This window comes from Orbilia oligospora, assembly GCF_000225545.1.
Source record: "Orbilia oligospora ATCC 24927 unplaced genomic scaffold scaffold00075, whole genome shotgun sequence".
NCBI lineage: Eukaryota > Fungi > Ascomycota > Orbiliomycetes > Orbiliales > Orbiliaceae > Orbilia > Orbilia oligospora.
The window spans coordinates 10,379-136,357 of NW_011645632.1; the positions used below are offsets into that span (position 1 = coordinate 10,379).

Genomic DNA, 125,979 nt, shown 5'->3' on the forward strand with positions numbered 1-125,979 from the left:
CTATTTGATAGGCTTTGAATCGATTCAGACAGTGGGCTGATAATAAGAAAAATCCTTCTTCGACTGCTTCTAAAGGTCTCTTTTATATCTCGATAATCGATGCAATGCCGAAGATCCGATTTTTCTCGATACTCTGGAGGCTAGCTAGCATGCCAAGTGATAACATGATGACAAGCCGCATATGGAGGACGCTCATCGCTTGTACCTAGTTATCAGGATAGTAGCACCATTTCTAGGGACGGTAAGATTGTTTGATACTGTGATAAGGTCATCCTTTCCTGGTTAGTGTTGGGGCTAGGTCGACGAAGGTGCGGCCTGTGACTGGTTGGTAGTTATTACCCGGCATCAAACATCAAACAGATCTTAACCCGAGTGCTATAGGCGATATGTGCCTTTATATGCCTGAAAACCCGAAAATTGATCGTCGGATCTCGGAGTTAGCCTGCTTTACCTCTATCTGTAAAAATTTGACAAATTGGTAGCTAACTTCGTCAGAATTAGTGGCTTTGAACGGAATACTTCGCCCGAAAAGCCAAAAATGACAGGTAAACCAATCAAACCTACAAAATATAAGTGATCTGGCCAGTAGTATGGGAGTGGCAAACTAAAGTTTTATTCAACACAACAACACATTCTAAATTATAAGTACCAATTACCAAATTATTATTCTACTTTCAACACTTGAGGACTCCCTGCAGTCACACTTAAACCCGACTAAAACTAGATTTTCTATAAAAACCTCTGCTTCTCAATTAAACCTCCTTTAGAATCTTTCTTTTAAAATATAAGCTTAAATATAGTCTAATTTAATCTTACAAACGATGCATGCCAAACCCAAACCCAAATTATTTTGCTCATGCTAGGCCAATACCTTTAATCTAAACTCCCATAGCTTTATTAAGCTTTTATGTCAATTAAATACTGTAAAATCGTGTCTCATGGTAAGAGTCCTACGGTCTATGCGTTCTTTCGTAAAATTTGCGGGGAAAACCACACCTTTTTACTTTTTGAAGCTTGTCAATCGATTTGCAATGTACTTAGCTCTATGTAATATCAAGCCATTGAAAACTTATAAACAACCAAAACCGAACACCTAAAACCAGTTTCACCATGATATGATATCGTACTCAATCATGAAAAAAAAACATTTATACAGAGGTTTGTGATAGAGTCTAACTTCATCAATAAGAGCCGGAACTTCTGACTTTTTCGAGACACCACCTAAATCCAGGACCACCCTTATCCTTGGTCACACAAATTTTTTCATCGACGACGCCCCTTTCAATCCCCAAATTTAACATCTTGTCACCAGTTGCAATACTATAAAATCGATCGAACGGATCAGTATTAAATTACTACAGAAATGGTCGAATATAACAGCAGAAAAAACGTACCAGACGCCATCTTTACCCCTTCGAATGGTCCAAACGTATTCACCAGCGGGAAGCGTTACTGCAACTTTGCCGCCGATCGCGATTTGGAGATCATCATCTTTCTTCGGGATAATATATTGAGTTTGACCATCAGAATAGTCGCTTATTGTCCACTAAGAGTAATTTTAGCGCCTTCACCGGAATCGCGAAATATTGATCTAAAAAGGTAATACTTACGATTTGTTCCTGTCGGTGTGTCAAAGGGGTGAGAGTAACGGCGCCGCCCTTTTTGCAAAAGGTGAGAGCAAGTTTCTGGCCGTCGCAAGACAGTACACGGCTCACAATAACGTAATTTCCGGGTGCTGGCTTCGTCATTTTGGAGATTATATATGTTTTGATAAACCAAACTGGTATATTTCCTGATCAATGAATCGGAGACTAGATTGTTGTCGATGGACTAGACTGTACTCTAATTGATAGCGAAGGATGAAGTCGGCGCGGAGAGCCTCTTTTTATAATTTTTGGGTCATCAGTGATGAGCTTGAGTTCATCAATTGTTGAATGCAACCCGCTGGCGACGCTTAACGTCACCGGCGCCCACCAGTGTCGTCTATAATCACCTAAAATCGCAAGTGCCGACCAAAACGGAAATTCTTACCTCTTTTCAGACTCTCGAATTTGTAATCAGTAAACGCTATTAACATTTTTGACTGGGATTTTAAATATTTTAACATAAGAAAATAAGTGTACTCGACGTAGGTATAGCGCGCGGGTTGAAGCTCTTCCTTTCGCATTAACCAGTATACAGATTTAGGCATAACAAACCTTTTTGTACTGCTTAAGTCGCTCACCTCGCTTACACCTCCGAACGATATTTCCGACCGCGAATCATATTGCGGGGTCGGTAAATCAGTATTCAACTATTTCGAAACTTATTGAATTATGTTACATCGGCCGCCTAGTGAATGAGCTTGCAAACATACTTCGTCATTAAGTTATGGGTTCTGAGTTCTTTTCTGTCGTTTAGAATACCGCGCATCAACTTCAAGCTAACTTTTCATCAAGTTTTATTGTTGAACCAACCTCGAATGTATAAAAAGTCGCCGGCAAAAGGACGTTCAACCCGAAACACACCAGCTGAGCTGTCAGACTGCGAAACACAATCATGTGGTGTTTTTGGAACAAATACAACACGGAATTCTAGTATAAAAATATTATTAGTTTTGTTGTATCGAACTTGATTCTAGGTAATGAAGTTTGTAGTTATGGAGCGAAGCTGATTTATTTGATTATGTTCGCCTTTAGCTCGTTGCCAGACTCCTCAACTGTGGTTTTGTCTCCTCCTTTAGCTGACTTTTCAAATAATGCCTGAGATTTTGCGATGATAATATTGGGGGCAAAGTCCTTAAGCCTAGCTTAGAATGCGTCGAATGTAGGCATACCCGATTTTAGTGCATGCTGCAGCAAAACTTGACAACGCTTCGGTGTGCATATGCATGATGCCTTTTTTTCTTTACCCATCCACTTATATTATCACATCATACAACAATTTTGCTTGGTTTTGGCGCTAATCATGACTAGGTACCTGTATACTAGGTAATTTACAGATACGAGGCGTTGTAATCCATGCAACAAACCTGATGTTCATCCGGTTTGCATCACCTAACCAACACTAGCTTTTTGGACGATTGGGCGACACCGATAGGGTGATGCGACATTGATCAATATTCGGACTTAAATTACGTACTATTTTTGGTAGAATTTGCAGCTTTTAATGCATGCTGCTGTAACCTTAGAATTATAAAGCTCACATAGTCTTGAAGGTTCTTCCGGTTATTTCATGAGTGATCACAGCCTCTAGCCCTCGTTTGGTTGTCAAAAGTCTCTTATCGTTTTCGCTTATTATTGTTGGAAGTTCTCTTGCTTTAATTGTGAGTTTGATACCTGCCTTAATGCCTCCTAGGCATTCCCAACCAATTCCAGAAGAGTTTCCGGAAGGCTACTGGTCTAACTTGGATGTCCGCGTACATTCCTGTGCCTACGAGGAATTCGGAGTCGTTGGAAAAATGAATCAAGATTGGCTTGATCGCGGAGGATTTGGTCATCCTTCCTATGTTATAGACCAACTTGGCGGCTTCCTGTCTCTGGTTGTGCCCCAAAAGATTAGTTAAAATGAGTCCTCTCTGTTAATTTCACTCTCATTTCTCGGAGATGGTAAATAATACCCGGCCTCACCAGGAAGTCTTCTTTCGTCCAGTTTGGCTGCTTTAGCAGCATTGTACGGATCATTCACTAAAGTATAAACATCATGAAAATTTAGACATCCTAGACGGTGATATATTTGTAGACGAACAGGTCAGTGTTAGAAAGCATCCCGTGGAATCGCGACTGATTAACTCAAATGCTCTATTAGGCTCCTAGCCTGGATCCGAAAATCCACGATACAGTCATCCTTATGAGGAAGTACCAACATTCCTAACCAGGTCAAATCAAAGCTCTTCGTCGAGTTATTGGATACAGATGACGCGCAGAATATATATGTACAGGCGTATGAAGAATGAGCGAAAGCAATCACCGAGACTGAGAATCTCATCGTGGAGTTCGAGAGCTTGGAAGCTTATCTAAACCAAAGGCTCGACAACTTCGCAGCAAGGTACATATTGATTCCTTAAACTTCTCTAGTCCCGGAAATCTCTAAAACTCCAGTAACTCATCACCTTGATCAGTATCTGGTCTTTGAGACCGCGTCTTTATTTTTTCTTTTTTTTAAAAAAAAAAATCATTTTTAGGTAATTTACTAGAGAAACAAACTGACATCTCAAAGTTGCGGTTGGAATATAATGCCTCTTATGCATGATTTCAAGTTGACGGAAAATAACATATCCGATCTTAAGTCTATCGATCAATTATCATATCGAATGATGATCTTGATCAACGATTTTATTCCGCGGGAAGTAATTGGATTCCACATGCAGCTCTTGGTAAAGCAGGCTTACCATTTTCTGCTGTATACGTTATTATGCGAATCAAGAATGTTTCCATCATCCAAGCCAAATCTATTATCCAGGGAGGTTTTTTGGATACGGAGAAGCCTTGGGTAGAGCTCCGCGATAAGTTGATAGAACGCTGCGATTCAGCTTCAGCTTAGGAGTTCGCAAAATACATGACCTGTTTATAGTACGTATACTTCATAGCTGCTAATTATTAGTTGTCAGTGAGTTTTCGCAACGTTCGTTTTAAATTGCGCTGATATAAATATATCGTAATCGTGCATTGTGAACCATCTGTATTCAATAGCCTTCTATCTAGATATATGCCTTCTAGCGATCTGAGAAAGAGAGGACCACATTATGCTCGTCATCTAGATTTCACTGTCTAACGGTGTCTCTGGACTGGGCAAATATATAAGATGCCTTCGTCGAATGATTTTTGTGGTACGAAATTGGGATCTAATTACATATTATGTACCCAAGTACTGAGCATACTGCCGTGATGGCTAGCTACAGACATTAGTTCTCATAAGGGCACTAGTGATATATCAATATCCGGCCAGCTATATTATTACCTTATAAAATATTATGCTAATTGTACTTCGAACGTTCTGCCAGAAGCCCAATAGTCCTGCACATATAGCTGAAAAGGTGACACCAGTTACCTTTGACCTCCCTTTTACCATATATCATCATGTAAACCATACGCATACTGCGAAGTAGATTCAACAAGAGCAATATCGATTTCTTCATTTTTACACTTGGCTTTCCTCTCCTCTCCTCTCAAGTATAGTCCCTCTAATCGACATAATGTACAGTCCCCCAACCGCGCCCGGGATAGCGGTTACTTGAACTGGCCAGTACAACGTGACAGATATATCTTCCTTATGCCACTACTAGTTATTTCTGGTCTCTGAAGCAGTCGAATAACAATTCTTCAATAATAAACGTGATGAAATAAGATAAGCTATAGAGGGAATTATCTGAAGAGAATAGAATACATTTTGGGTCATGGATGGCCGTGACTATCCAGAAAAAATCTTGGCTTTTGAGGCAATGAAATCCGAAGACACCGCATACCTGCCACTAGTCTCGGGTCCGGACTAGGACCTTCTCGATCGAATGGATTTAGTTTTGTATCGGTGTGTCGAGCTATTTGCGCAGCTAAACCTCTTCTATAATCTGCGGGCATTTATTCTCGCGGCATAGATATTTAGATGCGCCAGTGCTTTCGTGAGATCATTTATTATTGAGACCTCGAATCAGTTGCAATTTGGAAGCGATCGTTAGGTACTGGGGCGGCTAGTTTTGAGAATCAAGGTTAACGTTATAATAACTCGATCGCAATGGTAGAGAAGGCAAAAGGGTTGGGAAAATTACCGATTCCAATACCATGACTTTTTTTGGTTTTGGCTTGCCCGGACAAACGTGAGTACCACCGGAGGTTCTGATCCATTGTCCACAAACTGAACACCGGTCTACCATTGAAGGTGATATCGGGAGAAAGGGAAGTAGGAAGAAGGTTAAGCTATAAAATTGCACAGTTTGCCTCGGTATATCACTGGGAGGTCAAGTTTTTTTTTGCAACGGCCAAGCTCAGCGAATTGGAAAAACGGTGAGTTGAATGAAGGGAGTTTCTCAGCCTTAATATGATAGATTTGCAGTTTTCTCTTAATGATTTGACTTGGTTTATAATACTTTTTCATTCCTTCTACCCAACAGAATTGGGAACAGGAATCGAGATGCCCCCAACTCCGTCATTTTTCAGCCTGTAGTTATGACCGGGAAATACGTTCGTGTTGTATTTCAATTTTAGCTCTAATTTTAACTTTTTTTCGGCTGTTCTAATTTCGAGACTGACTTTTTTCTTGAAATTTACCAGTCTCGTAATCAAACTGTGTGAAATATACTTCACTTTGGTCTCTTAAACTAAACAACACATGGGGGCCTACTCACACCTTTCTTGATTATTCTAGCCGACAAGCTCCACATGATCTAGCAGGTGCGAGTCTGCCTTTGGTGCAAATGCATTCGCATTTTAACCGTCCGTTCTGAGTAAAGACATTATCTCCGAATTCGTAACCCTTGTTGCCAGCTCTTATTGCACAGTAATATCTTTAGATTATGTGCCCTTGCGTTATCCTAGTCTCGGTGACCCTTCTTGTGTTGGGCGTTATCCCTAGGCTCCTCTGTCTCGATGCTAAGTTACCGTACAGCACCGCGCTGATCGTATGTAACACTCGTACGCGCACTCCGATCATCTAAGTTTGCTCCGCTGAATCAATTGTACTTACATCAAACTTTTTTTTTCGAAGTCTAGTTTGAGACAACATCAAACCCTTGATCAACTTGGAAAGTTTCTTGAATGAAAACATATAAATTGTTACACCAACTCTATTGTGGTATGGAACGATGGACAAGAATTGAACCGAGGATAGAGCCGTTGCATTGGGCTCGAGATACATCGATATGCTCTTGGGGGTGTCTGACTGATTGTGTTGTATGTTGTTTGGTGGGTTAATCTCACAGCAGCTCTCAGAGCCAAACAGTCTGCAAACAAGTCCATGCTTTTGGCCATGGAGATCTAATCTCAAATCATATCTTCTCCCGAATTTCTCAATAGCAAATAGTCACTTCTTGTCAGCACTAAGAAACCAAACCCGACTACTATTATCCCCAGTCTACACGAGCCACTATGAATCCTTACGAAGCAGACCCAGCAAACGTTCCTGCTGATGATCCTTATGCTGATGTACCTCTTTATGGTCGCTACCTCCCCCGGCAAAACGATTTCCGTCCGAAGACCGATCATATACGATCATCAACACCAGAATCACTAAGATACTGGGAGTCTGTCTTAAAACACTTAGACTCGTCGACTTTGCTATATGAGGACCCAGATGACGACGCAAGGGATGTCTTTGCGTTCGGCAGCATCATTGTCAAGTCGAGCCACTTGAAGTCAACACTGCCCATGCGTCAGTACTCTCTGTCCGATGAAAACGAACTCGCTGCAACGAAGGTTGTTCGAGGCGCCTTGAATAGAATGGGAATTGAAGTCCCAGAGATTATATTCGCTGGGAAGGTTAGTACGGCTCCAGTACTTTTTTTTCCACAGCTACAAAATGAATGGTTAACTTAAAAAGAGTCTGAGGGTAGGTGAACGGGCGCGATACCTTGATACAAACCCGCATCTCCGGAGTGACTCTTAATGTCGCATGGCCTTATCTAAATGCTACCCAAAAAGCATCATTTAAGTCCCAGGCACGTAAGGTCTTGGGGCAATTCCGAAATATTTACTCGAACTCCAGTTCTAGTTTACCGTCATACTTGGTGCCAGATAACGACCCTGTTAAGCACCGCAACATCACAGAGGAAGAAAAAAGTATCCTTTTCGGTAAATACAGAGATCATGCTTTTGACGGGAAAGCTATCCGAGAGGAAGAGCGGAGCGAAGATTTTTGCCTTATGCACAACGATCTTGGAACTTCAAATATCATTGTGAATCATGATAGGATTGTCGGTATCATCGACTGGGAAATGGCTGGGTTTTTCGGCTTGAAACGAGCTTGTGCTGTGCACCAACAATGTCGCACTCCTAAGCGGGAAGATTTCGCAAATCTTAATCTTGAGGAGGAACATCTGGCAGATCTTACGTATTGGTATGATTTGTATCAATTGGATTGATTGAACGAATTTTATAGGGTAATTCAACCATCAATCTCTATTATATCCTATTTCGAGTTCAGATGCAAAAACCGGATATAATATTACATCTCATATAATTCTATTATAGAACCTATTATACGAACTCGAATAAGTACTCTACGAAATTTCATAACAAGATATCTACTCCATTTGGAAATAATTATTGAGGCCTCTAAGTAAACTAGTTAGCGGTTTAGCTATTTCCCGATAGAAATACTAATATATTACAGCTTTACACATCGCGCGCTGCGTTATCTCTCATTATCAACTCCCATTTTCTTCTGCCCAAGCAATTGGGTAAAAAATATTGATGTTGGATTTCATATTTTAGTGTAGGCGGTCTTCATGATGCGCCCCGTAGCTTAATTGTTTGCTTGTGCAATAGCAACTAGTAAACAGGTCGGAGTGGTTACAGATTTACGAGACGGTGATTCTTTTAACTATTCTTTTAAGCTTTCTATTCTTCTTAACCTAGAGTGCAGGAACCTTGCAGCTACTCCCCCCAGCCCTATTCCAAGTAGCTGTAAATTTGGAACTCTTAGTAAATTAAACGGTGCAAGTTCCGTATACAAAAAAAATGTTGGTGAATATGGCGTTCTAAATGTGTCTGATGTTTTTATATATATATCGGGCAGAAAAAGTAGACCCTTAACCACATTTGGTAACCACTCAACCTATTTTGGACCAAACCAGTTACCCACGCATTTCAGGGACTAGCCCGTAGGTTAGTATTCCCAAGCCAGCTTGCACATCTTCAAGCTAATTCACAGACTAGTTTATAGTCTGCTGGTTCACAGTCTGCTGGTTTACAGTCTACTAATTCATAATCTACTAGTTCACAGTCTGCTGGTTCACAAACTGCTAGTTCACAGACTGCTAGTTCACAAACTGGAGGTTCATAAACTGGTTCACAAGCCAACCAGCACATCTTTAAACTAGTAAACAGACTAATAAACGAACTGGTAAACGGGCTAATAAACGGACTAGTAGACAGACTGATAAACGGGCTAATAGACAGACTGGTAGATAAACTGGTAAATAGACCGATAGATAAACTGGTAGACAGTTTACCCGCCTGCGAACCAGCCCACAATCCAGCCAGTAGACCAGCCAATAGAGCGTATAGACGCCTGGTATAACCGAAAGCAGGTAAAGTGGGTTTTAAACATGGTTAGGGGGCCCACTTTTTCATTCAACATATATATAAAAACATCTGACACATTTGGGATGCCATAGTGAAGACCAACCATCAATTTTAACTTTCAATCACAACACACCTGACGTAGTTACAAAGGAAAAGAACACAACACAGTGTATTCAGGTCAGATTCGGGCTAACACGTCGACAAAACTCAGCCGCTACTACGCACAATCTAGCCTCGTAAAAACTGCACCTGGACCCAATTTCACATTTAAATGCTCGCCTTCTTTCTTTGGAAAGAATGGTTTTCCTCCACGAGCATCATCAGAGGTTTTTTGAACTTGTCGACTGTTCGAATAATATCCGCTTTATGCTCTGCCTCCTCTCGGCCAATATCCTCGTTCTCCTTCAGCCAACCGTCTATACCGATCTGAGTATCTTCTACGCTTGTCCGAACCCAATTCTTACACATTTTTTCAAACCGGCCTTGAATAGCTTCAACCTCCTTTTTTATGTCGTTGGCAAGAATGTCGAAAACACGTGCTGTTCGAATGTAGTCGTCAAAAACCTTTGTCATTCTCTCCAAAGCGCCAGAACCTAGGGACCAGCGTTTTATTTAGCACTGAATCGAGGTGTAAGGTTAAGTTGCGCCAGACCTTTCCCCTCTGCAATGGCTTTTTCGTATCCAGGACGCAGGAGATCCGTCAAGTGATCCGGGAGTAAAAAAAGTCGGCGCACAGGTCTAAAGCATCAGTCGAGTAACATTAGACCGGGCACTAGAATCGGTACCTTTGGTCATCAATCAGCTGGCTGCAAAACTTCATCGCTACAGCCTGAGCACGTTCAATTCGTGGTGTCAAGAACTCTTCAAGCAATTTAATCGATGCCGCCCGACCCTTCGGACTACTCTCAAAGTTTACGTCGATGCAGCCTGTAGGTCAGAATCGTCCATTTAATGTTTTCGCTGCGGATACTTACTCTGCCACACCACTTCAAACTCTTCTAGGAGCTGCAGAACCTGCAAATTCCAAGCTTTCAGGTGGTCTTCGGTCTTCGTTATAAATGCTTCCCATAGAATGTCAACCTCGGCGCCCAACGGGGAAATGAATTGTTCATTGAGATTCTTCAGCTTTCCAGTAGATGACTCTCCATGGTGTAGATACGCGGATTTAACAGCTTCTATTTTCAGTTAGAATTAGGATGCGCGACCAGAATCCATGTTTCGAAACTCACGAAATCTGTTTTGCTATTGAAGGGTTAGTGCTTGTGAACAATATTTTGGGGTCTCAGGTGCTCGTATATACCTTGACCAAAGTTTCATGCAACTGTAAAGAATGTTTCTCTCCTTTTACTATGACAGGGGCTAGAAGATGTTAGGACTGGAAATACAATAGTATACTCCTATGATACCCACAAAGACTGTCCAGGAAAAGTTGCACCTGATTCCGGATATTCGTTGCAAAGACAAGCGATTCATTATTAAGGCTCTGATATCATGACGTATTCATACGAGGTTAGTAAAAACTCCGATAAATGTTATGGGTAAACAGTCTTAAGTACGAACATCCGATAACGCCATAAAAGCTTTATTCATTTCGGTCTTTGCTTTCCGCCTTCCCGTTTCGCTCATACCTGTACCATCATTGCTTGCAAATAGCCTCGCCAGAGCCTGTATATCCCAGATACTTTGTACAAATTGCGCTGCCAAAGCCGACTTTTGTTCTAACGGCGCTGAAGCACAGTAGTCCCGCAGCATTGGTATCTGCGTTTGGTCGATGTTCATGATCCCAAGCCTCTTGCGCGGCGAGAAATGCCCAAGGTAGTGCTTGGAAGATGTCACAAAACACCTTATTGAAGTATCCTCGCTCAGAAGTTTGGAGTAAGTTTTAGATATCGACTCAACGGCATATTTGTCTCGCGCCTCAATGCATAAATTTTGGAGACTTTGGCAAGTTAGTGAGGCTCTAAAACAACTTTGGGGAGCTTACCTTGTTTCAAGGGCTAATATCTCCTCTTTGACGACGTTTTGACGCTTCTGCCTATGATCCCTTTCTTTTTTAGCTAAACCTTTCAAGTAAATATAAGCCTTAGAGCCCCTAACCTCTCTGAGTCTAGGCTCAAATACCGAGCCTCGATTTCGTTATTCAACGAATGGTATTTTTTACAAAACTCCTTGTCGTCTTTGAAGTCCTCAGCTGCATCACTAGGTTCAAAATGCTGACCTAGTCAGTTCGCAGCGGTTTTATCGAAGATACATTCATGGAGGGTCTTACATCACTGCAGGTGCAGACAATGGTTAAATGCCTTCTTCCATCATGCTTTAACCGTTTTATGTAACCCTCTCTAGATAACTCCCCAGTCGTTTCGTCGGTCACAGCTCTCGTGAGCCTAGTAACAACAACTATCTCATTTGCTTGGGTCATGTACTGCCGGGTAACTGCTGTCCGCGCGGCATTGGAATCCCGAAGCCCGGGTAGGTCTACAAGTATCGCACCGGTTTTAAGGGCCTCGGAATCAAGATAGAGCCTTTAAATTAGCCCTCAACATGTTAACAGCGAAACGAGGTGTAGCTTTAAGCGGCTTACTTGACGACTTTAACAAGTGGCCATAAAGTCGTCTCCTCCTCCTCCCTAGTTGTAACTGGCACCAAAGACCGCATGTATTCAACTACTTCAACCCGAGAATTCGTCTCAAGATTATAGGTCCCGAACTCCAGATTTTGGTGTGATTTATATAGCTCGTCAACTCTTTGCGGGATATCTGCAAAATTAGATATACCAGGGAAGAGAGCCTTGAGTTTGGCGAACGCAATCTTTTGGGCGTCCGTGGTGGAAGGTTTATTAGGAGACACATTTGAGTCTGCTCCGTCCACATCATGAATAACAGCACGCATCTCGGATTCCAATTCACTCTGCTGTAGAAACTCTGTTTCAACACGGTAGCCTTTCTTACCCCCTTCTATTTGGCGGATTTCAATTGGAAATGAGGTACAAGCATGAAGGCCAGACTGACCTGTTAGCTTGTTTACTTCTCTGCGTGAAAAGAGCGGCGGCCTTACAGTTGGGAGAATATTGGGCTCACCCAAGACAGCAGTCAGCAGTTTTGATTTCCCTGTAAGGTCTCAGAAAACGTCAAAAAGATTTCAAAGACATCACTTCGTTAACATACCCACACCACTATCGCCTACAAAAGCCAGCACTGCGGTTGCCGAAAAGTCGGCCCGTTCAGCAGCCTGTACTCGCTTCAAAATGTTTTCACCCTGAACATCGAGCAGCCCACTTCTTTGCATGTGTTCCAATGGGGACTTTATCTCTGCTAGGAATCCCTTCCCCTCCAACAGGATACGATTCAGCCGTTGTTCAGTCTCGTGTGGAGAAACTTTAGCCTCTGCCGATGCAGCCCGCGTATGCAGCCTTGAACTGCGGGCAGGTGGTCGCCGGAGCTGAGCAGGATATGAACCCACATGCCATTTGAGCCGACCTGTACGCAAAAATCTATTGGAGTACATGGTCGTTGAGATTTGTAACAAGAAATTGAGGCTGAGGCCGCCCAGCCTCCGACGCGTCGACGTGTCAAACCTCGGAGGTTAGGATAGCAATTAGCTCAATAACGACACTTGAGACACGGACTCAACCTCAGGCAACCTCAGGCAGCCTCAGGCAGCCTCAGGTCAGTACGAATTTTAAGTATGGCCGGCAAAAAAAGGTCTAGAACTTGGATTGCCGGGAACGAGAAACCTAGCCTAGAGGTACTGGTAGAACAGTTGTGAGCTCCTTAGCTCGGTACCTTAAAACTTAGTCTGCCATGATATCACCACCAGACAACACCTTCCTATGTTGTATTTTCGAAGCTACTATTCAAAACTTACCTAAGCCATAAATAATGTATGTACCTACTTACCTTACTGATACGGGGTTTAACTTTTCTTACTGGCTCGGGCCGTCTATTCATAAAGGAGCCGACGGGCGCTAACTAACTGTAATACACACCAGTTATGCACATGCTCAAAAATTCCATCCGATATCCGCAGCGTCCAGGATCTTCCAACAAATACGTCTGGTATGAGGCCAGCCAGATACACAATTTGGTTCCGAGATGCCAGGCGGGCCAAATACTTAAAGCATACTCAGCATTAAATCTCGACAGCTACGTAAAGTATAGCTATAGTCTCGACGTCTTGAAGCCAGCTCGAAGCAGGCAATTATATATATTAATATTATGGGAAAGGAGATCGCAACGCAATGCGCCGCTGAAATAATTACAACACGGAATGGACACCCACCCTAGAATTTGTATTTTTGGGGATGCGCTGGGTACGAGACAGAATGAATACACCAGAATATTAAGACTGGTGAGCTATTTCAAACAGACCTTTTCGAAATTGAGGCTGGAGAACATATTTTACTCTGTATACGGACTAAATTTCTGGCGACTAGACCGTGCTGATACAAATACTAAATACCCTTAAATGAAAACTACTTGCACCATGACGCATTGAGCACCCTAGGTACGAGACAAACCTACCCCAACGGAGATTCAATTCTCGATTCTAAAATTTGTGACATCAAGTTCGGCTATCTCTAATGAATGTTGAACATAATTTAACACCACAACGTTGAACCAGCAATACAAAAGGTAACACTCGCGGATTGAATTGGGGGCAATTCTATAATTCTACAAAATTTTTGAAGAAGATTCTCCATTGACGAAATTGTGTGAAGTTTTGCAATCCAGCTTAGATTCGGCAAGAGTGCACATAGGAGGGGATTTTCAGAAGGTGAATAACACCATTCATCCGCCGATAGGACCGATAGGCACTCTAAGAGAAAAGGCTTGATAAATTCTTTTACGCATTCATAGCTGTAATACCGGTACATCTTGTGCTCCGGCTTTCCTAGCGCACCATATGCATATATATATGCCAACTTCATGATTATATAAAAATGCTTGAGATAATTTCAGATTAGTCCCATGCCTCCGTCACGGTACCTCTTCGGGTTTGACAGATATCTACACCTCGGAAAATCGCAAGACCTTAAGTAAGAAGTCTGAACATGTCAAATTAATTATGAACTTATAACAGTATAACCAAGTTATTAAAATGTTCAAATTTTGTGTACAAATGCCACCTGGATTCGAGACTATACAAATGGATGCATGCATGCGGGAACATGTTAGCATGGTAACTCAAATAAATCACTTCGAGCTTATACCTCCAGCCTCACGACTAAAATCATCAATACCCCCCACATTCTCTTCGACCCCACCTACCGTATTCGAAGCACTCTTCAAACCTCCCACTAATCGCTTTCGGCGTCGGACAAAGGTCCAGGCAGCAACCAAAGCTGCGGCTAAAAGGACGACACCACCAATAGTTCCGCCTACTATCGCACCAACACTTGTAGACGACTTCCCCCCAATAGATCTGTCGCCTCTGTTTGAGCTATTAGACTCAGTTGACAATGGAGTCACAGGTCTAGACGGAGACCCAGTTACCGATGGCTTGCTCCCTTTCGGGCCGGACGTGCATTCTAGGTTCGAAATATCGACGATGGCTTGCTTTTCAATAGCTTCGTTTCTTACAGCAGTACAGTCGAGCTCTACTGACGAAACGACGGTTATGAGTGGAGCTTTTATGCCAACCCCATTTTGTAAAGTTGGAAAAGTCAGACTGTAAGTGCAGAAAGGGTTAATTTTAGCGTATCTATATGAAAGCTATCCTGAATAATGTAGCATACTTATCAAATTGGCCTTGTAAGGTGATGTATTGCGATACTTGGGAAAGTTTCGGGAACCAAGTCTGAAGGTCGAGCGAAGTCATGTAGTCGTTGTATTGGAGGGAAAGGACGTCCAGAGTGCTCAGTTCAGGGAAAGATACCTCAGAAAGGACTGAGTTGTTCGCAAAGGCCAGGTTCGATATACTTTCCACCGCTCCAACAGAAAGACTTTGCAGCTTACCGTTGATACTAATGGTAAAGCCGCCGAGTACAGAACGTAGTCGAGGAAGTGATAACTCCACCGTATCTGTTTGAATGAGGCTGAAATCTCCGCCAATTGTAGTAAGATCCGGAAAGGCGGCACTAGGTGATCCTATTCCTGCAAGTATGACGGAAGATTGGACGGAAGTACTAGGAACAGAAAAGTTCCCTAAGAGCTCCATTGAATATAATTGGATTTTATTTGCTGCAGAGGGCCAAATGTTTGGAATCGAGGATATGGAAGTCGCTGTAATATTGACCGTGGTAAATTTGACTCCCCCAAGCTCTAATGCATTGAGTGAATACAGGCTCTCGATAGTGAGGGATCGATTCCCTGCCGCAGCGCTAGGGGATACATTTACAGATATCCTCCGAATGTTGGGGCTCCGAATGAAGACGATATCGTTATCATCAGGAATTCTGGATAAATTAAGGTGGATGTTGTCAAGAGGAGAATCTGAGAGTTCGAAGAACAAGTCCGCGCCGATACTAGATAGTTTAGGTATCTCCAGTTGTGATAGCCCGGAAGACCGGATCGTGAAATCCCCTAAACTTCCTGGTCAACCACATACACTAACTACTAAAGAGAGCAGCTTGCTTACCTGTGATACTCGTAAGAGAGGGTCCCTCGAGGGTCTCAAGGGCAGGCCCTCTCAGGTCCAGGTCGCCGCCCACTGTTCGAATGCTTCTCAAATTTACCGTCGTAACGGATGAATTGTCCGATAGAGTAATGTCAGCGGCCACCGTACAACGGTCAAGAACGGACTCAGCGGTGGCATCGAGAAGATCACCACAATCTAAAACATTAGAAAGCTTAGATACGCATAACTGCCTCGAATTCCGCCCTCATAGGAAACTTTTACATACCAGCTTGTGCGACAGCCTTTGGTAATACAAAGAAAAATCTGAAGAATATTACAAAACTAAATCGCGATGTCAAACCACTGCCTGGGTTCCTCGGCATTATTGCGCGCAACCTTTGGGCTGTGTGATCCTCCAGTGTTCTCTAGTGCAGCCCTAGCATGCCGACAGCGCAAAGCCGTGATCTGATCTGGTCCAGGAGCTCGATTTTTTGATTTGTAACTAGTAATTAGAAGGCCTAGTTGAACCGAATCCAATCGATTGATCATAGCACCCGCCCCGAATAGCATGAAATATAATCAAGCAATCAATTGCATCTGCGGCTGAAGTTACACAAAACAAATGATTTATCTAGACCAATCTAGACCAGCAGTCTCGGAGATAGACTATATCCGAGTCAACTCGGTCTTATGGGCCCTAAGAGCGGTCATGTGTTGTTGTTGTATTTTTCAACCCTGAAGCAGTGGAGGAAAACCCAGGCTGCAGCTGTTAGGCTGTGGACTTAGCTTAGAGCTTGCTGACACTGGAGCAACCATTTAGTTAGTCCTACGGCATCAGAGAGTCTATTTTCTTTAGAGACAAGTTTGTTTCCAAAGCGGGCACAACCATTTCTTGTCTCGTCGCCAGACTCCTCAACTATGAAACTTTCGGACTTTTGCTTTCTATTTCATCAATTTGAAATTGCGTGAAGTACTAATTGATGAACTAGACACGCCTAGGCCCTATACACCTCAGTAACATCTTTTTCTAACCACAGCCCCCAAAAAAACTCGAACTCAGGTTCATTAGTCTTGAAGGTGTTACTTTGGTGTGTATGGAGGATCGCAAACCAGCAAGCTGAAGCGCTTGACATGAAACAGCCAAGTTAGCGAAAGTTCGATCGTCTGGTCGCTGTCCAGCGCCTTGATGCATGGCAGTGCGGCTGAAGATCCAAAGGCTGGGCTATCGCTTCCTTAATAGGTGGTTCGCAATGAATAAGTTAGAAAAACTCATAGCATAGTCCTACTGAGCTGTTTTAACTTCTACATCAAATGCTTATATCTAGAGTTACTGGATCTTGGAATCTTCCGTTCTACCGATTGTCGATTCCAGAAAGGCGCTCCCAAACAATGGCCCGCTTATTTCGCCGATTCGAATCCGAGCCCGAAGTTTATGAACTCGAATTTGGTGAAACTTTATTTGGTTTCTCCAATAAACAGGGGGGAAAGTTGGCTGTGTGCTACTTTTACGATTCCGGTCAACCCATGGAAGCTGCTTTTTGGGATGAATTCTATCAACGGATTCTCCGCGCATACTCAATTTCGCTTAACACGAATCTTTTTTTCGTTACACGCGGGGATTACTTGAGAAATAGAAATCTAGCCTACGAGTTTGACAACATACCGGCGTTTTGTATTGCTTTACGCATTGTTAATGCGGCCGATAAGGATGTGGAGAAGAAGGTCAGGGATTTGATTGAGAGGACCGCGAAGATTTCTCCGGATACGACCGTGCTGCCGACAGCGACAAGACCAACAGAGGCATTGGCAAGCGCTTGTTTGTGCACACCGACCCAGTGCAAGTTCACCCTTCCTTCGTACAATCGTTGAACACCACCATGCATCGCTTTCAAAAATAGTATAACATAAATGTAGACGTCGTTAATTTTGACTTATACTACAGACCCAGGCATCGAAAAACGGGAAATCTTGAATCAACCACCCCCATTTTCCTTTGCCTTTACCTTTACCTCAAAATAGCCCTGGTGTAGGGTTTTCGTCCCGCCGTCATGTATTCCATGCAGGTGAACATGGAAGATGGAACTGCTCGTTTAACACAAGGCCGGGATGGGCAGTGGGTTTGCTCGCTCGAACCTTATGAGCACGAAAATTTTCGATAACGCCGGAGGACCCAGCGAGCTACTGGCATTTTAGATACTCAAGTTAAGTATATAAAAAACATACAACTAGGACTCGCAATGGGGGGGTTAAGACAGAGAAGAAACATATGTTTTTATCTCTCTTTAGGTGAGAGTTTGATGCCGCTAGAAACTTATGTAGGTGCAGACTAACTATACAGCAGCCTGGTCTCGTCAACCAGACAACACACAGCCTGATGGTTGTATGTGCAAGAATATGGCTTCAAGCACGGTTACTGCAAGACATCAGATACTATGTACACTCGATTAAAACTTTAAAAATAATATTTACACCCTCTCGATTCTGCTCTAAAATATCGATCTGTGGTATTGAAGGTCCGCTTCATGGCAAATTTGTGTGATGTAATCGATTTTGGGAAGAATGTAACTAATGCATGTTTATCTCCACATCCATGGCATGGCACACGGCATTGCATTGCATATGCCCTTAAACTTCGACATTTCTTTTAGCAAAACACCGTCCTTGCATTGGGCATCGCCTAGCCTAAAAAAAACTCTGACGCACGGCCCAAATACTAATTAATTACGAAGTCTGAACGGCCCTGATGTCAGGTTCTAGCAGTGCGCATGTCTAATTTTCGGGATCTTGAAGTTCTGGTTCTATAGGTAGGCTTGATCATTAATAAGCATAGGGTAGATGTAACTTATTATATTGATATTGATTCCATCTTTCACATTCGACACACACAGCATGCATATACAGTAACAGTAAAATCCTCGAGCCTATACCTAAGCCGATGATACCAGCCGGACCCCACTTCGCGAAACATCCGCTAGCTTGCGGTGCCACTCGGCTGAAGTTTCTGTGATTGTCCATCTTAATGTTTAATTTCGCTGTCGGAAGCTCTAACTTTACAAGCAGCTCATATGATCGATCAACAATATCAAACGGCCAACATAACCTTGTTCCTGTAGATTTTCACTTTCACTATAGATTACTTCACTTCTAAAAATTGCATATAGCTACATACACTGAGATAAATTGAGGTGGCTGTCGAGAAATAGAAATGCACACAATTCCATCCTCGAGCCAAAGCCTTGGTTGAAATACTCGCGATACCTATTTCGAAATGCCGCCACGATTATTTAGCGCAAATTTCTATTAGCCCTCTCAGCCGGCGAGCTAATCAGTGGCAAATCTGCACGAGGTATAATATGGATATCCTAATGAGGTCACCGACGCGACGTTTCTTCGTTAGCCGTCGTAGACAATTCGCTAGAAGTCCCCTACGCCAGCTCAATGGGACTATTACTAGCTCGTTTCGAGAAACGCCTACATTCTCTAGGACAATTATAAAGCTGTGAAAAAGTATGGTTGCTTATCTAACTATAGGAAATATACATATTTCCAGGTATGGTCGCGGCTGGTAACGGGTCTCAATCTTGACATATAGCAGCTCCTCTGAATTCATATGCCAAGGCATCTAGCAAAAAGATTTGCTATGCCGTTCACCAATTGTATCCGCAGCCAAATCTGCACATGCCTCATGCATATACGCTTAAGTATACTGATTCGAGCATATATAGTGGATCCATGGACTCGATCCGAGGATACCGAACGCTTGCGACGCACAAAACCACGATCTCGCTCGCAATTGTGTCGGTTTGTTGCTCAAAACTTAAATTGGCCAGAAACTTGGAGGCCTTTCAGTTTGATTTATTGTACAATTGTATCATCGTTATCTCATAGAATCCGCACATTCACAAGAACTATTGCCGATTTCGGCTTACTCACGGCACTATCTGCCTAATTTTGCTGGAATTCCGAATTCGCGAGTATACGGATACATTCAATATATAAGCCACAACAGGGATTAGCCGAGGTACGCAACACTTCCTTGACCCATCTTGCATTTGCATTCTCCATGACGCAAGCGCTGTAACCTGACCTTATCTGTCTGTACACTTAAGTGTTTAACTATTATATAAGTTTATTAAAAAAAATCGGAAATTGAATTGATTGGCCCATACAAAAAAAATTTGCGGGGTAAAACCAACCCGGAATCAGTCTTCGGAGCTCAACCTTTGGGAAATTTTCAATTTCAGGCCTTCCTAGATACACTCTGAGTACGAAACAACTTGAAGATATACCCTGGATGTCGAAGTTCGCATGTATTCAATTGATTATTATTAAAACGTAACGTCTAACAAAAGTTGATTCATGCTGCTATAGTTCTATAGTGCAAATGCGATATCGCGATCCGTGGGCTAGCGGAGACGCTAATAGTCCCTCAACAGCCCTCTAGGGCCTTTGTAAATTCACTTTAATCATGTTCGATACTGAAATTGATATACTTGGGCCTAGAGTACTAATCTCAGTTTGTCCCCATAGTAAGGAACTGTAAAGCAGAGCTGAGAACTCTAGTCAACCCAGCCGGGCCCACAGATACCTATACTAATGTACTGCCTAAGCTATCAAGGGTTAGTATCAGCAACTTTTTCGATGATCAGTCCTCACTGGGGACCAAAGAGGGAGCGTGTCCTACCTAGACCAGGAAGAGGGAGGAGGTAAACTTCCGTAATCTTACTCTAGACCCTTCTTCGGGTATCTAGAAGCATTTTCGCATCTAGTAGTTAGTCGTATTCTCGTGGGGTTCGAGCACAGACCAGATGGAACCGATCCTAACCTATAGCTTTGTCTCGTAAACCAGACCCGGGAACCCACCTTCGCCTATAGCTATCTATGCCTATTTTTTTTTTTTTTTTGCGAAGTCTGGTTTGAGGCAATATGCCTATCCTATTAATACTCTTCACTCTCTCCGAGATATTCAACTCTTACCACTCAAACTCTCTATTTTCCGTATGTCATATAGATATAATATCAATATCTGTTATATCCCCCCGCTAGTACGAGGACAGCGAGGATTGCAAGAATCATTTTCTCATTCCTAAAACGTACCGTCCAAGCCAATAGATTATACCTTATAATATATTCATAGGACCGACAACATGTCAACTTTAAGCTTAATTTGGCGACAGAGTATTTCGAAGGTAACAAGATCTTCATTCCTCAGACAATCCGCGACTACTTCCATTTCGAGGTCCTATTCAAGCCTTTCCATAAATCATGAACAAAAACGGAATCAATCAACAGCTGCGTACGTTCTATTATTCGATTGTCTCGCCAAATAGTCCTCTTAACGGGGTTTAAACGCCCTTTCCCCAATACATGGCTAACATCGATTTTTGAAAGGGTATATAGGGCTATAACTACTTCTCCGGACCTCGTACCGTTCCCCAATACTCATACCCCAATGACGCCCTACGGATTCCCACTACCACCTATGCCAAATCAAGAACCTAGCTTGCCAATTTCGCTACATAACTTATCTTCCAGTCTTCATGCTCCAGATGTAAGAAATGGTCTTGACTATTCGTAAGTCCCTTTCTCCCCAGTTGAGCGGTCCAAGAAACTCTGTAAATCATGAGATTGGGATTACTTTGATTGACTTGAGTCCGCTGTCAGCTTAATTGGAATGACAGGAGGAGAAATAATCGTAGAGATGTTTCTCCGGCAGAATGTCAAACACGTTTGTAAGTACAACCATAAAACCTCCTTTGAATCTTGAGCTATCCCCAATACCTTTGTGTGTCTGAGTACAAGACCAAGTTATCCTTCGAAGTCTAACAGTCCATGGTAACTAATACTCGCTCAGTTAGCTTTCCTGGTGGTGCGGCTCTACCAGTTATCGACGCACTTTATGACCGCACAGAAATAGATGTCATTCTACCGAGACACGAGCAGTGTGCAGGCCACATTGCAGAAGGTTACTCTCGCGTCTCTGGAAAGCCCGGTGTAGTCGTCGTTACATCTGGTCCCGGGGCCACAAATATGATCACACCTTTGCAAGACGCCCTTAGCGATGGAATCCCTCTCGTTGTGATCTCTGGCCAAGCCCCCACCACAGCCGTTGGCACGGATTCCTTCCAAGAGGCAGACGTGGTAGGGATTAGTAAACCCTGTACTAAATGGAACTACATGGTGAAAAATGTTGCAGAGATTCCCCGTCGTATCAACGAAGCCTTCGAAATTGCAGTGTCAGGCAGGCCAGGGCCAGTTCTTATCGATATCCCGAAAGATATAGCAGCCTCTGTTCTCCGACAGCCAGTTAATACCAATACTATGATCCCTAATCTGAAAAAAATGGCTTTGCAAAGCGCAGCCCAGACGAGCCGCCCAGCGAATATCTCACCCCCCCGCAACGCGACGTCCCATAGCCAACAATTGAAGGCAGCAATCCAACGAAGTGCCGACCTCATCAATATTGCGAAGAGACCCATAATCTACGCCGGAAATGGGGTTCTATCTAAGCCGGAAGGGTCGACCTTATTAAGAAAACTAGCTGAGAAAGCCCAAATACCTGTGACAACGAGTTTACATGGTCTCGGATGTTTCGATGAGCATGACGAAAAGAGCCTTCGTATGCTCGGAATGCACGGAGCCGCGTACGCGAATTTAGCGATCCAGGAAGCAGATTGTATTATCGCTTTAGGGGCAAGGTTTGATGATAGAGTCACTGGAAATGTCGCAAGTATGTGGATCGTGCAATACAACCCTCACACAGACAGTTCGTAAAATCTAAGGACTGCGCAACTGCCAACACTTTGCCTGGCGTCTAGTGCAGTTGAGGCTAGTTCCAACACAGTCTCAACTCTAGACAGTCAAGCAAAGGTGCCAACACATAAACCCTCACCCAATCAGAATACAACACTTCTTGAATTGGAAGGATCGACAGGCCGAGTTGGGACCCTTTCCTATATTAGCAATAAAGAAACCAAACCCGTGAATGTTGAGACGGACTTGCGCTTGGCCATTTATAAAGCCAACATCTTGTCACAAAAAAATGTTTTGGATGAAAGTACTAACGCCACCTTACCAGAGTTCGCTCCAGCTGCCAAGAAAGCCGCTGCTCAAGGGAGAGGCGGTATCATTCATTTCGAGATACAACCAAAAAATATAAATAAGATTGTTCAAGCGACAGAGGCCGTTGAAGGAGATGTCTCAACGAACCTCAGATTGATACTACCATTAGTTCAGGATGTAGGATCCCGCCGCGCTTGGCTAGGGCGGATCAAGGAACTGAAGGAAAAATTCCCAATCAGCCATTTCAATCGTGCACCCGCAAGTGGACTTATAAGTCCTCAGCTTGTTGTCGAAGAGCTTTCCAGGCTCACAGATCCGTATAAAGATAAAGTGGTCATTACGACTGGAGTTGGACAACACCAAATGTGGGCAGCGCAACACTACAGATGGAGATATCCTCGAACTATGGTTACATCTGGCGGATTGGGAACTATGGGCTTCGGCTTACCCAGCGCTATTGGGGCAAAGTTAGCCCAACCAAACAAAATTGTGATCGATATTGACGGCGATGCCAGTTTCCAAATGACTCTGATGGAGCTCAAGACAGCAGCATTATATAATATAGGTGTCAAAATTATTATTATCAATAACGACGAACAGGGGATGGTGACACAGTGGCAATCGATGTTCTTCAAGGACAGATTCATGTGAGTTACCCGATTTTAGCGGCCGCAATCTATGGCTGATTTCCTAATCCCAAGGCTTGCCCACCATGGGAATCCCGATTTTGTGAAAGTGGCAGAAGGAATGGGCATCAAAGCGATTCGTGTATCGGCGCCACACGAACTCGAGAACGGACTAAAAACTATGCTGGAATATGACGGACCAATATTATTAGACGTTATTACAGATAGTAAAGTAGGGCTTTTCCCAATGGTCCCACCGGGAAAAGGCCTACATGAATGCGTCACATACGACGAGGAGGCTGAGAAAGGGCGCCGCACCTTGATGAAACTGAGGACAGGGTACTAGGCGAAACACTACTAATATACTAGGCGTGATTTTCTTGATTTTCTAAGAGCGTGTTCATTGTATATGCCCTTGTTTCAGAAGCTATTTGTACTTTATTTATGCGCGCTGTCCTCGCACGCGCGTTGACTTTGTTGTATTTTTAGCGTGAATGTATACATGTGTATCTCACAGTTTGGTTACGAGACTGGTGTATAATCCGAAGAAACTTTTAAGCTTGTTGGTGAACATATTTGATATTATAGAGCAAGTTTTTGGGGGTATGTTACGATTTCCCCCTAGCTAGGAATTAGCCATCCTCACCGCAAAACACTATACTGACGAATCGACCTATACTTGATCATCCCGCCGTAGCCTCATCTTACCCGCTGCATCAATAAAAGTATATGCCAAGCCAAGTGCTAAAGTATTTGTCGACCTATAACGGTTTAACCAAGTTGCACCGCCCGATTAGTCAACTATCGTGGAAACCATCAAGCTTTCTGTCTCCTAGGTTCGGAAGCCTAGAATTCCCCAGGTATATAAATGCAGGGACAACCTTGTTGCTTCCCAAAACGCCAATAATAACGATTCGCATCTGCAACGTCCCGTTAATAAATATTAAAATAGTATATTTATCAGCGAAAGAACCAATTTACGGTCCCCATATTGTATCAAAACATCTTGGGATTTCGCTACCAATATATAAGTCGTAGACTGTCCACGAAAGACATTGAAGTCGGCGGTTTTGAGAATATGAATATCTCTCGCATATACCCCAACTACTTACAACACAATGGCCACAATATCCCACACCCGGATCCCATCTACACCTCCCAATCGAGAGGCATTAGCCGAAGTTTCTGCCAGGTATCGGTCGAAATCTATCATACTTGACTCTAAGATCCAACGAACTACATTCTTTACTCGTTAGAGACAACTTATTATATCCATTGCTGTATTCCTAGTCCTTCTCGCAGGGACAGTCGGGATAATTGTTGGAATCTTCCGGCTCAAACAGCCCAACCATCATGATTGGCGGGAGGGGTATGCGGCTATTAAACGTACACCTATCACTCCCAATTCATTACCCATCGCCACCCCAAGAATCTAAGCTAAGAATTACCATTTATGGGACTGCGGGTATCAGGGCTCCTTTATGGGTTGTGAGCAGTGCCGCAGATCTGGAGCTTCAATCGATGTCGGCAAGTTTTTGACCCTTTGGATCAATTAGGCCTCGGCGTAGAGGCTTGATAAAATAGAACGACAAGATTAATCCTTTTACCGTATTCTAAAACGGGGGGGCTTTCTTCGTAACTTGAATCTGAGTGGAAGACGCTGAAAGTTGGCGTACCGTCGGCCATCGTCGGAGGTTCTTTTCAGCTTTGCATTGCGCGCATGCGGCTCAATATCTATTGCATTTTTCTTTCTTTCTAGTATTGCAAACCTAATACCAATGTGTAACATTTATGACGCCTGCGAACGAGACCAGGCCAATGGCGTTTAGAGTACTTCTAAATCTTTTGCATTTCTTAAATCTTAGCCTTAAACCCCCATATCACATCATAGTTCATGTAACGTATAAACCTGTTAAGATTTGAATTGAATATTTACAGTCGATTGTCCAGAGACATATTTCGCATTCTAAGGCTTAAGTTTTTGGAGATCACTGATACCCTCGGTTGCGACGCGTCATGGTTCGACTAGGTAGGAGTAGTCGAGGAGGCCAATCATATACGAAGAAAGGAGTCTCCGAAGTAGCCCCTACAAGCTTCTCCTTTCGCCATAATATTTCTACCGGGTTAGTGTGGCCTATGGTACTCCCGCACATATGCATGTAGCTCGCGAGACAACAGGGTACTAGTGGGGATTGATTAAGCGGTTCCATGGATCAGATATAAGCTAACAAACTGGCCTCGGCTCAGCTCGTATTTACGTTGACGCGTCCCCCCCAGAATATCCAATTTGGGGGCTGACATGAAGACTATGTAACATTTATGGTTCAATCAACTGATGTACATACTTTTGCTAGTATTTGACTGCGAGAAAATTGAGAACTCGGAATGCATATTTTATCAAGAGCAAGCCTTTTAACGTAATACATTGGAGGTGCGCGGACGAAAATATGTAAGGACGCCAATCACAAAGAAGAACCAAACCAATCAAGGGGTTCTTTTGAAATTTTGACACCCGCAGATATCACAGGAATATCACGGCCCTCTATTTCATCCAAATTTCGTCCACTCCAACCATTGGCCTTGCAGTTTTGTCAAGGCAATCAACTCGATCTTTTAACCAATCTTTTAACGCGACTGTACCGACATTTACACCGACATGACATTTGTCTTGCGACTCGATTGCTTTGGCTAGTGTAGCGGTTAAGTTCGAGGGTCCCGTGTATATATAGAAGCGCTCTGTCTCGGCTTTGAGACGGAGCGTTCCGTTCGGGAAATAAAATGAATGACAAGTGCTACACCTAAGCCCTTTGCTTTGCTAACACGCTCTTACTATGGAAATACCAAACAAGAGTTCTAGGGGGCAATACAGAGGACTGATTTGAATATCCGAAGCTGGTTACATTTTAACACAACCTGTTCTAAGGACGACTACTTATATATCTTTGGCTGAACGGGTCAAAACGATTCACTCAGCCGCCTCCATGCGTGTAGAGGAGCTTCAAAGATCTTAAGAAGCTGTAACCAGGCTCTGGCAGATTTCGGCGCCTCCTATGTTTTTTGCGCTCAACAAATAACTAAATATATAAGGCGCACATGTGAATTTGCAGCCCTAACTACCAGCTCGCTGTGAGGCCCGTGCGGATGCTATTTCATTCTCAAAACCACCACTATCTTATGACTATCTCCGCCAAGTGGAAAAAAAAGAGAACCAACCTGAAAGCGAACATCCGAAAGAAAGTGGGGCCGCGATATGCCCTACTAAAATTAACACTTTCGAGGCACATGTTCACAACTAATCCGGAAGAAGTCTAAACCGGCAATTAAGCTCAGAATGAAAAAAGCTCGGCCTTCTGGAATCCTTCGCCCAGGAGCTTAACCTCTTTATTACCTCATATAATCCTTCGTTATTACGAAGAAACATACGGATTATACGCGCCAATGCGCCAAGTTTAAGCTGATTATGCGAACCACCAGATCATATGTAGCAGCCACCCCGGTTAGCCCAAAGGATATTCCAAATATCCAAATCACAACCATGATGAATAAGACCCAGAGATATACATATGTACGTTCTCGGCCTGATTTGCTGGCAAAAATTGTGCAAATTTTTTATAGTCGTGCATATGCTTGGAAGACGTCTTAGTTTCGGGCCAACCCAACGTTAAGTTCTAGGGAATTGAGGCTCTAAAACTCTTATAAACTGAAGGCTTTGGGAATGGCGCATGCAGCCAAACGAATCACGAACCAACATTCAACCGTGTTCTAACCACGACGGTCGGTTTTGTGTGACCATGCCATGATAGGCCACTTTACCCCTGCAGAGAAATAGATGTACACCAAGAACCTGGTGTTTTCAGCACTTAAAGCGGGCATCCTGTCTTTAGCTCGTCCTCTTCAGCCGTACCACATCAACATCATGGCTTGCAAAGGAGCTCAGCCTAGAGCGAACGCCTCAAAAGCCCAACATGCTAAATACCCATTCGAAGCTGGAAGCTTGTGATATCAAACGCTTGGCAGGACAAACGGCATGTATAAAGTCCATGGCGCCCGCAGGCCAAGAGCATAGCCCTGGCTCTTGGGACTTCAGTTGTTTGCGAGTGGCAACCATTCAATTCATATCACCTTTGAATTTTGGATTTTTTGAGCCCTATAATCCGTACATTTTATATTTTTGCCTAAACGCCATTTCCATTCCACGGGCGCTACCATGTTGGTCTCGAGGCCACTACCATGTCAAATTTTGAGGGCGTGGAACATATGCAATCACACCATATGACTCTGAAGATCAAGGGTCCCAACTGAAAGCCTCGCTTCTCGTTATTGATTCCGGTGGCCTCGACCACGACTAAGACCAACATGCAGCTTGAACAAGATCTTCAGGGACAAGTTGTGCGCCTGAACCAAGGCTAGCTTAGCTGAATCTAAACCTTGCAACCCTCGGGCCCACGATGGGCCCTACTTAGTTCCACTGCAGAGCCGCGAGGTTGCGGTTCAAGCGCGCAAGGTATAAAGAGGGCCCGAAGTTCGACGGACGATTCGAAATTGATTCTTATATACTATCTACAAGTGTCCCCTCCTCTACCGGCTCCTTTCCACCCCAGCATCATATCCTACTGTTGAGCAATGCATCTGTTATCTCTTGCTACTTTACTGCCCCTTGTGGGTTTCTTCCTCCAGGCGTCAGCAGATCTACAGCTTCTCAATGCCAATAGCAAGCAAAGAAGCCCAAATAGTTATATCGTTGTCCTCAAACCCTCCACAAACCGGACTCAAGCTGAAGAACACACCCACCGAATCACTACTTACCACAGAGCACGAAGCCTCGATGAGCGCGCCGGAACCACCGGTATTGGTGGGTCATTCAATATTGACGGCACCGGCCCAGGCTTCAAAGGCTATAATGTTCACTGTGATGGCCGAACACTAAGAGAAATTCTTAGGTCGCCAGAGGTAAGAATTCTAGAATTCTAGAACGGTTTTCCATAACTCCGTGCTTATGTTCCTTCTACCCATGTATATGTTTGTCTAACGCAAATGCAACGGAACAGGTCCAATATGTTGAGGCAGATACCAAAACTAAATCCGATTTGATACAATCAGGCTCCACATGGGGTCTAGCCCGTATTTCATGGAGGCGCCTCCCAACGACCTACTCATACCGCTATGCAAGCGCTTGGAATGGTATAGGAATCACCGCCTACGTCGTCGACAGTGGTGTTCGAATCACTCATCAAGTAAGGCACTGCTAATCCACTCCCTTGTTTCCTACGATTTACTTAACGGTTGTGCGTACAACAGCAATTCGAAGGCCGAGCAAGATGGGGTTACAATGCCGTTCCGCGTAGCAGCAACACCGATAAGTTTGGTCACGGTACTCATGTCGCAGGAACCATTGCCGGAAAAACATACGGAGTCGCAAAAAAGGCAAAGATTGTAGCTGTCAAGGCACTTGATGATAAAGGAGACGGCTTCCACTCGTACACAATCGCTTGTTTGAATTGGAGTAAGTGATCAAGTGATTTCCACGAGTCTAGAAGACATGCAATGCAATGTGATAGGGCTAACGAAATAATGACAGTTGGGAGAAATGCCAAAGCCGGAAAGAGCGTTGTCAATCTATCACTCGGTGGCGAGAAATCGAAGGCTGTCAATGACGCCGTTGAAGCCCTCTATAAAAAAGGGATCGTCGTCGTCGTGTCAGCTGGCAACAAAAATGTGTGATAACTTTAGCGACCCCCTCCCTATCTACCATTCCAATCACTAACGACTTCAAATGTGTTAGAATTTTGCTTCACTATACTCTCCCGCTTCAGCCCCTAATGCTATTACTGTTGCAGCCAGTACCAGCGGGGACGAGAGAGCTAAATTCTCCAACTATGGCACTTCTGTTGATATTTTTGCGCCCGGTCAAAACGTCCTGAGTGCTTGGTATACATCCAATACAGCATTGAAGTACCGAGATGGAACTTCTATGGCTGCACCTCATGTCGCAGGTATAGCCGCCTACCTTTTGAGCAGCAAAGCTTCCTACCAGAGCCCACTCACTATCCGTAATCGGATCGTGACTCTCTCCCGCAAGGGGTATATTTCGAAAGCTGGGACAGGCACAGTAAACAGATTGGCTTGGAACGGCTACCTCAGTAACTAGTGGTTGAGCTCCGGAAACTCTCATCCTCGTACACTAATTATAAGATAATGACTACATAATGCTTCTTGTTATTCTTGCCTCTTGAATTAAAACGCGGTCCGGCTAAGACCTAATTGTTTTGAGCGAGGAAATCATTTCATTTAATACGCTTTTCCTCCTCCGAGTCGCCGCAGTATCCCCTGGGGCAACATACAGATTTCGACGATCCTTTTGTCGCTCTTATTAATATATTTCCGTTGGAGTTTAAAATTTTTGTTGGCGTTTACTAAATCATGCCGCTTATATCCATACAAATATAACTGTTAGTTCTCAACATTAGAAGTGATTTAAATTAGCCGAATAAACCTTTTACGGCTTAAGGGCCTAGTCGTTGTCCGAGGCCCTACCAAGGACTAAAATCGTGAATTCAAAAGCAAGCCATGAGCTCAAGTGGACCTGGATACTGCGGCTGAATTTCGGTGTTACATTCTGATTTAGGCTGCGTTGGCGCCAAGCTTCCCGCCATTCGCATTCGCGGTAGCTCCGTGTCCAGCGCCATCACGAGTTCTCCAAAACCAAAACCACCATCGTCACCACCACCACGAAAGTGCTTTACCTTGTCTCCGTATCTTAGCTCGTCTACGTCATAAAATAACATACCCAAGATGGCTGGCAGACCCGCTGCGCTCAACAAACGCCTAATCCAAGAACTCCACAAAACCCGACAAGAGGACAACCCGGCACTAACGTACCTCGCTCCTCCCGACGACAGCGACCTACACCACTGGCGTGCCGGGCTTCGGGGTACGCCCGATTCTCCTTACGAAGGCGGTGTATGGGATATCGATATTATCATCCCGGATAACTACCCTCTCGCGCCGCCGACTATCAAATTCATTACCAAGATATGCCATCCGAATATCAACATTAAGGTACGATAAGGCTGTATACCTATTACAGAATTGCTTTGAGCCACGGTGCTATTCAACCGTATCAGTTTCTAATCCAAGGCACATTATAGACCGGCGAAATCTGTCTTGATCTCCTGAAGTCCGAATGGTCTGCCGCGTATACGATTTCGTCAACCATGACCGCGATACAAACCCTGCTCACAAGTCCCGAGCCAAACAGTCCACTGAACGTAGATGCAGCGGCCTTGCTCAATGATGGAGATACGATGGGATATGAGAGTTTGGTCCGGTACTACGTCTGGCGATATGCAAGGAAGGAAACGGATTTGTGATTGGAGAGCTCCGGTTGGTTAATAGGTGTATGATAGTAGATTGCTTTGTTTTCAAAGGCTTGGATTAGCGGGTTTTATGTATCGACTTTAGCATACGTTTTGGAGTAATACCACTAGAATTACCTGAGATATCATGTCGAAGCTTCATGGTGATAGAGTCAATGTTTCGCTGTCGAGGGTGGTCAATCGTGGGAGACCACCTTAACTACAAGCTACCCTGTATACCCAAGCAGACAACGGATCAAGAGGCAAAATTAGAGTAACTACCTACTCGTACCTGGGTACCTATTACCATGCGAACCAGCTCACCATACTGATTTCGTAGGAGATTGGAAGTGGGACTAGGGTCTATCAATGTGTGTTGTCTGAGGTTAAAATTCGTGCCAAGATTTTGCTGAGTTTGGGACCAACCGCCATCCGACTCCATCGTCATAATCTTCCCAGCCGTCGACGCCCTTCAACTTTTCCGCCACAAGCAAGCCAGGCATCATCTCCACCATCATCCTCTTCCTAACCCCCCTCCCTGACCACCATCCTCACCAATAATAGCTTACCCCTTCCCCCCGGCCAAATGTTCGCCTGTCCGACCCGACGGGCTCTCCTCAGCTGCAGTTCCTATGCTCCCCCTACCAGCCGCCGTCTAATCTCGACGGCCACGGCGACTTCTATACAACAGCGACCCAGCCGGCGATACTCCTCCTCATCTTCATCTTCATCGAACTCCAAGCCATTTGGTCCAAATAACCGTGGCCTCGCATCCAAGACCGGTGCGTTCAGGAAACGAGAACGACAGTGTGAGAATGGACAGCAACAGCAACAACAAACAGCGCAAACTATTGCGCCGCCGATGCCGGCGAAGGTAGAGATCAAGTCGGAGCAGACATCAAAAGAACCTCGAAAGGTCGAGCAAAGCCCGCTGCCGTTCGTGGCTCGTACGGATCACCTCCGGGCTAAAGGTTAGAGAATGCCATAACATTCGTTCCTTCGTTTATCTGTTCTCGAGCGAGGCTTGTTAACTTGGGTCAATAACAGATATCCATGCATCTGCCTTCTTTGCCCTTCATCGACCCGTGTCGGTACGCTTCCCGGTTCCGGGTATCTATAATTCCAACTCCTTCCAGAAACTCTTCGACGCTTCGACTCCGTTGTCCAACATGGAGCTCCACAAGATTCAGCAGGAGGTCCAAGCTCGCCAGCCTACTATCAACGAGAATGACTCTACAAGCGATCAAGACTCCATCCTAAGCCCAGATGAAGTCCGAGCCTACGCCAGGAATGGCGCCCAAACAGAGCAAAAATCTTCGTCCTCGGAGCCACAAATCAAGATCTCTAGCTCCTTGTTATTTGAACAATACCTCCCTTTCAACCCACCACCACCTCCAGAGCCGATCTCTGAAGAAACCATCAAGACTGAAAAGGCCTCTTTCGAGAAGCTCAAGGGCATGCAAATCATCACATCTACCGAAGGCTCCGCAGACGGCCAACCTTACATCTTAGCATTCTTCCAGGGTCCCGAAAACCAAACCAATAGGGTTGGTAGAATAAGAAAAACAATGCGCAGCGAGGTTCCTACCATGCAAGCTCTCAGTGTAAAGAGACAGCGCAAGCTAAAGATGAAGAAGCACAAGTATAAGAAACTTATGAAGAGGACAAGAACCCTGAGACGAAGACTCGAGAAGCAGTAGTTGGCCTTTTTTATATATCTTCTTTTCATGTATATCTCACCTTGTCTTACTCCTTGTTCCGTTAATTCATGGCGTTCCTTGTTTCCTCTGATATCCTTCTTACCCCCCTTTCCACTCATCTCCATGATAAAAGGTTTGTATGAAACTCTATACCTATCACCGCCACCATCTCTTCCCCCGCACCGCGCAGCTATTTCCTGCGAAATGGAATCGACGAACGATTGAAGCAGTCTTTTTTTTCCCCCTCTCTTCTATCTCCTTGATCTACATTATTACTGTTCTCTGGTATATTTAACAGCTTTCATAATACAGGAAGCAGTCGTAGACTTATTTATCTATCAATTTCACATCTTTGTATTTCTAGTTTTTGGAATTTTTCTAGGGTACTTAAAGTAATATCATCTTTTGATATGGGAATCGCAAAGTCCTGTTCCATACCTACAAACGTCCTAGAATATAGTGGAAACGAAAGAACTACCCGAATCCAGTCCCGCAGCTAGGCTTTGAGGCCAGATTGCAAGCCCAGGGTAGTAGGAATTTTAATTAAAAAATGGGACTACTGTGTTTCGAGATTAGAACACATGTACAGTGTATCAGCCAGCACATGTAACTATCCGGTTTCCAAGGTTGACTGGGGAATCTAGATCCACAGGTTTGACTACAGGTACAGGGCCCTTTGCTCGCATTGTTCCTAGATCCAATGACTTCGGACGGTTGGTACCTGCCAATATTCGTATGCAGAGCGGATAATAAGCCCCAGCTAGTAAAAAACCATAGAATTAATTGACTATACCCTATACACTCTCCATGCATGATGGGGAATGTTAAGAATGGTAGCATTGATCCCCGCAAGACAATTCAAGAAGAACGCCCAACTTCCCAGGGTCTAGATGGTACCTACGATAAGGTATCATTCTGAATGAATATTCAAGATTCTTAATGAAAAGGCAGGGTATTTGTTAGAACCAGCCGGGTTTGTTCCACAATTGAATTTAAATCCAGACGCTAGTTCTGCCTTCTGAGCATTCGAAGAGCGACATTCGAAGCGTAGGTACAGAAGCTGAATTGGTCTTAGCCGACAATAAAAGGGCCCATAAGGCCTTTGAGTTCTCATCTTTTCGAGCATGAACCCATTCGAAGAGGAGAAGTTGGTTTCCCAAATTATATTTCAGCTTCAGAATCAACGCAGCTAGGTAGTAGACTCATAGACAGCGCCCAAATCTTAATAACTTTGAGAAACAAGAGAGCACAACCACCAACTTAGTAACTCGTAAGATAGCCAGTTGGCTGTGGCTTTCCAAAATACAACAGTCTAACCTCCTTCGTTGCGCATGGGTATATTTCCGGCCGGTTGGATAAACTACAGTCGGCTGGAACTCACTGATGTGGCCACTGCTGGGCGCCTCCCTCTTCGATTTCCATGACGCAGTGATGGACGAGGAGAGCACGACTAAACCGCTTCTGTCTATAAAATCGGCGTCGGAACCAATGGAAGACAGAGTTTGGTTCACGTCGCCTTGTTGATGCTATCAGCTGATTGTTTCAGGTGGCCAGGCCTGACCAAGTTAAGCTTCGGCCTTTCCCCAACAAACTATCGGAGCACCTGCGCGAAGAGATTCGATGCTCTTCCTGGTGTACTCTGTCAGCATTTACTTATATCGGGTACCAACAGCACCGGTTGATGAGGATTCTCAGGAGACGTAACTTCTGCAGCATGTGCAATATTAGTAGCTTCCCAACTTTTTTTCCCATTTGATTCGATTCTCAGTCCGATATCTGGAGACCCGATCGATCCCTTGCGAGCTGGATTGAATTAATTTGCGCCCAACAATTATCAGATCCCTGGAACGGGGTTGACGGTTACGTAGCTGCCCTGAACCGAACCGGACTGGCGACATTTAAGTATATCGCAGCTGCATTGCATTGCATCCGTTACTAGAATTCGACCTAGAATTTATATCAGTTCGACATTTCAGTCTGCAAAAATACGACTGGCCATCGGGAGATCACGTATCGCGGAATTTCTTTTGCATTGGCCAGATAAACTAACTCGGTATCAGCAGCTTCCAGCCAGCTGCCTACACCGGCCCCCTAAAGGTCATCCTCCAGACCTAATTTCTCCCAAAGCGGATACCAAAGTTACTCTTTTGCACCCCCAACCCGCGGACCCATCTTATCCAGGCACTCCAAATGGCTATGCTGCCCGCTAGCTTGTGAAGGTGAAGCTCCAAAGTCGATATCGCTGTCTCTTTTCGTCAACTCCGACAGCCGATAGATAGCAAAAAGGATGTATCAAAATGAGAGTGATCAGCCCGTCTGTCCCCCACCACTTTCATTTGCTTTCGTCATACCTTCTCCTGATAGCTCCTTCCTTCTACCCCCATAACTCACCCTCGAAGTCTGCTTCCTCTTCTTTTTCCTCCTCCCCCCCTCCAAGTCCTCTTCAGCCCTATGCGCCTCTAGCTTCAATACGGTCGTTACGCTCAGCTGCTGCAACTTTGAAGCGAAGACGTGGTAATAGCGCTACCACTCCAGTAACAACACTATCAACAAACCCTCGACGATCCGGATCCGCCTGTCGGAACTTGACGAAAAGGTCGTCCTCCAAACCCTTCGTCAGTAGGCGTAGCAGTAGTCCGCTTGCTATTGTCTCCGTCGACAAAAAGCAGCCGTTCCGTTTACATACGTGCAGTCGGCATCACTCGTATTCCACCTTATCCAGCGTCACTGGCCTAACTCAGGAACTCATTCGAATAACAGCATACCGACATTCATCGGCTACAAGTGCTAGAGCCATGTCTATGGGAATGGATCCACCCACAGGAGACCACCTCGTGGTCCTTGTTCATGGGTACGTAATAAATCTCCTTCCCTCGGGTTGAGCTGGACCTCCTTTGCTAACTCCGTTGCAGTCTCTGGGGAAATCCAACCCATATGGAATACCTCGCCGAATCCCTAAAGTCCCGCTACGACGACTCACAACTTATCGTTCACGTCGCGGCTAGGAACAGCGGTAATTATACCTACGATGGCATAGAACTTGGTGGCGAACGACTAGCAGCAGAAATCGAGGAGTTATTGGAGGATTTTGCGGAAAAAGGGGTTATCATCCGAAAATTCAGCATCGTGGGGTACTCCCTTGGCGGCCTTGTATCCCGATACGTTGTGGGTGTCCTGTACGCCAAGGGAATTTTCAACAAGATTACACCTGTGAACTTCACGACATTTGCTTCTCCGCACTTGGGTGTTCGAACTCCGAAGCTCGGTTGGCACCATCACATCTGGAACGTCGTAGGCGCACGTACACTCTCCGCCTCGGGACGACAGCTTTTCACAATTGATAGTTTCCGTAACACTACCCGCCCGTTGCTCTCAATCCTCGCCGATAAGGATTTGGCATTTTGGAAGGGCCTGGCTTCGTTCAAGAACAAAGCTCTCTACGCCAATATTATAAATGACCGATCTGTCACCTTCTTTACATCCGGTATTTCCAAATTCGACCCTTATGCCGACTTGGATATGGTAGAATACAAGTATCTCCCAGGATACGGCAATGTCTTAATAGATGACGAAGCCGGCGTAAATTTTAAACAGGCTGCTGGGTCGGACGACGAGGATCATGTGGAGCCTGCTGCCAGTGCAAGCATGATTCAGAAGAAAAGAAGTTGGGGAACCAGCATAGTCGGCTCAATTCGAGATTTCATACGAGATCTGCCATTCGTAGCGTTATATACTGTGCTAGTCCCCGTGGGGTTCTGCCTATTCCTAATGAATGCCGGTATCCAAACATACACTTCAAGCAAACGGATCCGGCTACACTCCCAGAGCCTCAAATACAACATCCCGCTAGCCGTAGCCGAAGAAGTCCAAGAAGCTATGGATGTAATGGTCGAAGGTCTAAACCACGCCCAGAAAGCTGACCATCTACCACCCCGCCTCGACGATGAAGAATCACTTAGCCCTCGTCAACAGCCTTCAATCTCCAAAGCATCGCCACCTTCCACACTTAGAAGTGACGCGTCAACCAGCGAAGACAATGAAAATATCACCGAGGGAAAACTCCGTCTAGAACCTACTCTCAGCATGCCCGAATTCCCCACGCTAGCACTAGCACAGCATCAATTCGAAATGATCGATTCGCTCGATGCGTTGGGGTTCAAAAAGTTCCCGGTCCATATTCAGAAGGTGAAGCATAGCCACGCTGCGATCATAGTCAGGAATCCAAAGAATGAAGGGTTTAGTGAAGGAAAGATGGTGGTGAAACACTGGCTAGATCGACAATTCGAGGTTTGAAAGCGAAGAGAGACGAGATGAGATGAGACAAACGAAAGAAAGGGCGAACATGCCTCGCGAGGCGGAGTTTTATTGGCCACGATACCCGTTGTTACTACTATTAACTGTTACTATTATTCACATACACCTTAATCCCCACATCCGACATGCATTATGGCCGGCGAGTTTGATTTTTCCTTTTTTGGGTTTTATAGATTACACATGCCCATCTTTTATTCCCCTCCTTTGTCCAAGGCGTCAGATTGTTTGGAGTTCATGGCCAGCGAGAGCGGTGGAAATCATCCCATCATTAAACATCTACACGTGTACCTCTACTATGAACATTGCATAATCACTTCCTCTCGGTACACCCGAGACTTACAATCGTTAGATTCCCATTTCCCTCATAGCATGAATACTATAGAAATAATAGATCATATACTCAATTGACAGATCCTTGAGGACTCGTAATCAAAACAACAAAGAGACCCCAGGGTCCCACTTGACAGGGCGGCAAAGCAAACCGAAAGAGCTTAAGAGACAGGGAAGGAACACTTTACAACAAAGTGTCGTGGAGGATTTAGTGTTGTGCCAGCTCCAATTGCGTACCTGAAAATTTAGGAGCCTCGTATACAACGAATAATTCGGCAAAGCACCAACTAGGCCTAGGGTGGAATGTGTGTGCATATGCACGAATCCAGGCACTGTATTCTATTTGCGGTGTGACCAAAATTCAGGTCGATAAAGGCGAAAACAGGGAAGGGGGAAAAAATTAGAGAGAACAGAAAGAGAGGGATAGAAAATTCGAAGCTTCGAGCTTGTGTAAGAAAAGATTGAGAATCGATTTCTCACGGCTATATAAATCTTCTATTCATGCCTCTCAAAATACTCACGAGTTTACGACCATAACCAAGAACGTCTTACAAACTTATATCATTTTTTTTCCATTGATTTCGTCAGTTAAAGTCCCTAAGTTTTATTCTATAGGCTTCGCCTGCGGTCTTTTTGAAAGCCTTTTATGATAATCCACGCCTAAGTTTCGGGTTATCGATCTATCCAGTGTGCCAGTAAGTAGCTTCGGTACTAGGCCCACCAGAGTATAAGCTACAAGCTTGTATAGTTTCGATAGTGAAACTTAGTTTATATATCTCCTAAGGTATCTTTTTACCAAACAAAATTAATCCGTGACGTCTAGTAAAGCTTAGCTAGTGTGTACCTATCGGTATACTAACATCTCTTCTGAGGCTAAAGTCTTAGTCATGGCTACCATCATGAGCCTCCCAAATGAAATCCTCCTAAACATCACGAATCGTTTAAGCTACGCCTCCTTCCGCTCACTGAGTATGACAAGCCGCTCATTTCGTTTCCTTCTTCCCCTCCCTCGGCGCAACTGCACAATCCACGACCTCCTCGAGATTGAAACCTGGACAGAATACCACCCCGCCAAAGACCGACAATTAGGGTCCCAACAACCCAATAAAGACGACTACTTCGCCTGCTCTTTGTGCCTCAAGATCAAAAGTTCCGACAACTTTTCGGACAGGATGATGAAAGGTAATAGAGGAAAATTTGCGAACGGGTCAGATATAGATAGCCATAGAAGATTCTGTATTCCTTGTGGGGTACAGAGGAACCTATATCCACCCGGTTTGAAGTTGTGGTACGGGGGAGGGAAAAGATGCTTTGGGTTCGTGTGTAAAGTTTGTCATAGGTTCGAAGGGGTTCAAGTTGGGGATTTTGAACATAAGAATAGGCTTATGAGTGAAGATCCGACCTGCCCTCTATGTTAGTCTCTGCCACGACGGGTCTTGGTTGTAGCTATATCTCCTAGGCTTTCGGGGCATGAGAACAGGGCTCGAAGATAGGTTTATACGCGTGCGATACAAATTGAATTCAATGGAACATAGACTTATATCCCGACAAAATGTCCTAAAACTATAATGAGCTGTGCTATTTCATTGAGCTTGAAACTGTGTACGAGACCATTTTAAATTAATAGAGGTGCATGAACATAGTTAACTGAATGTGAACAGACAGCTTTGACTAAACTTGAAGTGGCACCTAATCGGTTGGTGAGAATGGCATGAATGTAGCAATCCTAGCTCGGACAACCTTAACTTTGCTTTGAGATTATGAATTTGCTTTACGATTGTATTAATGAACTCTGCTTATGCCTCCACATAGACACTCTGAGCTAAGCCAGTTTAGTGTCGAGATTGGTAGACACTGGTCTCGTTGGTACCAGACAACACGAAGTACACTTCGAGTGGGTGGACACTGGTCTAGTCTGGGGCTGGTCTCGTAAGTACCTAACATCGAATTTCTAACAAAAACAACACATTTACTGCTAACCGACCTCAAGTCTTAGTTCAAGTCGACGTTAGGATCAGGAGTTTTCCTATTACTATAGAAAGGGGAAAAAACAAGAATCCGAGCCAAGATAAATGAGCTGTCAGATATCAATTCGTTGTCTCCAGATCCTTGAATACACAAAGGGTCTTTTTCTGGTTGACCACGGGACTCCGTACTTTCTGTGCCACACGCGTGCAGGGGAAGCTTGGGGACGAGGCTGAATACCTATTTCATGCATGATACAAGGCAGCAAGTGATTGGTAGAGCAGGAATGTAACAATTTGCCTAACACCCTGATGCCGATCGACTATATAAATATAGGGTGGGGTACAATTCATCTGATCCAGCACATCAGCCTTCTACCCAACGAACGCGAACTTAGGACAGCAAAGTTAACTTGAGCATATTCGAACAATAAGCGGAAAAATGCCGCGACGTCGGGCCAGTATTTCTAATTCAATCCAGATATCTACTTCATCACATCCTGCAAATATATCATCTATAAACCTGTTATGCACTGCCCTAAAGGAGAATGGCTCCACCTGCCCAGTAGCGATATCCCGGATTGATCAAAAATATTGCACCGATCATCGTAAAGAGTATCAAGGACTTTATGAGTCCTATAAGCAGCTTCACGGCGAATATGATGGTATCAACCTAGAAGCCCGGCCCAGAGGCGCCTTGGGAGGCCCCGAGTTGATGATTTGGAAGATGCGGATTTCGGAAAAGATCGAGAAAGGGGAAGAAGCTGCCCGACAAAGAAGTCAGGTTAATCGTCGATTTTTCAGCCAGGGCGCTCAAAGTCAAATCGATCGCAACCATGTTCGAGAGATTTTGAAACTCGAATTCGATGTCGGGGTTTGGAAGCGGAACCTAAAAGTATGGAACGACGAGGAGCAATTACTTCAAAGGGCCAGGAATGCTCAAAAGGCTGTAGATTCTGAAAGGGCTAGGATTTCTCAATTGCTGGAAGATGAGAGGCGCACCAGAATTGCTCGAGAGGCTAGAGACTACCAAATCGCCAGAGATACTCGACAAAAGATTAGTTTATCACTCAGCGATCTGCCCTACCCTACCTTAATGCTCGGTTTAGTAGGTATTGGAGAGCTATTACTCCTGCCCTTCTTATTCATTACAATACACTTCATCTACTCTTTCTTCAACCCTGCGGCCAGCGGACCAGGCGAGGCACCAAATCCAGGGGCAACCGAACTGCCTGGGAGTTCATCGCTAGAGGACCTTCTCAACTCCCCCGCTATTATTACTACTGTGGGCTATGCAACGACCATATTCTGGTGGAGCGAGGTAGCCGTTTTCGTTGCAGGGCTCCTTCTTGCCCTGATTTTCGTTTTACTAAAAACGGGTATCGACGAAGACAGAACAGCTATCTTCAACAAGATTAGATACGCTTGACGGCATAAATATCGTTGATGAACTAGTACTCGCCATTCTATTTCTGATTTTCCGTCATTTGTTATCCAATCTAAGATTTGAAATGGTGGTTCAGGTCTGTGTAACCCAAAGCATTTTCAGAGTTTCCTCCTTCAAGCAACTTTCTCAATGGAGCGTCATTATGTACACTAGCATATGCATACCTAAAACTGTTTTTTTTTTGTTTATCCTCTGAATTTCGGTCAATGGCGGCATCAAAGCAGAAACGCTTTTTATGTTTACATTTGATTTTGTATCAAAAACGAAAGATTACGTTACGTTGTTTCCCATCCACGCGTTGAGTAGGTCTCATATTATACTGCCGCAATAATACGGACTAACCAACATTGAAAATACCACAAGCTGTATTACCCAAGATAAACTGATAAAAGTCTGGTCCGTTTATCGATTCAACGTTATACTTCACGAGCGAACTTTCTCGGCTCTACCAGGTTCCGAGTCGACTTTATACCAGTAGCTTGTAGGGTTTACGCGCTGGCTTTTTGGCCGGTTCTCCCATTTAGAAAACAGTCGACTAGTCCGCCCTGTGAAATTTGCCTAATGAAAACTCGGGGTTAATTCATACATGGTGTTTGTGCAAAGGCCGGACTGCGCGCACGAGGTCGGGTTACTTGTCCAACGTTCTAGTTGTAGATATAGATGCAAACTATCGGTATGCTGGGGCTGAGAAAATTGAACGAAACTGCAAGGCCAGAGTACAATACCCATAAAATCTTGTCATGTGTACCAGGTGGGCTCTTCATGTGCGATTTGGCTTGGATTGACTCTTGGACCCAGCTCTATCTCTCAGCCTTATCCCTCATTGTATGCAACACTAATCTAGCCATCGAGCTTGGCCTGTTTAACTCATTTTTATCCTGGATCTTCCCTAGAGATCTCAGGTACATTTAGGATCTCATAGAACGTACTCGAAGGTACATCTATCTTGAATGGTTTTTACCACCTAGTGACACCAGCGCTTTTGTTATAAATTAAACCCCGCTTATTAAAATACTAAAATAATTCCTATATATGCAACCGGCAGCCCTAATCTTTCAAACAATTGCTCTGAACCATCCCGTCCGTTGGCTATCCGCTTCATAGGCGCCCCGTGTATCCGCTAACTACAAACGCTAAGCATTACGCAAAACAGGCGCCGACTTTTCCCGAGGCATCAGCAGAAGAGTGCATGATATTACGGAAATCTCAAACACGGGCAGAGAAGCAATGTGACGCAATAGAAAGCAAGGAAAGTGTTCAAAAGTCGAGACCACGCTAATTACAAATGATAAAGTGCCACAGTCAAGGTTAAGGGATCGGGTAAACAACCGGCGTTAGAGCTTCCCTACGAGTGTTGGTTTGATCAAGCCAAAATCAAGTCTTTCACTGTTTCAGTATAGTACTGAATATTTCTTGTACAACTGTCGATAAAAATCACTACTAAACAGTCGGGAATAAGTTGATCCCGACTCTCATGCGCGGGGTTGGAATTGTCTGCGTGCTTGCTTATCCATGACCTGAAACAAAACGGCAAGCCGAGGGGCGGCCTGGCAGATGACGGACGTATGCCGACACCCAAATATGTAGTTTCTCCCTCCCGTGATCTCGGAGAGCAAAGGCAAGCTACATAAAACCGTCTTCAGCACAGGGGGTTAGACTCGGCTTGTTGCTTAAGGATCTAGTTCGAAGAGGCGTTCTGGTTTTCTGTTTTCTTTTTGGGGACTATCGAAGCAAACATCTGCCATGGGCGTCAGACCCTAATACAACCACATAACGAAGCTCAAAAACGGCCATATGGGTATATGGCCACGATCAAGAAGAAAATTTCGGTAAGGAACAAATCTTCAGAGTAGAAACCTGAGAAAGCCACCCGTAAGTTTACCAGCTTAGTTCATCTCCAACTGTGGGATTCAAGACAATGCATGCTAGAGGCCGGAATTCAGAAGAGGGCTAGTCTACCTGGCGGGCCAGCGAGGCTGAGGCCTTAACTAGGGGACTATCAGAAATGGAAATACTGGCATCGATATAACGGGACCAACCGCCAACACGCCAGTGCCCTAGGGCTCGGATATGCAGGTTACCTTGAAACTCTCAAATAATTGCATCGATGAATCTATAAAGAGTCGGACTTTTTTCAGGAATTTTGCCACCGGTTCCAGCCCTTATGGTGGACTCCGGCCGGGTTGTTCTCCCTCAGAACAAGCAACCAATATGGCCAATCAGAGTTGTGCAAATTGATGTTATTCGAACGAACAAGATTTTATTCAATACCCATTTTAGGTCAACCTGTACTACGTAGTGTCGGGTACAAAATATTTCGGCTGCGTGGTCGTCCGTGGCATAGCATGGCAAGCAGCAAAGACTAATATCATCATAGGGGGCTCTTTCTAGTTCTGAAATTTTCATTACGAGTATGTTGGAGCAAAACGACAATTATCTATTTATATTGGGCTGTTTCCCTCAACCAAGCTTACAAGTTCCCTCTTCCACCTTTCTACCTATAAACCCTGCCCCTAAACCTAGGCCTACGGAACCACATTCAAAGTAGCCTCAACCTTTTTTCAAAATTTTCGATCAACCCTGGCTTTCAGAAGGCTGGTTTCCCCCTCTTATAGCTTATGGCCATAGCTCAAAATCTTTCCCTTCAAAAATTAGAAACCCGGCTTTTTACAAGTGAAACCCCAATCGCGATGTCCGAAGTTCTGATTATAGCGCTTGCTGTCCTGGAGTTGATCGATGTATCTCTCGACATCGCCCTGACGATTTCAGAGTTTCATCAGAATCGAAGACTTCAACGCGAGGGAAATTCAACTCTTCATCAAGGAGATCAAGTCGGGCTCCCATCGCGTATGTATAAACCAGTCTGGCCTTTTAATAAAGTGGTTTTTACTAATAAGATCCGATATTCAATAAATACAGGAACATTCTCGGAGCGAGTCTTATCCGGGCCTCCAAGACCCCGACTACTCATCAAACTCCTGTCTGCAGGCCGCTCAGCAGCCTTGGTGCTATATGATACCGCCCAAAAAATAATTCACAGTGCTCGAGCTTTCTTTGGGTCGTGATTCCCTTTGTGGGACCCGATGACCGTGTGGCGTATCAGTAAGTTCTTCTGATCTGCATTTAATACCTCTACTCTTAGAGTTGCGACGTTGACAAGCATTTACTTAGTTATCATGTATGACCCTATACATATATCATTACAGAGCCTAACTTTGCAAAATAAAAGAGAAGAAGGAGGAGGAGGAGGCATCATTACGTGCTGGATATTTAGGTGGTCACAAACGTTGGGTTTAAAGCTCTCAAACTCGCAACTCATGCTACTAATGCGTGCGTACTCGACCCCAACATGTTGGCATACGGATACACCACTCTGCCCTCAATAGACTGGAAGGAATCCAAACGATGGATATAGCCCCCCAAAATAACCAATCCCGCATTCATCTACGTCTGTGTTTCGACATGATATCTATACGCAAAGCGTCCAACACTTCCGCGGGAATTTAGTGCAGCCTAACATAACACAAAGGAATGTTGCAACGGCCCCGAGCCCCAGAGTTTGCCAAAGCACGTCTACTTAGTACTACTGAAGGCTATCCTCAGTAGCGGGAGTTTAGGGAAATGATACCTTGGTGGAAGGATAGCGTTTATGCTGAGCAACAAGCCGATATAGCCGCAGCACTTCAGCGCTAGACGGGACTCAGCTCGAGGAATGCTATATGCAATGGGATTTCAATGTAAGACTTACTGGTTTGCGAGACCAGCTTATTCTAGCGACCTGCTCTTTTTATCTCGAACTGAAGCCTTTAAAAATCGGGGGGATTCTAGAATTTAGATAGATTTGTTTTGAATTGTTATGTATTTAGCTGTCCAGTCGAATCCCATCTTAGAATATCTTTCTCAAATTCGGTTATCGAAGCCTCCATATATATCACTTCGACTCCTTGCTTCATACAATTATACATAAGCGAGCAAGATTTGAGCTCGGGGACCTTTGCTCAGCCTTGCGTCCCGATTTTCTAAAATTCCCGGAGGCAACGCTATATTCAAAACTATAGGCTGACGAAGGTACCTCGGTGTGAATTCAACCCTTCAATGCTAGCACATGAAAATAGCATTAGAGCTTTGTATGATGGAGCTATATAAAATGAAACTTTTCTGTTTGTCAAAAGTCACGGATTCGTTGATGCCGTCTTACGCTTTCAGTAGCGGGCTTAAGAGTATCTGACAATCTTTCGAATTTCGGGCGGCGCCAACGGGCAGGAGTAGCATTAGCTCAAGGCTGCAGCGGAGTGTATTACATGAATATCCAACAGCGTTTGATACTTTAGGTCCATGTACTTACATCGCACTCAAATAACCACATGAATCGCACTGTTCAAGTTCGCAGACGTTGTATTGGTGGTGCAGCTAGCACATGCACAGCTAGAGGAGCCCCTGTAAGTTATATTTTTACATAGAGCCCTTATATAGAATATAGACTACAGTATTAGTCCTTCCAAGTCGATGTGACTTCTTCAACTCTGAGGTTTAAGGCAACCAGCGCCGTCGATTCTCGTCTACATATACAAAGAGTGGGTGTTTGTTATTGTCGCATTAGGAATCCTGCTGATCAATTGAGCCGTCAGCATGCAACAGAGATGTATCGATATCATAGTTAACTTAGCGTTTGGAACTGTGAAACCTGCTACTCTCAAAACTAACTAGTATTAACCAAAGCCGAACCTAGATCTACCTTGCCTCGTCGCCAGACTCCTCAGCGCGGATCGATATCGATACCTACTCAAGTTTTTTTAATTATAACACATCGAAAAGCATGCTGTGCGCGATACCAACACATTGCCAGTATAGTATGGGTCGCTCAGCTCCGCCTTGCAATGAATAATATAACAGAACAGGCCTAGGACCTGTACTTAAGTTGCAATTCTGCGCATCGAAGATCCTATAGGGAATGGATTCTTAACTCCTTTCATGTGGCGACACAATTTTTAGTCTAATTGTATTCCTGCAAATTGTATGTATGATATCTTGCGCGGAATTCATTGACCAAGGTATTGGTTTTGCGCAAACTTATACCTAATAAGCTAACTATAATTATAAATTTAGTTATATATAAATCAAGCACCTCAAGGCTAAGACATGCTGTTGTTTCGATAGAATGTTAGCGCTGTTAGCAATATTCTGGATTTAGGCATTGGGCCAATTTTGACCGCCTCGTATCTAAATTTTAGAATCCTACTGTTCACTGCGGTTTAGACGTGTACCGAATGCCAGCGATCGATTTTGAATGGAAAGTTGCTAGCCAGGCCGGCTAAGTCGCTTAGATCTTTCTAACGGCTGTAGACTACATTATATAATAGACACTGGTCAACTATAATGCCGCTTCTCATTGCGACGTCTGGGAACGAGACATCCATCAACCCCTATAACAATTGGGGCTACGCCACTAACCCAGGGATCTATCTATGCACTAGACTAATATCATGTCGAACTGTTGCATCAAGAGAGCCTGGTTCGACTTTTCTCACTGCCGTGCCTAAGCTAAGGTAGACAATTTTGGGACATATATCGTCAGGGACGTCTATATAAACATACCCTTCTGCCCCCGGTTTTTACAGAGCATACGAACTTCGTATACCACACAGCTGTACAGCCATCCCCTAATACCTAAGTTTCGTTACATCTTGAGCATAAATTCCAAGCTCACATACCCTTTTGGATTACACTTAATTTTCCCTGCTTGCTCATATATCTCGAAGCTTTCACTCAGTGACAGAATTTGATCCAGTCCTTAAGGACGCCGTTTCTCAAGAGCAAGTACGAAATGTTCTTCGGGAAAGCACCCCCAAGAATGAGCATCTATACCAGAGCACATGTCTGCGCCAAAATTCTCATGTTAGCTTTCAACATTGAAAAGATATATGCCGCCCCCCTCATATCAGACACCTATCAGAATGTCACCATGGCAAACGTAACAGGTCACCCGTTCACTAACCACTCGGGAATACCTGTCTTCCCAACCATTCTTAATACTACAGTTCCAATTGACACACACTCAATCAATACTACTGCCCCGACATACACACGCCCAATCAACACTACTGCTCCGGTATACACCCACTCAATCAACAACACTAGCTCAAATTTAATGCTTTCTGTTGGTGGAAAGAAGTCTTGCGCCAATTGTGAAATCAATAGTATTGACTCGAATAACTCGGAGTCGCCAATTCAAGCCGATGCCCAAGCAGATACTCGTAACCTGAACTCCACGAAAAAGGAGGTTCATCCAAGTTTTTTCTACAAAAACAACAAGATGAGAATTATGTGTGCTCCCTCATCAAAAGTACTTGATATAGAACCGCACGAAAATCCTGTCAATTTCCCTTATGAACATTGGCCCCGTTGGAGGAAAGAGTATGTTGATATATCAAGAGCTCGGGTTGATATCGAGGTGCGCCAAAGTGTGTGTCGCGGGAGTTGTACCTGTGATGAAAATGGTGCAATAATCCCACGCGATCATGGTCGTATTCACCCATGCGGTCGCCAGTGGCAAGCGGACAGGTGTTCAGTAGTACTCGGTAAGGGCTTCAAGCCTTTGAATTATGGTTCCTGGCTCTGAGACTGACTTTCTATAGGTTGTTGGTGCACGGCCGTGCTCGTCCAAGCTGTTGTCGGGGAAAACCAGGCATCAATCGAAGAGTATCAGGCAGCCTTGAACCGCATCCCACAAACTGTTCGAAATGATAATCAAGGTTATTTCTGGCGCATGAATGGCCTTGGACTCCGTGCTTGGGACACTTTGACTTGGGAGCCTTCGGAAATGGATAGAATGTTGACTAGCCCTCCTCTTCCCCAGGCACTGGAGCGCATTCCAGAGATCCTCCTAGGTCCCAATGGCCGTCCAAGGACATTTGATCCGACTCCACGACGACGACGTCCTTATGGCGACAGTAGTAATGGAAACAATTAGACTTGTGAGGGACCCCTCCTCAAACCAAGCTTAGCAAGGAAACTGAACTAATAAATAGTCAAATGATCTATGATGCCCACATGTATACAACGGCGCCGAATGGCCATATGGAAAAAGGCATCGATTCCATGACTAGCAAATCGCCAGGATAGCAACGTTCTAAAAGCACCGAAGCAGAAAGCTTGTACTAGTAGTACTTATGTCACTAAATTATGTGTTTATGCATGTGCACATGTGACTCGGTAAATACTTTGTGATGCGCACATAAACATCTTCATGCTATATCTATCGTGCCACTAAGTACAGCCTGCAAAGAACCTCAAGGTGCTGTTTTTGTGACATGACAGGAAGAATAAACGCCCCTCTTTGGCGCATGGCCCCTCCGACATTGACTATGAATAGTCTTATTCCTCTAAAATTCGATAATAAGAAACCTCCATATCCTTAGATAGACGTCAGCGGTATTTGATTTGCCCGTGCGTTTTGTTGAACAATTGAGCGAGAAGTCAACGACAGGTTGTCATATGCATGTATTATAATTAAGTACTACGGTTCTTATATGCGGACACTATACGTCAATGTATGTGAGCTCCAAAGCTTTGCTCGTGATTAAGAAGAGCTCGAAGCTCACTCTCCATCCCATCCTAACGTCTGTAGACAATTGAGTGTAGGCCGTCGGAATTTAAAATCAATAGTTTATAGTGGACTCATCCTACTTAAGCTTCAGACGCAGTGGCAATTAATTCTGGTTTACGAGATAAGCTTCAGAACATTTCATCTTTATGAATACACAAAGGTTGGCGGACAATGAAAGCAACGGTAGCGGTATCATGCGAGCTAATTAACAAGATATATACGGATACGAGCAAATAGACATCATACAAGGAACGTTAGCCACAGGGCCACCCACAGACTAGAATTCGATATAGTGTAAAAAACCCAGCCAGCATTTTTCTCGTGAAGTAAAGAGGACTAGTCCCAGCCGCAGCTCTCTAGGACTAAGCAACCAAGAAGACGATAGTCTACTACCTTCCACCGATTGATGCACTATAACCCGCACCGACAAATGTTTATATATATCCAAGGACACAATGTATTGGTCTACTCAAGAGCTAGAGAAACAACAATACTATGGGTACACACGAGGGGCTTAAACTTGTAACTGGCCGATGCTATGTTGTCTCGGGAAGCTTCAGGACCCTGGTACCCGTCGATCGAGTCAAAGAATCTTATGAATATGTACAAGAGTCGAAATACTTTCCCAACCCCCAGTTATTATTATAGCTAGGACACAAGCGCCCCGAGAGATCAATCTTGTATCTTATCACCAAATTTGCTTTCTCTAGGTGTGTATATCTAGATTATGGCCATATATCTGTGCGTGTGAGAACAACATAAACCCAATGTTAGGGAGTAATGCCAATATGATGCCGTCGCTGGTGCTGTCACCATCGTGTGATTGTGGGGTACACGTGTGCACACGGAATGTCTAGAATCTCGGGTTAGCATTCAAATCACCTTATAAGTATTGATAAGAATAATATTACACGGATCCTGAAACATGTGGCGACATTTTCTCACGGTCGTTATAAAATGTTTTATAAAACCCGTCCTTTTATATATATCGGCTGTAAGGTGATCTAACTAGGATGTTTCTCCTTTATCCTAAAATCTACCTATCAAGACATAAAAAAGACAATGGGCTGAAGAACATGATAGGAGGATCTAATAGACCTCGAAGATGGGTTTAAATTTGTGAAAGAGTTTTAAGCCGAGATGCATCTATCAACCAAATATTCAAACCGGCTAAACAACCATAACCCCCGTCCATCTCCTCCGCACTTTCTTTCCCGTCGTAACCCTCACCCGTGGGTTTTCGACCACCAGGAACGTGGTTCTATAACAACCAAAAGAAACCATGCCAAAAATTTAGCGGAATACAACGCGGAATAATTAACGAATATGGATCGCTAGAAGGCTGAAGGGGGTCTTTAGCCGGTCCCTTGCATAAACATGAATGATTCGAGCTGGTGGTTCCGTTCACTTGTTCGCAGAATGCATATATATGGTGCACTTATGTATGAATGTTTGGGTGCAGCCAACCATTTACTTATTGGGCCACATAAACACAATAGGCTAAGAGGGGATTGATTGCTTACCCAGTCCTATGCTCATGCACCGGTAGATTCCGAAGTATGGATTGACGTTTCTCGCGGATCAAAAGTTTCTCGAGATCAGGGCCGGTTAAGGAATGTTTTTTGTTGTCAGATAGTGTTTCGGCTTCTATCAACAGGTATTGCACACAGCTCGATAGTTTCAGATCATAGCATTTCAAGCTCATATTGCTACATGAAACAGCTAGCTACTTAGATGGTTCCGTGAGCCGAAAAGCGAACATCTCCACGACATCTCAAGGCGTTTTTTTATCTCTCTTTCGAGTATTTCTAGGGTCAAAGTGTCGGGAGAGTTCAAGACAGAGGCGGCAGATTGTGGCGCTCTTGCCAAGCGAGACTTTAGATCAATCAAGCGTTCCACATTTCAAATATCCACGGACTAGCGTCGAAGGCCAACTGATATGATGTATCCGTGCAAGTCAGTAGGTAAAAAGAGCGCCCTCTTAACTTTGAAAGTGGATCCCAGAAAGAAAAAATTATCCACTATGTGACCTCAAAAAAACAAGATGCTCAGATCAATACCCAGGGGCAACTTGAACGAAGGGACCAGCGGATTTTGAGACGGACCAACGTCCGCAGGGTTTTTTCCGTCCCTCTGTAAGCCCATATGGCCATCCGAAAAGGGAAAGAGTGTCTTGTACGCAAATATTCCGACTGGCATTTGAATATCGTGACGTTTGTAAAATGTTTCCACAGGTTAGAAAGGGAGCCATCGCATTGATCGATCTTCGATTTCTGGTATCACGGAGCTCGCGGAGCTTCACCCCACTAACGATTGATGTAATTGCTCAATGGCAGTGTTTTGTACAAATGGCAACCGATTGATTCAAAGATAGGAGGAAAAATATAAAATAAAATAATTATCCACGGCCCTCGATCGTTTTGCTTTTTTGTGCTAGGGATGTTATAAAATGTGTCATCGATTGTACATTTCTGATGAAGTTAAACGGGGATGCATTTTGAACGTCGAAAAACAACGGGGCTTGTGAAAGAAAGAAGGAAAAAAAAAAAAAAAAAAAAAAAAAGGTTAATACGAGTAATGTCACCCTACCGAAGTGTGAAAACGCTACCTTCGAACCCTCGCTAACGTGCATATACTTATTAAGTACGTATATCACCACATTGCGTTGATTCTAAGTGGTGGAAGTTGATTCCAGCTAGCCGGATGATATAATGGAGATAGGCTCTAAGCAAGAAAGGGGCGAAAGCTAGAAACCTGCTTCGACAACCATAAAAAGACGCACTGATCTCAGGCTTTGATCCCATAGCGCTGATATCACTCTCCAGAATTTATGCTTGCCTCTCAACAAAGAGCGTATTTGGGGCACAGATGCACACGGCACACCTTGGATCTTTTTTTGGCGGATGGTTGGTATCGGCTTGTCAGGAACGGCACTAAGTCTAGGCTCTAGCCATGTGAAGAGCACGAAAATTTAAAGAGAACGAACCGCCCATTAACGTTTACAATGTTGGTTGATCATGTTGGTCTGAGGGCTACTCTTGCGTATATCCCTGTAGATTTAAAACAGAAAGGGCTAAATGTTCGCTGCAAGTTGCTTCGGCGTGGAAGCCATCATTGTGTGGGAAGACCAGGCAGGTTGGAGAGCCTGCCTCTTGTGCAGAGGTTATTTCCGAATTCAAGACAACCACGCATGAACTACATCAGTGAGACATGTGGAGGCTGAATCTCCTGTTCATTGCCCTCCCCACGCAGCTTGAACTGTTGACAGCAAAGAATGCCGACGGGAATTTACAAAAAGGGGGCATCTGGGCTTCCCTCAGACCATGATAATGGCATTAGGCTCGAGCTAGCTAGATCTGCCAGTCTGCCGAACCAAAGTAAGTTATCCGCCAAGCGGGGGAAATGGCGAATATGTTAGATGTATGGGGAATTGATATATGGTATATTGCGCTATGATCCCCTCCTGTGGCAGTTGTGTGTGCGTGCGGTTTAGTGTGTTTTTTGCTTTGGCTCGGTTCCCCACAATATAGTTTAGTAGATGCATGGAAGGGAGATGGGAAAAAATGCTTGGTATTTCTTGGGGGAAGGTGGAGAGCTAGCTTCGTTTTGCCTGAAAATACATTATCACGAGGGAAAACTCCCATTGCATAATCAGCGACAGCGAAGGCTTGGGACACTCCGAAGCGACCCAATTGCAAGATTTCAGAGTCTATTAGACGAATCATCATATTATCTAATCGGATTGATTCAAGGGTTTCGAATGCGAGAGAACCTTTTTGACAGCTCGCTCGTGAAAACGATCTTCATTGGTGCGAGCCCGAGGATGAACTCGGCCATACATACATTTCGAATTCTGGAGGTACCTGTACTTCAGGTAGTTCAGTGTTTATTTCTTGTTTTTGGATCTACTATATACTACCTAGGTAGGTATATATAGTAGTACTTAGGTATTTAGTTAGTGCCTGCCAGACAGTATACATGCGTATAATGAGGACGCCTGCATATGGACTCTCTAGTTTTCGGCTCCCGGGTAGTTTCTTAAGAGAGAGAAAAAGACTCCTAGATATCTTTGATGTATAGACTTCCTGATTGTTCTCCGGAACTTTGTCCACAGTTATTGATTTTCTCCTAAACCCTTGATCGACATAGGAAGTGTGGAGAACGACAGTGACTTGGAGACCCTAGCGGTATGCCATACACGCAAAGCACAGACTCGCTGTCGGCCATCCCACCGTGATTGCACTGGGTCCGAAAATAAAAAGTTATTCACAAGTGGAGTTTTAATTTTCGTATGGGGTAGCTGCGGCGGTATTCGCCTAGTTGAAGGCTGTATTCTATTTATTATTTACTCTATATTATAGATATTTCCACGAGACATACTTAATATAAGTAAGTACTTAAGTAGCCTAAATATCCAGAGGTTTGAGGTGTCAAGAATGTCTTTTCTCTTTCGCATTGGCTTTTAAATTTTAGGCGTTTTCGAATGAATCTCGAATCAAGCGTCGGATATAGAGCAAGGCTACATATTGCCAGCCGGTCGCAAAAATTCAAAAGAACGTCTTTTCGGGTATACTGTTACATCTGGATGTAAGTGAACAAGAACTCTTTATATCCCTGCAGCATCTTTAAGTTTTTCCGGAATCCTACTTGTCCCCAGATCAACTTTGAGGCCCGGCATCAACACTCGAACTGTACATACATTCGATCCCGGGATGTGGGGACTTCGGAGGTATTTCCTGCACAGTTCCATTTATATTTGCTCGTGAATCTTGAATCGAAGGCTTAGAGTTCAAAACTGTCGCCGTGTCGAAATCTCGGAGCCTGTTGATTTTCTGACATCTCCTTAATTTCGATTAACATTTTAGACCGTGATTTTTGTTCAGGGTCTGCGTCTGGCGAACAGAAAAAAAAAACATCACAGGATCGACTTGCCCCATCTCATCCGCAATTTGCACATTCCTTTTCGTAAACATATCTTCCCCGCCCGTCCCCTCTCAGCTAGGACTCAACCTCGGCCATGTGTGCATAGTAGCTGCCTCAGCCTTTCTTTTCTCCCTCTTCACCCGTTAACTTTTCTTTGCGAATGTTGTTGTTTTTGTTGTTGTTGTTGTTGTTGTTGTTGTTTCTACCCTACCAACTGTTGGGTTTGGAGTTTTTGACGGAGCTAGAAAGTTGCGATACTAGGCTGCCTGTCATCTCCGCGCCACGATTTGTATCTGTTCTCGAAGCGGGCCATTGATCCCGTTTCAGCTATCAACCTTGATCCCTCCCTAGCTCGACGAGCTAACATTTAGTAGAGTTTTTCTCTTGGATGACATCTGTTTAGACCTTTCATTCGGCACAGATCGAACGAAGTTCTTGAATGTTCCAAGTTACACATCACAGAACCTTTAGAGACAGGATCACCCTCGTATCTAGAGTTCTTTAAATTTAGTTAGCTACGACGAAGGTAAAACTGACAAGATCGCCCTTTCTTCCCTTTCCAACGGCTTCCTATTTTCGGGATACAACTTGTAACGGTTTGCTAGGAAGGCAATTCCCGTGTCGGGTCGGCGGGTTCGGAATTCAACAACGGCAAACATATATGAGCACACTGGTTCGCCAGCTTCGCCAAAGAGGGGGAATACAGTCTATATATGGTCCTCATCATCTTGACAGACGATTAATACTCGACCCGCGTTCAAAACTCGCTTCCACTGCCACTGACGACAGTTTCGAGGATACTGTGTAACTTAATAATACTATAATTTGGTAAGTAAATACTTAAGGGCTTCCCTAGCGTTTTGTTATGATTCTGGCACTATTCCGACGAGGTGTACCGATACTTGCTTCGATCGATACCACCATTACGCTACATATTCCGGTTCCTATCTTGAGTTTAATCGCTCCGACATGGTGCGGATTCCTCGAAAGATAAGTTCTGCATCACGCTGCGAACATACGGGTTCCAAGTGCGGCCTGATCCACAGACGATGGATCAAGGTTATATACAGCCTACTTCGGGAATCTTTTTTTTTTTTCTGAATCATCTCCGCAAATGCAATGTTTCGGATAACAACAGTTGTTTATTGTCCGGCTGCAGGGCGAGAGTCATTAATATTGGGGTTCCACCGTTTGCTGTCGTGTTATTCCAACCGCAAGGTACCATTACCTAAGTCGGGATCTTAATACAGGAACCTATAGCAGATGGCTTCGAAGCTAGTGTCCTTTGGCGTGCTTGCTTTGAGGCTATTGACAACTTGGCCCCCGTCAAGTTAAGTTGACACCCGCCTGTCTCGTCTGCATTGCATTAATACCATCATACATACATACCTCCATTCTTATTCCATACTATATCATATCTTGGGCTGCTCCACCCGTCTGATATTAGTCCCATATCTCTATTTTCCCATGGATGCCACCTAAAGCAGGCAGATCTATAACCATCGTTTCCCCGACCTTGCACCGCCAATTTCCTTCAGCCATTCTCCGAAGGCTATCCCTCTGTTGATGACCTTCCGGCGGCTCTTGTGGTTCGCTGTCACACTTTAGGCCAATTCCCCGGGCTTGGTTGCTCCAATCCGTGGTCCGTGCCCGCATTCACAGGCACACGACGCTAGAAAATACAGCTAGCAGCGAGGAATTCTTGGTGGGTTTTGCAATCGGGTTTCGTATGTTCATTCTCCACCCGAACTTTCCCCTCCCATCCCTCCTCCTTCCCTGCATTGCATTATTATTGCGCGCAGCAGAAGCTGGATATAGTAGTACTAGAGCGGAGAGCAATTAGTACATAAAATCCGGTTGGCCCCGAATTCCGAACCCCAAGATCTTTGACTTCAGCCTGATAAGAAAGAGAGAAAAAAAATAGTTTACTACTTACAATTGTGGGAGGCATCTCGTATTGTCGTGTGTGATGTAAGTATCCAGACTTTGGGTTTGCTGCAAGCCCGATTTCCCCGTTTTGCGGAAACGCCATGATGAATCTGGAGTAGGCGAGCGTGCCGTGGCCGTTTTCACTCATCATGTTGTCGCGGGTATTTCCAAGACCTTCCTGTCTCTTTTTTGGCCTGGTTAGTGGGTTTTACTGTACCACGGTTGTTCGATTCGGATTCGATTCGATTCATGAGGATTCTGTTCTGCCTGCCTGCCTGCCTTCCTTCCTTCCTTCCTTCCTTCCTTCCTTCTTCATTTCTTTTTCCTGTGAAAAGAAAAAATAAAATTACCTTCTATGCTTCTTAAGTACTTACTTATACCCTTCGCCTGGCCACTCTCGAGACTTTTTTTTTATATATTATTATTCCCCGGATCTTGCTTTTATTTATTTTATTTTATTTTTTTATTTTTTTTGACAGAGAAAAGTATTAACCTTTTGATCATCAGCGCAGTCGTCAATAGTATATTAGTACTTACAGTCCATCCGGAGTACCCCAGGATTTCAAATCGATAACATCTCGACCTCCTCCTTTCTAACCACTTTCCAGGAAGCCCCTCGTCCGGCTAGCTGCAGAATCGAACTGCAGAATTCAATCCAACTGGAAAACACCAAGCCAAGCTCTCCGATTCGCCTTCCAAATATCTTCCCGGCTTCCTGAACGAGCAGTCGCTCCTTTCGCCTTAGTTTCCGGCTTGGTGTTGAAACGCAGACCGCAATTACCTGTAACCAGCAACCCGCAACACACAAGTGCCTCCCTTCCCACCTTACTAAAGCAGTATCTCCAACCCTTCATCATCTGCGCTTTATTTCATTTCACTGTCCGAAATTCAAATTCAGGAGCCTCTCCCTTTCGTCCGTCTTTACCGGAGCCGTCCGTTCTTCACCCGTACCTGGCCGAATTTCTAGAACTGTATTGTATTCCGATATCGATAGCATCGAAGCCCTGGCATCATCAGCTTATCCCTCATTGTCCCATCAATCAATCAATACTACTGGCCATCGCCGTTGCTATACAACATCCTTGCCTGTTCTCTCGATCGTATTGTTTCGAGGTGTGCCAAATACATTCAAAGAACTGCTAATCCTCTTGGATTTCGACTAACCGCCTGAACGAATTCTTCTGTGGTTTTCGACGTTGTTCTATCCTTCTTCTTCTATCCAACCAGCATATACTACCATCAATCAACTACATCATAACGACTATACTGAATTATCGGGACGAAGAGAATCCGTATCCTTCCTCCCCTCTTCCTCCTTTTTCTTTCTATATATAAATTTGCGAGAAATCGCAGACCAATACGCTTGCCGCGTTTAGGGCACTGTCAAAATTAAGCTATCCAAGATTCCGCTCTTCGGGTCATTCCTCGAAATGTGCATGGGTGGAGATGCACACGAAGACTCAGCCGAAAGGCTGCGGTCGAAAGAAATAGAGCGCACGCTCAGGCAGGACGAAAAACGAATGGCAAGGGAGGTCAAGCTGCTGCTTTTAGGTGCTGGTGAAAGTGGAAAATCCACAATTCTCAAGCAGATGCAGCTGATATACGCCGCCGGATTCCAAAAGGCCGACAGAGAGCGGTATCGGGGAATAATATTCACGAACATTACTGAATCTATGAAGCTTGTCCTGGAACAGATGGAACATTTCGGTTTAGCATTTGAGAAGGCAGAGAACGAGGTATGGGTCATTCGCATCAGCACAGATAGATTGCAATAGCTGATCTGTTTTCACGAACTTCTAGCAACATGTCTCTTTGATCTTGAACCAAAAGGAACTCAGCAGCGGAGAAAAGATGCCAAGGGACCATCTAGCACCTTTGAAATCCCTCTGGAATGATGCCGGTGTACAGCAAACTGTAGCTCGAGGAAATGAATTTGCCCTCCACGATAACCTGTCATAGTGAGTCCTCACACCATTTACACTGCGACTCAATATAAATCTGACGAATACCTAGTTATTACGAGGAGTTGGATCGAATTTTTGCTGTCGACTATATCCCGAACGACCAAGATATTTTGAGATCGAGACTGAAGACCACTGGAATTAATGAGACAGAATTCGACCTCGGCCAGCTAAGATACCGCATGTTTGACGTCGGTGGCCAGAGATCTGAGCGAAAGAAATGGATCCACTGCTTCGAGGGTGTCACCGCTCTACTATTCCTGGTCGCTATTAGCGGATACGACCAATGTCTTGTCGAGGACAAGGATGCCGTACGTATAGCCAGCCACAAACCTGGTCTGGGAGCAACCGCTAATCCAAAACATAGAACCAAATGCAAGAAGCTCTGATGCTATTTGAATCAATCTGCAACTCCCATTGGTTCATACGAACCTCCATCATCCTTTTCATGAACAAGATCGATCTCTTCCGCGAGAAAATCAGCGCATCGCCGGTGAAGAAGTACTTCCCGGACTATACCGGGGACCCAGAGTCGTACAAACAAGCTTCCGAGTTCTTCCACGACAATTTTAAGAGACTCAATAGAAATCCCTCTAAGGATATCTACGTTCACTACACCAACGCCACCGATACCGATCTTCTCAAGATTACCATGTCCAGCGTTCAAGACAGTGAGTTCCCGCCATATACATCTAGACACCCGAGTCTTGTATCAACTAACACTGCATATAGTCATCCTTCAAAAGAATCTTCACCAATTGATACTATAATCAACCGACCCCCCGTCAAATACACCCGAACCACTCTTTGATGCCTCAAACCACCAATAGTCCAGCAGGCTAGTCATTATCTGTATATAGTATATGCGTAGAAAACGCAAAGCGACCTAAAAGCCCCGTCCACCGTGTGATCCAAAAATCGCGGGCCCACCCACCATTTCCTCCTTCCAAAAAAGCCTTTTAATTCCGCTGTTCCTCTCTTCTCTCTTCTCTCCAATCATAGGGATCTTTATCTAGCATGGTGTTCTGGGCTTTATCTGTTCCTCCCCCTTTCTGTTCTTCGGCATCCGAATCATAGCCACAAAATCGAGGGGGTTGTCTGCTGGTTTCATTTCAATTCCCTTTTCTATCCTCATTGATATTTTCATTATTATCATTACTATTGCAAAGCGCTAAAGCCAAAGCGTTTGCTTTAGAGATGCCCTTTCATGACACACGCACGTACACGCATATGCGCATGCACCAATTCCTTTTAATTCCTTTTTTTTCTTTTTACACTTTTCTTACAGCAACGTCTATCTGCATATTTTAAACCTAGCAGTACTAGCGTCGTCTTCGGTTTTTCTTTTTACTTGAAAATCCCGCTGTTGATACTTTTTTAACGGTTGCATTATAATTAAAAGACATTGTTTTCCCTCTCGCTTCTTCCTCTTCAACCTATTCGATACATGCATTGCACTAGCCCCGGACTGTCGTTACTGTATGCAATTTTTTTACTTTTACAGCCTTTTTTTGTCTCTTTCTTTTTTGTTTTGCTTTGCTGTGAATATCAGCGGGAAGATTCGAGAATGGGATGGGGATGGCCGGAATACGAATTCGCGTCTACAGCGTCCATAGCTTACTTACGTATACATACTAGTCATAGTCATAGTATCATCAAAGAACTTTTGAATACCACATTCCTAAATTCCATCATTCATAATACGCGTGAGCTACCTAGTTAAAATATTCAACTATCCTAGGGCCATGATATCAATTCTTCGATATTGGAGGTAACGAAAACAATAAAGCCGCCAGTTAAGCTGCATAGCACAATGCATAGCACATATCATTGCGGTGTTGTGGTATTTTGCGCGGTCCGCATTAACTACATATTTTGCGTATGTTCCGCTTATCTCCGCCTCTCCCCACAATCCCCGCCTAACCCATCACAAATTTTTAGCTTAACATCATATCCGCCAAAACCCTCCGCCAACCTCACCTTACCCCCACCACGATCACCACCAAAGAAAAAGGCCCATCATAACAACAATGGCAACAGCTCTAAACGCCGTCTACCGCCTTGCCGTCCCCGCGGCCGTAGGTGTCGGACTCTTACAAGCCTCTCTATACGACGTTAAAGGTGGATCTCGCGCCGTAATTTTCGACCGAATGAGTGGTGTGAAAGAAACCGTTGTAAACGAGGGGACGCACCTTTTAATCCCCTGGTTACAAAAGGCGATTATCTACGATGTTAGAACGAAGCCTCGGAATATCAGTACTACGACTGGAAGTAAAGATTTACAGATGGTTAGTTTGACGTTGAGGGTTTTGCATAGACCGGAGGTTGCTAGGTTGCCGAAGATTTACCAGGTTAGTATTATCTACTGTCCCATCCCCGTGTGCATCCCATATGTACTTTCTATATCATTTCTTTGTGGTAATAATAATAATAATGATAATAATAATACTAATGATGATGATAATGGCGATGGTTATAATAGTCATTGGGTCTGGACTACGACGAAAGAGTCCTCCCGTCCATTGGAAACGAAGTCCTAAAAGCGATCGTAGCCCGCTTCGACGCCGCAGAGCTGATCACCCAACGAGAACAAGTTTCCAACCTCATCCGTGCCGAATTGCTCAAACGTGCGAATGAGTTTAATATCGCCTTGGAGGACGTCAGTATCACACACATGACCTTCGGGAAGGAATTCACAAAGGCTGTAGAACAGAAACAGATCGCCCAGCAGGATGCTGAGAGGGCTAGGTTTATTGTCGAGAAGGCTGAACAGGAGAGGCAGGGTATGTTTTCTTTCTTCTTCCTTTCTTCTCTATTTCTCCTCTTCTCTTTGGATACTGTTGTTGTTTGAGTGAGAGACTAAGATTTGGTGGTTGAAATATAGCATCCGTCATCCGTGCCGAGGGAGAAGCAGAATCTGCCGAGACAATCTCCAGAGCGATCGAAAAGAGTGGCGACGGAGTCATTCAAATCCGAAAGATCGATGCTGCCAAAGACATCGCACAAATGCTTGCCAGCAACCCCAACGTCACTTATCTCCCCGGCGGCGACAATGGAAAAGGTGGAAACTACTTGCTCGGATTACGGTGAACGGCTTAATCCGATATCACTAGGAGCTGGATAGTGACGTGTAATATAATGAGAACGAGGAGGAGGAAAAAGAACTGATGATGGGGGGAAGGTTTGGAGGGGTTAATGACGCTGGGTGGATTTTATGTATCTCCGCACTTAAACTTGTTTAATGGAGGCTGAGATTGGAGCTATGGCTTTGAATTGAGAAGCGGGGCTTTTTTAGAAGCCAGTATTATTTGTACATAGACACACGTATTACTTATTCCAAAAAGGATTTCTACGACATTGATCGTAAAGAGGAACCATGAACGTTCCTAATCGATTGGAATTGCATATCGCGCCTAGAAAGTAAAGTAAGACCGCTACCAGCATCAAGTATCCATGTCCACAAACCCCCCTTAAACAACAGTAGTAACATCTTCCCTTTCCACCCCAAAAGCCCTCAAACACCTCTTAGCAGCAACCTCCCCAGCCCAATAAGCCCCACTAACACTAGCAAGCCCCAACAACGGTGCCGTATGTTCTCCACAAAACCACAATCTCCTCTCTTCGATCCCTTCCTCGATAACCCTGACATCCTCAACGCCGTCCACAAGTCCTACGGGGAAATTTGTGTAACTCCCGTTCCCAGCATATTCATCGTTCAACCAATTCGTAGCGACATAGTCACGTGGTATACAATCAGGGTTTGTTGGCGAATAATTTGGAAGTTTTGAGATGTATGGTTGGAAGAATTGTAGGATTTTGGCACGGGATTCTTGCGGGGATGAGGAGAATTGAAGGATCGAAGTTATGTATTTTGAGGCGGATCCGTGGGTGTAGAATAGGAGAGTTGGTTGGTTGTGTGGAGGGGTGATGTGGGCTAGGGAGATTGCGGCCATGGTTTTATGGTCTGAGGTGGTGGAGTCAGCGAGGAAGATGAAGTAGCTTGGCCCGTCCATCCAAAAGGCTCCCGGGAAGGTTATGTACGTCTAGATATTGTTAGTTGCTGCTATAATATCATCTGATTGTATAGATGTAAAAGTTGGGAGGTACCTTCTCCAAAGATCCATAGCCAAGATGCTTAATCGACTGTCGAATCTTCTCCGGCATTGGCGGATCAAATTTAATTCTATCTTGCTTCAACGATCCCAGCGGGATCGAACAAAGCACCGCATCAGCAGTATAGACCTCACCGTCCTTAGTGTAAACACTATGAACCGGTCCACTATCCACCGTCAGGACGGTCTCAACCCTCTCAACCGGTTTATTCAACTCCAAACACCCGTCTTCCTTCAAAACCGTCTGCGCCATCAAATCCATCACAGGCCCATAAGTCGAGGACAAAAACAGATTTTCTCCGGGAATAGGTTCCTCCATATGTAAATTCCTAAAATCCTGCTTATTGATCTCCGTAGCAACAATACTTCCTAACAAATCCGCGACTTGCAATTGATATGCCTGCCGTTCTTCGTCCCATCCTTCTTCCGATGCGATTTTGGACTTGTAGTATTCCATGAAGCTGATATTCGGCTGGATGGTCGCCATGTTTTGGGCGGAGTATGTAATCCCTTCGTCAAAGTAGTCCCACATTTTAGTGACTACATCATCCCCCAGCCTTTTGGGAAGTAGAGATCCATCCGGGGCGAATACGACGGTATCGTCGAGCTCGTCGACGCTGTAGCTTGAATTAGCCTTTTCAGCAATTGCAATGATGGGGTTTCCGACGTTTCCATGGATCCAATTTGCACCTCTATAGTGTAAATAGACGGTTAGGAGAGTAAACATCTGCTATATTTGTATAAGAGGGTGCTTACAGATCCAAAGGAAGGCCAAGCTTTGTAGTCGTGGCGATTCGTCCACCGACTCGATCTCGAGCTTCAAGAACCTTGACTTCGTATCCCGCTTGGATCAAGACTTCTGCAGCTCTTAGCCCACAGGTTCCAGCTCCAATGATCAGAACTTTGGGTTTTTTAGATAGTTCGCCGTCATTCTCCGAGATGATATCGGTGTTAGTCATGCTGAATCTTATTTTATTTTTTTTGACTTTAGTTCTTGTTTTTGAATGAATTGACTGGTTTAAGAAAAGAAGAGGAGAAGAGGTAAGGACGATAATTAAAGAAATCCAGACTTTGACAAGATGGATTTTGGTAACGGTTTGCTAGTGGGAACTGTCATCTGTTTGTTTCTTATCTCGCGATAAGGATTAGGATGGTATTGCACGATAATTAGAATTTCGCAGAGGAGAAAATAAGAGGAGGGAAAATCGAAGTTGGTTTAGTTGGTTAGAGAAGTAGAGGCAAAAGTTAAGAGGAAGAAGAGGAGAGAAGGGTGGCAGCGCAGGATTCGGGAAGGGGCTAAATGGGTGTAGCTAACTGGCTAGCTTCAGAGCTAAGAAGTTGCTCAAACGAAGTAGCTGTCGGCGAGCTGTGCAGCTGGTCCAGGTCGTCGTGTCCAACTAGCGCCGGATTTTATTAGATGAGTTATTTTGGTGTTTTCGCTGTTCGGCCGGGCGAAAATAAGGTCCACTGCAGGTCACGTCGAGTTAAGCTTAAGGGTGCAATGCAATGCATGGGATATCGGATGGGATGTCAAGTTTATCCAGCAGCTAACGACTATACCGCATGTCAATTAAGCTAGCTGCAGCGGCTGATCCTAACGTTTTTGCCACGGACAGCCTGCAGGAACAAATATAGCACCAGGTAAGAAGGATATCAAAATAAAAAAAAGAAGGAAAGAAGGAAAGAAGGGGAAAAAAAAGAAAAAGAGAGAGAGAGGAGAGGAGAGGGAGAGGGAGAGAATCAAGGGTCGTCGTTCCTGCGATACACTCGTATCAGACATCGCATATTCTCCAACTCCAGCGGGTATCCGCCGGTATCCTTTAATTCCTGTGGTACCCGCCACCACTTCGCGTCCTGACTAACGACCGTTTGCCATTGTTCTCGGTTCGTTAGAGTCTTATCGAGTAAGAACCCCAGTTTGTATCCGCCGATATTTCCATCTGGCTGGACTTTCCCACTCTCACCCCCACCGGACGAATTTCCTTGTTGATTCTTCTTCAAAACATCAAGATCTTCGAACCCACCAGCGGAGTCAACGACCACGAGTAGGGCACCGGGTTTGGTAATGGTATGAAGAGACATAAAGAACTTTGTCGTGGCGGTCGGGGATTGAGAATAAAGTTCTCCGGCGGTGAATAAGATCGTGACAATGTCAGCCGACGCCATCGACGAGACAGTAGTATCCGAAAGCGGGGTGAGAACATCTTGTTGATAACACCTGGCGGAAATTTTAGATTTATCAAGGAAAAAGTTTGATTCCTTTGTCGGATCTGTGATAGTAGTGTAGAAGGAGTCGGTGATTGGAGCCCATGTAGCAAAGTCCAGAAATGTCAGATCCAATCCTGTATCGACATCTTCCCCCCCGACTCCAATTGAAGGAGAAGAAGGAGGAGGAGGAGAAGGAGAAGAAGACCTAAGAAAAGAATATGCAGCTGTGATTCCAACTATCTCAGCTCCGGCTCCACCGCCCACACAGGTTACACGGAGACGTCTGCTGGTAGAGAATATTTGTGTAACATCTTCAGACCACCAATGTCCAGAGATCATTTCAAAGTAAGCCAGAGCTCGAGCCACACTCCATCTGACGACATAAGCCTGTAGCTTTTCTGGGGAGTCGAAAGCCGCAACATAGTCTCTAAGGTATAAGCTCTGTTTGACAGATTGAATGATTTGAGGTAGTTCTGGAGTGAAGAGATGTGAAAAGGTGTGCTGGAAGGTGTTCAGGATGGTTTTGAATTGTGACAGAACCAGCGGGTTTGTAGTAGTATAGTTTTTCGAATTCCTGGCAGTATTGGTATTATTATTCGTACTATTAGTATTATTAGTATTCTTATTATTATTATTATTTTGTGTCGTCGAAGTATTTCTTTTGATCTTGATCTTGTCGGGTTTCGATGATTGTTTGGTCTTGGATAGCGAATCCGGGGGTCTCTTCGACTGTGGCATAATGAATATTTATAAATAAAATAGATGTAAAATAAAAAAAGGACCTTATAAAAGGTATAAATGTGAAGTCGTCTAAGTATGTTCCTGATTGTATTAATATGCCAAGAAGAAAAAGAAGAGAAAGAGCACTTTGACTGCCGAATGTGGAGTAAATTGGAAAAATAAATTGCCAGAACACCGAATTACTATTCTGGGAATAGTCTCGTGGACGGTTATTATCAACACTGCCACTTTCGGGATAGTCTCGTGGATGTTTATTCTCAACGGGTGGTTACCAAACAACAGCGGCACGTCCACAAACTACCGGATTGCTTCTAGACTAACGACTTCGAGACTAAACCAGACAATTGCCCAGGGTCAAATTAACCTCACCTTCTTCGGAACATCATCACCCAGCCCATCGCGACAGAACATCAACATCAAGCCATACATACAGCACACCATACGCGGTGACCCTTGTTCCTTCAAGCCAATTTACTTTCCTCAAAAGGGCCAGTCACTGGTGGACTGGCCAATCAACCTGTTTCTTTCCTTTCATATCATCATTTCGTTTTCCTTCTCTTCTTCTCCTCGGCTTCACCCCCCAAAATAATACAAGACAGGGCATATCGCGTCCAAGCCAGCCACCCCGGACTGCACTCGAAAAAAAGACTAAGACTCCACTTCACTCCGAGAACCGATCTTAATCAGACATCCGAAAGGAAAAACACGTATTTTGAGAGAGGGAGAGAGAGACAAAGAGGAAGAAAAAGAGGTCGGAATATAACCGTTTAGGTAATTATCCAAAACAACTTTGTTAACCCTTTTCAACATCAAATTGATACTTAATAACTAATCAACCTCCCGGTCCCGGGGATTCTAGATATTCTGGTACCATTCCCTTTGATACGTTTGGTCGATATTTGACCTTCACGCTCATTTAAATCTCGGAGTATAGTGTCTCCCACGTTGCATACCTTCTCGTGGCACTTTTGGTTGTCCCGTCCATCGAATGCAATAGTGGGAGTAATAGCCCTATCAACAACCTCTTACCAAAACCATCAAACCACTAAACCATCAACCATCAACCGTCTACAACCAACCATCTACGATCAATTATCAATATCAGTATCATCAACATTAACATTAACATCGATATCAATATCACGACGAAACGAGTGAGATCAAAACAAATATGGCGTCCAAAGTCAGCCCTGTTGCTGCTCCGGCTCAGACCTTCGCCTTTATCACACACTCCCCAGCCACCCTTCCCAACAACCTTCCTCCAGACGTCGACGATGCCAGTCTAGCCCGAAGGAGACGTAGACGTACCAGGTAAATACACATCTCTTAAATAATAATAAAAAAACCCAATTTATTGTTTTCGATAATCATATGCTAAAAAAATTAATACAATTTCATAGTCACAAGGACCAGATCATCCTGGAGGAAGAATTTGCCAAATGTGACCGACCAGACAAGCACAAACGAAAGGAGATTGCAGCGCGAGTTGGCTTGGAGGACAAGCAAGTTCAGGTATGTCACGATACTCACACAACGATTACCATCATTGCTGTCGTCTTCAACGTCGGCATCCACATCAACATCTTCTAACCGTTTTTGCTACACAGATCTGGTTCCAAAATCGTCGTCAAACCCACCGACGAAAGAGCAAACCTCTTCAACCTCACGAGATCATCCCTCGAAACGTCCCCCTCTCTTCCGATCCAATTATATCTCCCTTTAACTCTGCCTTAAAGATCCCTCAAGACGACGACACCATTGAACTCCCCTCTCACTCCAGTCGTCCTTCGTCTCCCTGCCCTGACGGAGACCTCCAGAGCCATCATACATCTGACGCCACGGAACCAGATATCTCCATGATGACTGCTGATACCTCGGTCTCCTCCATCGATTCTTTCATGGAGCCAGAGATCCTTCGCAAGACTTCGCCTATTCATTTCCTTCTCAATCCGGCTTCTGAAACGCCAGATACCTCCTTCGAGTCTACTCAGTCCACCATTCCAGACGATCTGGAGATGTCTCACTTCAACATGACTAAGCCAATGGATATCGAAGAGCCTGTCAAAACATTCGTCAACCCTCGTCGTTCCGGTTTTGGTTCCCAACCGGCTCCATCTCTCCTCAAACGTTCTTCCTCTGCCGTCCGTCTCTCCATGTCTTTTGACGGCAAAGCTACCATCATCCTCGAGGACGACGAGGATGCCCTTCCACGTGGTAGTCAAAGCTCTCAAACCTCCTTCCACGAACACACCCCTCCAAAGCGTCGCACCGAGAACGCGAAAATCTGGGAGTCATGTTGCGACACCTCCCTCAGCGTCGAACCAGTCAAAGAAGATTCTCCTCGCAAAGCCCTCAAGACTATCCGTGCTCGTGGTGTTGTCGCTGCTGCCAAAGCCAAAGCCGCGGCTGCAGCCGATGCACGCAAGCAAAAGCCGACTACGACCGCTCTCATGACTTCGGAGGCCGCGAAGAAGAAGAAGACCAAGAATGCTCTGGGTCCAAAATCGGCCAATCCCATCATTCCTTTGGTCAACACAACCACCTCAATTGATTCTCCAAAACCTCTTAAAATCCAACATTTCAGCCCAGCCACCTCCAAGACCAACAATAACCCACGAAAGGTCCTCACCGCGTCACAAAAGGGTCCAAAGAAGGCCACTCCGTCTCCTCAAATGTCTGCTATCAACAAGAACCGTTCCCCCTATCGCACCCTCGCCGACACTCTCAACGGCAAGAACGCTAATAAGGCCGGTTTCACCATCTACCAGTCCAGCGATGAAGGAGACTCAGACAAGGAAAACTGGGAACCAGGGTTCAAGGTCAGGAAGAGCAAGCAGGCTCAACAACCTATCTGGAGGCCCAAAGGCCCAAGGGATATTCTTGGGGATCTTGACGGACGAGTTCCACAACCCAATGAACTCGAGGTCATTGAGAATCTCATGAGCTTAAGGGATGGATTGTGGCGTTGAAGAAATTTTCTTGGACTTTTTCGCCTTTCAATTTTATCCCTTTCTACTGTTTTACTCGATGGATTTGCTTGCCTTTTGTGTCCCCTCTCTCAATGGATTTGTCTCTTTCTGTTTTCTTTTTGCCATTTCCCTTTTCAATGAGCGACTGGTTATGCAGCGGAAACGATACGAAATCAAAGACAACGACACCTCTAACTTATACACCTCCTAAACACCACTATAAAATTTTTATACACAAGCCAACCGTCCAACCGTCCAACTTCTGTCCCTTCAGCCCCCACTCAGCCCCCCCTCTCCCTTCCCCCCTCGCATTCATCCCCCTTCCAAGAAGCAAAAAAACCCCAAAACAAACACATCTCGCTTTTTTCTCCACGTTTTCCAGCACAGCATCATTTGCCTTTCAACGGGGGTTTTATTCAAACAAACTGGTGTTCTTGTTTTTGAACGGATGAAAAAAATGTATTCTAACTATTAACATTAAACATAACCTGGGCGGTGTTCTTTTGCCATGCATGTATGCTCTCCATTATCATATTTTTTAACTCATCCCTCTTACTACTTCCTTTTCTCTGTACGCATCCCCTTTTTTTGCTTTCCCTTTTTGAACTCCTTGCATGTATATTAACGACGACTGGTTGGCCTTCTCCCTTCCCTTCTTCTATGTTTTTTTTTGTACTTGCCTCGAAGGAAACACAAGTGGCATGGCATATACATAGTGAAGCGGAGGGTGGAACAGACTTATGCGTATAACTTAAGAAATCTCATGTCTTATACCTTTCCCTATATGACTTTATTTTTGTCCTCCCAACTTGTGAGCTATAAAATAAAACCCACCCCTCCATTTCGGGTGTAATTCTTCGCTAGAATAATACATTCCCAAATAATGCCCCTCGGTATGTACCTACATACATAAATGCATCATTAATGCCACCAGGGGGGATGGAGAAGTACATAATTTGATACAGGGTCGTAGTATGGTATGCATGTATGGGACCGGCCGTCCACACCTCGGAAATTTTCGAGTCGCTTGTAAAAGTTACATCTTGCTGCTTATATGTGATGATATTTTACGATCGATACGGCGGATTTCAATTATTCAAGCGGTTACACACACACACTACACTAGACACGCTTTGTACGATCTGGCGATATATCCTTGAGACTAGGGCATTCTATTGCCACCGGGATTATTGCTTTCGTCTATCTGCTTACTTAACAAAGATAATATATATCTTAATATATATCAATCATATGATATTCATACTCTACTCTAAAACCTTCCTTTAGAACCACCCCCCTTAGTTTCGTACTTAATTTAGACGCCTACTGGCATATATCCCACGTACTACCAGTCTATGGTATCATACAACCTAAGCCACCTGTTGTATAACTATTTAAGTAACCTAAATCGTGTTATATTATTATATTGGTCAGATTTAACTAACAGCTAGCTAAGGGCACTGGGACATAAAGACCTTAAGAATGAATAAGAGATATCCTAGTATCAATTCCTAAGGAAATCATACGGGAAGGAGGAGCCTCAATCCATATCTAATTGCATGGGGTGCGTGGCTTGCGAGAATACATATCTTAGAATTGATTCCATAAAGGAATTGGTATGGCTGAGATATATCGATAACCTAGATAGGCTGAAAGGCTCAAGTGGCGATACTAAGAAATAAATACAATTTACATCACACATAGTGATCTCGAGGCTATATCGTCAAAGTAAATGTTTATACCCCCACCGAGATAGAGGATAACCCTTCGGTACCGACCCAAATACATGTAGTAGCTTTCGTACTGATAGCTTTCAGACAGGGATCTGAGCATACCAAGCACCGTGATCCGAAGCATGGTATCGATCGCACCACAAACCCGGATCGCTATACCAAACCAAGAACCTAATCGATCCAAAGATACACAAAAAAGGGCCTCCAGCACAAGCAGGGATCTCCCAGACCAGACCTTTGCTTGATACTTGTACATGTACTATCTTACCTTCTTTTGGGTGTCGACGGGAAGCAAGACTAAGCAGCTAGCATACCTGACATTCCAAGCAAGCGAAGAATTTCATCCACACCCACCGCCATGTGCCCCTTCATCCGAAGTTCATAAATCCAACAAATCCAACACGGTTCTCCGTCAACTGAACCAACTATCACCAAGCTTCAAAAGAACCTTACATGAACAGAGCTCACAGGTAGTATAGTGGATGAAACTTACAGAAAAACGAAGGAAAAGTTCCCCGTCCTGAAAATCTTTTTCTCCAAATAAATTTAGGAGCTTTCTGGAATTCTTTTCCGTTCGTGAGCTTTGCAAACCCAAGGGCACCGGATGGCTGCCGAATCGAAACTAAGACACACCTTGAATATGTATGCTTGTTAAAATATGATAAACTTAAGAGTCTACCGGTTCGCGGATGTTTTTCTTTATCAAAAAACAGAATTTTGAATCATGATGTAAGAACTTGTAAAAACTTAATCCAGAGGTGCAAAATCAAACGTTTTTCCCTTGTAATCTATTGAAGACGAAAAGGGTCTTCTTTCATAAAAAAAAAAAGGGGGGGGGGGGGATGGGGAAAAAAGGTTTCTTTAACTGAATAACATCTTATATCGATAGCAAAATATCATAAGAATATCTGTCCCTTCGATAATATTGCAGAGGAGATCGAGAGAAGGGGAAGTGCACCAAAGCGATGTGCTGACCCCGCATCGAATATTCTCAACCCCGCACGGGAGCCAAGCAAGGGGTATTCAAGTTGTAGCCTGGAGACGTCCGACGACAGTCCGGAGAGATCCAAGACGGAAAATGAGGCTTATTTCACGAAAAAAGATATATCGCGATTTCATGCAGATTTATGTATGGACCCAACAAATGTGGGTACTCTTCCAAAAAGATAGATCTTTCCTCGCAATGGGGAATTAAAATCTATCTTTAAGAAAGCATTGTTATAACCCGCACTATTTTCAGTGCGGCAAGTTCCGCCAATGGAGTTGCCGTCCCTGTATGGTCGGTGTGAAGAAGTGGAGCTGGGAAGAAGTTATAATGCCACAACCAATCAAGGGAGACGGGATTCTACAGAGAATGACGCAGGCTTCAAGACGAGGTCTTTGGTACTACTGAAGGGAGGGCAAATAGATCTTATCTCGAGCCACCTCAAGGTAGTCTGAAATTTGAATATAAAATGCAGACCATCCAGCCCTTTCATAATCCATCATCTTTCAGTCGAAGGACAATCCAACGGCATCGAGACAAAATACAATCAATCAATCTACAAAGATTTTTCCCCATCTATTATAACTACTTATCAACCAGTAGACCCAAAACCAACCCAAAAATGACTGTCAATATCTCTGAACCTTCTGCACGTGGAACTGATCTGTCTCAAGGTCCTCCTGCAACAAAGGCCGTGGTCAATGTTCCCAAATCTCGATGGTTCATCCCCAAAGAGATGCAAAACGACATGTTGAATACTGGCCTTTCCGAGGAAATTAGAATTGAGGTGTTAAACACCGGCTGGGAATACACCCGCGCTGTGATCCCCATTTGGTCAAACTGGGCGCGCTACCTCGCTTTCGCACGAATCTTGACCGCAGAATTCACCTGCGAATTCTGCGGTGACCTATTCCGCCCCGAAGAGACCGATGAAATGGTGGGATATAACCTGCAGGAGCAAGTCGATATCTTGTTTGGTGGTACACCACTTCACAAAGAAATGGGGCGTGAAATTCGTTCCTTCTTTGTATCGGTCTCTGAGAAAGTCAGCAGTGCCAAAGACGGCTCTGACCTATTCCGACGTCACACGAATGCGCTTGGACATTCCGCCAAGGACTACTACCGACTTAGAGACTGCGATGGTACTATTCGCTTCACTATGGCTGCAGCATTGGCTTGTAATGACATAGATATGTCTAAGCACTGGTTTAACGAGGAACAAATCCAACTTTTGGCCGAGATTTGTCTCGGATTGTATGATTCCGTCGCATATTTCAAGCATAGGGCGGAAGGAGAGATTAGCAACTTCTTCGCCTATGTCGAGGGGGATATGCGTCTCGAGATGACCCATCTGTACCGTGAGCTTCTGTGGGCTCTCGAGGCAGCCTGGGCAACCAAACCAGAGAGCACCTATGTCACCAACTTCATGCGTCACGTGGGTGGCACCATCCATATGACGATGAGAAGGTACCGCTTCATCGAAGATGGGCTTACAATTGGAAGACCCGAAACCGTCCAGGTGGTAGAAGGAACCCGCAATAATGTTAATCTGTGGTACCGTGTCGAGCCCAACACCAAGGTGATCAAAGTGGATAGGTACCCTGGATGGGTTGCCCTGAAGGAGAGGTTTATGTTTGAAGGTCTCGCTGAGTGCCTCGACCGCTCTGAGGCTGATGAGTGCCCGGATTGTGTTCGTCGTGATGACTATGGTGCTCAGGATATTTACCAATTCGGGGGGGTTGCTTTGTGTGCTAAGTGCAAACAGGAATGGATTGACTACGTCCGCTGCCTCCCAGCTCGAGCCGCGAAATTGTTCCCAGAGTTGAAGAAGTTGCCAGAATACTGGGACTAGCTTCACACAGAACCACCCAAGTTGCAGGCTGAACCGCAATTGGAAACTATTTGGTGGGCTCGGATTATGGAGGTTACGAAGGCGAAGGTGCGATTTGTGGCCCGAGGCTTAGCCAACTTTCTTCCTTATTTCTCTGCAATTCTTAGTCTATATACAACAGGAAGAATTGTTTTTTGATGTTTGAATATATTTTTTTGTTCAAATAAACAAACGATCCTGTCCTAGAATGCGCTTTGAAGTTCTATGTTTATGTTGGCTATGTTAGGTGCAATCAATAAAGCCCATTAATTCCGCTCATTAATACTAGTATGTCCGCGTCTCAACTTCTTGAAACCGAATTATTTTTTACCGGTTTATTCTCTAAAAATCCAATCCCAACCGCCATTTGTTCTAAACAATATGGAGTGTCCGTTTTTGATAAACATTATAAGGAACCCAGAACAATTACCGATACATACGAAATTAATATTAATCATCGCCCCAGGGTTGTCCAACGAGACTGGGATTGTCAAGATAGAGAATTGTTGTAAAATTGGACCAAAAAGTGTTGCCCCACGATATATATCACGCCTGGCGTCCAGCCATAGGACCATAGCCAGTGTATATCGATGAGCTCTAGTTGTGATTGGGCTCGCATGATAACTAAAACATACCATCAAAATAACCCCCAAGCAACAGAGACGATGACAAGCTGAACGTCGATATCGGATGAGCTTTACAGTATGACGTCGATATGTATCGACTACACAGCATGTAATCCTTGTAATGGTATAAATTTCAACCCGGATTTACCTGGAGGGGACAGCTCATATATTGGGGGCCCTGGGGATCCGGTTCCAGTGTATAATATATTAATATATGACGAGGCTTATAATTACAGCCATGGCTAGTATATCCGTCCGCACGGTAGCGCGAATTAATAACAGAATAGACCTCTTTCAGTGAAAGGCGGAAGGCAATGCTGGCGCAGTATTCCGAAGGAAGTCGCTACTTTCCCTCGTCTTTGTGAAGTCGCAGGTCACCCCGAAGCAGGGAGGGAGGAGTAGGCAAATAAACTATTAGGATAAAGAGATCGGTAAACTGTAGGCTGACAATTCAGCGGATAGCTAAGGAGGTATAATAGCTCTGCAAATAAATGAAAAACTACGTCAATGGCAACCTAATATACGCATACAAAGCCCAGCCTTGAAGAAAACGAAATGCTCTCGCACATCACCGTTTCGTGTCTTGGCGGATAGTTAAGAATCGTACCAGGGGGGATCACTAATGATCATATTTTTAGACTGGAGCAAAAATCGTATATACAAAAGGCGCGAAGTTTGGTACTTCGGCTCGCGAGAAGAAATAGTGCCGGGAGGGAGAAATAAGTATCTGTAGGCGACAATATCTTCTATCACGCAAGAATAATATACCATACCATACCACTTCAAAGGGTTCCAACTGCTATGTGCCAAGTTCGCTCAAAATCTACTCCTCCGAATCTCCGTAAAGCGCTTGTCCGGCCTTACTATTCAAGAATTCATTTCTACACCCCCCGGAATAAACAAAATTAGCCCCAATACCGTCAATCCCCGACTCCTCCAAACAAAGACAGAGGAAGAGTAAAAAGAGGAACATACCGGTGATTCGCCCACTCCATCAAATAGTAAATTCCTACAAACGGCGGTACAATGTAGAGTACCTGTCCTCTAAATCTCCTCCATCCATTGAAGATAGCACCGTGTAGAGCTCCAGCTGTAGCCTTTTGGCGGTTTGCTGCGAGGGTGTATTGGATGATACCGCGTTGACGGGCGAGGCCTGTATATATACAAAGCAACGGTTAGTTCCCGGCTGTGGGAGGATATGTAGAAAGGGGAGGGGGGATTGAAAGGAGGGAGATTACCGAAGGTGCCCCAGTTTCCAAGCCAGCTGTAAAGAGATTAGATGTTAGCCGGTGTGTTACTTTGAGGAGGATGAGGAGGGAGGTTCCTCGTTGATGTCATGGGGGGAGAATTGGGAGGTTACTTGTTTGGCCCTGCTTTTCCGCCGCCACCCATTGTGAAGAAGAGAGGATGTGTATAAGTTGGAGAGAGTAAGAAGGTGTCGGAGGGGAGGGAGGCTCGATGATGCCGGTCGTTCGTTGATCGGGTAGTCGGAAGATGTATGTAGAGAGTGTGTGTTTGGCGGGTCGTCGGAAGAATTGACGTTTTTGCGGTTCTGCGGTTTCTTTTCGCTCGGAGACTGGGCTTTTGGGCCAATCAGAGGACTCGGATTTGGTAAACAACGCAACACAGGCCCGAGACTAGTCGACTCTTTCGGATATAAAAGATCTAGGCTAACGCTTGATATCTTTGAGAAGAACTGTATAGTTATATAAGGTGCTCAATGAAGCAGAAGAAGGGAAGCAAAGTGATGGTTAGAGATACATATAATTTTCTTTTTCATGATGTCTTTGTTCGACTGCGGAAGGTTGTTCGGTTCCTTCGATATGGTGTTCATTTTACAACAAAAACAACGCATCTTCCACTGCTGTTGCCCGAAGGAGGCCTCAAACCGACTGACCCGAATCGATTCTCGAATCCATATTACTATCCTCATAGTTCTCTAGAGGTATACATCCGCCAGGTAGTGCTTAGAAAAGCCACTAAAATTCCTTCTAACGAGGTAGCGATAACGTTGAGACAACTTCTCATTCAGCATTAGCAATCTTAGAATCGACGACACGATACATTATTTCATAACATTATAATGTAAATGCGGCTGGTCTGAAAATACGTAGACACTGATAGACACCAAAATGATACCGGTACAATTGCGAATAGTATACAGTTCGAACCGCCTGCCCATAATTCTCTCGTAAGCCGGACCCGGAATTTGAAGCTCATCATGAGTGGAGGACGTATGTTCCATCTAAATATAACTATAGTCCTTCGAGCCAGCCTTGCTCGTGACATAGATATAGAGTTACGATCAGAGTTGGACGAATATACGCAATATTTCACATAATAAACAACCCTTCTCGATCTAGCAATAGATATCAATACAGGCCGCCCGGCAATAAACTGTCTTAGAATACACAATGAGATGGCGATGTTCCCGGATTTTCCAAATTTATTAGCATTTCCTAATTCAAAGTCGCCAGAAACCCATCTACCTTTCGCATATTCCAATTTGCTGAACTATCAAGCCAGTATATCACCATGATAATCATATGAATGCGCGGCCATTTCACTAGAGAATCTATATATGACATCTAGTCGAGAAACTCAATAGTTATACGATGGCTACCTTATATGTTACAACGAACAACCGGCTTATTATAACTACATCCCCGCCGAATTCAACATATATATATCTAGAAAAGCTAGCCTCGTAAACACGGTGGATTAATCAATTAGTGTATCTACGGACGTTTACCGGAATCAAAATGCACCCCAAGTTAACTAGTCTACAACCTCACAGAACCTCAATCGCGAGTTTTTTTAAAAAAGGCCCTTCATCCGAAACTTCACAAAAGGTAAACACAGTGACGAAAAAAGATCACAAGAGGTTAATGTTATTTATTGAATTCCTCTAACAAAAGGAGTAAGGTCTGCCAGCTAGCTAAAACTACTTTATTCCCCCGCTTTCTTAACCTTCACAGCCATTCCGATCAAATCCATATATCGCATCCTCGCAATTCCAATATACACGAATAAGGAACAGGACAGACAAACAGACTATCTAGAATGTTGTTGAAGGGAAGGAAAAAAAGAAAGAGAATAAAGCGCATACCCTTTTCCCCACAATTTTTTCTCTCACAAATTCTCCCATTGTTAATTTGAAAAATATATAATCCCGGGCTCCTCCTCTCTCCGAAAAAAAGTTTAACTTGTGTTCAAAAATTCTTTTTTATCTTTTCATTGAGTTTTGTTAATTCTTCTTAAATATTGTGTTTCGACGGCAGTAGCAAAATCCCTTCGTTTCAAGAAAAAGTAAAACTCCCACCACCTTATGGCTGCCATGCATCGTCGTTGGAAAGAAAAGTCTGCCCATATTTTTCAAAAAAAAAAAGGAAAAAGGAGTGTGCAAGAAAGAAAAAAGAGAGACGAAGGAAAGCGTGCTTGAAGCAGAAAAAAAAGTACAGAATCAGACCCCTCCCTATTCCAAAAAAATAAACTAGGACAGCCGTTATTCTTTCTCCATCCCAATCCCAACAGTGGCGGAGGGGTTTTCAAATAAAAAATAAAAGTTAGTTATCTCAAAAAAAAGGAAATTAACATTAAGGAAAGTATAGAAGCAAGAGGGTCGGTAATGGCGTTACAGTTATATATATAAAAAAGATGAATCAGGGCGATCGATACGAGAAATCAGATAACGCAAGGGCGAAGAGGAATAAAGCAAGGAGAGTCAAGGAAATAAAGGAAAAAAGAGGTATATATAATCACAGAGTCGTAAGGAGGTGAGTTCGAGGGTCTATCGGCGAAACCATGAATGCAGCAAGAAAAAGATATGCAATGCCTTCGGAATGGTGTATTTGCAAATGCTGTTCGGGTTGTGTGGTGTTATTTTGCCTCAAGAGAAGAAAGTTAAGGAGAATAAGTAAAAAGTAAAAAGTTAAAGGAAATTCATTGAAAAGTTGAGTCTAAGAGTTCGATTCAATGCGTAAGGAAAGACGAGAAAATGGCTGTCGGAGCCTCTTTTGGCAGGCAAGGAAATCGGAGGGATACGCAGGTTTTTTGACATCAAGGAAATATGGAAAGCCAGAAAGGGGAAAAAAAAGGATAATAGAGATTTGCATATGAATCATGCGTGACCGTAATATTACATAACCGATAAATAAAATTCCGTAGGTGAGTTCGTGGGTGAGTGGGAGGTGAGTCGTTGAGTTCTTTTAATTGGTAGACGATCTGCCTTTCCAGAATGAAAACATTTTGCTCCATCGCTTTTCCTTCTTCTCTTTGACCTTCTCGGGTGTACCTGTGGACCCGGTTTCAACGTCAGGCATGGTGCTGTATGAAGCGCTACCACCGAAGAAAGGATAGAAACGCTTTGTTTGAGAGTGAGAGGTTGCGGGGATGTCATCAACCGAAACACTCATTCTGATTTCCGGGCCAGGTTCTCCAAGAAGAAGAGGGTCCTCATAGATGGAAGCACCTGACATTATTGTCACACGGTCATCCTCCTGGTAGAACAAGTGAGGAACAGGTGGAAGCAAGAAGTCCGATGTATGGGGTGTGGAGGGCATCGTAGGTGGGCAGATAGAAGTGCTGGTGGTGCTAGGTGTAACTGCTGGTGTTTGGTCGAATGATGAAGCATGATGTAAAGAGTTGTAAGAAACATTTCCGCTGGCGTTGCTCATTGGTTTTGTTAGGAGGTTGTTGGTGTTGAAGATTGGAGAAAGCTGGGTGTCAGTGGTAGGTGTGGGGATGGAAAGGGCGTCTGTTGATGTAAGAGCTTCATCGGTCTTCATTACCACATCCTCTGATAGTTGAGACTCGCTTGCAGGGTCGGTGTCTTCCGACAGGCGGCTCATCTTGCGCTTGATACCTTTGCGGACATTTGCTACGCCGTCAACGATATCGAGCTCCTCAATCTCACTATCATCAGTATCCCAGTTTAGTGCAAGCCCAGCGGGCATGACTGGTTTAGGGAGGTCTTCAACAGTGAGCGTAAGATCAGCGTCTTCCTCTTCCTCTTCATCATCATCATCATCTTCTTCTTCAGTATCTTCAAAAACATCTCCCATTCCGTCTCCCTCGATCTCGTCCTCAGCAAGGGAGAAGAGTTGCATTTCAGGCATACTCTCTGCACGTCGGTGGTAGCAATTCCATCCGGCAGCAGAGTGCATACGCTTCCTTGCGGATTCGAATCCGGAAAGTGGTCTGCTAGGAGACTTTGGGGTGCTAAGTGGGCCGAGGGCAGCATCAAGATCAATGACTGGGAATTCAAATTCAGCATCGGCTTCATACGCTCCCAAGTCAATCATGGGTTCGAACCCAGGCTCTTCCAGGCTGGACGACTCTCGTGGTTCATAGTCCGCCACACCCGTAGGCATGAGAACATAGTTTCCCTCAAGCATGAGACGTTGGATCTCATCTCGATGCATTGTGGGTGGGGTCGGTGTCCTTCTTGGAAGGTTCTTGAGCTGACGCTTCTTGTACGATCTGCGCAAGAGAATTGTTCCCGCCCATCCCTTCATACCGCCCTTTACCTTCTTAGGGGTGGCGGGTGTACCATCAGGGTTGGAGGACTTTCTGCTTTTGCGCTTTGGCTTCTCAGCAGCCGATGATTCGGACAGATGCTTAGCGTGTCCCTTCTTCTTACTAGAGGGATTCTTCGGGGACAAGGGTGGGAACAACCAACTGGCCTTGTGGGCGCCATTCAAAAGAGTAGCGGCGTCAGCAGAGTTTGGTCTACGGTCAGTCTTTGTTCTCGGAACCCGAGGTGTGCTTGAAGCGTCGGATGCAGATGCACGTCTTCCTCTGGAATCAATAGGATGCAATTCTTCCATGCTACTGATCGAGTTTCTGTAGCCGTGTAGGCTGCTTACGCTTTCGCCACGTATGGTGGTGAAAGTGCTGCAAGTTCCTGCAGAGGCAGGACGTGGAATGATTTCCGTGGCATCACTGAAGGTTACCCTGGGCTTACGAGGGGTCTCCTCAACCGAAGTCCTAGCCGATTCGACGGATTCATCCGTAGCATTGACCACCGAAGAAGCAGAAGAATCGCATGAGACGGCGCTTGACGGCACCTCTAGTACAATCTTGGCATCGGTTACAGGACCTGCATGAAGGATTTTAGTATGGCAGTGCAAATGTGGCAAGATTGATCGGGTGCACATACCTGAAACGTCTTCTACAACACCAACAACGGATTCTTTGACAGGACCATCGGGACTAGATGCTGGACTGGATGGAGCACTGCCAGCACCCTTGTTGGTGTTGGTAGGGTTGTTGGCTTTGGCCGCGGTCAACATCATGTTAAGAACATCGGCCGAGCTCATACTCATGGCAGAGCTGCGGCGGTGGGCATGTCCACGCCGCCCTTGCATACCCGGGGGCGGTGGTGCAGCCGTTCCCTTTTCGATTTTTGGAGGTTCTGGGCTGGATGCATCTGGGGGCGGAGAAAGAAGACCATTTTGGGATGAAAACTTGGGAGATGTTCCTTCCTTGCTTGGAGAGCTGGTAGCACTTTTTGATGGAGAAGGAGTGGTGACACTACCTCCAAACTTGAAAGGCTGATTGATAGTTCCTAGAGATAGGGGTTTGCTCCCTGAGGCAATATCGCTTTGCCTTCGCGCATGAAAACGCCTCTCACCAAGTGTAGCAGTTGGTGGAGTCGGAGATGCAGGTGGAGTCCGTGATTGAGCATTTGCAGGAGTAGGAGCTAACAGGTTAACAGCTGATCGAGGGAAAGTCGCTGTCTGCCTCATGGGGAAAACGAAATTTGATGGACTATTTCCAGGACTCGCTCCATTATCAGAATATGTCGGACTGGGCATTCCAGATGGAACACTATTTCTATTCGGGAGAGCCGAAGAACTGGAGGGTCGTTTTGAAGGAGTGGTAGTAGCCTTAGAGGGGAAGACAAAGGTTTGCATCGGTGCCGATGTCAAAGAGTGGAGTTCGGTAGCCATGTTGGGCAGTTAATATGATTTAGAGAGTGTATCTCTGTCGTCTATCGTAATTAGAATATTGTCGGAATAGTAGTAGAATCACCAGGTATCGAGTTATATAGGCGTTTGAGAGTCGTGAGAGAGCATGCAAATACACAGACGGTCGAGGGGTGTTATGAATGGCAATCCTTCAGAGGGTCATTACTAACAATCGTGAATGCTGTAATATAGTATGATCTCAAGTCAGTTTCGAGTCCTTTCTTATGGCAAATACACACAACGTCTACGAACGGGGCGCAAGGTAAGATACTTTGCTGTGCCCGTATCAACAGTTGGAGTTTTGTCACAATCAATTTACGAAAAAAAATGTGATACGAACATACAAGATGAAACCTTGCGTTTGCGGGAGTGCCTGGCGGAAATCGAAAGTTGCTTGTAAGTGTTGGAGTTTCGAGTTTCCTTTGATAATTTAATTTGTTCCGACAGTTATATTGTAGTGGAATGATCCAGACCAGACAGCTATATGGGAGCGAAACTGAAGCCGTCGTCGTAGGTCTTTAGATTTGAGGTCGAGATGAAAAATAAGCGTCTTCCTTTTAATATGAATCGAAGGCTTGGATGAACAATTCAATGCCTCCAAACTGCGATTTGATCGAAACCAGCACAACCAAACCAAGAAGTATGTTCAATCCGAGAAATTTCCAGTCGTAACCTTTAAAAAAATGCGGTCGCTGGGTCAAAGAATCCGGAAAGATCGATAAAAAAAAATATATGAAGTAATTCGTGAAAAGAATGAACGAAGTCGTGGAACAGAGAGTAGTCGAAGGAATTAGTCGGCTGACAAGATAGTTGACTATGTTTAAAATTAAAGTATTTCCAGTAGAACCGAGTGAATATCCTTCCTCGCTTTTTCCTAGAGTTCTTTTTCAAGTTGTAGTTCAAATTGAAGTTGAAGTTGAAGTTGGTAGATGTCCAATGTCGTTGAATTCGACTAGTTGAAAAATGGTGTTGAATTTGTCGCCGAAGAAACCAAAAACGAAACTGACTTTACACGGGGGTCAAATGAGTGGACAGACACTACGGTGAACAACCAATAGGTCCGGAGAGGGGCTGTAGAGCAGAAAACAAAAGAGGGGACGGGTGAGGAAAGAAAGAAAGAAAACAGCTAACGGCACGAAGCCAGAGCGGGATGGATCTCAAGAAGGATGAGAATAGAAAGAAAGAGGGGTGAGATGGAAGGAAGGGAAGGAGAGGAACAAAAGAAGGTCAGTAAAATGAACGAACGAACGAACAAAAGATCCAGGAAATTTGGGGAACAAATTAACAGGCGAGCCACAAACTATGTAAAAGGAAAACCGCCCAGGACCAAACGGGCGACGGGCGACCTTCTGGATTGGAATTGCCAATCGAACGGGGGTTAACGAAGGGGGGGCCATGGGACCTGCATGTACAGGAACACTGGTGGGAAACATTGCGGTTCGAGGGGACGCTAACCACGAACCGGCATCGTATCAAAAGAAAAATTTCCAGAAGGGTGTGCCCAGAGCATAAGGTTGGTAGCAACTAAGGGGAAAAAGGAATTACCTGGCAGGCTGTACTAATTAATTAGCCCCTAGTAAGTTACGTCCCAGTGGTGGATGCTATCCGAAGCAGAAGGCGGTGAATTCGATTAATTCCTCAGGTGTGTATCCGGAATCTCTCTTTTTTTTTCGTCAAAAAAATTCTGCAATACTATAGTAACGATTCTAACGAATATATCTGCACATAGACGTAATATTACCGTCGATGGGTTACAGAATGAAGTGCGAACGTTCGTTAAAGAAACTTTCGCTAGAACGGGTGGGCAATGGTTCCTGATTCAGCCCACACCTCATAGTTCGTCAAGGGAATTGCCGGGACTGCTAAAAAAGAACAATCCTCGATGCAATGGAAACGAACATTCTAATTCTTTTCACCTTGCATGGGAGGGTGATATCGCCTTAACGACCGTTCTGCAACTGCAACTTCAAGATCAAATCATTGGGCCAATTTGTGGGAAACTGTTCACATTCAGGCCACGACAAAACAAGATATGCGCATCATATCAATCAATTAAAAATAATCGTGGCTTCAACCGTACTCCGTACCGACACACACACACACACACACACACATAACTGTGTAATCGCCCTCCAAGATGCATTGGGCGGATATCTGTATGTACCGTCACCGCCAAGGTTGCTAAACTGGAGACCTGGCTGAAATTTGAGCTTTGGCCCCAGCCCCGTATCGACCTCTGATTGGCTATAGCCCCAAATACCCGCACATCTAGGGTGCCTTCGAGGCGCCAAGGGCCGTCAAATTTTGGACCAACGGGATCAGCTGTGTACCTGCATTCATATTGAATGCGGGTAAAAGTCGTCAGAGGTTTTACTCCCATGCATGAGGAAAAACCCATGCCTCCAGTAGGGGTCTCGAGGCTTTCCCATCCAATTCGTTCTTTTTCTTTCTTTCTTTCTTTTTTCTCTCTTCAATTTAGAACTTTCGCCGAAAGCTCATGATACCGACTCTCCGTTACGACATACTAGCCTCACCGTGGGCACCACGGTCAGTTTTCTCCAGGCTTACATACAATCGCCGGAAGAGGACATTCTTACACCACCTTCGCGCTTCTCGAGCCGTTTCTCCATGAACCACTGCTATCGATATGACATGCTCACATTCCAGAGGCTTCAAATGTTTCACTTGACGTTTTCGTCAAATGATTCTCGCAATTACTCGGAACAAGACCCGGTCGTAAGATTTGTTTCCCACTTTTTGGGGGGGGGGGGTTTTCCAAAGGTATGTATGTAACTTGCAGAATATGAAAGTGTACGCGGTCAAATACGGAGCGTAATATCGTGAAAATTGCAGTGTGAACAACTGGTGAAAATAAAATAAAATAAAATAATTTTAAGATTTGAAGGTTTTCCTGCAGGACGATTTCACGTCACGCAAAAAATGTTCGCATGTTACATACGTTCAGAAAGAGAAAGAAAAGGCCCTTCACAAGTTTCGATTTTGGGGAATCATCTATGGTTTCTCCAATTTACCTGTCACTTCGGGTACCACAATCTTGCGACTGGCTCGGGAAAAAGGGGCATGCATGTGGCCATCGAGATACAGGTAGATGGCACACTCACACCAGAATCTCAAACAGCACAGCAACACCATCGCCAACAAAACGGCGCCCCTTGTAGATAACTTTTTTTTATCGCCCCTTGCATCTCCATAATGCAGAGATGGGATGGACCATTCTTTTGTTTCCATGGGCCAAAACCCGTTGTCCATGCACTTTTGGAGAAAAGTTCAATCACAGTTCCAAATCGAGCTGACACCCCCATCTATCCATCTCTTTTACCGTCGACCGATCCCGACCGTGGAAAAATGAAAAGAACTAGTCGGATTGCAGTTCCGACCAGGAATCCTTTCCTTTCCCGTCGGTCGTGGTGTCGATAGTAAACCATATGCATCTTTTGGCCACACACACCCACACCTCCCGCTTGCGATAACGTACATATGCCCGTGAGAAGTACTTGCCTATAGACCTCATAGACAGAGAGTCTAAGTCTATCAAAGACTAACTGGCAGAACTCGAAAAATGTATGAAATGTATCTCTACCTTCAGTGTTTTTCATGCATCCAATTGCATGTCAGCACCGGCTGAATTACGACAAAGATCATCCAATGGCAAGCCACCAACTTCCATTCCTCCCAAGATGTCTCAATGCTGCCTGATTGGCTGAGCTCCCTCCTTCAGGAAGGGACGATGAGCATTCCCCAGCATACACATCCATCCATCCAACATCAGTGCTCCTTTTGTGGCTTTTCCAACCCGTCGACCGTGCCTTTTGTCGGTTGTCCTCGATCGAAAAAAAAGAGGGTCCCAACTATGGGTCCCTGCAAATCCCTCTTCTACCGTGTCTATCAAACAAACCCCGGCACCATCTTTGAAGAATGTTCCTGCCTATCCGATAAGAGGTGCTCTGTACTCCGTAGAAGGATTTGCAGTCTTCAACATTTGATTATTCGATCATCTGGTCCAGGGAATTTCAATATTCCAACATAAATCCAGGCCGGGAAGTTTAATGCTCATCTACGAGGAAAGAACATTGATTGAGTAATTAACGGTAACCCCCAATCAATCTCAAATCAAACCCGTCGGCTGCTGGTACTTCTTCCAAGCAGACGAGCGCCGCCCACCGGCCCCAAGAAATACTAAAAAGATAAAAAGATAAAAACCGGTTCCTGAAGGTTTCCGTGATTGCAACGTAACCCCACTTCCCCTTCCGCTAAAGTAGCGATATTGTCTTTTTTTGCCCACACCCATGAAACTGCCCCAGGTGGAGATGCTGGTATGTAGCAACGTAAGCCTAGAACTGGGCGGGAAGCAGAACGACAAACGAACAGAATAAATGAACCTTAGCCATTTCTTTCCTTTTTTTTCCCTCCTTCCCCTTCTTTCCTGTTTTCTGGTTCAAGCGAGTGGATGGGGCCTAGAAAGGCTGAAGGAAAAGACACTGACGGTTGCATTCGCGTTCGCATCTCGACAGCCTTTGCCGAACCCCGTCGGGAGCCATGAAAGAGGATTCAAGGCGGGCATCCTCACCGCGAATGGGTTCAGCCAGAGTAAGTGAGGCTGTACAGATATCATCCCACTTTACCAGTGCCACTCTTTTCCAGATTTCTAAAATTTGCCAATGCCTTACACTCAAGGAGAGAGGACCCCGCTCCAATTCTACCTACATATATGTAAGGTAACACAATCTCCAAATCTCAACTTCAGAGCAAAAGAACCCGAGCTCAAAAGAGCCGTTTTCAATTCTAAAATCAAATTCCAACATGAAAAAAGTGAACCAAACAGCCCTTCATCCATCGGAGCCACCCCCAAAGTTCCCGTAAATTTGTCTCATATCTTAGCTAAGTGGTGATAAAACGTGGTAACGTTTACCGGCATTCCAGCCCCTCCGTTGAATAACGGAAACCCCAATTTCCCGACCTGAGATCTCGAGATCGAGAACCACCAGCCCGGAACAATGGAAATAACGCATAATACTTACACCTGCTTACACCTACATTGTAATACATACTTACCTAAACATGTCTATTTACATCCCCCAGTTCTGCAACCGTGGCTAAGCCAAAGTACCATCTACCTAAACATAACTCGGACCCGTTCGTATAACAACGGATCCCAGATGTCTTTGCATATCAATCAGCCCTACAACTCGATCAGCCAGCCAAACAAGGGATGAAAAGAGATACCCATTCAGCTGCTTGCTACGCTGTGCTTTGCTGTCCCACAACAGGGATGCTGTACGAAGAGCTGCAGTAAGATCGCAGTCGCAAATTATGAAGAGCAAATCATAACTTACAAACAAAAAATTAACCCTAATCAATCCCTCTCCCCGAAGAGTAGGGTAGTACAATGCATAGAAGGTACTCTAACAAAATATAAAAAAACACATGTCCCTAATACCTTCTTTCATGTTAATTATTGCTACCCCGATTGGTGATTTAATTAAGATTGCACAGCCTGTGGCTAGATTTGTTTGATAGTTCTATTTTCTTTGAATTAGATGATTAGATTTAGACATGGTTTAACGTCGCAGTCTTCACCGGATTAGGTTAACACCTAGTTGATTGCTTAGAATAACAGCTGCACTTTTAATAGGCTCTATTGTTAAACAGAAGAAACAAGTTATCGTAATATTTTGACTTGAAGGACCGGGGAATAATTTCGGTGGTTATGCAAGTTAAAAGGAGGAACGGTGTATTCAGGTATGATTCGCCATGTTATTTTTTATATACGGGCCGTCGTACGGTATAATGCTGTGGAATTGTCAGCGAAATATATGAGTATCAGATAATTGAAGCCCAGCTAGCTGTAAATAATAATTCTCTAAATAGAATCTATAATAGAAAGTTCAAAATGTGTAATATAGAATATATCCTTTGAATGCCCCAAACCAAAAACCACATTTCCCAAACCCGAGAATCCAGCGTTCTTATATACACAGGTATCTTGGAACGTCCCAGGACAAGACCGAAGGTGTCTCTAAGCCAATCGGAAATAACTATACTTTTTGCAAGATCCCAACACTTTGTTGCAAAAAAGATTAGTCAACGCACCGACTCGTTGTATGCCCGTCTGACTGTGATGGTTAAGCCAACCTCGTTTCCGCAAACGCTATGCATATGCACATTTAAAAAAAAAAAAAAGCTTCTGGTCCGGGGTAGTTGAATCTTGAGCTGTTTTCCCCTCCTTGCTCTATTTTGTGGGGTTACTCCGAGGTTTGGAGGTCATAGCTCCATCGTATTCAGATAGATTAGACGAGGAGATATAGATGTATATTATCAATTAATTGGTTGTCTGTATAGATTGTCATACATATATTGCACTCTTGAGTATGGATTGAACCAGGTGGAGCTTTTACCTTTGTTAACTGCCGGACCAGCGTTACAATTGGAACTCTGGCCCTAGTTATATAGCTTTTGTAAGTATTAGTTTTCCTATATTGTTGAAAGTACGAGGTCTAGCGAGCTTAGTATTTACCTAGTCTCAGCTGATGATTGTATGATATCGACCTGAATCTATCCTAATTCTCTTACCTGGTGTTACATAGAAAACTTTGTAAATGCTAGGACCTAGATACATGGCCTAGACACGGTTACAATAGGTGGCCCAAAAGATATCGTTTTCGCATATAGCCGGACTATAATAGTCCAGGACAGGGGCCAAACTCATACAAGAAAAAAAAGGTTTCAACTTTGGTAATATTATTAGAGCGCTGGTTAACTTGATTACTCATGACAGCAATCATACACTGTTCTTGCTGACATCAAGATTATGTCAGTCTCGGGGATCTCCTAAGTGTTACCAATAATTTATTTTGGTATCTTTTATCTTTTCGGTACAATGTGTCATGGCTTCATACGAATATACATACATATCCTTTGTGAAATCGTCGAATTTAGTATTTGCAGCCTTTGGTATAGCGGAACGAGAAGCTCGATAAACTGCATTCAATGATCCCGAGTCACTAGAGCTTTATAAGTTTGTAGACCAATTAATTATATCGAAAAAGAAACCCTGGAAAGTAAATTTAAGAAAGTGGTGGAAACAAAGGCGCTTGGATCGACCTACATACAATACATACTATATAACTAGTTAATTCCGACAAAAGCGCTCACTTCCTCTAAAAACCTTTTTCGGATAGATACCATCCGGAGCCGCAACCCTAGAGCCTCGTATACATATCACTAAGGCATGTCAAAGGACGGGTAGGAACGACCCTTTCCCCGGCTATCTTTTAAGCGATTACTGATCATGGTTACTTCGGCGCATTCTCGATACTAAGCTTTTGGGGGCGTCGTACTTGGCGAGTGGATTTTGCGGGCCATGGTGAACGTTTTTAGTCCGGTTTTCCTGTATACTATTCGCCACCCTTATGGGCGATAGGCAGCTTGTGAGGAGTGTGTTCGTTGAGGGCGAGAAGATGACTTCATGGCGACATTTTGAGATTAGATGGTGATAGATGGTATCTAGCCTGTGCATTTGGTTTAAATATGAAATGGAAGTCGTTCAGGACCAAGTTCGATCATGTCCAATCCAAAGATTTGAATTTGTCCCGTAATACATTTCAATCTCATCCAGTGTATGTCGAACCTTTCGACTGTAGATAAGACCCCAAGGATAATACACACACCAGGACCGGTTTAGGCGTATCGTTAGCTGATTGACATTTTATCAATATTAATAAACTCCCAGATATATATCCATATCAGACGATTCCATCATGCATTGCATATCAATACTCCTATTCGATTCTCACCACCCGAAACCACATCTCGACAAATCATTAACTCCACATGCTCCATGTTTACATAATTCTTCGGAGTCATCACCACCTTAGCCTAATGGATATCTAGAAATCAAAAGGGAGTCGTTCCGGATGAAACCCCAATACGAGTTCTGGTTTATTAGGGTATCTGGTTGATGGTATGGTTTACACGGGATTGCCATGTATTTCAGAGGCAAACGAGGAGATTGTGAGGGATAACAAACCAGGGATAATATTCCGGAAGATAATCGAATACCTCGACCGAAATCGGTGCTCTGGAAGGCCTCAAGGAAACCCCGCGACCGATCGTCTCCATACTCTAGACGAACCATGGATATGAAAACCAAAGTCTATAAAAGGGAAGGATTCCCTCACTGGAACCAAATATCTCGCCATCATCATCAGCTCTCAATCCCAACAAGCAATATCAATTCTACGAAATATATTTTCTAAACCCGGTTTTTAACCTCCTCCAAATCTCAATCATTCAAAATGCAAATCTCCATCTTCACCATCGCCACTCTCATCTTGGCTCCTCTCGCAGCCATGGCCGCTCCAGCTGCTGAGGCAGCCCCAAATCCAGCTGCTCTCCCTGACTCCGAACTCCACACCCTCATCAAGCGTGGTGCATGCTCTACCAATGCCAACTGCAGCAATGGACAGAAGTGCAATTGCCAATAGTACGTAGACATCTAGACCTTTAGCAATGGGGAGGCTTGGGAATTGTATGAAGGGATAAACTAACTTGCTTTGAAAATATAGCTGCTTCGGTGGCCCAATCCAGTGCTACAAGATCTGCTGTTAGACGAATGGTACCTACCGGTTCCTGGCTGGAGAAGCAAGGATTACATCTTAACCGCTGGTTGAGTGAATGGCTCACTCACAACTGGAAGAAGTTTTGAATTTCTTATAGTGGTCTTATAACCATCATATCTATGTGTAAATCTATCACATTTTTGTATCTAAGCATTTTGTTTAATATACACCTAAAACTACCCACATCTTATTGAGATACTTGCGTAAAATATTAACCCAAATACTAGCTCGGTTTGCTAGACTGATGTGTACCTTCAGCCTAGTTTCCCTTCCAGCTCTTAACATAGTTTAAATATCATTGTGCTCTAGTGTTCATGGCGCGCTAAACGGTCTCTTTATACTAATTCGATAGCCCAGGATAAGTTAAAATACAAGATCTCCACGCCTCGTGTACTTATCGTAATTAACCAAGAAACCATTTACATACTAAAGAATTCAACAACCTAGCTTCACCGCCTAGGGAGCCTATCCATCCTTCGGTCTTGTCTTATATTTATGCCGTAGTGAATTACAGGCATTCTCCCTAGTCTCAGCAACAGACAACTTATGTCTGCATTCCCCTCAAAGTGCAGCGTATACATGACGTCTAAAACTTTCCAACACCCGCCTGTGTTGTCGTATATCTCCCAAGTACCAGCTCGTACACTATCTGTCAGGCACATAGCTCTAGGCATCGACGACAGTTTCTGAACTTCCCGTCTTTCATTCCCCAGATCTCCAACTATTACCCAAAAAGTTTACTCTCCTCTGTGTGTAACGCCCCTGCATACGCATCTGTCATTTATCCCGCTGACAGTACAGTAACCGGGATCTTTGCCGAATTGTTCAGCTAGTTATCGGCGAACAAGCCAAAACCCGAACCGCGAAATCAAGATAACATCCGCCAAACGCAAAAAAAAAAAAACTTAAACTCACCACAAAAAAATACAACAAAAAGTCCACAAACCTGCAGCAACAGCTCCCCGACTTCCCAGTGGGGCCCGGCGCCGAACATTCAAACTAAAAAACTCGGAAATAGGGACCAATCTACGACTATATCATTCAAGCCCTTATAGAAAGGAGTTTCTATATTGACAAAGTTTCCCCACCAATTGGAAGTTGTGGGGGGGTTTTGGAGAAGTCAAGCTGGGACGGGATTGAGATATCGAAAAGCATGCATCCCAGATGACCATTCCTTGCATGCGGATACTGGTACGGACAGGATCATCCTGTTCGGCGCTGTACCCGCGATTAAGGATACCATTGCGAGGCAATGGCGTCCGGACGGGGGTTTATAACAATTGGGCGTCGAGAGCGACGGCGAGGAGGTCGGTGGTGACGATGTTGCATAGGAGGGCGAAGCCGGATGATGAGGATGATGACTTTGTAAGTTTCATTGGATTGGATTTCTGGACTTCTTTGATATCCCGATCTGAGGATTTAGAGATTGCTATCCGGGCGTACTATTGTGGGGAAACGTTATCGGATAGTGTTATTATACTAGCCCCTAGCTATGATTCAACCTGTAGACATCTGTATTCGTCAAAGATATTTTAGTTTTGATAGTTCTTGATCGATACCTCGACCTGCTAACCCAAACCAACAATCTAGATCCCTGATCTCCGCGACTCCATAGTCGAAGCCCTCCAGAAACCCGGCATAACCGCAAACCGCTACATAATCCTCCAAGCTACCCCCTCATACGCCCATTTAGTCTCCGACCCCATCTTCCTCCAAGAGAGCATCGACCGCGCTGTTAAAACTGCAGGATTTCGAATCCACCGCGTCGAAGCCGTCAGTGTCGTAGTCGATAGCATTCCCAAGTCAATGTTCTCGCCTTACTCAGAAGGATGGAGTTTAATGATCACGGATCGTTTGATGAGGTTCTATGGAGATACATCTCCTGCTTTTCGAAACTTTGAGTTTAGACCGGCACCTGTGGCTGATATGCCGTCGAGCCCGCAACCTAATTTTTCAACATATCGAGCTTCTTCGAGGAATCCGGATGATGATCGGGGGGATTTTCAGATAATATTTAGGTCGATGGATATGACTGATTCTCCGAAAGATTTAAAACAGAGGATGCTGGCAAGGAATAAGGAGCTGATATATGTTAAGACAAAGATGGCCAACACTCTCTTTCAAAACGGATCACCTTCGACGGCGATGGTTCACAAATACCGTGTCGATGCGAATTATGATGGGTCCAATGCTACACTTCATCCGGAATTGGTGAATAGGATTAAGGATGTGACTGTCAGGCTGAGCGAATCTCAGGTATGGGAAACACGGGTTAATTTCCCCGTGAGGAACATCACGGAACCACGAAAGATTGTTAATGGCGTCGGGAATGTCATCAAAAAACTGGCAGGGCCGGATGGGAAAGAAATCAATGCATCCCAAGAACTAGAAGCCGCAGTCGCGGACTTGTCGATGAAGAAGGGATTATACGACCCCGTTACTCTAGAGAAAAAACCTATAGAGATCTTCGCACGGATATCATTCGATGATTCAAAGGCACTTGGGCAGAGACTTCCACCGAGATATGGAGGTCGTTTTGCCAAGGTTCTTGCTGGGGGCGGTGGATGGGGTGTTAATGCTGGGATATTGGCACTCGACCCGGAAGTTATACAGTACTTTGCTGGGCCCGGAAAGTCGAAGACGTCTGGTGGTCGGGCAACTACTCCGATACAGGGGAGATGGATTGCATTTTATTATAATGATCCGATGAAATCGACATCAAGGAGCCGGAAGGATTCATCGTTGGGGCAATGGAAGTTCACAATGGTAGGCAAAGGGGATACTTTTGGCTCAGGTACGGGGTACTCCGCTACGGATCCACCGTCGGTGCCAACTGCTCCGGGGCCCGTTGGGGGACCAGCTGTAGACTCCAAAGAAGTCTTAACACAGAGCTCTACAGAGGCAGAGTCTCAACAAGATCCCAAAGATGGCACACCACAGGACTCTATAGAGGGAACATCTCAACAGGATTCCAAAGACACCGCCGCATCACAGAGCTCCATAGAGGAAGTCTCTCCGCAAGTTTCTCAAGAAATGCCCCCGCCCATAGAAGAGACCAAACCACCCAAGAAATTCAACTACCCGGCTCAACAATTACAAACCGGTGCCGATACTGCTCTTTGTATCAACGGACAAAAGATGGAGATCCCCCTGTTCTCCCTCAAGATGGATCTCCTCGTTGAAATCGGAGAAGGTTCGTAAGAAGAATTAACCACCCTATCAGAAAATCCATAGTTCCCTCACTAATAAAAATACCCTCAGCTACAGCTGGCAAAGCCAGCAAAACCCTCATCCGTTTCATCGGCAACAATAGCGAACCACGCCCTAGGGGATTCCCATTAGTGGCTCAGAAAGAATGGAAGAAGATTGATGAGAGCAAGGGGAAGAAGCCGAGAAAGAAAAAGAGGTCTCCCCAAGGTCTCTCTCTCTCGGCCCGTAGGTTTATCACATTGGAGGGCAAGAAGTACGAAGCAGAGATTCAGAAGGCACGCTCTAACGATAATGATTCGGCGATAATCGAAGGCGATAATCAGGGGCTGTACCGTGGACCACCTAAATTCTCAGAATACATAGCCAGATTAAAGAAACGGGAGGCCCAGCAGGGCCTCTCGTCGGACGGGGTTAGGGTGTTATATGAACTAGAAAAGCTGCAGGGCCAGCAAGAGCAACTGGCCGAAGTGAATGCCGGACTGGATACTGCGCTGAAGGAGGTCAATAAGGAAGGCGTTCATGAAGGCGCCCAAAGAGATGCCTCCGAGCGTACCGACTAAGCAGCCAACTGGATCTCGGCGAGCGGGAGATAGTACCGGAGGAAACCAAGCCAGCTGGCAGGGAAGACAACTCGATGTTGGCAAAACAGGTGTGGTGAAATACCCCAATGTTTTCCAACAAACGGCATATTTAGTGTATCATACTCTGTATATAAAAGCCACGGCGTTAACATGCAATTGAGTATTTTGGAATCATATGTCATTATCTATCTAAAAATACAGAATGTTTTGGATATTGGGTTCCCGGGTGAACAACGGATTCAAATACCAAGCTTATCTAAAAGCAGGTAAGATCATAGAAATACATTTGAAGCAACTGTCTGGTAGAAAATCAAGTCGTGACTCAAAGAATCAGTGTCTGGATATGGGAGCCAAACAACCAGACACTAAGCCCAAGGAAAAAACCCATCGCGAAAACCAACTAGATCAACAATCTCTCGATCTTATCCTTCACAGCCTTGATCTGCTGAGCCAACTCGCTAGCCTCGTTAGTGGTGACGCTAGCGGAAATGACGGCTCTGCTAACACCGCAGGCACGTCCAAGGGCGATCTTGGATGGAACGAAGACGTATGGAACGTTCTTGTCTTCGCAAAGGAGAGGAAGATGGAGGAGAATTTCGATTGGAGAGGTGTCGGCCGCCATAACGATGAATTCGGAGATACCACGGTTAAGAGTCTTCGTGGCTACAGATTTTTTCGGTTTCAAGTTAGCGATGACATGGAATCGACGAACGAGAATAGAACACTGGGAATAAATACCTTCGTTGGCTCCCTTCTTCAACTGGCGATAATTGTTGGCCTGCTGGATGATGTCCAGGATCTGTTGGGTGAGAGCCTGATCGGCGAGGGGGAATGCTATATTGACTCTTAGCTTGCTGGTACTTAGATACGGTCCTGGGACTGACGACTAACTAACCTTTTGGATTTGGGGCAGACATGTTGATAGAGCTGATTATTTGAGAATCTAGACTAAGGCGACTGTTGGAGTAAGGTGTGGATGAATGGCAAAGGGTTCCTTGCGGTAGCTCGCCCTTCGATGGTTGCGATGCAGGTGGAGAGTGATGGTGATGGTATGAAGAAAGTTTGAAGAAAAAAAAGTCTTAAAACCAAAAAAATAAAATAGAAAAAGTTCGTGTTGCGTTGTGTGTTGAAGCTTAGTCATTCAGTGCCAAGCCTTCAGTTCCACGCCCCCAAAGTTGAGAAGCGTGTTGGTTTGGCTCTCCTGCTTTGCTTGCCAGCCATCGTCTACATCATCAGCCAGCCAGAACCTGCACAACTTCCGTGTCCTCGACCTCCCAGGAACAACCAATCCCCCAACAGTCCGCTGTTTTCAAGCCTTCTCGACTCATCTTCACCGTTAAAGACACTTGTCGACTTATATACCGACTTCTTCTTTTCGCCAGTCTAACTTCCGACCGAGTTTTCCGCAACTCCCGACACATATTTCCATCATGTCTTCAGATTACTGGTACGTGGCTTTGACGGGGACTTTTGAGGAGATAACTTGGAGCGACAGCTCTACGAGTTTTTTTAATAAGCTTTATATTCGAGTCTATACTAACATTTCTTCAATTTAGTCCCGTCTATGCGGTATGTCCTGCGCAATCCACTTTCAAGTCATGGCGTTCTATCTGCCCCTGGCGAAAATTATCTCCGTTGCCGTCATAGGCTGCACTAGATGCGGCAAGTCCGACGTCGGTTTAATTCGCGCCTTTCACCACTTTTTCCAAAGAAATGATGGAGTTTTTAAAATATCCATTTTCTGCGACAAGGGAAAATTTACTGATCCTCAAGATGTTCTGCTGTAGCCGTTCTTTGGTGCCATGGGGTGCGCCGCCTCCATAATCTTCTGTGCTTTCGGAGCTTCTTACGGAACCGCAAAGTCTGGTGTCGGTGTCGTTGCTTCCGGTGTTTTGAGACCTGATATGATGGTGAAGAGTATGTTTACCATCCCCCTTGCACAACTGGCTGTGGAATGCTGGTTCCGAGCTTTTTGGGAGTGGTGGTAGTGCGTAAGCTCGAACGTCAGCCACTCACCACACCGAAAAAAGTCACGAAGCTATTGTTTCACGGGCTGTTTTCCATGGAAAATGAGAGAAATTGTACGCTAACCACGAATCCCCGCTCGGTTTAAAGACTCCATCCCAGTCGTCATGGCTGGTATCGTTGCCATTTACGGTCTCGTCGTCTCCGTCTTGATTTCCTCCGGTTTGGCCCAAAAGCAGACACTATTCTCCGGTTTCATCCAGCTCGGCGCCGGTCTTGCTGTCGGTCTCTCTGGTCTTGCTGCCGGTTTCGCCATTGGTATTGTTGGTGATGCTGGTGTTCGTGGTACCGTTCAGCAGCCAAGGCTCTTCGTTGGAATGATTTTAATTCTCATTTTCGCAGAAGTCTTGGGTAAGTTTTACATTCAGGAAACGAAATCTTTTTGGGAGAGGTGATGCTAATTATACGAATCAGGTCTTTATGGTCTTATCGTTGCCCTGTTGATGAACTCGAAGGCACAAGGGAGCGTCTGCGAGTAAAGGAATTTACTCCGGATATGGGAAGAATAGAGTAGCACTTGGATATCCCGAAACCTCTCGCCACTCAATGGCTTACCATACTACTACTACCACTACATGTTCACGGAAGACGGACACACACACAACAAGAGACGGGAAAAATTCTACATGGTAATATTAGCATTTTTTATTTTTTTTACTATTCTTGTAAACAAAACCACGATGGGAAGCCGCAAATGAAAGTCACAAACACAATCACACACACACAAAGGAAATTCAAAGATGAGCGTTTTGCGAAGTTATCTTTTACTACTCTAATTCTTTTTGGTTTTTACTCCTACTCCTCTGTATTTTAGGGTGTCCTCTTGAATCTTTTCTTCTATATTTAGTCTTGTGATCTTTTTTTTGTTTGTAAGCATCATTAGAATATGGATTTTTGTTTAGGAGGGTGACTGTTTCGTTTTTGAGAAGTATTTTGAGACTTATAACTTGCTCGGATTCCGTGAAGAGGTTAACGGTTTGAGGACCGACGGGAATGGTGTGGACCCTGTGGTTGGACACCTGTTGGTTTCTGTGTAACTTAACCGTGCATGTCAGCTTGCCGGCTGGCCAGGCCTACCAACGTGAGGCGGATGTGTGAGTAAGACGTATGCATGCGCATACGTAGTATGGGATAAAGCTAATATATAAAGCCGCCTGATGGTGTGTAACGTCAAGACTGTTTCTAACGCTATAGCAATTAATATGCATATTAATATGTTTTATATGCAGCGCGCCTATGGCCTGTTGGCCTATCTAAACTACAACCTTAAAATCACACCGATGTAGGTTTATAGCAGGAATAGATTATCTCATTACCAAGTCTATCAGGTCTGCTAAGTATACATTAAGTAACCCATAGTTGGGAGGTCTGGCGACGAGACAAAACTCAACCTCAAGAGTATTGACAGTAACGTGAATGGAGTCGAAGCAAGGGCAAATTGGCATGGTAAGTCTTCTGCTCAGCCAATCCTCCCCCTCCGGGCGCCTCCTAGGTATATACATACTTCCTAGTAAATAAGTAGTCGATCCAGCCCGTGAGACTACGAAAGTGATCTACACACTGCCCGCCGGCTTAATAGGACCGAGTTTTTTGCGATTAACCCAAATCCAGCACAAGCATCCGAGAACGGTACCGATGGTGAGTGCTACTGTAGATATGACGAATAACCGCCACTCCTTTGCCACGACGAGTTGTTGAGTCCCGTCTTCAGATACATCAAATGAGATGATACTCCAGCCGAATATACTCTATCAACGTTTAAAAATCGAATTAGTTCTTATATTGCAATGTTGCTAGAATTCTTTAACGTATGGACGTCCGTATATACACGTAAATGTATATGCATGCGTGCATAGCGGGTCAGAATGCAGGACTTTAGAAACGATTATTGATGCTAGCGGAGTATAACTTACCGAAACGAATGCACCGGGAAGATACATCATAGTAAGAAAAGCAAGAACCTTCATGGATTGTGAATCCTTCTGTGTGCTTTTTGCAATTTGAGTCATGGTTTCCGACTCCTTGCTATTAGCTTCGGCGATTTTTTTACTCTCTTCAGCTATCTGCCGCATAGCATCACCGTTTTTCTTCATTTCCAGATTGCTTTGCAGAGTCTCTTGCGCTAGTTCTCGTAAAAGATCGTCGCCAGCCTTCATGGCGTCTGTATTTTCTTTGAGTGCGAGAGAAGCCTTATGTGATTCTTCGCTGGCTATTCTCATGGCTTTTGTGTGTTTTAACGAGATGGAGGTGGAGAGCTAGAATATGATTTTGTTACAAGAGTGTGTTCTTTGACGTTTTCGAGGTTTTACCCGCATAGAAGGGGGGAAATACTTACCCACGCAGAGGAAGTCTTTATTTTATCTAATTCTTGTTCCAGATGAACACCGAGAGTCTCAATATCAAGAAGGAGCACTGTCAATTGCTCCCGAACCCTCGTAGAGGTTTCGGACTTCAAGCCGGAAAATTCTAAGAAACTCGTATGTTGTTCCTGAGTAAATTTGAATATCAACTTTGACTCAATAATCTCCGATCGCATTGCAGAAACATGTCGTTGTGTAATGTGCATTTTGGAATTGAGTTCGCCGTATTCCTTTTCAACTTCATTGCCGTCGGATGAGATGAAATCTTGCACTTTTTGGTCCTAGAATTGACTAAAAGAATTAGTCTGTATTAAACAAGGAGATCGATAGGATCGTAAAGACAATGGATTAGCTAGAGCGTTAGAGTATAGAATAACTAATCTGCTTCCAAGTTTATATATCATGGAATTAGAGAAACTGAATAGCAAAAGCCTTAATCTAAAGTAGCTAATGGGTGCTAATGAAGCCAAAACATCTTACCAGCCACTCCGTTTTCAAACTAATGTAATCCAAGACTCGTCTCCAAACGTTTGTCCAATGTCTTAGGGCTATAATGATGATAAAGAAGGGGTCCCTTTGGTCTGTGTCTTTTTCCCGCTTGAAAGCTACAAAGGCGTCCTGCAGTAGCTGACAGAAGTTGAATTTTTCTCCCCCAACCTGCAGAAAAACGGTTGTCTTCCTCGTTTTAAGGTCGTATTTTAGATGTACTTTTTGTTTGGAGGTTTCACCTATTACGGTTGTCTTGGTGGGATTTGATTCAGAGAATACTTCTAGATAAGAACGTGGGTTGATTGGCAGTAACCCTGCGGTTACTTCCCGAAGGGTACCCCAAGGCTTATTGGCTGCCCTTGAAGGTAATATTATGTAGATATCTATCCATTTTTATATGTTAGGCTGTATTTAATACAATGTTGTATTCAGGTGACAGAACTATGCATGAGGCGTTAGCTAAAACTAGTAGGAGTACGTACCATAGGTTTTTGGCACACCCTCTCTATCATTTAGTGACCGACTTCCTATAGGAATACTTTCGGGGTTATCAAAACGAATAGTTGTCTGAAGGAATGTCGTATCAAAGTCATGTTCTGCGAATATCGCTTTCATCACGGTTGGGGTTATGTCGCGAAGGCGACCTCCTAGACTGAAGTTATAAAAATTCGAAGTTTGAAGTCAGCTTTCCATTGTTCTTGCAGCTCCTTAGAGGAAATTTCAAATCTACTGCGCTCATTTAAAAGGTGTCCTACTAAAACCTGTAGCTCTCAGCGGGGTCATCGCACTAATATGAGAATGGAGTTTAGTCCTAGGCCTTTTTGTGAAAGCTACGAACAAATGCACACGAGGCATCGACGTTACAAAACCTCGTACCTTCAATATTCTTTCAACCTCGGAGTCTGTAAACCCCGAAATAGCTCCTGGATTGTCATATAAGGGAAGACGATTAGGATCCCCTGGTGGCTGATCTCTAACCTTGTAATCATAGACTACTCATGTCGAAAACGTGTGGATTATTAGTGATATATGCGCGTGCACATGCTGTCGCAGTGTGGAGCCAAACGAGCGACCCAACTCATGCATGTTAATTTAACTACCGTCTATTGCTAGACCGATGTTTCATGCACTCCACACAATGCGAAAAATTTCAATTCTGGGCGAAATAGATATGTTTATACGTACAATGGCCCTCTTTAGTAAACCCAAAGATATGGTTGGATCTTAGGTTTCGGTCAGTCACGAGCTGTAAATCAGAAAGATTTTGCAAAATCCTGTCTTGGTCGATATATATATCCGCGGATGGAAGGCACATGGGAAAGTTTTCGAGGTTGTATTTCGAAATCAACTTCTCTGCTGGCTGGTTATAAAATTCAGCCAGAATTCAGGTATTAATACGTATTTGGTACTCGCGAGTTCATCGAATACAAGTTTGATCGGGGTATTCGGCAGGATGTTTTCAATCGGCGAGGTACTTACAGTTGGCTCATCGATACTAGATCCACTGTTCATGTTTTCGAGTGGTGGAGAGGAGGGCTGAGGGGGTGTTTCAGAACTTTGCATGGGAGCATGGAGCTGAATGGCAGAGATTGCCGGCGACATAATAGCGGATTGTTGGGAGGGTTCCATGATGAAAATATTAAATATATAACTTCAATATACCTGCTCCCTAAGTGCACCGAATTTCAATGAAGAGACATTCAATATTTAAGTTGATTGATACGTGCATGCCTGACTCTTTGATATTGGGGCACAGTATGCAATGGGTGGGCCGCCCAGGTGGCCGGGGGGCAGCGATTTTAGGTATCGGTCGCAGTGCAGTCTACGTGCACCCATGTTATCCAATCGAGTCCCTTCACCTATGCACCCCGGATAATTGAGTAACTGCTAGTCTGGTGGAGCTCCATGTGCAATTAACTGCTGCCAATTCCGTATGGTGACTTAGCCGCTCAGGATCTAGGAAATCCTGTTGACCTAGAACAAACGTTGCATATTTTTTCCATGCATGCATATGCGTAATGTCCGCCACAAACAATGCAATGATATTGCCATCTCATTCGCTGAGCGGTTATGCTAGACGCTTGAGGCTGAATAGATAGCATTTAAATTTTTAATGTATATTAATATAAATATCGCATAAGCGATCTTAAGGTGTAGACTAGTTGACGAACTTGTTTTGTCAGAAATAGTCATGTAACGTATGCAAGCCTGGGTCTAGTTCGCGAGCCAAGGAATACCTGAGCCGTCAATCAAGCTGGTCTTCAATGTGTTGCTTGTTGTATTTGGAGTGATCCTTGATGAAGCGTATATGAGTATCAAATTCTCTGGAACATTATATTGAAATGAGAAGTCAGCATTAAGAAGAGTACGGTAGGTTTCGTAGATGGATAGTAGGCTATTCTGGTTCCATGGTCACGTGAGTATTAGACCTCCGTCAGTGTAGTTTGAGGGCATGGCGACGATACAAATGTCCAACATAACACAACACAGCAACGTAAATCCAAAATCCACCAACCAACCAACCCACGATAATCGCAACGGCATCAATTCATCAACCCACAAACCATCTCCAAACGTTTCGCCATTAAAATTCATAACGAGCAAGATGGCTACTGAATCATCCAGCGGACTTCAGTCCGTCAGTATTCTCCAGGAGAAATCCCGTCTTGTCAATCTTGCCCCCGAGCTTCAAGTCGAAATCTTTTCGTACTGCACACCACATAACCTCTCCCAGCTAGCTGGCACTTGCAAAGCGATTAACAAAATTGCCAAACCTATCCTCTGGTCTAAACTCGATATGAAAATGACCAACGCTCCTGATTATGAAGATTGGCGCCGTGGTTGTCTGGATGAGGAACAGATGGACAAAATGGCCAGAGCTACCCGTCTCTTCAACGATTCGGATCTTGGATATGGATCTATCACCAAGATAATGATGTTTATGGGGGGCGAACCTGAGCGGCAAAATGGAAAGGCTGCTACGGAAGGCGATCTCCTTGAGCTAGTGAAGGAGAGGATCCAGGATGGCCGAATGCCAAATGTTAGATATTTGCGTGTGGAGCTTTGCAGAGACTGTAAGACCAAAAGCAATCTCTCTACAGCCTCAAATAAAGGCAATTCTCGTCGAAAACAGAAGAGGCTTCAATTTGTGCTAATTTACCCTCTCGTAATATAGATCTTTTCCGAGACGGATTTCCTCAGCTTGCGAGTAGTCCAAAATCTAGAGCTGGAAGGCTCATCCAAGCGCTCAAAACTTACTCTAGATCGAAGGCCCAAAGCGAATTCTGCCTTGATCTCTCATACACTTGCTCTTCCATCAAAGACATATTGACCGATTTTAACTATCCGAATTTAACATTCTTGAATCTGTCATTCAAGAACCCGATTGCCGACAGCGGTGGGCTAAAAAACTATACCGAACACTCAAACCAGGCTTACGACATACCCGCTCTCACGAAATTGCTCTCCGCTGCTACGAATCTTAGAGATCTGGGGTTATTACCAAAGCCAGTAACTCCACGTGTCGAAGATGAGATGCTTCACCAACCCCAGCCGGCGTCAACCAAACTGCTACAAGCTCTTCAGACTGCACTTTTTGGACTCAAAAAACTCAGATCGCTCCATGTTTGCGACTTTTTGTTCGATCCGTCGTTTTTCCCAGCGCCTCCCTCAAATGTCAAGTCCGTTTGTTATAGCTGCCTCGAGAGGGTATCCAAATCGTGGTGGGACCAGTTTGCCGCCTACGACTTCCCAAATGTGAAAACCATGGTGATTCATTATCAAGGGGAGGCTGCGGGTCCTCCTTCTAGGCGGAATTGGTGGCGAGGCATTGATGACGGCAAAACTGCTGTAGAAGACGGCGGATATGACGGCCTCCAACACTGGAAGTTCAAAATTCGCAACGTGGCTATTTCTACACTCACGGAGTTTATTTGTGACGAAGAAAGATGTCACCTGTTGCCAACGGACCTTGTAGAATGTATGGTTCGCAATAATAGAGGCATCCAAGAGGGGTGGGAGGAAGTTCTAGCTAAGCGCTACACAGAAAATTTATCCGCAGAGTGCAAAGGGAGGCTTGTATCGCCGTTAAAAGATCAAGTGATGCAACAGATCCAGAACAGACTTCAGGACCGATTTTTAGACAGGTTCAAGGACGGACAGAACGGACGGAATGAAGAGGAAGAAGTACGACTTTTTATGACTGCCTATGCGAAGGAGATAATGCACTGGATCCAGGAAAATACCAACACAAAGGCTTTGGGCAATTGATTACAACCGCGAAGCGATTATCTTTCTGATTTCCTGTATGCATCATTTTATCTGTTTTTCTTTCCACCTTCCCTCCCTACTCCTTCCTCCTTTATTTGCTTCCCCTACCCTTCCCCATTTTCTTTCTTCGCGGCCTGCTACCAGCATACTCTAACGGTGGCTTATGGAGTTGTTGCATATTATGTGTTGCAGGCACTCACCTTCATATTATTATCGTTGATTAACATATCCCCTGGTTCATTGCCCTTGATTAGTACACATCAGATCCTCGTTGTACTTACATAATACACACTAACTTAGCATGCAAAGGTTAGTACTACAAGCTGTATTTAAGACTCCCTAGCAATGGAAAATTATTTTACAATCCGTTAGTCATGTGACATCGCATCGTATGTATCTCGCGACAGCTAGAATGTCAGGCAAGCGCAAGGCCAGGCCAGGGTGCATTGTCGTGACGCATTGCATTAATGCACATGTATACACGGCGGCTTGTCGACTTGCTCGCTATCTCTTGCAATCCCACACACACACACAAAAAAAAACACCATTTTTAAAACTACCTACTTACTTAAGTGCCTAAGTACGAATAAATCCCTTCGAGTCTAGGTCATCAGCTATATAGATATATAGCTCAATACCTTATCGACGAGTTCTCAAGGATCCTAGCACAATATGGGCGTGGACGACATGGAACCAGGACCAACAGCAACCGAAACCGATGCAACAGCGGAGGATACCACCCCGCAATCTCAGTCACCCGAACTCTCGACCTCTCCATTCCTCTTCCTTCCTTACGAGATGATGCTAGGGATCGCAGGTTATCTACACGACTCCACACCCGGACAAGATTCCAAAGCCCTCAATTCCCTATCACAAACCTGTCATCATTTACGACAAGTTTTCTATCCACTCGCCAATCGTCACCTCTGGTATGACGAAGAAACACAGTTTCCTGATACGTTATTAAAACTCGTTCTTTATACATTGACGGAGCCATTGGTCCAACATGTTAGATCCGCTACGTTTCGATTTCAGAAAGAAACATCGTTCTGGTTCAGAGATGAGTATGATGAATTTATCGAGGAAGGGCTTGCTAAGTTGAAGTTATATCTGGCACAAAGAGCAGAATATGACGAGGACGAAGTTTTTAAGTATTTGGAGTCGAAGGTTGATGAGTATGGGACGTATATCTTACCGACTGTCATACTTTTTCAATTGAAGGACTTGGAGGAAATCGAATTAGCACCTTCTATTCACGCCATGAGTTCGAAATTCATGCTCACGACATTACACTATTTTGAACCACCGTTCCAACTAAACCGACTAGGAATGGTTAGATTGACTGATTTGGCTCCAGTCGATTACTGGCTGTTGGAAAGATTCCTTCGACTCGGACCACTCCCAACTCTTGGAATTGACTATAGATTCGGAAGTACAAGGGGTCGTCCAAAGATCAGACCGATTGAAGAGTTCTGTGAGGATGCAGAAGAAACATGGGAACCACATCTCGAGTCCGAATCAGAAGATGATATCTCCGTTTGGTCTTTAAACTCAGAAGAAAAAGTTATGTCTATATGGGGGCTACCTCAACGTGGAAATGGTCAAGGGAACGCCTCGGTTAGAACTGTTGAACAAGATATTAACGAATATCACCAAGGATATCAATCAGCCGGTTGGCAAGAAGCTTGGTATCCAACTGAAATCAGCTATGAGCTACCTGGAAACGATGCATCACCAGATACCGATAAATTCCAAGTCCAAGATCTACGTCTCTGGATGGACGAAATACCATCAATCTACGAAAAACTTATTCCATTACTCCACAAAATCACTGGTCTCCGTCGCTTCGATCTAAACCTATTTGCGATGTGGGGTTCTCCTGCATTGGGGCCGGTAGCTGCACCTAGCGCACGAGATTTCAAATGCATTATGAAACTCTTGGAAAATCATCAGGATACCCTAGAATCCCTCACCATCCGAATTGCACCACTCGCGATCCCTCGCTCAATAATGGAACCACTCCTAGGGTTCAGTCGTCTTCGCAAGGTTCACATGTTTTGTACAACAGCCATGATCCACGCATTCCAAACTGACGTTGAAGATGAATGCTTTTTCAGCTTCATGTTCCCCCCAAGCCTAGAAATGTTAAGAATGGACTTCTGTTCTTCTGAAAAACTCATAGAAAAGGCTATGGATATTTGGACCGCGGATTTCCCAAGATTGAAGGTTGTACTCGGCATTTTCAGGGAAGAATCCGTACATAGGGAAATGCGCAGACAGATACAAAAACTATGGGACTCGATGTCATATCAACAGGACTCAAATTCAGGATCATGGGAGGAGGTCGAACCAACAGAACCATCGGAAGCAGAAACGGCTCAAGATACCAACCCAACTCCTCCCGCCCGCTATCAGTGGCGTCGAAGAAGTAAGTCCCCAATACCTCTTTCAACCGTACATCCAAATATCTCACCCTACTAACCTCACCAGGTAATTACCACGCCCCTGTCCAACTCATAATCATTCTGGAGGGCCAAAGGAACGTCTGGTGTTCTCAAGAAGGCTGGTACGGTCCATTTCAAGAGCACCCACTGTGTGACCAACCATGGGATATCAATGCTTTCAATGCGATTGAACCATGGGCCCACGACTCGGAAGCAGATGAGAATGATTATAGTAGGTTAGATCCAAATGCTGATCTATGGATTGGGACGCCGTTGAGCGATATTGCGGAGATGAGGCTTTGAAATAACCAGCTTGCATTGTTCAGACACACTAAAGTGTGGCCAGCTTGCACGCGGTATTCAATTCCTTATTATTAATATTAGATGGTAGTGATGGTGGTTTTATTTTTATCACTTTGTGGAAACGCCCCCGTTGTGCACGGCAGAATTTCGTTTACGAGATAAGTTTTTGGGGGCATGAGATGGGACTTCTGTTAGTATAGAAATTATATCAGCTGGGTTAAAGGCTGAGTTGGAAAGTAGCGTCCAAAGCTGCGAACAGGAAGAAGACAATGCAATTAATCCTCTCCCTTCTCCAGTTTTACTGTTATAAAACGTATGTATCAACTTGTCTCGTCGCTAGACTCCTCAACTGTGTGTATTAACTATACTGAAGGAGTCTGGCGACGAGACAACGTATTAGCTATATTGAACTAAATTCCTCGTCTCGAGACCATCCCACCAAACCAAAAAGAAAAGGGGAAATTCAATAAAAATCAAGTGTATGTCCAATGCAAGGTGTAGATCATTATTAACGCATGCACACCGACACATTTCAAGTTTCTGCAGATCCGGGGCCTCAAACGTTCGGTAGTTGAAAACTTTCCCTTTTTTTTGACTTAGTTAAGCTGCATCAGTGAGTACATTAAGGTACATTTAGTGGATCGATACATCGTGAATCTAGGACTAATGACATCACAAGTGTACTTCAAAGATCTACGCGTATACGTTGGATATCGATATAATCGAAGATGAATATTTGCGATCCCATATATAGAGCTGTCTTTAATTCCACTCAGTTTATTTACGAGAGAAATCAAATCATTCAAGAGACGGTGGTGCAGAATGAATACAATGAAATGAGAGTATATCAAATATACGCCCCAAAGTTAAAAAAGACTAGATACATAAATAAATATGCGCAATCGATCCATATGCCAGACTATAAATCGAAAAGTGGATCGATGTCGTAAAACTCGACAGACAATATGCATGAAGGGTACCGTCAAGATATCAATCATTGATATCAAAAAAAAACCGTTTCCCTCAGATACCACATGCACACTTAATGCAAAAGAGGAGTTTATCATGACGCTGCCCTCACATCTGCGCCTGTTCCCGAGGCTATTACCATGATATAGTCCGCAAAATCCTCCTCCTAAATTAATATAGCACACTTAAATCTATCCATCAAGCCGCACCGGTACCACCACCGCTACCTCCAACACCTGTATTCCCAGTATCCACAAACTCACTACCCTTCGTCATCGACTGCCTTCTCGCCGCACTAGTAGTACTAGACCTCCGCCTAGCCTGCGACTCCTTTCGTCTCTGCTCCACAGACGAAAGTACCGATTCATCGAATTGGTAAAGCGATTTAAGTTCTACATCCTTCTTTCGCATTATATTCTTTTTAATCCAATAGGGTAGTGCTTGGGTCCACTGGTATTTCGTAAATTTATGGGTTGGTACACCGACTTTTATTTTTCACGACCTCAATTAGCTTTTACTGATACATCCAGGAAAAAACATTCAAGGTCGATTTTAGGGGAGCTTACAGATATAATCCAACTCCTCCAAGGTTCTCTGCTTAGTCTCAGGTAAGAAGCAAAAGATAAGGAAGAAAGCAACGACGTTTAATGCTGCGTAGAACCCAAAGGCACCGGTGGGGGTCATTGCTCCTAACATTCTTGGCCAAGTCATTGCCAGAACGGCGGCGAAGAATAGACAGACTGTGACGGCGTATGACATTCCGACCTCTGTTCGCGCCCAATATCAATATTAGCAAACACAACGATATCTGATACACAGTGACGAGAGCTTTTATAATTCCTTACCTCTGTGAGAGAGTGGAAAGACTTCAGCGGAGTATGCGAAGGGAACGGGACCTTCTCCTGCCGAGTAAAATGCTGTAAAGATGTAGACGAACAAAGCTATGAGGGCGATGTGCGCTGTACTCGATTCTGGGATATAGAAGCAGAAACTAACAAAAACAAATTCGTTAGCCAGAGTCCATGAATTATCTATCAAGATATCCCTTACCCAGCGGCTAGCAACGTCCAAGCCATCTGTGGGAATGTAAACAACAGAAGGGACCGACGTCCATAAGTATCGATTGTAAACACGGCAGGCCATGCGAACAAGAAATTAATCAACCCAAAGCCCATGGAAGCAATCAACGACTCTTTCGGGGATGCACCGGCAGCCTCAAAGATAGAAGATGAATAGAATGCCATGATGTTAACTAAATAGCAAAGTTAGTCACACAGTTTGCAAGCTACCAAGCTGCGATGTAGTCTGGATATTTATGAACGTTCGAACTACTTACTGCCGCACATTTGCTGCGCCAACATGACAATACCAGCTGCCAAAGTCGCACGTCTAATACGTGGAACTCTGAAGAGGTCAATGAATCTGGAAAGATAAGTGGATTGTCCCATAACCTTGTGTTCGACACTAATTTGAGCATTGATGTAGTATAGATCGCGAGCAGCTTGAATACGATGGTTTCGAAGTCGGAGAAGACTCTTGAAAGCTTCTTTATAGCGTCTCTTCTTAATATACCAACGCGGCGATTCTGCAATAGGTGTTAGATGGTGACAATTGAACATATAGCCCGTAAAAGTTTTCGAGGAGTCTTCTTACCAGGACAGAAGTAGATACCGAGAAGTAATGGAACGGCTGGGATGAACGCAGAGCCGAGTTGTAGACGCCATGCAATCTTGCCAGTATCCACGACCGCTAAATTGGCGCAAGTTCCCCTAGAAATTCCCGTCAGCAAGATTCCCGTATACATCTGGCGACTATGAAGCGTACAGGAAAATACCAAATGCCGTCCATAATTGCTACTCGATTCGTTAGTTTCGCGATCTCCGTCAACCTAGAGATAGAAAAATAAACACACCCATCTAATCTCATATATTAGTATATGAAGATAGGTCAATAAGTTTAAAAAAGGCCAACTTACGTCATAACCAAAGAACCACGAATAGCAGCCGGTGAATTCTCAGCAGCAAAGACAGGGACCGTAGAGCCCTTCGATCCCATCCCAATACCGAGAAGAATACGACAAATGAACAGTTCATACCAGTTTTTCGTAAACCCAGAACCAATGGCAGGCCAAAGACAAAAGTTTGCTGAGAAGAAAATAGTCCCACGACGTCCGAATAAGTTATTTAGAGGATCGGAAAGCCAACAACCACTAAAAACGACATTCTCATTAGCAATCAATCAAACTCTTGACGTGGCTAGATATGACTAACATGAAAGCGCTGCCGATATACGGCGCAGAGTTTACGAGACCCAGAATCCATTGATTTTTATCGTCGTCGGGCGACGGGTTATCTGGATCAACCCAGATACCGAACTCCTTCGGGAACGAAAGATTGGCGCCGTTGGATCCAGTCTGATCCCATCCTCTATCCGATTTCGTCAGCTATATTTCGAACTACGCCTATTATAATGAACTAGGATTTGGTACATACTGTACGGCTGCACCAATGGAACCTATCCTCAAACATATTATTATCAGCCAAGTTGCCCATTTGAATTTCAACTATCAGGAATGAAGTCTTACAAACGATGATGGAGATATACAGCGACATAGGCTGTTTATAGATATGCTCCGCCTCATCCTTCAGAACCTGTCTCTCCACATCATCTAGTTCCACAAGTTGTTCATAATTCCCAGGATCCTGGGCGACTAGAGCACCCTTTCGTAAATCATCTTTGATATCTTCGAGATCATTTTCTGTGGCGAATCTGTCGACGTCTGCAAAGAGAGCTTCCCGGGAAAGTCCAGCGAGGGGATTCTTGATTCTGAAGTTACGCACAATGTTATATTAGAATACCCTTATATCACTCCCCTTTAGATTTCTTTGTGCGACGTAGAGATAACAACCATTGAACCCCTCTCTTCGATCCAATGACGTAGGTAAGAATCCGTCGCGGTAAAGGAAGAACCTTTGAGGGGTATCTGAGAGAAATGACGGATACACGAGTCATGCGGGGAGAAGTTAAGGGACAAGCTCTTTTTTGTCTGTGATGAGCCAAGAAGCCAAAACTTACTTTGCTTCGACGTTTTGATTCAAATTGACACTATCGGCTGCGCCGTCTCTTTCGTAATCCTTGGAGTCATCCTCACTAGATATTGTGAAAACCTCTTAGTTAGTTTTTTTAAAAAAAGAAGAAATATTGGAAATGCCAATCGATATAGCTCAAGGATATGGGAAGTAATATGCATACCGACTCGCACTCGGCTTCTCGTAGTCGATATCATTCGACATAATTATTATTCCGTGTGTGTTATCGTAAGCCCGGAGATCGAATTACCAAATCCCCAGTGAAAATAAATATAAAAAACCCAACAAACGTCCTCGAGGATAATGCTGGAAAGGTAAGAAATGATATATATGGTTGAACAAAAATCAAAATCCTCAATGACGCATGGCAGTAGTCATCGATTGAAGATTTTCCATATACTCGAAAAGATCGATTGCGAACAATTGCGAAGGGCATCCCTTTTGCTCCCTTTTAAATACAGCAAGCCCACGCACCTCGTTAAAGCCTTGGGTAGAATCCGAGAAAGAAAAAAGGCCGCTCTGGTGAACTTTGATGTCAGGCATGCCTGTGCATGTCGTCCAAGAGCGGTAGCGGACATACCGATCATCCAGCATTACGTGCCGATCCCAACTGACTACAAAAACAAAACTCGGAATGTCTTCCACACCCGCCAAAAACTTCTGTCGGACCTCCATCTTCTTTCACGATTCGTACCTCATAGACCCTTTCCTTGTTCACTCTTTTGTTTCTTTTCTTTTTTCCTTCTTGTTTTATGATCATGGCGATTGGTGGTGTAGCGTTTTTATCGTACGATAAGCGGCTATCCTAGTTTGTCGTGGTTAGCTTGAGCTTGCAAATGCACCACAATGAAGCTTGAAGCTCACGGACATCTTAATCTGGAGCTATAGCTCTTGGCGAACCTTTAAGTACTCACGAAGCATCCGAGTATCTTCACACCTTGAAGGGTAGAGCGACAGGACATTGGCTATAAAAATAATGAAAAAATCAGGTTTTTGGGAATTTATCATTCCTACCACGATCATTTCCTATCGTTGTGCCCAATATTCGACGGCATCACTTTATCATAAACCCCTGTGGGTATAGTGGAATCCCCCATCATACGCGAATAACTGGGCTGACGGAAAGGTACGACAAAACCACATGCGACTCGGTAGCAAGTATATACCATGTCCTCGCATAAAAGGCAGCAGCGGTTCGCAATCCACACCTTAAGTTAAAATAATCAGACGACATGCATGAGTCGACCGTAACTCTATGGTTACACCTTCATGTATCATCCTCCCTCCTCTCGCTCCGAAATTCGAAACCAGGATTCATAGTCAATGGAAGAATTTTCGGCGAGACTTCCTTGCCTTGTCATCTTTTTTTGTTTGTTTTCTTCTCCATCTTGCATATTCCGACTCCCGATTATCCTTTCAGGACTATGTAGGCTTGCAAGCCAGCAATCAGAAGGGAAGTGTTCAGTTGCCTTCGGCACGAGCTCCACCCTCCACGCTAGGGGATTTATTTCTTATCAAAGTCCTTCGAATGACGATATTCAGGGTTATTTCATTACCAAAAGAGAGAAAGAAAAGAAAAAACCCGTATCCGGCGGACCCACTGTTGGATATCGATGAAAGGAAATGGTGTTGCACATCGTGGGCCAAGATGGCCCGCTAAAAACAAGAATTTCTGGGGTATGCGGGGTACAGATGTGCTAAGGAAAGCCTTAGCTGCCCAAGGATCGAATGATTCTTCGACCGAGAAACATCCCAAGGGATGCCTAGTATGCTTAATCACATACTTAAGCGGTCGGTATCAGTCCCGAACTCGATACCCGAATAGCGGGCGTCTTGGCTCGTTATCTTCGTTGCCTTGTCATCTGACAATCATTCTGCAAAATCAACAGCCGAAGATTAGAAAAGCAGAATGTTTGTAGTTTGTTCAAAGCGGTATTTGTTTTTTTGCGTATGCGACGTCGCAGCGAGGACTTTGCGCTCGAGCGTCCGTCAGTGATACTTTGGTTTTGGGAGTACTAGTGAACCGACTGCATTGCATTCCTCGTACACGGCTGGTTTCCCGTTTCTAGTGTGACGGCAAACTACCCAATATCGCGGACATGGACAGGTAGTAGAAAAGATAACAAAGCAATCGAAACCGAGACAAAAAGGCCTGGATAGTATAATTTTTGGGAAGCCGTGAAACTTTTGATGAGAAATTACTCTTGGCCTACGATATCAACCTCAAAGTTTCACGGTTCCATGCATACATGAAATCTCTGGAGGCAAAAAAAAGGGAGAGATTGTGCATGTCGGTAAATGTATTAGAACGTACAGAACTTCAACGGCGCCAATTGATCGCCGGAAACGAAAATCTGGGGAAAGGGCCGAAAGTTAGCTAAAGAGAGAAGAACAAAAAGGTACCACGCATATTAGTGAAGGTTGTGGACGACTCGAAGTGGATTCGGCACGGGAGTCTTATCGAAATTGCTATTTAAGGTTTCGCCTGGATTTGAAAACATCGTGAACGTTTCGCCCCGAGTCGGTGGAGATATCCAAAGAGTTTATAATTATGATGGAAATCGGGGAGTGGGCGAAAAAGTCTGTAGTTACTATACGATGATGTCATGCTGTGTAAACCGGGTGCTTCCAGATCGAACTCGTGATTTCCACGAGGTATCGACACCGCGGTCAATTGAATATCTGAAATGTCTTTTAGAAAGCTAACAGCCGTTAACCACTTACCTAGGCACTGACTACTAGTAGCTAAATCATTTTATATACTAACCGGCTTGTAATATATCAAGAAGCGTTTTCGTGACACCGCTACCCGCCTATAACACAGCGACATGCATTGCCACTCCTCGCAGAACAAACAGATTAAGTCCTGAAGAAATCTAGTGAGCGATAGATGTATCTTGAATTGGAGACTGCACTAGACTACAGTGATGGAGATTATTTGGTCTCGGGGTCAGTGTAAAACTGGAAGGGTTAACCCCTCCAATGCAATGCATGCGGCGAGGCTTATTCCGCTGATTGCTTGATGCATGCATGCATGATTGTAGTAGCGCTGGTCTTGATGCCTTAATCCTCAACCTGCAACAACGCCGACGCGACACTTTGTACCTACAATGCCACGTCTCCAGTAGTACAATATCAACATACCTAAGTATTCAGGCGTCGACAGTAGTCTTGTGGCTATTTAAATTAATAATATACTATCAAAGATCGATACTCAGCTCAGCCTCATCGCATCGATACATATAGGTAGTAGCTAGTAGCCATCGCGTGTGCTGGCCGAAGCTAGCTAGCCAGAACTACACCAACAAAAACAACACAGCCTGGCCTGCATCTCAATCAATCAACAGCTAACAGCTGAAATTCAACAGCCTGCTCGAGAAGTGATTTGATATAAGCATAGCCTTATTCCCGGCCGCGATTGAAGGATATGAAACACATCCAAATCCTTACTACATCTTTCAGCCTTTCAGAAATCAATTAAGATCGAATGCGGGGATCCCCTATCAATATCAAAATGAAGCGTGAAGTTCCACCCGCCAATCACCAGAGGTACGTATATCAACCCCCGAACTAGTCTCGTTCCTAGACTACCCCGAACCGTTTTATAACCACAATACCAAAGTCCTAACTGGTCTAACTATATATCTTTCCCCGCCAGCTCTCTAGAAAACGCTACCGCCGATGTTCCGGATAACCGTACCGAAGCGGTTGGATTATTCTATCCAGAATATGATAAACTGTATGAACAACCGGTGTTTAAATACGGTGGTGACGGCGATGGTATCGACGCCAAACGCGAAGATATCACCAATATCAGATCTCAAAGAGAATGTACACCTCCCAGCGACTCCGAACCCAATACAACAGAAAAGATCCCAGTCCAATTTCAAAACATCACAAACGACACAGTACCAGAAGACTATCCAGATACAAAGTCCACCACCCAAGAACCATCCTCCAAACGGCCATTCTATAAACTTCAATACTCCGCCATTCTCCAGAATTTCCAAACCATTCTCAAAAATGAAATCACAGAGATCATAAAAATCACATCAACTCTAATTTACAAAATCACAAAATACTCCATAATACTTTTCCTAGCGCTATTAATCGGAGGAATCATCCCTTTCCACCTCATAGCACTGATCTTTCCAGACTCAACCTGTGGATTCTTCGATCCATATACTCCAGATTCTCTAGCTATCTTATCACCATGTTCAACTTCAACATGGTCTGGAATCCCAGCGCCGGATCCTTTCTTCGCACGTGCAGTATATCAAAGTTCGTCGTTCGGAGACCTCCAAAAGGTTTCCTCAAAATCAGATAGTCTCCCGTCGAAAATCAGCGGCACGAGACATGAATTTCGAAAAATATTGATGGAGTTAACGGTTGGGACTGCAGATGTATCTTCAATGTAAGTGTTATACCCCCCTCCCAGATCCCCGATTCCTTGGCTCTAACACATATTCTTTTTTGTAAATAAAAGGGCAAACCTCTATTCCCTAATCCCAGAATACAACCACCTCCTCGACGCCGTCATAGATGGCATGCACGACTGCAGTTCAAAAACCCATAGCCTAATAGACGACGCAATAACCTACACCTCCTGGACCAACGCCGCCCTTCGCAGAATCGACTCCAAAAACTCATCTGCTCTCACATCCCTAATCTACTACCGAAGATGGTGGCCCTACGAAAAATCTTTCGCAGAGATGGAATTAGAAAGAGCGTTTGACAATTACGCCGTCAAGATGGAAGATCTGGCCGGCAGTGTCTATGATAGATACGTAGAGTTAGGAAAGCATCTCATGGAGTTTGAAAGGAAGTTAGATTCTATTGCTAATGCATTGAATATGGGACGTGATACATTCGAAGAGACCAAGATGACAGAAAAGTCGTTTTGGAAGGAGTTGATCGGGTCGCAGCCGTATAAACAGAAGATGGAGGATTTGGATAGGAAGTCTGAGCTTTTTGCGGTGGTTTATAAGTCTTCGATGGAAGGGTTGCAGATTGTGGATGCGACTAAACTTGCTTTGTCGCAGACACGAATGGGTATTCGCCACTTGAGAGAGGAAGTTGGGAAAGCGACTTTACCACGGGGTAAAGAGTGGTCGTTGAAGTTGACGATGAGGTTATTAGAGAATAGTGTGGCAGAGCTTCGAGCTTCCAAGGCCTACCGGGTTGGATATCCCTAAAATGTCAAAATAGCAGAGAGTATCAGAATACAGATTTTCAGCAATATCTTTCTTCTAAGTGCTTGATTTCATATTTCATATCTAGACCTTCTATGAGTCCCTTCACATCTATAAATTTATAAATCTAATCCCCAAGCCAATTAGGTCAAAAGTCTGCATGAAAGTGGAGCAAAACAGCATGTTACACACGATGAAGCATTCTCGGCCGAGGCTCAAGATACTCTCGCTTAACCTAAACGGGATAATACAAATACAACATTGCAACTCATTATAATCTCAGCAGGAAGTATATATTGGATTCGATGCTAAGGAATAATACAAGCTACTTTAGTGAAGTATTTATACACCCTCGTATTCGTATGCTAGTTTTTATTAACCTGTAGAAGTGGGATAGCAATATAGAGTACCTTGAAAAGTAGCTTCGTCCTAGAGGTAGTCAGATTTGTTCATTTTTCAACGTCCTAAATAGAAATACAAACCCAAGTTTAGAATTAGTATAGACCTCAAGGTTTATATCAAAACACGAGCCTGTTAGTTCTTTTTATATCTTCGAAGCCCGAAGTTTGCCCATGGCACATAGAGATATCCCAGCGATTGATCCTACAGAACCCGCCCCCAAAACCACCCAGCCCAGCCTCGAATAGCCTAGCCGAGTCAAACCTAGAGCGCATACTACTCCAAAATGCAACATTGATAGACCGTTAGAATAAAGAAATCGAACTTATCCAATGATTTTGAGGGTGGTGATTATATTCCCCGTTCCCCAACTTGTGTGGAAATCTAACAATGTCATCCCACAGCCAGTAGACGTAAATTCCAATCCCCGCAATGGGCTTCAAGCCATCCTAGGAGTGTCTTTCCCACAATCAGCCCTCTAGTTGCAAATTTGAGGGCTATGACCTGATTGAACCTCCATAGATTAATCTCAAGATATAAACTTGCAATCTGAGAGTAGAGAATTATATTTCTCCCAGCATGGGTCCTGCATGCTATGTACTAGTAAATTGTTTTACACCCAGATACCGCAGTCTCCGCGTCATAGGTGGTATAATCCGTCACAAAGCTGGTGTTCGTGTACCCCCGTTGAAAACAAGAGGTCACCCTGATGCTAGAGAGAGCACCTCCCTCCCCTCTTCCTCTCACCCCTTCCATCTCCATCTCCATCTCCATCTCCATCTCCATCTCCATCTCCATCTCCATCTCCATCTCCGTCTCCATCTCCATCTCCTCATTGACCCCATCAATGCCCATCACTACCTCATCATGATAAACACTATCTTTGTGTACCCCTTCTCGAAAATGCCTTTGCCAGTCCCTGAAGGTGTTCTTCTTCGCGTGCTTCGTGCAGTTCCTCGCAAGGATCTTGCCAATCTCCGCTTGGCCAGTCGACAGGTCAACGTTGTTGCGACGCAGCCGCCCTTCAAACAACTAAATATCAGTTATGGATACAACCGTTCCGAAGGATGGACAGATGGATGTTAAAAAAAAAAAATGCAGCTCCCCGCATTTGCATGAATGCTTCCCTTGTTGGTTTAGCGTGGGGAGAATCCCTTTGCTGATACCCGTCATGTTGTTTGGTTGTTGTGCATAGTCATTTTCTCTAAGATCGGAAAGTTCCCATGATCCTTTGACCATTCCCGTTTTCCATACAATCCCACACATGAACCAAGGACCGATGATGACAGGGCTCAGGTTTATCGAAAACTTGGATTCTATGAAGCAGGGGCTCTTCCAGGATCTCTCATCATCGACAACACAAACTAATTTCCCTGGAAAGTGATGCACTCAAGGGAGAAGGCTCGGAGATTGGAGCAGGATGAATATACTTATTCCAAGACGTTGATTGATTTCTTTCGTGCTGCCGTCAACGTTGAGAGTGTCGAATTTGCCTGCGGCGTTGGCTACCTTGATGAAAGAATGGATCTATGGAATAGTATCATCTTCCATCTTCTCAGGAAGTTGAATAATAGTCCTGAATATTAGGGTTTGCGGTTTCTCCATCAAGGAGAACGATAGAATCATACGCGCTGGGCGGTCGATAGTGAAATTTTTGTCTCACTTCCCGAACCTTAGGTCCTGCCGGTCGATAACGGTGCACGAGTGGGAATCTATGCTTGGACTTCGTCAAGAAGGTCATCAGTTTGAAACGTTGAGGTTGCCTGTGTCCGAAGGTAACCCCCGCCGAGGGTGACAAGAATAAGCCGCGTATCCGCCGCAAACTGCGAGACCGAACTGCACGCCCCCGCTCTCCTTTTACCTTTTTATTATATTTCTTTCTTATTTGTTTTTATGTTGCTAAATCGATCGATACACAATCCTCACTTGACAACCGATATCCACGTTGATCGCTGTCCACAACCACAATGGCAGCGGGCTAATCGAGTGCGCAATACTTACTCGACTACCCGACTACATTGCTACGGCCACCATTACTCTACTCAGTCATTTCTTCATTACTAATGCTCAGTCTTCCCTATTGCTACCAATATTTTACTACTATTGCTGCTGCCCTACAATTAGTACCCCCATACTACCATCATTACCACCCATCTGTTACCCATCTACTACCCGTTAACTATCATTCTACTACCCATTCTCCTACCCCTTATATCCTACTTGTACTCCATAATTCCCCCTCATGTTCCCCTCACTTGTACATAATTTTGTTTTGTTTTTTAATACCATAAACATACCGGGGTAAAGTTATGTGTTAACCATGTTGTATTTTTATCCTTCTCCCTGTCCTAAGCAACTAACAAACAGGGTGTGTGAAGCAAGTAGTTAAGTACTTGCATACATAACCTGGGTACTAGATACGACGGCCCGCACTTGCTTTCCCTCCCGTTCAACCTGGGGTTTTTTACATATTCTTTACATGCAAGTCTGTCAAATTAGTATCGAAGGGGTTTTTTTTTATGCAGGTCGAGGAGGTAAGCTGACAGAGGTTTGATTATCTCATGAATACTGAACTTTTACACAGCCTTATCAGAATAAATTCACCAGACGAGAATGCATGTATACAAAAGTGCAGATATAAAGAAAATACATCCTGCAGGATTATATTACATAGCCTTACATAATTGAGTGTATAAGAACGAAAGAAAAGAAAAATCCCGTCCATTTCGCCGCCTCTTCGGGCCGTCTGCGCCTCTATAGACGTACATATGTGTACACATATACACCGTACCGTGCGCGTGCTGCAGCAGAGAAGCCGTAGGGCAGAAAGTGACTTCGAATGTAACCCTTCAACAAACAAACGAACAAACAAAACTTCCCACCAAAATCGAATCTTCCAAAATGAATGTAAGGAACAAAACATATTAACCAATCTGATACCTTACCAAAGTTTTTTTCCCATCTATATCCGACACACACACCATGTCCACCCTGATTCTCTCCGGCTGGAGATCGATGGAAGGCAAGGGGAAGTGTTTAAACAATTCAGGAAGGCTTCTAGAAAACACCCCACATCCCCTTTCTACATGTATCATCGAGACCCCTCTAAAAATGGTACTTAATTTTAGAGGCGGGAACGGAAAACCCTTGGCTTGGCAGGGGACATCAGAACCTGGTATGATAAAGCAAAAATGCGATCTGGGTTAAACCGACTTCCCCCTTTTTGGGTCTTTTCAAGATCTATGTACCCTTACGAGATCGCTGGGGTTATGTAGCTTTTACATGGGGTTCATATCCCCCTATACATAACCTCCCCTATTTCTGCGTCGTGGTACTATATCTATCTTCAACATTTTTAAGATTGCGGACATGCCAGATCGATAGGATTGCCAAAAAGGAACGGAAACGAAGAGACGTTCATGAGTCAAGTCCCCTATCTATTATGCATCCCTGGGAGCATTAACATCAAGGGTATTGCGACTTTTGAGTGTATAAATTTGTTCCTATAAATTGTTACTATTAATATGATTTTATTGTTGGTTTATTTTCGGGGGCCAGGCTTTCATCATCCCCTTCAATTCAATCCGATTCGCAAAGCGCACGGATTCCTAAAAGAACAAACGCCGTTCGGGGTTTTAGGAACCCTCGTTGGTGCTTACCCGCCTGTTCTTTTTCTTGAGTCGCGTTCGGCCGCATGAAGTCTAGTTGATTCCTGACGTTCGCGTCGTTTGCATGAAAAAAAAGTTCGCTAGCCTTCTTTCCCGTCTTCCGAAAACGATGATGCTGTAGACTCAGTCAATGGGAAGGAGAAGGGAAAAAAAAAAAAAAAAAAACCACATCTCCTTCTTCCAACGGAAAGCTGCAGAGTTGATACCAAGGTTTGAGCGGGAACGTCGAACCTGATGCATGGAACATGCAGCCACACAGGGACCAAAAAATATGCCTAACTATGTATTTTGCTTTTCTTCGCTGAATTCTGCGCCACCGGTGGAAATGATGTCCGCCGCATTTTGATCTTCCCCCTGGCTCCTACTTTTTGCAGATACTGGAGTTACAAAGTAGCTACTTTCTGAAATAGAATCTTGAAGAAGGGGGAAGAAAGAAGAGGACTTGATACAATGGGTATGTTGGTATTGGCATGTTCTTGGATTATGTAGAATGTAGGGTAACTTCGATAAGCTTTTTTATTTCTGACCTTGCTTTTCTCGTTAAATGTTTCCTTTAATTATTGAAGTCGAACGTCTACGATTGACTTTTTGAATTATTCGGCTCGAGAAGTCTGACTTCCACGCGGCCGACCGATGTCCCAAACTCTCGAAAGGTGAATCTATGATTCGTCTTAGATTTCGTAGACTCTTCGGAAACTTTGAAGTACACGCGTGTCCACACCAAACCCCAAAAAACAAATTCCTGGCGCCCGACGGCTGGGGTGATTGTTTCATGTTCCTGTGGTTTGGTAGGTTTCCTTTTTTTTGGACTCCCCTCGCTTTTTTTTCTCATTATATTTCCTAATTCAATCATAAAAGGCCAGCCAGCATTCCCACGTTTTCACTGGCGCAGGGGGAGGAACAAGCTTATCCCGTCTGTTGGGAACCAAAAACAAGTTCCTTTCCTTTCGATCGAAAAACCCAGGGAATAGGGTGGTTTTGAGTGAGTGTGGCGGGATCTTCTTTTTTCTTGTTCGTAAATTTTCCGTCTGGATTTTTTTGAAAACAGGATGTTCCGGGGATAATAAATGTTGGTTAGCTAGGGCCGCGGCTGCCTGATGGTTGTCCAGAACCTGATCCTGACGATGGGGTCCGATTTACATAACAGAACAGATCGTTGAGAGGACTGCTAGTTAACCCCTTCCCTCGTGATGCTATATTTTGCAATGGAACAACGAAGCATTGTTATTGTATTTTTGTATGGTGGTTAGCCGGTGCGATATGGAACCTGAGAGGGCGGCTACTGGGTTATTGTCGTGGCCTAAACTTTTGGCTTGTAGAGTTCATAGACCAAGACCTTGGTCTTTTTCGTTTCTTGGAGGAAGTTTGGTTCCCCTGCTGCATGATTACGTTACTTATTTTTCTGACTTTTTTTTGGTGTTTTAGCGATTGGGATGTAACGATTCGCTCGCCGCATGATGATGCGCTACACAGCTGGGAACGGATGTTATCATAAGCCGACAGTTCACGGTTCCTTTTTATGGAGCATATAATAGGTATATATGGCGGTGCACAGCCCTTTTGGTTCCACGTTGAAAGAAGATTCTCAGAACTATTCCCAGAACGGTTCCGAATCCGCCGGTGGCACTTGTGGTTATTCCCCATACATAGTAGATCTAGCAGGGATTCGGCGTCTTTCTCTTCTCTCCAAAGAGCGAGGAAAGCTGGTTGAATGGAAAGGAAAAAAAACCTAACCAGGTTGTATTCAGGGAAAAACTGAAGATGGTTGGGTTTTTTTGTCTGCTAACCGGTTTCCCCGTTCCGGGGGGCTGACCTTGGGAGGGTTTTTAATGGCTCAAAATCGAAATCCCCATACATACCAGCGAAAGAGAAGGGAAAGATGAGGCATGTCTCGTCCTGAGGCGTGCGAAGGTTGGACCTGTCTGAGACTCGCCGCTGTGAAAGAAAAGGAAAGACAGCCAACAAAAGAGTTTAAACCTACCACCTCGTGGGTAGCCGACGCTGATGCTTTTTTATATTTCTTATTTCTTCGGGTTCTATATCGCAGTGATGTATGCGTATGTATGCAGAGGAATCATAATAGCGAGGAAGTAATAATCTTTGGGAAAGGGCTGTCGGCCTTGGCTTATTGTTTCGAAGGCTGAATTGCTTTTCTGGCTTTGAGATGCCAATCCAATCCGGTGCCCCATGGTCCATACATATATATGACTGGACCCCTCTCGCTTTCTGGACTCCTAAAAAGATCCCATGATGTCTGTTGAATTCACACTTCCTATTAAACCATTTTTAATTCACCACTACCTTTTTCCAATTCTCGTAGGTTCCGGTCAGCCATTCTGATTTTCAGTCACCAACAAACAAAAGCTTTCAATTTTCGATTACCAATTCGGCTATTCATTCAGATCCATTCGTCTTTTTTTCTCTTTCCTGGTCGGCCCCCCCGTAGTCGAGTAGTATATATCCACTTCGGAGTTCCCTTCGATCAACGGTAGCAGTCATCTTTTTTGTCACATCCTTTTGTTCTCCTCTTTTTTTTTACCGACAAACGAGAAAAACGGGCTTTTTAACCTTGGAATATTTTGGCGACGGACGGGATCGATTACTGTTCCAATAAGAACCCGACCTTGCTGTTTGCAGTATCGATTCCCCTGAAGGAGGAGAAAGAAGTGGATTCGACATTCGGTCGGACCCGACTGGACTCACGCAATCTTTTCCCCAGATAACCATATCAATAGGTCTCGTTCGAGGGCGAGCAAACAAGAGACTGGACGAGTAACTGCAGTTAGATCCTGGCGTGCATGCAGAGGACGCACATGCCCTGTTCACCCTAGTCACAAACCTCCCAAGACATTTTTCCCAACCCGTCTTTTCTCTTCTTCCTCTTCTCTTCTCTTCTCTCTCCTCTGGTTTTCGGTTCCTGCTTTGACGGATTCGATACTTATTCTTTTCTTCCCCCAAAAGGAACAAGAAGGCATTTTCACCACATATTTTTTGTTCTCTTTTCGATCAAAGAATCTGTGCCGTGTCACTGTCTTTTTGTTTTTACCTAAGTGGTTTGCTTGTAGCCTTCAGGAAACAGGACAGGAGTTTCGATCCGAGGTAGACCCCCCGCTTTAGGAACTTCAAAGGAAAGCGACCTTATCGGCTTGCATTTTCGACAAATTCTCCGATTGCAGCGGCAGAACTTCTTTTTTATTTTTTTAGTCAAGCCGTGTGTGTGTGTATTTGTGTGCGTATTCGACAAACGGGCGTTCCTTGACATTCGAATCGAGAAATCCGGGGAAAGAAGCAAAAGCAGGACGAAAGGCAGGCACAGGCGTGGAATAACGAGTGGATCCGGGCGAGAATAGTGAATCGTCCGTGTGTGAACGGATACACAAGGGATTCAGAACTCATAGGATTTTATTTGTTTCCCGTGGGGGGAAATTCTGATATCTCGAGGTTGCCTGGTGTTCTGTAAGAGTCAGTTGGTGATTAGTAGTTAGTCAGTCGGCCCAGACCCGACTGGACTCATTCTTAAACCTCCCAACCAACGCAGCCTGCCGGCTATCCAAGGACCACCACAAAGACAGCAAGGGGCCCGTCCAACCTCATCTCCATCCATCATCTCCTCCATCGTCCTTAAACCTCACCATGTCCGCTCCGGTCCCTTCCTCGTCGATGCCTTCGACTCCCTCTGCCTCCCGTTCGCCGTCTCCATCGTCAAGCTCGCCGTCCTTAACTGTGCAGAAGACACGAACAACGGCTGCTACTTCATCATCCGACATATCTTCAGCTCTAGCCTCAACCTCATCGACACCTTCCTGGAGAAGATCCCATATCCGCTCCAAATCCTCTTCCTCGGTCTCTCCTCCTCCCTCGATGATCCGAGCACACAGTCTCCCCTTGCCAAATCGGACAAAGTCCCAGGGTCCTCCGCCTGCATCTCCAAAATGGACGACAACTCCTGCCAGTCCGACTTATAGGAACTCCTTTGTTCCAACTTTCCCGTCTACCCCTCTCAACCTACCTCCCTTTGCCAAGAGACCGTCCTTTTTGAGAACAGCCACGCCGCCGCCTCCAACTCCTCCAAAGGCGCCACCGGCATACCTTGCAACCGAAGTGTTCCCAGGAGTCAACAGTCAGCTGTCTAGCTACCCTCCATCCCTGACCAGCAATGCTTCCAGTCCGACTTCTTCCCGCAGCTGCTCTCCATCTTTAACAACATACAGTCTTGAAACAATCGAAGACTCTCCGGACGGCGAGCTTCTTGCTATCCTTGAAGAGGAGGAAGAGCGACAACAACGTGATGCAGCGGAAAAAGAAGAAAAGGACAAGGAAGACGATACGATTGGGCTTGGTCTTTCATTGGTTACCTCTTCCATGAACAACATGTCCCTCCGAGAGAGCAAGCGACGACAAAGGTGGAGTGTCTGTGGAGCTGAAAGAAGATCGGATTTCGACCTCGAAACCATCTACGAGGATTAGAAATTCCTTAAACACACAACCACCACTACTATCACGACACCCATCTTTCCAATACCATGAAGGCATTCGCAAAACGAAACTCCACAAATATAAAAAAAAGAACGTACATATATATATACCACTCTCCACCACGGCGGGACCCAACAAGGCAACATCCATAAATATACACACTCTCCACTGCCAAAAAGTGCGCAAGCTCGCTACTTTTTTCTCTGTGTTATCATTACTCCTCTTTTCTATACTTCATTGGTTTGTACTTGTAACCCTGCTTTTGTGCGTTTTTTTTTTCTTTCTCATTCGGGTCGCCATTCCCTTCCGATTATTTATAAAACGAAGAAGGCCTTTGCTTCTGTCTTTGTCTCTGTTTTTCTCGTGACTTACCCATTACCATCCGGCGCTCTTATCATTCTCGTTTCTCTGTCTGTCTGTCTATCTGTCTGTCTGTCAGTATTAGCGGGAAAAAACCATCGTTCGTTTTATATAACCATTTTTCTTCTCCTTTCCGTCCTCTTTCTTCCCCTCATTTTTTGTTCCAAAAAGAAAAAAGAAAAAGGGCGGGGTGTGTATTAACGTCTGTCTACTCTTTACATATTCTTCTTTTTTCTCTCCTTTGTTTCTCACAGTTACTTCTTTTCTACGCTCGAACATCTTTACCATCCCAAGAAATCTCGCGATTTTTTCCCCTCCTCATCCTCTGTTTTGTTTTTATTATTATTATTATTATTTCTGGCATCGATACCCGGAGTTTTTATACGGCTGTGTTAAGGGATTTTTCTTTTTTTGGGGGGTGTTTTTTTTCTTCGTTATATATATCATCATTACTTTTCTTTATCGTATCATATCATATCATATCATATCATATACATACATCTGTCTACTACCATAATCATTCGTTTCCTTTCCTTTACTTATCCCATATCATATCATTTCCCACAAAAATTTGCAACGAAAGTCCCCGTTCCTTCCCTTTTCCTTTTTCTATTATATACTAGAACGAAAGTTAATTCTTCATGCTTTAGTTGTTTTTGTTTTCTTTATTCACTCGTTCACTCACATCCGGTGTAACAATAATCATCATATCATTCCCTTGCCAATTGCACATGTGCATGCAACCTTCATTCAAAGCTTTTCTTTCCCTTTATTCTACTTTTTATAATGGTTAATTATATTATGTATGGTTAATAATTTATATATTTATATATGAACAAGAATGGAATATATATCTAGCTTTCAGCTGAAGAAAAATCATGCGCCTAGCACGTCTCAAGCCGCCATGGAAACATGCTATACATACATACATACATACATAGTAGGTATATAAGCAAGTAAGGGTTAACCAACCTCCATATCTAAAGTTCTCTACTCTTTATTTCATCGCCTGTGGACCACCTGTCTCCATTGTAGATGACATTCCCGAGGGTGTTTTTCTCGTCAAGTTTTCCGGACCCTATTTTAATGACGGCCAGGTCTAGCTTGGTCATCGCGGCTCCTCCCAAAATACATATAATATACGATAAATCCATATGTCCATAGGTAAAACGTGCGACGAACCAATCGGGGAAGAGTTCTAAACTTAACGACCTTCAGCGGGGCTAGCGAGCACATCTTTCTCGCCAACTTTACGGTGAGCAAGTGAGTGGGCAATGCCATTCTTCAATGTCTACTAGATACCCGAGCTGTGTTTTGAATTCAACGACAAAAATTTCCGAGGATGTACATCAATGTTCATATTTTTATCTGTTTTCCGCGTGAGGTGTTCTTGGGGAAGAATCCTCGCAGGCGAGGGCGAGATCGTTCCCTAATTCTTTTCCCCTCAATTTCTCTTTCCTTGAATCGATATCTATACATAAAGAGAAGAAAAGATTAGTTTTCGGATACGAATTTAATACTATTCTTCCCCAAACTTACTTGTAATATGCGTTTTTAACGGATTTCAACATGCGAGAAGATTTCCACCCTTCACTTCTTTGTGATAACTTTGCTGGTGCATTTCGCATTTTGAATGTAGTATTTTATGAGATTTATCATCTCGGAGAGATCTCTTTCTTTCTATTCATCTGAACCGCCGGACCCACCCCCCGACATCGCATATACGCTTTCATTTTCCTCGCCTCGAATGGTCGAAGTTAGAGTATTTTTTTGTGTCTAGCGGAAACCCTTTAATCCCAAATATTATCATCCCAGTTCCTTCTAAAGAGACTTAGTGGGTAACCTACCTCTCTTTCTCTTGGATTTCTTGGAGCTTAAACCATCAAGTCTCCTCGTTCCAAAGGGTCGAAGGGTACTGGATCAAAACACAGGTTTTATTTCCACTGGCCAGGAATTTGTGATATTCGTGTCCAGCACGAGCATGGCGTTAGGTATCCTTAAATTTCCGGGGTTCTGGTAGTGCAGCAGGATATATACTTTTGAAGTTAAGAGACTGATTTCGGAGCTTGGGAACAAAGTTCCCATTACAGTTCGAATTCTTAGCGATGAGGACGATATCTCTTCTTTCCTTAGCTGGGTCCTTAGCCAGGCGTCCTTGATGTGATTAGCGACGCGGTATTTGGATCAGCTTGTCTCCGAGATCCTGACGTCATGACGTTTGCTCAAAAAAAGAGGTTTGTTTGTAGTCCAACCTCCCATGACACTAGCCTCATGACACTATACAAGAGCACTTTCAGGTATAGTTTGTGTGGAAGATATGATAGACTGGACAAACCAGGACATCGAGTTTCGTAACCAACAACAGCAAATATGATGATGCCGGGACAGAGGGCGACACTTTTTTTTTCGAAGTCTGGTTTGAGACAACAACAACAGGACATCATAAATTCCTGCCTTCTAATCATTGCTTGTATTGGTGTTCTGTAGAAATCATCTCGTAAATCAGAATTAACGCTGCGAGCTGCGACTATTTTTTTCAATTCAACAAACTTACTAGTGCATTGCAGTATATCAATTAACACCAACCACCGCCCTCGCAAATGTGCAAGAAGGCTGACCTCGGTCTATACGTTGAGCATGAATCTTCCGTCGTGAAGACCTCAAAAGACGCTATAATATTGCTGAATGGCATCGACGTTGATCCCACTCACGCTTCAGATCCGAAATACCTCCCATTAGGCCGGTATTAGAGCGATGGTGATGCCATTTATGACCACGAAGATATCGTCCTGGAGGGAAAGACTGTGGGATCGGACGGTTGTGTGTATATGTGTACACGAGCATTGTAGTACGAGACTATAGGTAGGTTTGTATGTATAAAGAAGTAAGAGAGTGAAGAAGAGAGTGAAAAAAGTATTCTAGTGTGGATAGGTAGGTAGGTAGATATTTATACCCCGACCGGCCTAGCACGCTCCTGAATTATGTCACATATTTTCCTCACCTCAATAGTTAACTAGTAGCTATTATATATAAGTTTTATTTTCTTCCACGAAGATAGACGAACATCGAATCTCTGCCTATCTTCAGGAGAAGATCACAAATCAAACCATAAACCCGGCGTCGCATCGCCTCGACGCGACACGCACAAAACTTATGTAAGTATATACCAAAAGTTTACATACTTAGCTCGCTGTAGGTAGATATATGGGTCTAGTCTAGTCTTCTGTATCTACTAGCGAATCGCCTCGAATATGGGCGTTATCAGTTAGCAAAGTTAGGAGCGTTCGAAGCTCCAGTTTGCAAATTTTATATATTATATATTTTGTATATAGTCTTATCTGGTAAAGTTGGATGTAGAAAACAGGCAGACGCAAAGTCATAGTCTGAATATTTTATACCATGTGTTTAGTACCGTATACTAGCCCCTGAGCACCCCAAATACTTCTACTATACTCTATTACCTAAGTACTTAATAGGTATATTATAAACTTGAGATCTCTGGAAGCACCGACACACTTACCCCCACCATATCCCGGAAGAATATAGATATCCGTGTTGCGATAGGTAAAATACAACAAGGCAGAATCCCTTAGATTCATCTTCTTATATAGCTTAGCTTAGTATCTTTCCATGATGTGTTCTTAAAGCGACAAGTTTCCTTCCTAAACTGACTTGAAATTGTAAACCTTGTTGTTCAGGTTCCAAATGTACTTTGTATTGTACTACAACCATGAAGTTTATAAATATAAACAGGCAAATCAGATACTTAATCGACCCATCTACGAATCGAAGGTCCCCAGGATCAACTACTCTAACTCATATATCCATATTACAATATTTTCCCCGCATATAAAATAGGTACTGTCCTCCTTTCCCAAAAGAAAAGACGACCGACCTAGTTACCTACCCAGTTACCTACCTAGTTACCTAGTTACCCAAAGGTATCCCACCTATCCTCAGCGGTGACGTACCTCTCTCCAGGCCCGACCCTTCTCTCCTCATTTCACAACTTAACTTCTCTCCAATCAGCTCCCTCACTTCCATACCCATCACAGATCATATACATCATACCCATCACATGGCATATACACGCCCAAGTATCTTCCCTACCTACATCCTTTCCCCCCCAAAAAAATCCAACATGTGACACAACCACAACACCTCTCCCCTCACCCACCTCGCTCACCACATGTACCATATACCATATACCTCCACCAAGATATCATACAAATCAGGCGTAACTGAAAGAAAAATAGAAAATGAACAAAAAACCCCAATTAATCTTTTTCCTTTAAGTTTATTTT

At 44.3% G+C, this 125,979-nt stretch overlaps 32 protein-coding genes across 32 annotated transcripts; 20 read left to right on the top strand and 12 right to left on the bottom strand.

Annotated features, from left to right (window-relative positions):
- Nucleotides 1-1,181: 1,181 nt before the first annotated feature.
- Nucleotides 1,182-1,748, bottom strand: AOL_s00075g2 (uncharacterized protein; the record flags this gene model as incomplete). Its single annotated transcript, XM_011122313.1, has 3 exons — nt 1,182-1,320; nt 1,395-1,546; nt 1,611-1,748. 3 exons carry the CDS (start codon nt 1,746-1,748, stop codon nt 1,182-1,184), a joined length of 429 nt encoding a protein of 142 aa, XP_011120615.1.
- Nucleotides 1,749-7,058: 5,310 nt separating this feature from the next.
- AOL_s00075g3 (uncharacterized protein) lies at nt 7,059-8,050 on the top strand (the record flags this gene model as incomplete). The annotated part of the gene is made up of 2 exons (XM_011122314.1): nt 7,059-7,448; nt 7,523-8,050. 2 exons carry the CDS (start codon nt 7,059-7,061, stop codon nt 8,048-8,050), a joined length of 918 nt encoding a protein of 305 aa, XP_011120616.1.
- A 1,432-nt stretch (nt 8,051-9,482) lies between these two features.
- On the bottom strand, nt 9,483-12,719 carry AOL_s00075g4 (uncharacterized protein; the record flags this gene model as incomplete). The annotated part of the gene is made up of 13 exons (XM_011122315.1): nt 9,483-9,808; nt 9,868-9,953; nt 10,001-10,142; nt 10,190-10,390; nt 10,445-10,457; nt 10,516-10,574; nt 10,626-10,698; nt 10,776-11,154; nt 11,200-11,250; nt 11,313-11,428; nt 11,485-11,737; nt 11,797-12,322; nt 12,380-12,719. The coding sequence occupies 13 exons, from the start codon at nt 12,717-12,719 to the stop codon at nt 9,483-9,485; spliced, it is 2,565 nt and encodes an 854-aa protein (XP_011120617.1).
- A 1,688-nt stretch (nt 12,720-14,407) lies between these two features.
- Nucleotides 14,408-16,153, bottom strand: AOL_s00075g5 (uncharacterized protein; the record flags this gene model as incomplete). Its single annotated transcript, XM_011122316.1, has 4 exons — nt 14,408-14,882; nt 14,950-15,736; nt 15,792-15,986; nt 16,057-16,153. The coding sequence occupies 4 exons, from the start codon at nt 16,151-16,153 to the stop codon at nt 14,408-14,410; spliced, it is 1,554 nt and encodes a 517-aa protein (XP_011120618.1).
- Nucleotides 16,154-17,159: 1,006 nt separating this feature from the next.
- Nucleotides 17,160-17,639, top strand: AOL_s00075g6 (uncharacterized protein; the record flags this gene model as incomplete). Its single annotated transcript, XM_011122317.1, has 1 exon — nt 17,160-17,639. The coding sequence occupies one exon, from the start codon at nt 17,160-17,162 to the stop codon at nt 17,637-17,639; it is 480 nt and encodes a 159-aa protein (XP_011120619.1).
- Nucleotides 17,640-21,222: 3,583 nt separating this feature from the next.
- On the top strand, nt 21,223-23,804 carry AOL_s00075g7 (uncharacterized protein; the record flags this gene model as incomplete). The annotated part of the gene is made up of 4 exons (XM_011122318.1): nt 21,223-21,344; nt 21,629-22,500; nt 22,849-23,479; nt 23,534-23,804. The coding sequence occupies 4 exons, from the start codon at nt 21,223-21,225 to the stop codon at nt 23,802-23,804; spliced, it is 1,896 nt and encodes a 631-aa protein (XP_011120620.1).
- A 4,277-nt stretch (nt 23,805-28,081) lies between these two features.
- AOL_s00075g8 (uncharacterized protein) lies at nt 28,082-29,606 on the top strand (the record flags this gene model as incomplete). The annotated part of the gene is made up of 5 exons (XM_011122319.1): nt 28,082-28,408; nt 28,507-28,692; nt 28,757-28,961; nt 29,037-29,173; nt 29,241-29,606. The coding sequence occupies 5 exons, from the start codon at nt 28,082-28,084 to the stop codon at nt 29,604-29,606; spliced, it is 1,221 nt and encodes a 406-aa protein (XP_011120621.1).
- A 644-nt stretch (nt 29,607-30,250) lies between these two features.
- AOL_s00075g9 (uncharacterized protein) lies at nt 30,251-30,828 on the top strand (the record flags this gene model as incomplete). Its single annotated transcript, XM_011122320.1, has 2 exons — nt 30,251-30,517; nt 30,607-30,828. 2 exons carry the CDS (start codon nt 30,251-30,253, stop codon nt 30,826-30,828), a joined length of 489 nt encoding a protein of 162 aa, XP_011120622.1.
- Nucleotides 30,829-31,399: 571 nt separating this feature from the next.
- Nucleotides 31,400-32,513, top strand: AOL_s00075g10 (uncharacterized protein; the record flags this gene model as incomplete). The annotated part of the gene is made up of 2 exons (XM_011122321.1): nt 31,400-31,784; nt 31,861-32,513. 2 exons carry the CDS (start codon nt 31,400-31,402, stop codon nt 32,511-32,513), a joined length of 1,038 nt encoding a protein of 345 aa, XP_011120623.1.
- Nucleotides 32,514-34,810: 2,297 nt separating this feature from the next.
- Nucleotides 34,811-36,806, top strand: AOL_s00075g11 (uncharacterized protein; the record flags this gene model as incomplete). Its single annotated transcript, XM_011122322.1, has 2 exons — nt 34,811-35,364; nt 35,426-36,806. The coding sequence occupies 2 exons, from the start codon at nt 34,811-34,813 to the stop codon at nt 36,804-36,806; spliced, it is 1,935 nt and encodes a 644-aa protein (XP_011120624.1).
- A 2,757-nt stretch (nt 36,807-39,563) lies between these two features.
- On the top strand, nt 39,564-40,550 carry AOL_s00075g12 (uncharacterized protein; the record flags this gene model as incomplete). The annotated part of the gene is made up of 1 exon (XM_011122323.1): nt 39,564-40,550. One exon carries the CDS (start codon nt 39,564-39,566, stop codon nt 40,548-40,550), a length of 987 nt encoding a protein of 328 aa, XP_011120625.1.
- Nucleotides 40,551-46,392: 5,842 nt separating this feature from the next.
- On the top strand, nt 46,393-47,538 carry AOL_s00075g13 (uncharacterized protein; the record flags this gene model as incomplete). Its single annotated transcript, XM_011122324.1, has 2 exons — nt 46,393-47,146; nt 47,204-47,538. The coding sequence occupies 2 exons, from the start codon at nt 46,393-46,395 to the stop codon at nt 47,536-47,538; spliced, it is 1,089 nt and encodes a 362-aa protein (XP_011120626.1).
- An 8,918-nt stretch (nt 47,539-56,456) lies between these two features.
- Nucleotides 56,457-57,757, top strand: AOL_s00075g14 (uncharacterized protein; the record flags this gene model as incomplete). Its single annotated transcript, XM_011122325.1, has 5 exons — nt 56,457-56,762; nt 56,827-56,984; nt 57,040-57,298; nt 57,355-57,658; nt 57,720-57,757. The coding sequence occupies 5 exons, from the start codon at nt 56,457-56,459 to the stop codon at nt 57,755-57,757; spliced, it is 1,065 nt and encodes a 354-aa protein (XP_011120627.1).
- Nucleotides 57,758-59,017: 1,260 nt separating this feature from the next.
- AOL_s00075g15 (uncharacterized protein) lies at nt 59,018-60,077 on the top strand (the record flags this gene model as incomplete). The annotated part of the gene is made up of 3 exons (XM_011122326.1): nt 59,018-59,338; nt 59,470-59,770; nt 59,872-60,077. The coding sequence occupies 3 exons, from the start codon at nt 59,018-59,020 to the stop codon at nt 60,075-60,077; spliced, it is 828 nt and encodes a 275-aa protein (XP_011120628.1).
- Nucleotides 60,078-60,457: 380 nt separating this feature from the next.
- On the bottom strand, nt 60,458-62,058 carry AOL_s00075g16 (uncharacterized protein; the record flags this gene model as incomplete). The annotated part of the gene is made up of 3 exons (XM_011122327.1): nt 60,458-61,030; nt 61,095-61,791; nt 61,856-62,058. 3 exons carry the CDS (start codon nt 62,056-62,058, stop codon nt 60,458-60,460), a joined length of 1,473 nt encoding a protein of 490 aa, XP_011120629.1.
- Nucleotides 62,059-62,839: 781 nt separating this feature from the next.
- On the bottom strand, nt 62,840-64,045 carry AOL_s00075g17 (uncharacterized protein; the record flags this gene model as incomplete). Its single annotated transcript, XM_011122328.1, has 1 exon — nt 62,840-64,045. One exon carries the CDS (start codon nt 64,043-64,045, stop codon nt 62,840-62,842), a length of 1,206 nt encoding a protein of 401 aa, XP_011120630.1.
- Nucleotides 64,046-65,219: 1,174 nt separating this feature from the next.
- AOL_s00075g18 (uncharacterized protein) lies at nt 65,220-67,017 on the top strand (the record flags this gene model as incomplete). Its single annotated transcript, XM_011122329.1, has 3 exons — nt 65,220-65,359; nt 65,449-65,560; nt 65,656-67,017. The coding sequence occupies 3 exons, from the start codon at nt 65,220-65,222 to the stop codon at nt 67,015-67,017; spliced, it is 1,614 nt and encodes a 537-aa protein (XP_011120631.1).
- A 3,340-nt stretch (nt 67,018-70,357) lies between these two features.
- AOL_s00075g19 (uncharacterized protein) lies at nt 70,358-71,587 on the top strand (the record flags this gene model as incomplete). The annotated part of the gene is made up of 1 exon (XM_011122330.1): nt 70,358-71,587. One exon carries the CDS (start codon nt 70,358-70,360, stop codon nt 71,585-71,587), a length of 1,230 nt encoding a protein of 409 aa, XP_011120632.1.
- A 1,467-nt stretch (nt 71,588-73,054) lies between these two features.
- On the bottom strand, nt 73,055-73,623 carry AOL_s00075g20 (uncharacterized protein; the record flags this gene model as incomplete). The annotated part of the gene is made up of 4 exons (XM_011122331.1): nt 73,055-73,112; nt 73,207-73,384; nt 73,470-73,495; nt 73,592-73,623. The coding sequence occupies 4 exons, from the start codon at nt 73,621-73,623 to the stop codon at nt 73,055-73,057; spliced, it is 294 nt and encodes a 97-aa protein (XP_011120633.1).
- A 2,816-nt stretch (nt 73,624-76,439) lies between these two features.
- AOL_s00075g21 (uncharacterized protein) lies at nt 76,440-79,184 on the bottom strand (the record flags this gene model as incomplete). Its single annotated transcript, XM_011122332.1, has 2 exons — nt 76,440-78,331; nt 78,392-79,184. The coding sequence occupies 2 exons, from the start codon at nt 79,182-79,184 to the stop codon at nt 76,440-76,442; spliced, it is 2,685 nt and encodes an 894-aa protein (XP_011120634.1).
- An 8,333-nt stretch (nt 79,185-87,517) lies between these two features.
- On the top strand, nt 87,518-87,830 carry AOL_s00075g22 (uncharacterized protein; the record flags this gene model as incomplete). Its single annotated transcript, XM_011122333.1, has 2 exons — nt 87,518-87,705; nt 87,788-87,830. 2 exons carry the CDS (start codon nt 87,518-87,520, stop codon nt 87,828-87,830), a joined length of 231 nt encoding a protein of 76 aa, XP_011120635.1.
- A 1,331-nt stretch (nt 87,831-89,161) lies between these two features.
- AOL_s00075g23 (uncharacterized protein) lies at nt 89,162-91,611 on the top strand (the record flags this gene model as incomplete). Its single annotated transcript, XM_011122334.1, has 3 exons — nt 89,162-89,206; nt 89,432-91,034; nt 91,103-91,611. 3 exons carry the CDS (start codon nt 89,162-89,164, stop codon nt 91,609-91,611), a joined length of 2,157 nt encoding a protein of 718 aa, XP_011120636.1.
- A 421-nt stretch (nt 91,612-92,032) lies between these two features.
- Nucleotides 92,033-92,549, bottom strand: AOL_s00075g24 (uncharacterized protein; the record flags this gene model as incomplete). The annotated part of the gene is made up of 3 exons (XM_011122335.1): nt 92,033-92,295; nt 92,371-92,466; nt 92,528-92,549. 3 exons carry the CDS (start codon nt 92,547-92,549, stop codon nt 92,033-92,035), a joined length of 381 nt encoding a protein of 126 aa, XP_011120637.1.
- Nucleotides 92,550-93,062: 513 nt separating this feature from the next.
- On the top strand, nt 93,063-94,136 carry AOL_s00075g25 (uncharacterized protein; the record flags this gene model as incomplete). The annotated part of the gene is made up of 5 exons (XM_011122336.1): nt 93,063-93,079; nt 93,189-93,201; nt 93,420-93,549; nt 93,748-94,008; nt 94,072-94,136. 5 exons carry the CDS (start codon nt 93,063-93,065, stop codon nt 94,134-94,136), a joined length of 486 nt encoding a protein of 161 aa, XP_011120638.1.
- A 1,074-nt stretch (nt 94,137-95,210) lies between these two features.
- On the bottom strand, nt 95,211-97,121 carry AOL_s00075g26 (uncharacterized protein; the record flags this gene model as incomplete). The annotated part of the gene is made up of 5 exons (XM_011122337.1): nt 95,211-95,405; nt 95,571-95,912; nt 95,993-96,298; nt 96,498-96,889; nt 96,989-97,121. The coding sequence occupies 5 exons, from the start codon at nt 97,119-97,121 to the stop codon at nt 95,211-95,213; spliced, it is 1,368 nt and encodes a 455-aa protein (XP_011120639.1).
- Nucleotides 97,122-97,260: 139 nt separating this feature from the next.
- AOL_s00075g27 (uncharacterized protein) lies at nt 97,261-98,135 on the bottom strand (the record flags this gene model as incomplete). Its single annotated transcript, XM_011122338.1, has 4 exons — nt 97,261-97,293; nt 97,383-97,498; nt 97,692-97,866; nt 97,986-98,135. The coding sequence occupies 4 exons, from the start codon at nt 98,133-98,135 to the stop codon at nt 97,261-97,263; spliced, it is 474 nt and encodes a 157-aa protein (XP_011120640.1).
- Nucleotides 98,136-99,111: 976 nt separating this feature from the next.
- On the top strand, nt 99,112-100,775 carry AOL_s00075g28 (uncharacterized protein; the record flags this gene model as incomplete). The annotated part of the gene is made up of 2 exons (XM_011122339.1): nt 99,112-99,580; nt 99,682-100,775. The coding sequence occupies 2 exons, from the start codon at nt 99,112-99,114 to the stop codon at nt 100,773-100,775; spliced, it is 1,563 nt and encodes a 520-aa protein (XP_011120641.1).
- A 672-nt stretch (nt 100,776-101,447) lies between these two features.
- AOL_s00075g29 (uncharacterized protein) lies at nt 101,448-103,522 on the top strand (the record flags this gene model as incomplete). Its single annotated transcript, XM_011122340.1, has 2 exons — nt 101,448-103,203; nt 103,266-103,522. 2 exons carry the CDS (start codon nt 101,448-101,450, stop codon nt 103,520-103,522), a joined length of 2,013 nt encoding a protein of 670 aa, XP_011120642.1.
- A 1,167-nt stretch (nt 103,523-104,689) lies between these two features.
- On the bottom strand, nt 104,690-107,784 carry AOL_s00075g30 (uncharacterized protein; the record flags this gene model as incomplete). The annotated part of the gene is made up of 13 exons (XM_011122341.1): nt 104,690-104,976; nt 105,058-105,258; nt 105,337-105,482; nt 105,542-105,743; nt 105,828-106,076; nt 106,145-106,260; nt 106,326-106,379; nt 106,467-106,700; nt 106,762-106,917; nt 106,984-107,005; nt 107,076-107,317; nt 107,567-107,641; nt 107,744-107,784. The coding sequence occupies 13 exons, from the start codon at nt 107,782-107,784 to the stop codon at nt 104,690-104,692; spliced, it is 2,025 nt and encodes a 674-aa protein (XP_011120643.1).
- Nucleotides 107,785-111,094: 3,310 nt separating this feature from the next.
- AOL_s00075g31 (uncharacterized protein) lies at nt 111,095-112,775 on the top strand (the record flags this gene model as incomplete). Its single annotated transcript, XM_011122342.1, has 3 exons — nt 111,095-111,129; nt 111,239-111,994; nt 112,067-112,775. The coding sequence occupies 3 exons, from the start codon at nt 111,095-111,097 to the stop codon at nt 112,773-112,775; spliced, it is 1,500 nt and encodes a 499-aa protein (XP_011120644.1).
- Nucleotides 112,776-113,771: 996 nt separating this feature from the next.
- Nucleotides 113,772-114,344, bottom strand: AOL_s00075g32 (uncharacterized protein; the record flags this gene model as incomplete). Its single annotated transcript, XM_011122343.1, has 2 exons — nt 113,772-114,193; nt 114,338-114,344. 2 exons carry the CDS (start codon nt 114,342-114,344, stop codon nt 113,772-113,774), a joined length of 429 nt encoding a protein of 142 aa, XP_011120645.1.
- A 6,128-nt stretch (nt 114,345-120,472) lies between these two features.
- On the top strand, nt 120,473-121,306 carry AOL_s00075g33 (uncharacterized protein; the record flags this gene model as incomplete). The annotated part of the gene is made up of 1 exon (XM_011122344.1): nt 120,473-121,306. The coding sequence occupies one exon, from the start codon at nt 120,473-120,475 to the stop codon at nt 121,304-121,306; it is 834 nt and encodes a 277-aa protein (XP_011120646.1).
- Between the last annotated feature and the right edge of the window lie 4,673 nt (nt 121,307-125,979).